The 144,179-nt window shown below is 40.3% G+C and overlaps 2 protein-coding genes and 1 pseudogene across 2 annotated transcripts; 1 reads left to right on the top strand and 2 right to left on the bottom strand.

Annotated features, from left to right (window-relative positions):
* Positions 1-13,164: 13,164 nt before the first annotated feature.
* On the bottom strand, positions 13,165-21,549 carry GCM2 (glial cells missing transcription factor 2). The gene is made up of 5 exons (XM_058732595.1): positions 21,460-21,549; positions 17,129-17,381; positions 16,903-17,015; positions 16,101-16,226; positions 13,165-14,432 (listed from the first exon to the last, which is right to left on the bottom strand). The coding sequence occupies exons 1-5, from the start codon at positions 21,547-21,549 to the stop codon at positions 13,497-13,499; spliced, it is 1,518 nt and encodes a 505-aa protein (XP_058588578.1). The 3' UTR covers positions 13,165-13,496.
* Positions 21,550-24,780: 3,231 nt separating this feature from the next.
* On the top strand, positions 24,781-139,191 carry SYCP2L (synaptonemal complex protein 2 like). Its single transcript, XM_058736128.1, has 32 exons — positions 24,781-24,805; positions 25,499-25,872; positions 27,987-28,076; positions 29,908-30,045; positions 30,426-30,545; positions 33,486-33,590; positions 34,641-34,665; positions 47,006-47,091; positions 47,205-47,293; positions 49,440-49,474; positions 50,324-50,466; positions 52,253-52,305; positions 52,917-52,962; positions 54,606-54,698; positions 54,796-54,856; positions 70,691-70,836; positions 72,986-73,079; positions 73,588-73,688; positions 74,429-74,486; positions 74,584-74,662; positions 101,603-101,651; positions 103,106-103,253; positions 103,869-103,918; positions 105,812-105,941; positions 106,971-107,044; positions 107,203-107,272; positions 120,721-120,822; positions 121,943-122,049; positions 122,964-123,055; positions 125,074-125,173; positions 132,621-132,683; positions 138,643-139,191. The coding sequence occupies exons 1-32, from the start codon at positions 24,781-24,783 to the stop codon at positions 138,778-138,780; spliced, it is 3,084 nt and encodes a 1,027-aa protein (XP_058592111.1). The 3' UTR covers positions 138,781-139,191.
* On the bottom strand, positions 58,488-66,166 carry LOC131514779 (tetratricopeptide repeat protein 19, mitochondrial-like; annotated as a pseudogene).
* Positions 139,192-144,179: the final 4,988 nt, after the last annotated feature.

Raw genomic sequence — 144,179 nt, 5'->3', positions numbered from 1 at the left:
CTCTGTGCTGACAGCTCAGAGCCTAGAGCCTGCTTTGGATTCTCTCTTTCTGCCCACCTCTGCTTGAGCTCCATCTCTCTCTCCCTCTCTCTCTCTGATGAATAAATGTTTAAAAAAAAATCTCATTTTGGGGCACCTGGGTGGCTCAGTTGGTTGAGGGTCCGACTTCAGCTCAGGTCACGATCTCCTGGTTCATGAGTTCGAGCTCCACATCGGGCTCTGTGCTGACAGCTCAGAACCTGGAGTCTGCTTCCGATTCTGTGTCTCCCTCTCTCTCTGCCCCTCCCCTACTCATGCTCTGTCTCTTTCTCTCAAAAATAAATCAACGTAAACAAATTTTTTAAAAAAGAAACAGTAAGAAAAAACAAAGGACTCCACAAAGAAAAGAAAACAGGGCATGGTGATAGAAAGAAGGGAGGTGGGAAGGGATCCAGGCAAGAAGAGATGGGGTGGTCATGGAAACCCCTGTGAAGATGACATTTGAGATGAGACTGAAATGAACAGAAGAGCCAGCCATGTAAGTATCTCAGGGAAGGGCATTCCATGCCGTCATACAAGCATGGACGTTGGAAGGCCCACAGCCAATGACCCTGTGACGGTTCAGACGTGTGTGTCCACTGGGTTAGGCTCTGGTGCCCAGCTGTTTAGCCAAACACTAACCTGGATATGCCATGAAGGTAGTTTGTAGATGTTACTAACGTTTCCAATCAGTTAGCTTTTGAAGGAGATTATTCTCCAAGATGTGGGTGAGTCCCAACTAATCAGCTGAAGGCTTTAAGAGCAAAAGCAGGTTTCTCTGGGAAGAAGGAATTCTACCTCAAGACCACAGCATCGAATCCTACTGAGTTTCCAGCCTCTCAGCTGTCAGCCCACTCTACAGATTTCAGACTTGCCAGTGCTCACCATGACTCAAGGCAATTCCTTAAAATAAATGTGTGTGTGTGTGTGTGTGTGTGTGTGTGTGTACAGTATATATATACACACACGCACATACATATAGATGTATATCCCATTGGTTCTGTGTCTCTGGAAAACTCTGACTTATATAGACCCCTTCCTGGGAGCTTCTGTATTTCCTGGCATGAAGGGTCTGTGATTCCATAGCTGATTGTGTGGGAGTGGGGAGTAGACTCTAACAGGTTATGATACCAGAATTGTTTAGGGACCAAAAAAAGTATGAATGTAACTCGTAGAAAGCATTTCTACTTCACAAATATCCCTGTTGTCTGTTGAATCCTACAGAGTAGGAGGGTAGGCTGCCATTACAAATGTCCGATAAAACATGGACATTTCATTCCTTACCCTACTGCTACATTTTAGAATTGATTCCTTACTTTAGAATTTCCCTTGAAGCACAATTTAAAGAAGGGGTAATTAGGGGAGCCCAAATGAGATCTTTCCATTCTTTGCTGGATTATTTAAAGTAGACGTATTTATGTGTTTTGGGCTATCTCTACAGCCCAAAGACTAATCAAGAAATTCAAGGTGAAGCGCATGATCTTCTCAGCCAGCAGCCATTTTTGATGTCTAATCTCTTACAAATACCTGAGAAATCACCTTGAAATTATTTTCCTGGCATTTGCACAACTGATACAGGTCACTGATAGCATTTGTTATTCTGTCACCACCTGCTACTCCCTTCAAGCTCAGCAAATGCCTCATCAAACATTTCACAGACTCAAGACAACTTTCTCACCAGAGAACCAAACCTCCAGGGTCTCTTGGCCATCGCTGACAGGTGAACCTCCAGTATTTTCCACCAGCGGTGCACAGTGTAGAAGAATGTCATTAATTCCCAGATAGCTACTGGCAGAGTGAGAATTACAGATTACCATGGTAAACGCACCATTTTGATGAGTAGACAAGGCCTTTATTATTAACTTTGAGTAGTATCAGTCCTCTTTTCTTCTCCATATAAAATGTGTTTTAGTTTTTTTAAATGCCTAATCGTATATAATCTTAAAATATGCTAATTAAATTTTGTCAACATAAATCCAAACTTCAGAGTGTGAGGAATCTAAGCTGTGTTTTATGGGTAGGCAGTTTGTAAGTTTGAACGAAATTTTTGTCCCGAATGAGTCATGAAGGAATGCAAAACAGGGGATGTGGGATGGAAATTGATATTTGGAACGTTGGAGTCTCCCCTCGTATCTTCCTTCTAAGGATGTGCTGAGTCCCGTATTCACAGGGTTTAGCTTGATTCATGGATTCCAAGGCCCATGGAAAAGGCTCTATGATAACAAAATGCTCTGCTTAATCTGATGCGTTTTTCTCCACTCTTTTCTTCTTTACCTTCGATGGGTTGCTTCTGCGGAAACTTCTAGATGCATCCTGTTTTCTGTCCCACCATCACTATTTCAGATTATAGAATACATATTTCGTATGTTCCCATACATGTCTTCCAAGTAACTTAGGACATTTGTCCACAAGCATGGAGGAGAGATTCCAGGTACCCCCGAGGGGAGGGAGCTGTCGTCCTCAAGTCGTTCTACAAAAGGAACTGCCTACTCCATCTTCGCAGTGTACAGAAGTGCTGGGTCCAAACTCCAGCCCCTAAACAGCTGTGTGAGCACTGGCAGCATCCTTTCTTATGCTCATTCTTTGCAGTGTTGTCTGAAGATCATGCCCCCAAACTTCACATACTTAATCCCATCTCTGCGTGAGTTTATGTCTAAGTATCTCTAGACTTTACTATGTCCCGTCTGAGTCTTTTCTTCTAGCTAAATATTCTTGGTCCCTTGAAACTAAGTGTCCCTTTATCAAGTGTGATGATTAATTTTATGAGGTAACTTGGCTGGGCTGCGGTCCCCCGTGGTCCACCATTATTCTAGATGTTTCTGTGAAGATATCTATAGATGCGGTTAACATTAAATCAGTGGACTTTGAGTAAAGCACATTACCCTCTGTCAGGTGGATGGGCCTCATCCAGTCAGAAGAAGGACTTAAGAGAAAAGAGGAAGGTTGCCTGGAGGTGCAAGTTGGCCTCAAGACTGCAACGTAGAAACCCTGCCTGAGCTTCTAGCCTGTTGCCCTGTGGAATTTGGGCTTAAGACAACCGCAACATCAGCTCTTGCCAGAATTTCAAACCTGTGGGCCCATTTGACAGATTTATGACTTGCCAGTCCCCACAATCATGTCTGCCAATTTCCTAAAAGCTCTCTCTCTCTCTCCCTCCCTCTCTCTCTCTCTCTCTCTCCTTCTCTTTCTCTCTCAATCTCCCTCTCATATATATCTAGAAATGTATCTATTGGTTCTGTTTCTCTGAAGAACCCTGACTAATACACTGAACGACAAACTATTTTCATTTTTCTCATCCTCCTCATTATTTTCTGAATATGCTCCAGGTTACTAACACCTTCCCTAATATACACGAGGCATGATGAGAACAAGGTAGAGCAGAATTATTTCCACTGTATCCTAGCTCCAGTATCAGTCCGTGCACACCTCAGTAGTCCCTAAGAATAGAGCCTTGGCAATAGAGAGAGCTGGATTTAACTTAACAATTTTATGACTTAAGTTACTTAACTTCTTTCAGGCTCAGTTTCTTAAATCTCTGGATGACGATAGTAACTACCTCATGGTATCTTGTGGTGGGAGAATAAAAAGATAGTCTACTTTAAGGAAAGAAACAGTTGTTCTTTGGCTTCAGAAACAGGTAATCACCAGAACCAGGTTTAAACCCATCGTAATTGATCAATGACAACTTGCTACAGTAACAGAAAGCCAACCGGTGACAGAGCAACGCTTCTTAAAAACAGCCAATTAGCAACAGCCTCCCAGCAATGACCATACTTCTGAAGGTCAGCCAACCAACAACCGTCTTATTTGAATAACTCCATTTCCAGGCCCAAATACCAACTCATCCCTAAGGCCCCTGCTTCCGCACACGCATGATCCCTGAACTTGACGTTTGCTCAAACCCCGTACAAGTGCAGCTGTCTGCTTTGCTCAGAGACACTGCATTTTATAAGTACAGCGCTCCCCTGTTCAGCAATAATTTCAACATTTTGTTTCAGGCATTGAATGGTGGTCACATCTTTTGACAGAGGATAAAGTTGGAGCATACGTGGAGTATAGTGCCTGGCATAGAATAATCATTTGATGAATGTTAGCTGTATTCTTAAGTGTGTAATCTGTTGATGTCCTCTAACGTTGCTCTGGCTTTTTTGATAGCAAATGCTGCCAGCCCGGGAATGATATTTTGATTGTTTGGCATGCCTGCACACAAAATGGGCATGTCTGGGGCATGAAATCAATCCATCCACCTAGGTCTGTGACAACGAACATCCTGCCCTAACAGCAGGATGATCAGGACAATAGTGGCTCGTTGGAAATATCCGTGACCATGGCTACACCTTGTCCAGCCATACTCCCGTCTGCTTCACAAGCTGCTGTCTGAGCCTTGCTGCATTACAGTGTAGACTCACAGTGTCCACTAAACTCCAGACTTCTCTCCACAGGGGCTGCTGATGACCCATCAATTCCCAGCTGCATGTGTTTGGTTTTTTTAAGACCCCATAAGAGCAGGGTAAGACCTTTATCACATTCAATTTCATCTTGCTAAATTTAGTCCAGTGCACCAGTCTGATCAAAATCCTAGATGGGAAAATGCCTTCGAATATACATCGAAGTGGGAAACACTAAGGTTCTAGACACATAGAAGGATATTTTTGCCTTCCTAGTGAAAGGCTCTGCTCTGTCATCCCTTTGTGCATGAGATTCTGCTGTTAAAGATGGGATCCAGGAAGGAGGAATGTTTATTTTTTACTTTATATGGGCATTATTTTTTTAGCGTCACAGAAAATTATTGAGAAACTAGTAAAGAGCAGTTTCCTCTATTATTAACATCTTACATTCATGTGGTATCTTTGTTATAATGATTGATACATTATTGTTAACTAAAGTCATACTTTATTCAGACTTCCTTAATTTCTACCTAGTGTCCCGTTCTCCTCCAGGATTTCATCCGGGATACCGTATTACCGTTAGTTGTCTTTTCTTTTTAGACTCTTCCAGATGGTGGACCTTTCAAACTTTCCTTGCTTTGATGACCTTGGCAGTTTTGAGGGTTGGTCAGGTATTTTGTGGAATGCCCCCCAAATCTGTGGTTTTTCTCATGATTACATTGGGATTCTGGTTTTGGAGGGGAGGAAATACCCAGAGGTGAAGGGCCATTTTCATCACATCACATCAAGGGCCCGTACTATCAACATGACTTATCGCTGTTGATGTTGGCCTTGATCACCTCACTGAGGGAAAGTTTGTCAGACTTTTCCCCTGTAAAGTCACTCTTTTCTCCCTTTCTCTATAGTATTCTTTGGGAGGAAATCACAATGCAGAGCCCACATTTAAAGATTGGGGAGTTATGGTCCATCTTCTTGAGGGAGGAGTGCCTAAATGAATTATTTGGAATTATTCCGTATGGGACACTTGTCTCTTCTCCCCTGTTTGTTAGTTTCTTTATTCCATCACGTATTTATATCAGGATGGCCTCATGGATTTTTAAAAACATTTTGAATTATAATTCAAAATAATAAAATTCAAAAAAATGTTTTTTTAAAATTGTGCCAGCTTTGACCATTGGGCCCTCTTCCAGTTGACTCTTGCACCCTTTTGACAGGATCCCATTGCTAGGGGATCTCATTTGTTGTTTGGGGTTTGTTTGCTTGTTCAAGCACTTATTCTCCAGCAGCACAAAATGCCCCAGGCACATCTTGTCCACCTGAGAGTAGGAGACCTGTCTTACTGAAGTTGTGTAAGACACTGGCAGGCAAGCCGTGGGCTGAGATCCCTTTCACCAAGTCTAACAGCGTGGTCTAGAGGCTCTCCTCCACTTCCAGACTGACCATGGTCAGACTTTGTGTTCTCCTGTCCTTTCTCTTCTTTTGCAAGACAAGGTCTCAAGTGTCTCAGGTTCAAATGGGGGGGGGGGGGGTGGTCCCCAGTGGATGTCCAGTGCAAGATGGTAGGATGGACAGGAGTGAATTCCCTCAGGAAGGACATTCGCTGAAAGCCAATTTCCCCAAAGGCCAGTTCTCTGCGTTTGTTTTGTTTTTTAAACAATGTATAAAGTTTACAACAATTACTATTGATTGGGATGTGTGTGTGTGTGTGTGTGTGTAAGTTTTGAAGATTTCTGCAAAATTTTGGTGGGCTTATTTCATTTTATGTTCATAATAGCATCTTCAGGAATATTCTGTTGAATATGTCACAATTTTTTCAATCACTTTTGCAGATATATTCTCTAAGATGAACTTGATTTTTTTTTTTAATCACAAAATCAAAACATAAGGTTGTACCTGTATTTTACAAGGCTCTCTTGGAGTCCCACGGTGATTGTGATATTCTTGCAATAAAGATAGTAACACCCCAAGCAGAAATGGATTGGTTCAGAAGCCCGCGAGGCCAGCAGTTGAGCCTGAAGTCAGAGACCTTGAGAGATGACTTCTATACATCCCTTTCTGGTGTCGCAGTTCTGGGTGCCCTTGAATTAAGGGGTTTTATTGCTACATCTTGACAATAGCCAGAAAAGATCTTTAAAAGCATAGTGCTTACAGTAGCTAAGAGAAGGAATTCAGATGGCTTATGGAAACCTGGATCAGTAATATAGTCTATTAAACAAGCCATCTGAAGGCAGAAGCCTTTTTCAAGTGGGGTTTTTAAAACCTCCCCCGTAAGAAGCATTAGAAAAGAGAATGTTTATTTTCCACATGCAGAGGCCTCCAAAAATGCCAGGCGGCATTTTTACTCAGTAGTGGCCTTTGGGCACATCAGTCAGAGAGTCACAGGTGGCTGAAGCCATGGAGGGGCTTCTTCAGCCTCTTCTCCCCACACCCACAGCCCCAGAATGCCTCATGTTTCAAAAGATTTATCAGACAAACCATAAAACACAAAGTTATATGGGTGGCTCAGCTGTCTGAGTGTGGATCAGAAGCTCTAATGGGCTGATTCATGGAAAATCCATTACCGATGTCAGATATGAAGAATTTTGTTGTTGTCGTTGTTGCTTTAACCAAGTGGCCTGGAAATATGAATCAATATGGTGACTGTCAGCTGAAGAAGTTAGTGGTAGGACCTCTGGTTGTAAATAGAAATGTTAAAGGGTGGTTTTTTGCTTTCGAAACATTTATTAAGTTTACCTATGATATTTATGCTTTAAAGGATTATAAAAATATATTCTCTCCCATTAAGTAGACTACTTCGTTAAAATAAATATTATGTCCCCATAGAAGTTCGGCAACCAAATCATTTTCTGTAAAGACATTTTGAATCCCCTAGTTCATCAAGTGTCATTTACCATATTTTGAACAACAGTGAAATTATAACACCCGAACCAAGTAGGAGTGCCAGATGAAGGATACCCAGTTAAACTTGAATTTTAGATAAACAGTGAATATTTCTCGTAGGTCCATGCAATGTTTGGGATATATTTTTACTCAAACTTTACTTACTTATTTCAAATTTAACAGGGAATCCTGTATATTATTTGCTAGCTCTAGCAACCCTCTCACCAAGGCAAATTTCCCTGGAAGAAATTTGAAGCTATCCACGTAGTTTTTAATCAAGCACATCGGCTTTTATTTACACTGTGATATCAACTTTACACAATCCATGGAGTAGACGTGTGTCCGACACCTTGCAACTCATTGGCTCTCGGCCCATTCCGATCCACCTCACAAAGCCCCATCACACCAGAGAAATGGCTTTTGTCATGGCCACCAATGATTTCCATGTTGCCAGATCCAACGGACACTTTTTCGTCCTCCACTTCTCAGCAGCTTCCAGTGATGTTGACCTCCCTCCAGCTTTTGAAAGAGCTTTGGCTTCTGTGACCCCCTTCTCTGTCTTGCTTTTCTACCTACCTGACCACTAATCCTCATGCCTCTGTCAGATCCTCTTATATTCTAACTACAAATGGGGAATTCCTGGGGAGCCTGGGTGGCTCAGTCGGTTGAGCGTCCGACTTTGGCTCATGTCATGATCTCATGGTTCGTGGGTTTGAGCCCCATGTCAGGCTCTGTGCTGACAGCACAGAGCCTGCAGCCTGCTTCGGATTCTGTGTCTCCCTCTCTCTCTCTGACCCTCCTCTGCTCATGCTCAGTCTCAAAAATAAATATAAACATTAAAAAAAATTTTTTTTTTAAATTGGAAATTCCTTAATGGCTCCATACCAGGTCCCCCTTTCTTCTCTTTCTATACCAACACCATCTGATAGAAATTTCTGTGAGGATGAAAATATTCTATATCACTTATCAATGCAGCAGCCACTACCTACACGTGGGTGGCTGAGGAAATGAGGCTAGTTATGACCGAGGAATTCAATCTTTATTTAAAAATGTTTTAATGTTTATTTATCTTTGATATAGAGACAGAGAGATAGTGTGCAAACAGGGGAGGGACAAAGAGAGATAGAGACAGAATCTGAAGCAGGCTCCAGGCTCTGAGCTGTCAGCACAGAGCCTCGCACGGGCTCAAACTCACCAGCCACGAGATCATGACCTGAGCCAAAGTTGGATGCTCAACCGACTGAGCCACCCAGTGCCCCTGAATTTTTTATTTCATTTAATTAATTTCTATCACGACATATAGCCAGCAGCTACCATATTGGATAGCACAACTCCAGGCTGTCTTACAAGGCTGAGCTATGATAAAGCAGCTTTAGACTTAGGATTTCCTGGGTTTTATCTGTAGCTCTGATCTCCCCACGGAGCTACAGTGTTATATTCATCTGATAACTCAGATGACTCACAAGCATGGACTGATCATAACTGGTTTTTTTCTCAGCTGCCACTATTCGGAGAATGGCACCACCAGCCATTCGGTTTGTTGAACCTGGAAAACGAGAGTTGTTCTTGATTTTTTTTTTTTCCTTTTCCTTACTATCTCACGTCCACACCATAAGTGACTTCCATTGATTCTACCTCCGACTTGCATTTTGCGTCTGTCCACTTCCTTTCATCTCCACCGCTACCTCTTAATTCGAGCCATCATTCTGTCATGCCTGAATAACTTGCAATAATCTCCTGGCCTCTTGAACCTCACTTCAGCCCCCTGTCTAAACACGATCGTCTCAAAACATGAGTTGAATCGTGTCGTTTTTCTGCTTGTAATTCATCCCCGGTTCGCCTCTGCTTTGGGAATAAAATGTCAATTCCTTGTTTTGGACTTCAAGAATCTGGACCCTGCTTTCCCTTCCAACCCATCTGATACTCTGTGTCCTCTTGTCCCTTTGACTAGGCCTTCTGAGACCACATACGCTCTGCTGCCTCAGAGCCTTTGCACTTGCTACTTCTCATCCGCAGCCTCTTCCCCAGCCATCGACCTGGACAGCCTTTTCTTACTTACCCTTTGGTTTTTTTTTTTTAATGTTTATTTATTTTTGAGACAGAGAGAGACAGAGCTTGAACAGGGGAGGGGCAGGGAGAGAGGGAGGCACAGAATCTGAAACAGGCTCCAGGCTCTGAGCTGTCAGTACAAAGCCCGACACGGGGCTCGAACTCACGGACCGTGAGATCATGACCTGAGCCGAAGTCAGACGCTCAACCGACCAAGCCACACAGTCGCCCCTTACCCTTTGGTTCTTGACTACATACTGCGGGGAGCTCTCCCCTCACCACTTACCCCAATGGGTTTCGCTTCCATTTTCTTATTCTCTGTGTCCGCATATGGACCGTTTTCTCCTTCACGGCCCTTCCCATCTGTAGGTACATTGTGTGCTTGCTTCCTGAATGTCTGTGTAGCCCACCAGCCCACATGCTCCAAGAGGGCAGAGGCTTCTATTTCACTCACTGAACATATGTAATACTTGCACTTCACTGATGCCTAGTGGAGTTCAATAAATATTTGTTGAATGTATGAATGAATGAATGAGCTCATGCTTTGACTTACAGGCAGGGTACTATATCTAATTTTGTCACTTTCAAAATCCAATTTTTAATTCGTATTTTACAGTGCAAATGACATGACTCCTGTCAACTTCTTCCCTTTTCCATTAAATGAACACAATAACGGCATCCGGGGAACAGTCATAGATGATAGAGATTAATTACACTGAGAATACTGTCTTCCTTTCAAGCCTCCATGAGACCATATTGTGTTGAACTTCCTGGAACGCCTACACTAAAGAGGTTTCCAGTACTATTCTGGCAAATTAGAGACCCTGGTTGCACTTTGAAATCATCTGAGAAGCTTTAACGTATCCTGGCTGGGTGTCAGCCCTGGAGATTCTGATTTAATTGGTCTGGGGTGCACCCTGCATACTAGAACCACTCAAGCTGCCCGGGAGATTCTAACATGTGGTCAGGGTTGCGTCTCCTAGAGGGAAGTTGTGGACCGAAGAAAGAGTTGACTAGGGAATCACAGGAGTGTACTCATCTTTATTTAATCTTGAGGTTAGTACTCCATGTATTTATTGGGGTGGTAAAATACATATATAACACTCAATAATTTAAATGGTATCTATCTGACGTACTGAGATTTAGTGATGCAAATTGAGTATTCTATGCAATGAAAATACTCCATTCTCAAAAAAAAAATGTAGGTACTTTGTATTAATTTGAAAACTGAATGATTTTAGTAAGTATTGGGAGCTATGCAAAAATGTGTGTGTGTGTGTGTGTATTCTGAATATTTTGAATTGGCTTTCTGTTATTAGCACAGCAAATAGTTCTTTCTAAAGTAAACTACTGGAATACATAGAAATAAATTTATCTGAGAAAGTGAAAGACCTGACCCGCACACTGAAAACCATAAGACATTAATGAAAGAAACTGAAGAAGACATAAATAAATAGATATCCCATGTTCATGGATTGGAAGAATTCATATTATCAAAACATTCATATTACTCAAGGCAATCTACAGATTCAATGCAAAAATTCCTATCAATATTCCAATGGTGTTTTCCACAGAAATAGAAAAAACAATTCTAAAATTTGTCTGGAACCACAAAAGATCCCCAAACAGCCAAGGCAATCTTGAGAAAAAAGAACAAAGCTGAAGGCATTCTGATCTCTGATTTCAAACTATATTTCGAAGCTGTGGTAAACAAACAATATGCTATTGGCATAAAAACAGACACATAAATCAATGAAATGAATAGAAAGCCCAGAAATAAATCCATATATAAAAGGTCAATTAATTTACAATGAAGGAGGCAAGAATACACAATGGGGAAAGAACAGTCTCTCCAACAAATGATGCTGGGAAAACTGGACAACCACATGCAAAAGAATGAAACTGGACCACTGTCTTATACCATACACAAAAATTAACTCAATTGAATTAAGAACTTGAGTATAAGACCTGAAACTGTAAAATTCCTAGAAGAAAACAACGGCAATAAACTCCCTGACATTGATTGATCTTGGTGATGATTTTTTGGATTTGACACCAAGAGCAAAGGCAACGAAAGCAAAAATAAGCAAGTGAAATGACATCAAACTGAAAGGCTTTTGCACAGCAAAGGAAATCATCAACATGAGGCAACTTACTGAATGGGAGAGAATATTTACAAATCATATCTCTAACAAGGGGTTAATACCTGAAATACATAAAAAGTTCATACAAGTCAATAGCAAAAGAAACAATCCAATTTAAAAATGGGCAGAGGATCTGAAGACACATTTTAAAGAAGACACACAGATGACCAACAGGTACATGAAAAGATGCTCAGCACCACTCATCATCAGGGAAATGCAAATCAAAACCACAATGAGATATCATTTCACATCTGTTAGAATGGCTATTATTAAGAAGACGAGAATAATAAGTGTAGACGAGGATGTAAAGAAAAGGGAACCCTTGTGCATTGGTGGGGATGTAAATTGGTGCAGCCACTGTGGGAAACAGTATGGAGGTTCCTCAAAAAATTAAAGATAGAACTACCATGTGATCCAGCAATTCCTCTGCTGGGTATCTATCCTAAGAAAAGACAAACACTAATTTGAAAAGCTATATGCACCCCCATGTTCATTGTAGCATCATTTATAATAGCCAAGACATGGAAACAATTGAAGTACTTGTCTTCCTATGGATGAATGGATAAAGAAAATGTGGTATATAGATATGATTGAATATCATTCAACCATAAAAAGGAACGAAGTCTTGCTATTTGTGACAACATAAATGAACCTTGAGGCATTATGCTAAGTGAAAGAAGTCAGGGAAAAGCAAATACCATATGATCTCACTTACATGCGAAATGTAAAAAATAAAAAACAGAGTTCATAGATATAGAGAACGTATTTTTGGTTGCCAACAGTGGGGGTGAGCAAAATGGGTGAAGGGAGACAAAGGTATAAAAAATAAAATGAAATAAACTATAAAACTGTCAGATAAAATGAATCTGGTTTTATATATTATAACAACTGTTTTCCAAGGTCATAATATGAACGACATTTTTTTTCCTATTTCTATTTCAAAATTGCACAAGCATCAGCTACATTACTTTAAAACTCCTTTATTACATTTAATTGAACATTATCAATGACATTTATGAGGAGTAACAAATGAACAGTAAATCTGTGTTTGAATAAAACATCTCAGTTCTAATTCTGAAAGCGAATCAGGAAAAAAAAACATATTTTAGCACAATAATAATCCATTAACTACACATCACCGTTAGGTTGCATCTGCAATGAAAACATTCATCAATGTCAAGAAAAGGTATTCCGATGATACTGCAAAAGAAGATTCTCTTAAAAACAATGGCATCTTATCACTGCAATACTGTAGATTTTTTTTTAAAGCAGTAGATATATACTTGGGATAAAATGATCAAATGTATTTCCTGAAGCTCTTTTTTTAAAAAATTTTTTTTTAATGTTTATTTATTTTTGAGACAGAGAGAGACAGAGCATGAATGGGGAAGGGTCAGAGAGAGGGAGACACAGAATCCGAAACAGGCTCCAGGCTCTGAGCTGTCAGCACAGAGCCCGACGCGGGGCTCGAACTCACGGACCGCGAGATCATGACCCGAGCCCAAGTCGGCCGCTTAACCAACTGAGCCACCCAGGCGCCCCTGAAGCTCTTTTAATAGATTATAAAATTTCTATTTAGCACTTACAAAGTGACTCAGGAGAGAAGATTGTAAATATTTCTTCCTGACGCTATTCTGACAACTTCTAAGGCCAGATAAGGATTTGTGAAACTCTCTATGGTCAACTGGGAAAGGCTTAGAAGGAGAACCAGGATTCTTGCCTTCTCCTCCAGTGAATTTAGCTCATTGATCATCATGGTATCCAGTTTTCTTGTAGGTTCATTTGGGAGAGTCACATTTCAGACTTAATTCTATGTCATGTGATAGGTTTTAAAATGCTGCGCAAAATTTCCCTATACTTTCTAAACACCCCCAACCCATAATTTTCTCAACTGATCAACATTTTTATTATTGTATGTGTCTCCTAGGTCAATCTCCCAGCTCAACAAGAGATAGTTCCTATTCCACGTTTCCTGCCTGCATGGACACCAATACTATGTCATGCCCAGGATTATGGTTCAAAAGTCCTCACTGCCATAGCTAAAGAATGGACTAACCCCATCCGAATAACTGATTGCCGACCCCAACCTAGATGAACACACGTCCCAAGTCTCTGCTCCGTCTGTCCCGGAGGGAGCCGACTCTTGAGGAAAAGCCAAAGTGGGTCTCATGGCTCTGCAATCACCTGGAATTTTCAAAGGCAGCGGCCCTACTGGAGAGGCCCTGGCCGCTGTGGTCGGCAAGTCCAAACCTTCCGGGTAGATGGACACGGGGATGTTTTCAGAAGCATAGTTACACCCCGAAAGGCTCTTGACTTCCTTTATGTTGTCACGGTATTTCAAAGCAGGGGGCTGGTAGGCCTGGTATGACACTTTGGTGGTGGTGGTGATCACAGTCTGTAGGGCTGGAGCACCTGCGGAGGGAGTCGTGAGGTACCGACAGGGAAGCTCTGTGTTACAATAAGGGTGAGTAGACACGGCCTGGAACTGTCCATGGTCCGTCCTCTCCCCAAGGCCAGGTTTTCCAAGAGCTGGTTTCCAGCCATGTTGTTTACTGGCGAAATCAAAGCTTCTCTCAAGGCTGCTGTATGAGTTGACATTATATTGCAGTGCATTTAGATGGACCCAGTCCGTGTCATTCGGGAGATTGCTGGAATTTTTACAAAGGGTGGGATGTGTGTTTGGATTTGTGTAACTAGGACCTGCCAATTCGTAGCTGCAAGGTGCCCTGGGCAAATAGATTCTTGGGTTTGGATATTTCTGAAAGGGTGGCATTATGTCCGCTTGAAAGGTGGCAAGGTCACAGGTAGCTCTGTAAGCATCCGAGCTCGGGAAGGAAAAGCAAGGCTGTGCTGGAATAGGGAAGCCGGTGTCAGTAATTATATCAAAGTCCTCTGAATCTTCCAAGGAAGATATGTTGTTGAAATGTCCACTGTTGTCTTGATTCTCCCCCACCTAAAAAAAAAAAATGATATAAATTTTTATTTGTAAATAAAAATGTAAATTACATGGGCAAGCTCATCTGTAAGAGTAGCCAACCACCGAATAAAAACAAATTCCAGGGGTGCCTGGGTGGCTCAGTCGGTTAAGCATCTGACTTCAGCTCAGGTCACGATCTCATGGTTTGTGAGTTTGAGCCCCATATCAGGCTCTCTGCTATCAGCACAAAGCCTGCTTCAGAACCTCTGTCCCCTTCTCTCTCTGCCCCTCCTCTGCTCTCTCTCTCTTTCTCTCTCTCAAAAATAAAAATAAAACCATTAAAAAAAAACACTTCCAATTAGTGGGTTCTGTGCCATGTTATAGCACTGCTCAGGTACGTGATTTGGGCACACGGTCCAAGGGCGGTAGAACTTAAGCTTGGCCGGGCATGAATAGCCTGCTGAATGAAGAGGGTTCACGGGTAGTTGGGAAGGGTGAGTCTGAGTGGTAGACGGTTCTGTGTTTCCTCATCCTATGTTTATAATCATAGAGACACAGACCTGGGTTCAAATCCTGCCTCTGTCCCTCATGAGTTGAACAAGTTACTTAACCTCTCTGAGCTTCAGATGCCTAATTAAAATTAAAAAAAAAAAAGAATTAAGACTATTGAAGAAGAAAAAATAAAGTTAGCACAGTTGATCTGGTGTCTTTGTGCATAAATAGAAACTTTTAGCCTCCCAGAGCCTCTTACCCCTACCTTGCAACTGCTGAGAATTGCAGGTAACTCTAATTGGACAAATAAAATTAAAAGTTAGTACAGGAAAGATAAGTTCTAACCAAACGTAGAATCGGCAAAACCGCAAAAAAACAAACGGGGCTCAAAAATAATAACCTTCTCTTTAGGCTTTTGTGACCATTTTGTTTGTGAAAGCTCTTAGACCCTGTGTGCCTGGCACATAGAAAGTACTCAAACATCACTCTCTCCTACCCCCAGACTAACATGTCTGCTTGGCATGCTTTGGTTGAAAAGCCAAACTGGATCACTTTGCCCCAAGAAATTTTATCTGTTCTATGTAAATAAGGCCAAGGACCCTACCCTCTCAAGGATGTACTGTTAACTCACTGTTGGTATGCACATGTTTCTCTTGTTATTAAAAATGGGTAACTGCCCTTGTATACGGATGTCTACACACATCCTCATTGTATCATTGACAGTAGAAATGTTTTTTTTTTTTTTTTTTTTTTAGAAGAAGAAATTAGAAACCCTGTCTGAAAAGGGGTGTCTGGGTGGCTCTGTTGGTTAAGCATCCAACTTCAGCTCTGGTCATGATCTCATGCTTTGTGAGTTCAAGCCCCGAATCGGGCTCTGCACGGACAGTGTGGAGCCTGCTTAGAATTTGGAATTCTCTCTCTCTCTCTCTCTCTCTCTCTCTCTCTCTCTCTCTCCCTCTCTCTCTCTCTCTCCTTTGCTCTCGGCCCCTCCCTCCCTCTCTCTCTCTCTCTCCCAAAGTAAATAATAAGTAAACTTAAAAAACAAAAGAAACCCTATCCAAAATGGTGACTCAATGACATTTTGTGGGAGATACAATTTTCACATAAAATCAAACCTTTCTAATTAATTTATGACATTCATATTTTACACAATCAGTGTATTTTGTGATGACAATGAACACAGACTACAGCGTAATGTCAGCTCCCCATTACCTCTGGTTCTCGAATTCTCTTTTTCTGGGGTTGGTAAAAAGAGGCCATTTGTCTCTTGATGGCACTTCTTCTAGCTTCCGTCTCTGATTTGCTCTCTGGTCTTGGGTGATCGTGGACACCCTTGGCCTGCATCAATAAGGAAACAAATCACACGTTTGTTCCTCGGAAGGAAGCTTGCCGTGTTTGTCAAAAATTGACTGCGCCTTTCCCAAGATCGCGAGTTGTTTTTTGTTTTCTCAAAACGACAGAGGAAAAAACTATTGAGCAGCGTCAGTAACAGAAATCTTAAAAGGTTACTTAGCAATCCTTTCACCGTATTAACTCAGCTATAACTACAATTTGGCTTAGAGCCCTTAAAGAGCACACGCAAGGTGAGCTCATTTCCCCAGCACCGACTTCTGGCCACGGCGCTGCATTTGGGTTAGTCCCGAGTTTCTTTTTTTTTTTTTTTTTTTTTTTTTATTTTATTTTTTTTTTTTTTTTAAATTTTTTTTTCAACATTTTTTATTTATTTTTGGGACAGAGAGAGACAGAGCATGAACGGGGGAGGGGCAGAGAGAGAGGGAGACACAGAATCAGAAACAGGCTCCAGGCTCCGAGCCATCAGCCCAGAGCCTGACGCGGGGCTCGAACTCACGGACCGCGAGATCGTGACCTGGCTGAAGTCGGACGCCTAACCGACTGCGCCACCCAGGCGCCCCTAGTCCCGAGTTTCTAAGGCACATGGCAGGTGGTCGGGTCCCTAAGCAGGATGAAAAAAATCCACCGCACATTGGAACAGCCCCCCCCTTCCCCCACCTACTTGAAAAAATATCGCGTTGCCATCAAGCCTCCAGAAGTTGGTTACAGGGTACCCGCTGTGCCCTCGACAGGGGATCAGCTCCAAAGCCGAGTGGCAGTTGGGGCACGCTTTCTCTGCAAAGCCAGAGGGAGTGAAAGATTAATAGCAACTCAGACTCGGGCCGCTTTGGAAGGAGGACGGGGCACAGGTGTCGGGAAAAGGGATCTCGCGGCCACAAGGCCCTCACTCTGTTGCTTAAGCCGCGCCTTGTCGCAGATGGCGGGCCGCAGCTGCAGGCGGGAGCCGTCGGGCAGGGCGCAGGCTCGAGCACACACTACCACACCCAGGCACGACTTCTTGAGGATGTGGCCGTTGTGGTTGTTGGTGTTGCGCATGGCCCAGCCGCTCAGGTGGCGCTGGGCCTTCTTCTCGTCGCTGCGGTAGATGAAGCGCACGTAGCCGTCGGGCCACTCGCAGAAGTGGTCGAAGTGGGCCAGCTCCTGGAAAGGGGAGGGAAGGGCCGTGGAGTTGGTCCAGGCCGCACCTGACACGCCACGCTTTGCATTTGTCCCGAGCACGGTAGCGTGAAGAAGGGCCCCTTTCCATTCCAGAGATGTCATGAACCACAGAAACTGTGCTATCACACAATGTCACCTGCCGTTCTGTCGACTGGCTGTTCATCGATTATCCTCTAAATGCTGTCCATGTACTAGTTCATCTGGCCTTTCAGAACCCACATGACAGCAGGTACTTTTATTGTCCCAATTTAAGCCAATAGTACACGGAGACCAGAGAGGTTATTTGCCGTGCCCCAGGTCACACAGCTAGTAAGACATGGCTCTAGGATTTTAGCCCTAACAGTTTGATTACAGAGCCTCTTTGCCTTACCATCGTGGTATACCACTTCCGGGTATCTTTAAATGCTAAATTAAAAATGAAGACATTTTGGGGTGCTTGGGTGGCTCGGTCAGGTAAGCATCAGACTTCGGCTCAGGTCATGATCTCACAGTTCATGAACTTGAGCCCTGCTTTGGGGTCTGTGCTGACAGCTCAGAGCCTGGAACCTGCTTCGGATTCTGTGACTCCCTCTCTCTCTGCCCCTCCCCCACTGTGTTCTGTCTCTCTCAAAAATAAATAAACATTAAAAAATTTTAAATAAATACTCAGCACTAAGCGAAATCGGTCAGAGAGAGATAAATACATGATTTCACTCATATGTGGAATTTAAGAAACAAAACAGATGAACAGAGGGGAAGGGAAGGAAAACTAAGATAAAAACAGAGGGGGAGGCAAACCATAAGAGACTCTTAAATACAGAAAGCAAACTGAGGGTTGCTGGAAGGGTGGGGGGTAGGGGGTGAGCTAAATGTGTGATGGGCATTAAGGGGGGCACTTATTGGGATGAGCGCTGGGTGTTATACGTAAGTGACGAATTGTTAAATTCTACTCCTGAAACCATAAAACAATAAAAAAATAAAATACTGAGCACTGCTTCGATATTCGTGGTTGGTGGTCTTTGCCCATGATACGTGGTATGGATACTGTAATGTCTTTCTTGCACAGAAATTGAATATAAGATTGCCCTTTACCAAGCACTTAGTATTTACCAGGTCCCGTCTGGGGCAGGGGTCGGCACACTTGGAGCCCTTGGCCAAATCCAGCCTGTCACTTATTTTGGTACACAACTCACAAGCTAAGAAGGATTTTTATATTTTTTTAATGGTTGGGGGGAAATCCAAAGAATTATATTTTGTGACACATGAAAACTATAGAAAACTCAGGGGTGCTTGGGTGGCTCAGTGGGTTAAGTGTCAGACTCTTGATTTTGGCTCTGGTCATGATCTCACATGGAGCCCTGTCCAGCTCTGTGCTGGGCATGGAGTCTGCCTGAGATTCTTTCTCTCCCCATCCCCCTCTGCCCTCCCTGGCTTGCTCCAACTCTTCCTCTCTCTCTCTCTTCTTCCTTCCCCTCCCAAAAAAGAAAATTATATAAAATTCAAATATCAAGATCCATAAAGAGAGTTGTATTGGGACATGGCCACGCACATATGTCTACGTATTGTCTAGGGCTATTTTTTGCATATGTCAGAATTGGGTATTTGGCACAGAGACAGTATGGCCCACAAAGCCACGTTACGAAGTTATCGATGATCCTTACAACAACCTTCCATGATGGGCATCCATACTCATATTTTGTAGACAAGGAAGCCAAAGTTAGAGAGATAACCTTCTACAGTGGCATTACTCGTATTTAAACAGATCTGTGGCAGCCGGACCCGACTGGCTTCACCCACAGGGTAGAGGCCGGAAGAGTATTATCATAGTAATAAGCCATTTGCACCTTCTGTCTCTCCCACCACCCCCAAGTAACGAGATCTAACATTTGCAGAGCAAAAACTATTCTCGGTCCGACAATTCTGACTTGGCTACAACGTTAGTATTATAACATTTCAACAGTAATAGGTAAATGGGAAGTTTTGGGTTCCAGTGGGTTCTAAAACCACAGGGATATTGTCGAAATCATCGTTATTACAAATAGGCATCATTTATCTTTTCTCAGAAATATTGCAATTGACATAAATTAATACGCTGACTTAAGGTAAGTCACAAATGGAATATATAATGCTGTACTAACAACTCTAATATCTAAATGCTAATATCTTTGTTTTTAAAGCGAACACTTCAGTCTAAGGATGTTAGTAAAATAGACAATTTTCCAGAAGAGAGGATTCCATTAGCGTCCCCCCGTAGGGATAGAGAATCATGCCCCCCCCCCGTCTCATGCCAGCTACCAAAGTGGTGACACTGAAGATGAAGCTGCAGAGACCATGTTTTAAAATCACAGCCAGAACAGAGGACTCCAGGATTGAGCTGCATTTGTTCAAATGTGTCAGCACATGTGCACACGCAGTTGAGCATGCCCACACTGAACTTGACAGGAAATCTGGATGACAGTTTAAGATGGTTATCTAGTTCCACCACCTGATGACAGATCATCTTAGCCTGAAACTCAGGCAAATTCAGGAACTATCTCAAGGTCATGCAGCCAATGTCACTCTTGCCCCTCCTGTTAGCCAGAGCAGGGCCAGGATCCTGTCTCTCCACTTCTACTTCCCAGTGCACCTGCCCTTTTAAGAGGCTACTTGCATGCCCTGCTTAAGAACCGGTCTCCCAAAGGAAAAATAATTCGCATTTACATCGGGAGTCTAGAAAACGCTTGAAAGAGGAGCCATCTTCCCATTATTTGGAAGTGGCTCTTTTCTGAAATGGAAGATCCTGTTTGTTTTTTTTTTTTTTTTCCTATGAAGATTTCTGGATGGAAGTCAGTGAGAATGAGGTGTCTTTGCCATGCTGTGGTCCACTTTCACACAAATGGTCCCAGTTGACTGTAAGGTAGCAGGCTTTAAAACGAGTTACTACAGGGGCGCCTGGGTGGCTCAGTCAGTTAAGCATCTGACTTTGGCTCAGGTCATGATCTCATAGTTCATGAATTCGAGCCCATGCATTGGGCTCTGGGCTGACAGCTGGGAGCCTGGAGCCTGCTTTGGATTCTGTGTCTCCCTCTCTCTCTCTCTGTCCTCCCCCACTTGCTCTCTCTTTCTCTCTCTCAAAAATAAACATTAAAAAAAACCCTGAATTACTATACATATATACATCCAAAAAAGTGCTGATCTCATATATACATCCAAAAAAGTAGTCAAGAGGCTACTTGACTTTGCTAATGAATTGCTATCCATCTGAATATCAATATGGCAGATCATAGATGTTGAATAAACACCATGTCTCTTACCCCTATGCCACAACATTGCTAGAAGTCCACCTTTGCAAATACTTGGGAAGCTACTCCCCTTTCCTTCTACCTAAACCCAAGACTTCAAAGGCATTTCCTCAGCTTTTGCCCCAAGCCAGTAACTGCCCAGCTCGTTCCCTGGACTTGACCCTAAACTACTTTGTTCCATTAAAACAAAACAAACAAAACAAATTCACCCTAACAGAAGGTGATTTCCTTGTCATTAGAAAAGTAAGCTCAGAAGTTATGTCCAAAATCTGGATTCCAGAGTCTCTCTCTGCACCTATGGTCTGGTTAGCATGACCATGCAGGCAGCCACGGCGTCTGAATAAATCACCCAAGTCATGCTATTTGTTTAAGATTCGAGCCACCCCGATTTATAGTCGCATCTTACAGTTTTGCTGCGTGAGAAGCAATGGAATCCACATTTGTTGAGACTCTCTGCTACCCTTCTCATGAATTTCAAAGAACGGATCAGGAAAGAATCACCTGATTTCTATCTGGGATGAAGGAAAGTGAGAGGCATCCTGCTGTCGTCAGATGACTGGGAACCCAGGGCCTGACAGTCTCAGGGCTATGGGTGTGTTTCAAATAAGCGCAAGGAAAGAGCTGGGAGAAGGCAGATCACTAAAGCCAGCTCTGCCCTTTGTGGGGTCCCTCTAACCATTGAGGACTCTCGGGAGATGTGGGGAGGGGGGTCTCTCCTCGGTCCCTACAAGAACTTGAACGCCACCAGCCCTTTTGTGGATGGCCAGAGCCACATGCGCGCCCACACCGGCTTCTCGCACCTGAGGCATCTGCGGATCGTTGATATCCCAACTGAGCTTCATTCCGTAGGAGCACACGGCGTCCTCCTTCTGCCCTGCCTCCGCCAGCATCTGCCCCACCTCGCCTGCGCTCTCCACCAACGATCCTGAAAAACAGAAGAAAAATCTAGAGATGTGCAAGGTGATGTTTTCCTCTTAAAAAATGAATTGGATAGAGACAGAGAGAGACAGAGAGAAATTTATTGAGAAATCCGGAAGTGGTGACCGCGGGGTAAGAGCCCTGTTCTCAGCCGCGGTGCTGAAAAGTCTCCATTCGGACCGCTGCGTGCGCGCCTGACCGCTGCCCGCGCATTTATAAAGACACACCTCCCCCTGCTCCGCCTTTCCCAGCTCCCTGTCAGCTCCCACGCTCCCGGCACCTGCAAGGCGGGTCACCGCCTCCCGGACAGAACTAGGAACGGAGGGGCAGGTGGACCCGAGCCCTCGGGAAAGGGAAGCCAAGATGTCAAGGGGCGAGGGTGCAGGTGGGAAGTTGGAATGTCTCTTTTAAGTTGAAATCTCCCCCCCCCCCCCCCACCTCGCCTCGCCTCTGCGGTTTCGGATTGGGTTTAGATGGAAGGTTTTGAGACAGACGCTTTCCAGACAAGTCCTCTGAGAACCGATACTCAATTCCCGGGCACCTTATTTAAGACCTTTGCTGTCTGGGTAACTGCGCCCACGCCAGCTAGCCTTTGGCTCGCGCGCTCCAGGTCTTGGGCTTTGTCGTAGCTGTTGTGAGCGTCCGGGAGTCTGTGCTCGTTTTTAGGGAGTAGTGGTGTGGCGTCCAAAGGAATGCCGAAGGTCCCCGTGAGCTCGCGGGCCTAAGGTGTCCTTATGCTTCGGAGGGACTGCGCAGGGACGTGGCCTTGTGGGACAAGAGTCCCGGAAAGTGAGCCCGGAGAACCTTAGGGAAAGACGGGCTGAAGGTAGCTGGACGGGGAGGGGGATGTGGTCTCTGCGCTCCCCCGGGAGCTTAAGCTCCTGAAGGACACTTAGCTCGCTCTGGCGCTCTCTCGGGCGCGCGCTCTCGCCCTCTGTCTCTCTCTCTCCTTCTCTCGTCTAGGCTCTCTCTGAGCGTCAGTTTCCTTATCTGCTTAAACAGGGGATGGGGACTCTCAGTTCTTAGTCGCCATCCACCGGAAAACAACATTTTAAAGACCGTCTTTATTGGTATTGTAGAACTACCGCCATTCCATCTGGGGACGTTTTCTGGAGAATGCTGAAGCCCGGTGACGGGCCCAGGACGCTGTGGATTCCCCAGGACCGAGACACGTCGTCTTCATCTGTTCTTCCGCCTCCGTAGGGTGATTCCGGTACCTGGAGGCGCCCAACAAAAGAAATCCATTGAAATGACTTACTTCGCTCTTTGGCCACGCTGGGCGGCGAGAGAAGACGGTTTCCGGAATTTACTCTCGGAGCCTTTTTCTGCAGGCGGCACACTTCGGTTCCCAGCCCTATCCAGAGAAGAGCCGCCCCCGAAGGCCAATCACTGTTAGAGGGGGATTCTCCGACCTATATCCGTCGGAACCCCGAGGCCCGAGCGCCCTAGACCCGGGCATCGCCCTGCGCGCTCAGGGCGCGCTCACTGATGCTGCGTGGGACGCGCCGGGAGCGCGCAGGCCACCACCTCTTGCCGGACCAGTGTCTTCCTCTGGCCAAAGACAGAACAAAGCCGATGAGCGCTAAGCTCACAACGTGCGCCAGATAACTGTGCACGCTCGCGGTCTTCTTACCTCCCGGTCAAGAGCACAGTCAGGTTTGTTTGGAAAGTCAATTCTGTGGTGAGATGCTTTTCGGGGCCACCAGCCCCTGACCGCGGACAACGCCCGTGACTGAAAATGCCAGCTTTGGGCAGTTTCACGAACTTTCTTCTTTCTCTAGTTCCAAGCTGGCTTCTCTCCCACAAGCAGAGGCAAGAGTCCACGCAGAAGAAAGTGACTCACTTGTCCATTCCCCCGGTCTCTCCCCGCCTCTCAAGTTCTCTTTCAGATTAATATCACTCTCAGGTAGTCGCCACGAGGATCGGGGAGGAAACCAAGAGGGTGTCCACTCTCCCCCCAGGGATTTTGTCCGCAGGTTTTCATCATATTAACCTACTGCCAAAAGTCTGACCACTCTTGGCCTTCAGTTGCGTTTTATGTCGTTTGTCTTCCAAACGTTAAGGTTATTCATACTTTTCTTTTACAAATAGTCCGTTAATTGTGATAGGTTAAGATATGTATACTTTAAAATATTTAAACATAGCTTCAAGACTAACTTAGGGGCTCCTGGGTGGCTCAGAGGGTTAAGCGTCTGACTTCGGCTCAGGTCATGATCTCACAGCTCGTGGTTTCGAGCCCCGCGTGGGGCTCTGTGCTGATGGGTCAGAGCCTGGAGCCTGCTTCGGATTCTGTGTCCCCCCTCTCTCTCTGCCCTTCCCCAGCTCACGCTCTGTCTCTCTCTCAAAAATAAATAAACCTTAAAAAAAAAAAAACTAATTTAAAATCACCTCTGAGACTACATAGAAGTTAATTCCAGGTCTTACTGTAAACATTTTTTAGAATTGTTCTTGTCTCTCTAATCTTAGAATGTTCCTGGAGAGTCTTTACCCTTCAAAAATACAAACAAATATGATTTTTAACGTTAAAGCCAAATCAACAAATCACATGCTTTTTTTTCTAAATGGATTCTGGTGTGCAAAGAAATGTCATAGAGTCTCCATCATAGTTTGAGAAAAAGTAAAGTGTATATTTCAAGCTGCTCTAAAATTATGTCTCTGTAAATAAAATAGGTTAGCAAAAGAAGTTAGTCAAAGTGAAAATATAAAAATAGATAAGTAGTGGTGTTGTCTATCGTATTGTGTCACATTTCTCCTGAAAATTCCACAACAACCATGTAGTTTGGAAGGATGAATATTCCCCCCCTCAAATTCTGTAAATGATTGATTATAAATATTTTGCCTAATGTTAAGAAAACTAATTTTATTATGTTGTTTATCATATTCTTATTTTATTCTCTAAAATAAAATGCACTTAAACTGTATTTTGGTTATTGTTTGTTACCATCCTTGAATTTCTTTTTTTTTTTTTTTTTTACTGCATTCGTATTTTTATTGGTTCAGAACACTTTATTGTCACAGCTGGCTCTTCCTTGATTACAATTTTGGTAGAGTAAAAGCCCACTAATTCAAAAGCAAAGGAAGAAGGCTTTGCATTTGCTAGGCTTAGATTAAAATCGGTAAATTAGTGTAAATATATTTACATCCTGTTTGTCAGGGAACAGCTATCAAGATCTCTGAAATAAGTATCACTTTGAACGCACCGCATGGACAGACCGGGCTTTGACACAGGTTCGGGTTCTATCAGGTCTTGCTTGGATGCAAAAAAGTATCTTCTGTAAATGTCGTGGCACGAAATATTCATAGCTTGTAATTAAAACACAAATAGATTTTTACACGAGGAACGTTTGGATCTGAGGGGTCGTTTGTTTGTTCGTTTTGTTTTGTTTTGTTTTGTTTTTTTAAGAAAACGCCAGTCCAACTTCCTTTTGCCAGGGTGTTCGCGCAAACGGCCTAGGCTACCTAGGGGCTGAAACCTGGCCGTTGGTATACACTTTTGTCTCCTTAAAGCAAGTAGATAGAAAACAAGCAGACTGGATGAAAACATTTGTTTGCCTTTTTTGGTTTTGTTTCGTTTTGTTTTTGACCGACTACACCGTCGTGTTCAAAAAGGCATAACACCTTTTGTGATATCAGGAAAATTGTCACCATTGCAGGCGCAAATCAGCTTCCAGTGGGGAAAGGCCACCTTTAGTCCGTATCAGTATCAATGGACCAAAGACAGCCCAACCAGCCGCTGAAGGTGGAGAGGAAACCCTTTCCGCAAAGGGGAAATCCAGCAGTTTAGAATTTCGCCAATAAAGAATGCGTACAGGACGTTGTTCACATCGTCTGAACAAACGCTTTAAGGTGTGCGTGCGCGCGCGCAGGTGGCCTGACGACGATTGCTAGTTACTCGCAAGTAACGATGTTGGTGAATTTCAGCTGCGGGTTCTTTCATTAGCGTTCCCGGCGAGGATTGGAATCCAAACGCGGCGGGGCTGCGCGGGTCCTCACAGCAGCGCTGCCCAGCCCGCCCAGGCTTCGGGTTGAAGAACCGCAGGAGGAGGCTGAAGGCGGCGCAGCTGCGAGGCGCGCCACGGGCCGGGAGCCTCGGGATGCTGGCGGTGAGTGAACGTGGGCGGGCCCGGGCCCCCTGTGGTCCCCGCGCCCTCTCCGCGGTTCCAGGCGGGCGCAAGGGCGCACGCTCGGTCGGGCTGGGGTTGCAGAGGCTGGCGTGGTCGCCCAGAGACGCGGCACCGGCTAACACCCCGGACGCCGCCGGGAAACGAGCTGGACGCCGGGGAGATAGCCTGGGGGTGCGGGCTGGCTTGAGCGTTTCAACCTCCTTAGGTTTGTTTGGCAGTTTATTGGGAGCTTTCAGTGAGGCGGCCGGGCAGGATAGAAACCTCTGGTCCCTTGCCCAGTGAAGGGGAGACTAGAGGATTAATGTTTGGAAGGCAATGAGATGGCTCTTCTCAATTTGCCCTGGATGTTTTCCCAGCCCATTTCCCCTCTTGCTGCGTAGGCCATGCAGTGACCTTCACCCATGTGGGCCCCTATGGTCCCAAGCGCTGGGACTTCAGGCTACCTGAACTGTAGATAAAGGTCCCTAAGACGCCCGCGGCCCCGGACTTGGGGGTGGATTGGTCCCTCCAGCGTTCCTACCTCTCAACGTTCGTTTCACCGAATACACTGCTGGTGAAAAAAATAAACAAGTCTGGATTTGGGACTTTGAATTTACCCAGTTTTTCATATCTATAAATAATGACGATAATATTGCAAAGTATGCTGACCTTCAAGGAGTTTGGTCAAGTCCATACAGAAGTAGGACTGCGCGCCCAAGCTATACTTTAAAAAAAAACAAAAAACAAAACCTCTTTAAGGGCGCCTGGGGCTCAGTCCGTTAAGCGTTGGACTTCTGCTCAGATCATAATCTCTCTCACAGTTCCTGAGTTCGAGCCCCAGGTCGGGCTCTGTGCTGACAGCTCAGAGCCTGGAGCCTGCTTCGGATTCTGTCTCTGTCTGTCTGTCTGTCTGTCTCTCTCTCTCTCTCTCTCTCTGCCCCTCCCCTCCTCACGCTCTGTCTCTCAAAAGAAAACATTAAAAAATTTAAAATAATTAAACCTCTTTAGAAGACATTAAAGGATGTTTTTTTGTGTGTGTGTATTGTACTTTTAATTGTTGGGATGCGGTGAGCAGAGGAGATGCTGTTATGTAACGTAGCACAACGTGCAGTGAAAACCAAGGTGGTAGACCGGGATTGCCCTTGAAGAGAAGTGTAACAATCCTCTATGTTTGGTGAATTCTCTTGCGGTGGTGGTTGATATTTGATCCTTGGAGTTGCGGTAAAAGTCCTAGAGGAAGACTTAAAATTCGTGCAAGTCAGAAACCTAAAGCTTAAACTCCTGATTGGGCTTGAAACCCACTTTCCAAACCTTTATTTACGAACTCTCATTCGACAAATAGTTCATTAATCCGAAGCCTTCTGTTTCATCGTTGTCACTCTAATTTGCTTATTTTGTGTGACTGCTTATTCCAACGATGTTTGTTTTGTTTCTTGTGATTGTATGTGTCATAGATGGTACTAAGGAAGGTTGGAGAGATTATTTTTAAGTAGTAATTTACTTTAGACCCATCATCAATGGCATGGGGAACAAAGTTTTTGTTCAGGATGACAACATGAAGCTTCGTTTCTTTTATTTTTTTATTTTATTTTTTAATTTTTTTTTCAACGTTTTTTATTTATTTTTGGGACAGAGAAAGACAGAGCATGAACGGGGGAGGGGCAGAGAGAGAGGGAGACACAGAATCGGAAACAGGCTCCAGGCTCCGAGCCATCAGCCCAGAGCCCGACGCGGGGCTCGAACTCACGGACCGCGAGATCGTGACCTGGCTGAAGTCGGACGCTTAACCGACTGCGCCACCCAGGCGCCCCTCTTTTATTTTTTAAAGTCCTTTAAATTAAAGTTAACATACAATGTAGTGTTGGTTTCAGGAGTAGAACCCAGTGATTCATCACTTACATACAATGCCCAGTGCTTCTCACAAGTGCCCTCCTTAATGCCTATCACCCATTTTCCCCATTCCCCCACTCCCCTCCCACAACCCTCTATTCTCAGTATTTAAGAGCCTCTTATAGGGGGGGTGTGGGTGGGTGACTCAGTTAAGCTGCCAGCAGGGGACTTTGGCTCAGGTCATTATCTTCCAGTTCAGAAGTTCAAGCCCCCTGGGTCAGGTTCTGTGCTGACAGCTTGGAGCCTGCTTCAGATTCTGTGTCTCCCTCTCCCTCTTCCCCACTTACGTTCTGTCTCTCCCGTCCCCCTCTCCCCCCAAGAAATAAAAACATTTAAAAATAAAAGTATTTTATGGAAACTTGAAAATGCATTTCTTTGAAACATTTTTTTTTAAACAATATTTTTATTGCACACAGGAAGAGGACGATCCTTTGCAGTCCCTTCAGGAAGAAGATGGGAGCAGAATTGCCCCGGATGCTTTCTACGTAAAGATCAAGCTTCTTTCCGTGGGTGGGGGAGGGTGTGCAGGCGTGCTCTTTCTAGTTCGGTGTTTGCCAGGCTGTCCGCTCAATCGGTTTCTCCAGTTGCTCAAGCCAAGCTCAAGCTCAAGAGGCAGAGAAACCTTGCTCCTTCTCCTTCCCTCATCTTCCACATTCAGTTTATCACCAAGCTTTCCACTGTCCTACCAATATCTTAGTCTAACCTATCTTGGGCCAGGTACTAGTCTAGGTAGACGGTATTGAACAAAACAAACAATTCCTGTCCGCAGGGAGCTTACAGCCTGGCAGAAAGCCAAAGAAACAGGTTACCAACCAAAGGGAAGGAGTAGGAAGAAAAGGAAGAGAGTATCATCATGGAGAATTGAGAGTGGAGAGAGACACTTGCCTTACTTGAGATAAAGTCCCGAAAGATAGGACTAAAAAAGGTGATCTGGAAAGATGAGATTAGAGGATAAGGAGCCAGCCAGGTAGAAAGTGGTGGGGGGAGCGGTCCAGGCTTCTTGTGCAAAGGCCCTGAGGCAAGGCACAATTTTATTTTTTAGGACTTCTTAATAGGGAAGTCAGGCAGAAGTTGACAGATTAAAAAAAGAGAAAAGTCGACCTACCAAATCATGCAGAGCCCTAGAGACCAAGGCAAAGGGTTTGGATTTATACTGAGCACAGAGAAGCCAGGTGGAGTTTTAAGCAGGCAGAAGTCTAAGTTTCTGAGTCCGAGAATCTGACTGTAAATCTCAGCTGAGTGATCTCGTGCAAGTTCTTAAACTCTCCCAGCCTTGCTGCTACCCCCAGATCAGGAATCTGTTCTCTCCGGGTGGTGGTAAGGATTAAATGGGAACATCTGCAGAACACTCAACACAGCTGGCACAAAAAGGTTCACTTGTAAATGTGCTGTTGGCACGTTTAATTTCAAATGCTAGCTTTCCATTTGTCAGTAGTGAGAATAAGTGGAATTTGGGGCCGTATGCACTAAACTGCTTCCTTATTAAAATAATATTGTAGGGGCACCTGGGTGGCTCAGTCGGTTAAGCGTCTGGCTTTGGCTCAGGTCACGATCTCACAGTTTGTGGGTTCGAGCCCCGCGTTGGGCTCTGTGCTGATGGCTCAGAGCCTGGAGCCTGCTTCAGATTCTGTGTCTCCCTCTCTCTCTCTGCTCCTCCCCTGCTTACACTGTCTCTCTCTCAAAAATAAGTAAACATTTAAAAAAATTAAAATGATCCTGTATATTGGTAATTTAGCATGTAGGATTGCACTGAACTGAATGAAAAAATCATATCTTTATAGTACAGACATTTAAGGAAGTGTCTCTTCAAATATATGTATTTAGAAGTATATCTACCTAATGTTCAGGCAGAAGAAGAATTGCATTCATTATGACAATTTGCATCCTTAGTCGACTTCCATCTGTAATTGTTGAGTTCATTTTCTTGTATTCTGATCATTTATGTTGCTTTTAATAGGTTTGAATTTTTAAGTGTTTTAGAATTTCTAACATGACTGAGGATAAAGTCTCTTCTGCAGATACCTGTACTTAAGTATAATTCTCTTTAAGTCAGTGGCTCTCAGAGTTAGCATGCATGAAGGCTTCTTCCCTAGAGTTTCTGATTGCTAGTAAGTCCCCAGGTGAAGCCCATGCTGCTGGTGGTCCGGGAACCAGATTTTGCAAACTGCTATCTTAAACCGGCAAACTCAACCATTGGCTCAATGATTTACTGTTCAAGAAATAACGGTCTATATTTGCCCTCTAATTTTCACACTGAATTACTATTGATAATGCTAGAAATGTTGCTATGAAATGTTCTTGGGGGAGGAAATAATTTGCAAACTATCAACTTTCCAGCTTCAATCGCTTATTATTGATGCCTTCCATGATAAAGGATTTCAGAAAATAAAAGACTATTTTCAAGAGAGAGCAAGCCACAGTCCTCAAAAATATAATCATCTTGTATTCTACCATCTTCATAGGTCAATAACTAAGGCAAGTAAGTTGTTTTGTGGGTGGAACAACAATGTGTAGTTAGTTGTAAGTCTTCCCCCCCCTCCCCCCGCATTGAGCTATAATTGACGCACATTATGTAAGTCTAAGCTGTATGGTACAATGACTGGGCTTGCTGTGGTAATCATTTTATAATGCATGTAACATCCGTCATCTCCTGTAGATACAAAATAGATAAAATTTCCTTGTGATGAGGGCCACCTGGCTGGCTCAGTCAGAAAAGGGGTTGTGAGTTCTAGCCCCACGTTGGGTGGCGAGATAACTTAAGTAAAATTTAAAAATCTCCTTGTGATGAGAACACTTAGGATCTGTTCCCTTAACTTGCATTGTAAGGCTTTGTCTTTTTGTGGTCTAATACCCAGGAACTGGATAAAAATGAATTTCAGTATGTTTCGCTGTTGCTGAAATGTATTCAGCGATTCTGCATTGATGGTGTCAAAGAAGATGAGCCTTTGCTAATTCAGCAGGGACTGATCCCAAAGATAAGTGTCCTGTTTTGATCTTGTGTGGCTTTGGGTAATTTAAATTGGTGTGAAATCCGTTATCTAGTTTGGTGTTTTCTGTTCCTTTGAAATCAAATTTGAGCCGAAATTAATAATGATGTGCGTACTGCCTGTATCCATCAAAAAGTCTGCATAGGTTTCCTGATGTATGTGCTGGGCAGGGCACTTGGGGAGTGTACAGGAATGAGTCGGTCGTACTCTCTACTCCCCTTGACAAGCCAGTTGCTGTAATAACATGTTTAAATTGGTGAACTGAACTTGGAAATACAGGATGAGCAGGGACTAAGCTATTCTCCATTCCCCCCAACCCCCTACCAAAGGCTCTATAACTATTTTAATAGAATTAGTGGCCACATTGGACCCGGATAAAGGATCAAATACTTCCCCTCACCATAGCCCACTTTTCCAACTTCAGAGATCTCAGTTGAGTCTGAAAACACAAAGAGCAAACACATTTTTTTGTTCGTTCTAAGTCCTGAAGTTGTGAAATTTTATCCTGGTTCTTAGGGGTTAACCAGCGGGTACTATTATGAGTGCCTTTATATTATTATGTTGCTGGAAGCAACACAGACTAGGAAATCTCTTGGTGCCTCTCCCTTGTTTTATGAGATGAGATTCTGCAGCTGTTAGATGTTTGATTTGTTGGTGAGGAGGTAAGGGAAGGTAGAGGGGCAAGAGGGTGATCTGGCTGGCTCTAAAATCTTTGATTTTTTTTTTTTTTCCTCCTACCCCCTGGACTCTAGTACCTGAAGTTTATTAAAGCCAGATTGGCTCAGGGGGATTGCTCTGTTTTTTGTTTTTTGTTTTTTTTTCTTTACGGTAAATTCTCTCTGTGGGAGGGAATAAAGATCTCTTGGTGGAGACCAAGTAAAGACCAGGCTTTCCTTAACTCCTCTCAGGGACTTTAAAAGCCCTTGAGGGGGGGGGGTTAGATCTAAGGATTATGCTTAGGTAAATTGTATATATTTCATTTTGCATGTAGTGCTACCTAATTCCCTCCTACACTTACCAGTGCAGATAACAGGAAATGGGGAAAAGGAGGTAAAACTTGAAAGGAAATGGAGCAGGATGTCCCACGGGTAACTTGGAACCACGGGCCGATGGGTTTTTTTTTTGGGGGGGGGCGGGGGAGCGGAGGCAGGGGGATGAGTTAAGATCTACCCCAACCTGAATTTCCTACTTAGATTTTAAAATACCCTTCCAAGATTTAAAGAGTCCAATCAAGTAAGTCTCCACTGGAGTTTTTGAAATCTGAATTCCAGTGGAATATGGAAATTTCTAATTGGTGATGGAAATTTCTGAACCGTAACTTAGACACATTCTAAAGCATGTTTTGTTTCATGTAGGTGTTGGTCAAGGAAAATGCATTGGTATTATCAAAGGGGCTGGGATACTAGATTCTGTACTTCTAAATCCAATTATGTTTGCAGGTCAGCACAAAATATACCGGGAAGTTATTTCTCTAGAATAAGAATTTCCCATGGAAAGGAACATGTTTAGTCCTGTACCCTAGGATCCAGGAGGATTAAGCAACTTGTTCTATACCGTGTGCATAATGAATACTAGCTATTACCTCTGTAAATAACCATTTTTGTCTCGTGTTTCTGGCAACTGGTGAATCTGTTAGACCATGTATGATCATGGCACACAATGGGTCCAGAGAGTGACTTCTGGTAGCAAGTCTCAATCAAATACTGTGGCGTTTCCTTCACATCTCTTTACCTATACTCAATGTATTTTGTGGGCTTGGGAGGGGGATACAATTTGGGTTGGTAAGTGAAGTGGTGACAAAAAGGTACTTAAAAGCATAAAATTCTGCCTATGAATATAGAAAGGGGGAAATGTGGCATTAGCGGTGAATTTCATTGTATAGAGGGACATTTTTCAGGCTATCAGAGAAAAGTTTGCCCCAGCAGGTGGATGATTCAGTTTAATGCAAATCTTTGCTTGATGTGAGATAAAAGGAGCATCGCTGGGAGCACAGCAGTGGCCCTCCAACCTGGCTGTACGTTAGAATCACCTGGAAAGCTTTAACGAGCACTGTCTGTGTCCCACCACCAGCAATTCTGATTTCCGGGGTCTGTGAGGGGTCCCAGGCATCAGGGCGTTTCAAAGCCTCCCAGGTTTTCCTAATGTGCGGTCAAGGTTGGGATCTGATTGCTATGTCCATGGTCCCCAGCTGGGGGTGCTTTGGGTTCTTGGCTGCCAAGTGGACGAAGTTTCCAAGGCCTCCCTCCTGTAAGCGTTTTTGATCACAAACTCCTCCTACTCCACGTTCAGTTGAGGATTTCAAACTATGCCCACAGGATTTTGTTGTTGTTGTTCTTTTTTCTAAGCAAAAAAAAAAAAAAAAAAAAGTGGTCCAAAGATGGCCTTCACTTTTTTGAATCAATGTAGGAGTTTATCTTAAATCCTACCAATCCTAGCAGCTTAATATGAACTTGCATATACGTTCCTGTAGAAAAACAAATCTCCAATTGGCTGGATGCTTTTGGCAAAAGAAAGGCTTGAGGCATAGTTACTGTATGAATGTACTTCTCTAGCACGTTCCAAATTCTGCACCTCCTTTGATAGTATGTTTTCTACAGTTTTCAAGACAAGAATTGCTCCTGTGTGGGGAGGCTCATTTATCTCTTAATCTTTAATCACTAGCCCCCGTATATGACTTCCTGGCATCCCTCTTGGCCAAATCTCCAACTCTGGCTGGTATCTGAGAGCTTCTTAGCGCAACACTGTAACAATAGGTCTTCATTCTGGAGAGTTCTAGACCGAGGTCTTAGAGCCAGGTCGAATCAAAATGTCCTAGAAAAGTCTTAAACTATTTTGCTCTAGTTTTTACTGGAATTATGAGATGGTATTGAATAAGGCATAGAAGTTTGAGTCTTAGAAGGTTGAAACTGTGTTTCTTCTCTTGTGTACATGGTTTCCTGGTTTGAAAGAACAATAGAATTTCTGACCATGGCAGATCCAGTGTCTGACCCATCCCTGATTAATGTGATAGAAGACTTCTTTGACACAGCCTTGGTAAGGATGGGGGTGGATTCATCACTGAACAGATACCATTGGTAATTTGCAGGAATCTTCAAGTTATTTATAAAACTTGTGTTTTCTTAGATGTGGGTTTTACCAAGACTCCTATTTAGTATTTAGAATATTATATGAAATTGGGGCACCTGGGTGGCTCAGTTGGTGAAGCATCCGACTTCAGCTCAGGTCACAATCTCACACTCCATGAGTTTGAGCCCCGCGTCGGGCTCTGTGCTAACAGCTCAGAGCCTGGAGCCTGCTTCCGACTCTGTGTCTCCCGTCTCTGACCCTCCCCACTTCATGCTCTGTCTTTCTCTGTCTCAAAAATAAATAAACATTAAAAAAATAAAATATTATATGAAATAGAAACTAACCAATGCTATGGAAGAAAAATGATTTATTTTCATATATACATTATTCACCTGTTTAAGGATGATATGCTGATTTTAATAGTGCCTGAAGGTCAAATAGGATTTCTCTAAACTTTAAAAAAAATTTTTTAATGTTTTATTCATTTCCTGAGAGAGAGAGAGAGAGAGAGAGAGAGAGAGAGAACAGGGGAGGAGAGGGGCAGAGAGAGAGAGAGAGAATCCGAAGCAGGCTCCACGGCCCAAAGCCTGATGTGGGGCTCAAACTCGGTAACCATGAGATCATGACCTGAGCTATAGTCAGACATTTAACTGACTCCGCCACCCAGGGGCCCCGGATTTCTCTAAACTTTTAAGTTTATTTATTTTGAGAGAGTGCGAGCACACAGGTGGGGGAGGGGCAGAGGGAGAGGGAGGTGACAGACGATCGGAAGCAGGCTCCGCACTGACAGCGGAGACCCTGATGCAGGGCTTGGGCTCATGAACCGTGAGATCATAATCTGAGCCGAAATCAAGAGTCGGACACTTAACCGACTGAGCCATCCAGGCGCCCCTAAACTTTTTTCTACTGTATTTAAAGTCAAGTCCTGCCTGTTAGAGAAATATCGGCATTAATGGATTAAAGTTATAGTTGATAATGCTTCTGAAACATAATATAAGCCTTTTCTTTTTTTACTAGGTTATTTCCAGAAGTAGCAGTAAAGGTAAGTATATTATTTGCCACTGATTGACTATCTTTCATTAGTAAAATATTCTGGCATACAGTAAGTAAATATTTGCCTAAATGACATATAAAAGTACAATAGGTTTAAGTACACGGATGTATTGACCATCTAATGGTAGCCATATTGCAATGCAGAGATTTTGTTGTAAAGTATGACTCTGTATTTTATTTAGTTTTAAATATTTTAAATACCTACTTTTAATAGAAATACAGCTGACATAATTTCAGGTGTACAACATAGTGATTTGACAGTCACGTACCTTATTTGATGCTCTCTGTGATGAGTATAGTCTCTCTGGCGTCCTACACCATTATTGTAATATTATTGAGGATCTCCTCCAGACCGAGAAGGTACTCTAAGACCAAAAAACAAAGCAAACCACTCCATCCTGTTTACATAGTTTTATTCAGAGTAACTTACCAGGGGGGACTGGGCGGACAAACGATCGCTGAGCTATGTGGCTATTATCCGCCAAGGCCGGACCTTAATCCCCAGCTTCTATAGGGTGAGGGGCATGGTGGTGTGGTCACAGGGTGGTTATCTGAAGTGGGGTCTTCTGTGCGCCACTTCAGGGAAGGTCAGAGAAAGACTTCCTGTGTTCTGGTCACGGGGCACATTAATCTCCTCAGGGCATGCAACACGTAGCCTTGAGCGAGGTCATGGTGTAGATGTGGACAAGATGGAGGCCAGAGATGGAATTAGTGTTGTCAGCACTTTTACAAAGCTGTGCTTGTGACACTCTGTCACTTGTAACTGGGAGTTTGTAACTCTCAATCCCCTTTATTTTGTCTGCCTCCCCACTTCACCTTCCCAACTCCCCTCCCTTCTGGCGACCACCCGTTTATTCTTTGTACTTGAGTCTTTTTGCTTGTTTGTTTCTTCATTTGTTGTTTGTTTTTTAGATTCCACATAGAAGTGAAATCCTACGGTACTTGTCTTTCTCTGACTTATTTCACTTAGCATAATATGCTCTAGATCCATCCATGTTGTTGTAAATGGCAAGATCTCCTTTTTAGATGAGTAATATTCCATAGTGTGTATCATACCCTTTTTATCCATTCATCTACTGTTGGACACTTGAGTTGCTTCCTGATCTTGGCTCTTATAAATTATCCTGCTATAAACATAGAGGTGCGTGTATCTTTTCAAATTAGTGTTCTAATTTTTTTTTTTTTTTTTTTTTTTTTTTGAGTAAAGACCTAGTAGTGAAGTTACTGGACCATACGGTATTCCTATTTTTAGGTTTTTTTTTTTTTTTTTTTTTTTTTTTTTTTTGAGGAATCTTCATACTGTTTTCCACAGTGGTTTCACCAATTTACATTTTCACCAATCGTACGCAAGGGTTCCCTTCTCTCCACATCCCCAGGAACATCCACATTGGATATTCTTGCCTCCTTGGGTGTAGATTAACTAGATAAGCATGGGTTTATCCTGCGTTTTCTGTTCCATTGCTCTATGTATCTATTTCTTGTGCTTGTACCACACAGCTTTGATTACTGTAGCTTTGTGATATAGTTTGAAACCTGGAAGCATGATGCCTCCATCTTTGTTTTTCTTTCTCAAGATTGCTTTGGCTGTTTGGGGTCTTTCTTTGGTCCCATACAAATTTTAAGACTATTTTTTTTTAGTTCTGTGAAAAATACCACTGGTATTTTGATAGGAATTGCATTGAAGTTTTAGATCACTTTGCATAGTATGAACATTTTAACAATATTTTTTCAATTATATCTTTCTACTTATTTGTGTCTTCAGTTTTTTTCATTTATGTCTTAGTTTTCAGAGTACAGGTCTATCGCCTTAGTTAAATTAATTCCTAGGTATTTAAAAAATGGAAATTATAAATAGGATTGTTTTCTCAATTTGTGTTTTCTTCTAGTTCATTATTAGTGTATAGGAACAATTTTCTATATATTGATTTTTTTTTTTTAGCCTGAAAATTTACAAATTCATTTTTTCTAATATGTTTTCTGATTTCCAGTTTCTTTCTGCCGTTTATTAAAAAAGTAATTCCAGGGGCGCCTGGGTGGCTCAGTCGGTTGAGCATCCAACTTTGGCTCAGGTCATGATCTCGCGGCTCGTGAGTTGGAGCCCCACGTCGGGCTCTGTGCTGACAGCTCAGAGCCTGGAGCCTGCTTCGGATTCTGTGTCTCCCTCTCCCTCTGCCCCTCCCCTGCTCATGCTCTGACTCTGTCTTTCAATAATAAATAAATGCTAAAAAATTTTTTTTAAAAAAGTAATTCCAGTATAGTTAACGTATTAGTTTCAACAGATTAGTACAATATAGTGATTCAACAATTTTATACGTGACTTAATGTTCATCATGATAAGTGTGCCCCTACTCCACTTATTTCACCCATTCCCCCACCCACCTCCTCTCTGGTATCCATCTGCTTGTTCTTACAGTTACCAGTTCATTATCTGGGTTTGTCTTTTCCTCCCTTGTTTGTTTCTTAAATTCCACATATGAGTGAGGTCATCTGGTATTTGTCTGTCTTTCTCTGACTTATTTTGCTTAGCATTATGCTCTGTAGATCCATCCATGTTGTTGCAAATGGTAAGACTTCTTTCTTATGGCTGAGTAATATTCCACTGTATATATGCCATGTCTTTATCCATTTATCTATTGATGGACACTTGGGCTATTTCTATTAAGTGGTTATTGTAAATAATGCTACTGTAAACATAGGGGTGTATATATCCTTTCAAATTAGTGGGTTTTTTGGATTCTTTGGGTAAATACCTAGGTAGTGTGATTACTGGATCATAGGGTAGTTCTATTTTTAATTTTTTGAGGAATCTCCATACTGTGTTCCACAGTGGCTATACCAGTCCATATTCACCAATAGGGCAAGAGAGTTCCTTTTTCTCCACATCCTTACCAACACTTGTTTTGTGTTAAGTTTAGCCATTCTGACGGGTGTGAGGTGATAGTGTATTATGGTGCTGATTTGCATTTCCCTGATGAGTGATGTTGAGCGTCTTTTCATGTGTCGGTTGTCCATCTGTATGTTGTCTTAGGAGAAATGTCTGTTCATGTCTTCCTACTTTTTTAATTGAATTATTTCTTTGGTGTTCAAATTCTCCATATATTTTAGACACTAACCTTGTTGGGGATAGGTCATTTACAAGTGTCTTCTCCCATTCAGTAGGTTGTCTTATAGTTTCATTGGTTGTTTCCTTCACTGTGCAGAACATTTTTATTCTGATGGAAGTCCCAGCAGTTTATTTTTGCTTTTATTTTCCTTGCCTCAGAAGATCTGTTTAGAAAAACGTTATGGCTGACATCAGAGACCTTACCATCTGTGCTCTCTTCTAGGGTTTTAATGGTTTCAGGTCTCACATTTAGGTCTTGAAGCCATTGAGTTTATTTTTGTATATGGTGAAAGTGGTCTAGTTTCATTCTTTTGCATATGGCTGTCCAGTTTCCCCGATACCATTTGTTACTAGACTGTCTTTTTCCCATTGCATATTCTTATCTCCTTCGTCAAAGATTAAATAACTTTATAATCATGGATTTGTTTCTATGTTTTTATTCTGTTGATCTATAGGTCTATTTTTGTGCCAGTACCACTACTGATTTGTTTACTACAGCTTTGTAGTATAACTTGAAAACTGGGATTGTGATACATCCAGCTTTTCCTTTTTCAAGATTGCTTTAGCTATTTGGGGTCTTCTGTCGTTACCTACACATTTTAGGATTGTTCTAGTTCTGTGAGAAATGCTGTAGATATTTTGATAGGGATTGCATTAAATGTTTAGATAGTTTTGGATACTATGGACATTTAAAACATGTTCTTCCAATCCATGAACATGGACTATCTTTTCATTTGTGTCATCTTCAATTTTTTTCGTTGGTGTTCAGAGTACAGGTCTTTTACCTCTTAGGAATAAACTTAACCAATTTTTTTTTTGGTACAATTGTCGACAGGATTGTTTTCTTCCTTTTTGTCACCTCATTATGAGTATATAGAAATGCAATGTATTTCTGTATGCTGACTTTTGTATCCTGTGACTTTACTGAATTCATTTATCCATTCTAGTTTTTTGGTGGCGTCTTCAGGGGGTTTTCCAATATATAGATAGCATCATGTTATCTGCAAATAGAGTTTTAGTTCTTCCTTACCAGTCTGGATGCCTTTTATTTCTTTATGCTGTCTGATTGCTGTGGCTAGGACTTCCAATACTATGTTGAATAAAAGTGGTGAGAGTGGACATCCTTGTCTTGTTTCTGACTTTTAGGGAAAAAGCTCTCAGTTTTCCCCATTGAGTGGGATCAGTGTATCCCAGGAATAAATCTTACTTGATCAGGGTGAATGATTTTTTTTTTTTTTAAGTATCCTTGGATTCTGTTTGCTAGTATTTTGAAGATTTTTGTGTCTGTGTTCATCAGTGCTACTGGCCTGTAGTTCACCTTTTTGTTTGTTTATCATTGTCTGGTTTTGGTGTCAGGGTAATGTTGACCTCTGGGGATGAATTTGGAAGTTTTCCTTCCTCTTCTAATTTTTGGAATAGTTTGAGAAGAATAGGTATTAACTATCCCTTAAATGCTTGGTAGATTCCCCTGTGAGGCCATCTGGGCCTGGAATTTTGTTTGTTGGGAATTGTTTGATCACTGATTCAATTTCCTTGCTGGTAATCTGTTAAGTTTTCTATTTCTTCCTGATTCAGTTTTGGAAAGTTATGTTTCTAGGAATCGATCCATTTCTTCCAGGTAGTTCAATTTGTTGGCATATTATTTTCCATAATTTCTTATAATAATTTGTATTTTTGTGGTATTCTTTCATTTGTGATTTTATTTAGGTCCTTTTCATTTATTTGGATGAGTCTAGCTAGAGATTTATCAATTTTGTTCTTTTCGAAGAACGAGATCCTGGTTTCAATCTATTCTATTGGTTTTTTTTTATTTGTTTGTTTTGGTTTGTTTCAGTTTGTTTTATTTCTGCTCTGATCTTTACTATTTCCTTCCTTCTACTGGTTCTTGGTGTTTTTATTTTCCCCTAGCTCTGTCATTTGTTTGAGACTCTTCTTGAGGTAGGCCTGTATTGCTAGAAACTTCCCTCTTAGAAGAGCTTTTGCTGCATCCCAAAGATTTTGGACCATTGTTTTCACTTTCCTTTGTCTTTTATTTCTTCTTTAATTTATTGACCCATTCATTGTTGAGTAGCACATTATTTAACTTCCATGTATTCTCTTTCCAGATTTTTTGGTGGCTGATTTCTAGTTTCATAGTGTTGTGTTCAGAAAAGATGCATGGTATGATTTCAGTCTCTTTTGTATTTGTTGTTTTGTGGCCTAATATGTGATCTATTCTGGAGTATGTTCCATGTGTACTTGAAAAGAATGTGTATTCCATTTTAGGACCGAATATTCTGAATATGTATATCCATTAAGTCCATCTAGTCCAGTGTGTCATTCAAAGCTACTCTTTCCTTGTTAATTTTCTGTTTTGGGGGCGCCTGGGTGGCGCAGTCGGTTAAGTGTCCGACTTCAGCCAGGTCACGATCTCGCGGTCCATGAGTTCGAGCCCCGCGTCAGGCTCTGGGCCGATGGCTCGGAGCCTGGAGCCTGTTTCCGATTCTGTGTCTCCCTCTCTCTCTGCCCCTCCCCCGTTCATGCTCTGTCTCTCTCTGTCCCAAAAATAAATAAAAAACGTTGAAAAGAAAATTAAAAAAAAAAAATTTTCTGTTTTGATGATCTGTCCATTGATGTAAGTGGGGCATTAAGTCCCCTATTATTGCACTACTATTGATTCTTTTATGTTTTCTATGGATTGCTTTATGTATTTGGGTGCTTCTATGTTGAATATATAAATATTTACAATTGTTATAAAGGAGACCATCCAACAAGGAGACAAGATTATAAGGTGTCCTTCTTTGTCTCTTGTTATAGTCTTTGTTTTAAAGTCTATCTTTTCCTATACAAGTATCGGCACCCTGGCTTTCTTTTCACATCCATTTGCATGATAAATGTTTCTCCATCCCCTCACTTTCAATCTGCAGGTGTCTTTAGGTCTGAAATGAGTCTCTTGTAGACTGCATACAGATGGGTCTTGTTTTTGTTTTTGTCTTTTTTCCATTCTATCACCCTGTGCCTTTTCATTGGAGTGTGTTGTCCATTTACATTCGAAGTAATTGATAGGTATGTATTTATTGCCATTTTGTTGCTTGCTTTATGGTGTTTTTTGTAGTTTTCCTGTGTTCCTTTCTTCTGTTCTCACAATTAGTTGGCTTTCTTTAGTGATACACTTAGGCCAAAATGAAGAGAAAGGAATCTATCTATTTCTAGCTTTTGACTTGTGGTTTCCATTAATTTTGTGTATAACATCTTCATCATATAGTGGTCTATTTTAAGTTGATGGCTGCTCAATTTTGAACCCATTCTTTATTCCTCTTCCTGCAACCCATGTTTTAGATATGAGTCCTACTTTACATCCTTTTATTTTGTAAGTCCCTTGACTGATTTTTACAGATACACTTATTTTTACTGTTTTTCTGTTTCCTCCTTTTATTACTCCTAGTCTTTGCTTTCTATTCAGAGTCCCCTTTATCATTTCTTGTAGGGAAGATTTAGTGGTCATTAACTCCTTAACTGTTGTTTGGGCAAACTCTTTATCTCTCATTCTATTCTGAATGCTAGCCTTGCTGGGTAGAGTATTGTTGGCTGCAAATTTTATCCTTCAGCACTTTGAATATATCCTACCACTCTTTTCTGGCCTGCAAAATTTCTGCTGAAAGATCAGCTTATAGCCTTATGGGTTTGTTTTGTTTTGTTTTGTTTTAATATGTAACTGTTTTCACTTGTTGCTTTTAAAATTCTCTTGATCATTACTTTTTTTTTTTTTTTTTTTTTTTGCCATTTTGATTATTGTAGGTCTTGGTATAAATCTCCTCGGGTTAATTTTCTTGGGAGCTCTCTGTGCCTCCTGGATCTGGATCTGTTTCCTGACCCAGATTGGGGAAATTTTCAGCTATTGTTTCTTCAAATAGGTTTTCTGCCCCCTTTCCTCTCTTCTCCTTCTGGGATTCCTGTAATATGAATGTTAACGTTTGATGGAGTTGCTGAGTTCCCTCAATCTGTCTATTCTCATTTTGCATAACTTTCTCACCTGCCCTGCTTGACTACTCTCCATTGCTCTGTCCTCCAGCTCACTAATTCACTCCCCTCCTTTCTCTAGCCTGCTGTTTATTCCATCTAGTGTATTTTCAATTTCATTTATTGTGTTCATCTCTGATTGGTTCTTTATCTCTTTGTTAAGGGCCTCCCTGATGTCCTCCATTCTTAAGTGCATGGAGTATCTTTATGATGGCGACTTTAAATTCTCTATCAGGCATATTATTTATATTCATTTTGCTTATGTCTCTTGCTGTGGTTTTTCCTGTTCTTTCATTTGGAACATTCCTTGGTCCCCTCACTTTGTCCAATTCTGTGTCTGTTTCTCTGTGTTAGGAAAGTCCGCTATGTCTTCTGATCTTGAAAGTAATGGCCTTGTGAAGAAAAGGTCCTGTATTGCCTTGCAGTGCAGTGTCCCCTGTTTACCAGAACCTGATGCTTCAGGGATTGTCACTGTATGTGTTGTGTGTGGCCTGCTGTTGTGTCCTGTCTACTTTTTCCTTCGGTACAGTTATCTGCAGAGTCTCTCTTTGTCTGTTGTGGGTGGTGTTTGGTACCCCGCCAGGATGGGTCCTGCAGTTTTAACCAGGTGTGTGCCAAATTATGAAATGAGACTAGCAGCTGCCGCTGGGACCTGGGTGGCCTGGACAGATCCATAAAGTGTGCAAAGTGGGCAGGGTGTGCAATTTTAACAAGGTGTGCCTCCAGCTTCTGCCGGGCTCCCCACCACCACCACCACCAGGACCAAGGCCCCACAAAACATTTAGGTTGGGAGTCATGGTGTTGGCAAGATTTGTGCCAATCTTTTGTGGGAGGGGACCTGCAATATTGGGACTGAGGCAAGCCTGGCAGGGGACAGGGTGTGGTGTAAACAAGTTAGGTAGTGAATGCTGGTGCTGTGCTGGTTCCTTCAGGTAGCTGTGTGTTTATTCTGGGGGTGGGGGTGGGAGTGGAGGAGGAAGATGGTGCCTTCCAGCTCCTTTATGCCTGGAGAGACCCTCATCAACCCCTGCCATTCCAGGACATGCTCCAAAATAAATAAACTACTCTTTCCCATATTTCTCAGTTTTTCAAACTGCTACTTCTATGCTATAACTCCATGGACTGTTTGTACTGTCTCCTTAAGGGTGGAGACTCAGCTTTCTAGGGCCTTCCAGGCTCTCTCAGAACAGAGTCCACTGGTTTTTATAACTCCAGGCTTTAAGTCCCACTGGTCATAAGGCTCACAAAATTTATCCCCTTTGCTCCCAAAGCCAGTTGTTATGGGGACTTGTCTTCCTGGTGTGGGATCCCTAGCGCAACAGTATGTTTCTCTCTCCTCTCTACTTCCGGCCCCCCGCCCCAATGTGGATGGCTGTGATCTGTTTTGTTTCCCACTGCCTCTTTGCCCTTCCCACCCTCTTCAGTAAGGCCTCTTCTATACCTTTTACTTATGGTGTTTGTTGTGCCAGTCTTTGGGTGGTTTTCTGGATTATCTATGCTGTTGAGTATGACCAAGTTGTACTGTGGGATGAGGTTGCCTTAGGGTTCTGTTACTCTGCCATCTTCTCCGTGATGGAAATAGTCCATTTACATTTAATGTAATTTGAGAGGGATGTGTTGGCATTTTGTTCGTTGTTTTCGGGTTGTTTTGGTAGCTCTGTTTCTTCTGGCTTCTTTCCTTGTGGTTTGAAGGCTTTCTCTAGAGTTACCCATACATAAAAAAGAGAAAGGAACCCAAGTGTATCTGTTAGAGGTTTTTGATTTCTGTTTACCATTAGGTTTATGTCATTTTGTGTGTATAGCAGTCTTTATTAAGTTGACAGTCACTTAAGTTTGAATGCATTCTAAAGCACTAAATTTTTACTCCCTCACCCCTGTTTTATGTGTATGATGTCATATTTTTGTCTTGCATATCCTTGACTGTTTTTTGAGATATGACAAACTTTATTACTTCTGTGTGTGAACTTCCATGCTGGCTTTATAAGTGATGAATATACTACCTTAATAAAAGGTCTGTTTTTACCTGTGACTTTTTTCCTGTTGTAATTTGCTTTTAGTTCTAGCCTTTCTTTTCCACTCAAATAATTCCCTGTAATTCTTGTAAGGCTGGTTTAGGGGTGATGAACACATTTAGCTTTTGTTGGTCTAGGAAACCCCTTTTCTATTCTGAATGATAACATTGCGAGGTAGAGTATTCTTGGTTATAATTTTTTTTTTCTATCATCACTTTGAATGTATCATCCCTTTCCCTGCTGGCCCACAAAGTTTCTGCTAAAAAAAAAAAAATAAATAAGCTGATAGCCTCATGAGGTTTCCCTTGTACGTAGTTGTTTTCCTTTACTGCTTTCCGAATTCTTATTTTTGCTATTTTTAGTTATTATGTGTCTTGGTGTAGACCTCCTTGAGTTCATCTTGTTAGGAGTTCCCTGTGCTTCCTGGATCTGGATGTCGGTTTTCTTCCCCAGTTTAGGGAACTTTCCATTTATTTCTTCAAATAAGTTTTCTGCCCCTTTCTTCTCTCCTCCTGGGATCCCAATAATGTGACTGCTACTACGCTTGATGAGTTCTCTTACCTATTTTCATTTTTTTTTTACTTTTTGCTGTTCAGCTTGGCTCTTTTCCATTACCTTGTTTTCCAGATCCATGAGCTGTTCTCTTGTCTCCTTTAATATGCTGCTGATTCCCTCGAGTGGTTTTTTTAAATCTTGTTTTGTTTTTCCAGTCACTGGATCCTTCATCTCTGACTGTTTTATGTTTTCTGTCTTTTGCTGACCTTTTCCCTGAGTTCATCCACTCTTCTCTCAAGTCCAGTGAGTATCTTTGTGACCACTGCTTAGACTTCTTTAGTGCTTATCTGTTTCTTCCAGCTCTTGTGTTGTGATTTTTGTCCTGTTCTTTCATTTGGAATACTGACTCATTTCATCTGTTTCTATGTGTTAGGGAAGACCGCTACATCTCCTCCTGATGAAAGTAGTTGCTTTGTGTAGAAGAGGTTCAGTGGTTCCCTGTAGGGCTGTGTCCCTCGGTCATCAGAACCAGACAATCCAGGGGTGTCTCCTAGACAACCCTATGAGTGATGGGCTGAGTTACTATTGTGTCTAGCTGTGTTTGCTTGTAGCCCGGCCAGTGGCAACGATCCATTTTGCCTACTGTGGGCACACTGGGCAGGGTTTGGTCCATGCCGTGATAAGGGGCCTGTGCAAGGCCGCTGGGCTCCTAGATCGGCAGGATCAGCAGTCAGGCTAGCTGTCGGCAATTAGCCTCTCTGTGTGGGTCTATCAGATGACTGGGCTTTCTCCCCATGTGGCTCACAGGGCTTTTATTGGTCGATGGGCTGACAGTCAGACTAGGTATCTGCAGTCGGCATCCTTGCTGTAGGCACACCTAATGGCAGGGCTTTCTTTCTGCGTGACCAGCTGAACAGTTTAGCTGCTGGAAACCGGGGTGAACTGGTGTGCAAGATTATCTCCTCTTCTCCCCAGGGCAGTACACACTTTGGAGTGGTGCTGGTCCCCACCGGGGCTGCCTGCCTGGTGTCGGGGCAGGACCCACTTTGTAGGGATGGCTGCTGAGGCAGGTGGGTTGGATGGAGCAGGTCTGTAAGGGAGCTTTGGGGGTGGGATATGGGGTGCTAGCAAGTTTGAGAGGATCGCTGCTGGCTCCCATACGTGTCCAGCTGTGTAAGCTGGGAGTGGGGAGAGAAATGGTGCCCGCCGGCATTTTTATTCTTGGAGAAGTTTCCTAAAGATACCTGCCCCTCTACCACACATTCTGAGATTAGTAAGTAAGTCTCTTCAACATATAGTCCCCTCCCCCCGGGTGCTTTTCACACTGTTGTGTCTCAGGCCAGGTTATTTATTATGCTGGCTCTTTGAGGGTGGGGCCTCTCTTTCCTGCGCTTTGAGGTTTTTTGTGACAAGATGCTTCCTAAATTTTTGTTTGCTGAAGTAAGCACTTTTTTGAAAGTCCCTCTTCTGCTACCTGATGGCAGTGCCCCCTCCTTCCTTTTTTGTAGTGCTGCATTTGTCAGTTTCTCTTTACTATTTAAAGGAAAGGATTGACATCTGGTATTTGTTAATTAACCTGGTACATAAAGGTCTTTAGGATCCCTGCTGTCCATCTGAAATCTCAAGTCTTAAGCTGGCAGGCAAGTTGTTGGCTCAGCCATTAGCGAAATTTCTGGTTCCCAAAGATCATCTAGCAGTATCCATCTGGCTTTTTTTTTTTTTTTAATTTTTGAGAGAGAGAGCACGCGCGAGAGCGGGCAAGTGCATGAGCGAGCTGGGGAAGGGCAGAGAGAGACAGACAGAATCTATGACAGTTTCAGGTTCTCAGCTGTCAGCATAGAGCCTGACGCGGAGCTCGAACCCACAAACTGTGAGATCACCACCTGAGCCGAGCCAAAGTCAGACGCTCAACTGCTCAACCAACTGAGCCACCCAGACGCCCCTGGTTTTTGTTTTTGTTTGTTTTTTGTTTTTTTGGGTTTTGTTTTTGTTTTTTTGGTTTTTTTTTTTTGATGAAAGAGGAATCTCTATTTTCCGGTTTGGGTTCCTATAGTTTCATGAATTATATGGGGGTTGAGTATATTACCTATGATAATACATACATCAAAATTGCATGTTCGAACCTATCAAAGTAATGCTATCACCTTACCATAAATTTTTGCACTTATCAGAAGCTTGTAAACTACCACCATCATTTTATATCTTAATGTGCATAAATGAAATCGCAAATCTAGTTTAATAAGCATGAAGGATAACCACATACTCATTTTACTATGCACTGACATAAATAGCTGTTGAAATTTCTATGATTATGCTATTTCACAGAGGCCAACATTTTATTAAAAACCTTCTGTTTGAATAAGACATTACAAATATCTATTTTTTAAAAATGCACAAACGTAAGCAACAACAGAAAACTGTTGTTTTCTGTACAAGGAGCTTCCCCTTGTATATTTGTCCCTCAGTCTGGACCAAAAAAAATAGCTTTGCTTGAGATAGGGTAATCCCACACAGTCACACTTCGTGGATGCTCCTGTTTTGCTGAATGAGAGTCTATGCAATGCCGGTGCATTTTGTCCAGGTTTTATTGCCCAGGCTGTTTTAATTCCTAACATGTTTACTGCCCTCACGGCTTTTCCAGTCTTTACCTCTTCCTGTCGTGTGGGAGTCTCCTTATTTGTCTTAGCGTCAGTTTGATTCTTTTAAAATTGTGATTTCAGGAAAAATTCAGATGCTGAGTTCCTTCATATTTACCTTAGGATTTCTGGTAACAGAAAAGACTGTAAGTCATTTGATTCAACAGGAGGTGAGTTGCGAGTAACAAATCAGTTAACCGTTGCTCTAGAGACCTTAGAGAAGGTTGTGCCCAGCTCTCCATGTTTGTGTCTTCCCGTGAATACTTTCTCCAACTCCAAACAGGCTCTGAAGACTTTGAACTCCATTTTGCATGCTGTGCCTCGGGAAGAGAGAAAACAACTCCCCTTGTTGGAAGGCCCATGTCGTCTTATGTAAGTGAGGTTGTACTTGATGATGGAATGACGGAAGGGCAAAACCTCTCTGGATTGTACTACCTCAACCTTTGTTCTCCTTAGACTTGACGACTTTATTGCTTCTTTTCAGTAAATGCTTTGTGCACCTACCCTATATCAGGCACTACGCTAAGTAGTGAAGGAGGACTGGACTTTGCTAGGCTTTTCTTTTTTAGTAATATGTTTATCAGGTTTGTGAGCTAAAGTGCTTTCTTGGGGTATAGACCATTTTTTCCCCACTGTGAATGTGAATTAGTGACTCACGTGTTCAGGGTACAGACTCTGGAGCCAGACTGTGGGGCTTCAAATCCTGGTTTTGCCCCCTTTGTTTGCTCACCTGCAAAGTGGAGCCTTGACTGACTGTTTTTATACAGGTCGAATCAGGCAATCCATTGGAAGTGATGAGCCTATTATCTGGTAAAGAGCAAATGCTCAAAGGCTACCAACTTTGAGCTACACCAGTAAAGCATGGGATTTGTATTGTTTTTCAACAATGAAAAAAATCAATGGATTCTTAATTTTTTTTGACTCTGTTACAATTCTGTAGTTCTTGGGACATTGACATTTGGGGGTAAGGTTGTACTGTGTGGCTGTGGAAAGGGCAAAACCAGTACCCTATTCGAAAATGTGAACCTGTATCCGTGACCGTGCTAACCACTACTGACCAGCATTGCTGACCTCGTGCGGCACACACTCATTCCTGTGATGTGCAGCCATGACTGGTGAGATGAAGGGCAACGAAGTTTGCCATATTCTAGGCCCAAATGAGGTTATCGGTGACCATGAGCCCACCTCTATCAAGTTTGTCCGTTAACTAGTGCATGCAGGTTGCAGGGTATCTACTATTTCCTAAAAAAAAAAAAAAAAACATTCAACTACATTCGTTTAATCACTATTCTCAGCAATATATTTAGATTTGGAGAACAGCTGACCTGATCCTTTTCTCCTAAGTTTTCAAACTAATCCTATGGTCCCGCCGTATTGTTTGTGCGTGCTAGAGAGTCTGGAATGCTCTGGACTTCAGGTCAAATATAAAGGCTGCAAGCACAAAGCAGTGGTCCTATCTTAAAGCCTCTTTTTAATTTTCTTTTTAATCGATCTGTTTATGAGAAACTGAGCTAAAAGATTTCTTGGCCAGTCTATTTAAAACGGGTGTAATTTCAGATAAGAAAGATCCACATCATATTTGTTGATATTTAATTACCTGAAATTGTTAAAGGAAGATATGATATGGAGGTCTATTATAATTCAACCAGTTAACCCTATTACATCTAATAAAGGGGATACATTTGTCAGTTTTTTAATGCTTCTCTATTTTTGAGAGAGAGGAGAGAGAGGCAGGGAATCACAACCAAGCTTCAGGCTGTCAGCTCTGAGCCCGAGGTGGGGCTCAAACTCCCAAGCTGAGATTACCACCTGAGCTGAAATCAAGAGTCGGACACTTAACCGACTGAGCCACCCAGGTGCCCCTCTCCATTTGTCCGTTTTTAAAAGCTCATTAGATGGGGCACCTGGGTGGCTCAGTCGGTTGAGTGTCCGACTTCGGCTCAGGTCATGATCTTGCGGTTCGTGAGTTCAAGCCCCGCATCAGGCTCTGTGCTGATGGCTCAGAGCCTGGAGCCTGTTTCAGATTCTGTGTCTCCCTCTCTCTGACCCTCCCCCATTCATGCTCTGTCTCTCTCTGTCTCAAAAATAAATGTTTAAAAAAAAAACACATTAGAAAGATTTAGTACTTGCTGTACCATTTTTTCCAGGTGTCAACTATATTTTTTAAACAGATTATATAAGAAATATATCCTCACACGTTGATGAGGTGATTATAAAATTGCAGACTCTTAGCATTTGGTAAATCTTCAGACATCATCCAATTGAATTCATTTCATAGAAGGAGGAATAGAAGCTCAGAATCTATAACAACTCTAGCTTCTTTTAAAAAGTGCATTTAAGTCAATATATAAACTGTGTTTCCATAAAAATGTATTCTTGACATTTCAGAAATTTTGATGCTGAATTTGAAATAATTTCAAAAATCTACATCTTGATTTTAAATGTTAATGTCAAAATAGTAAAGTTTTATGTATGTTCATTCACTTCAGTAAAATGTTAATTTATTTAAATGTTTCAGGAAAGACCTTGCAAGGACAATCTTGACTGTGGGTGGTAAGAAGTGTTCAGAATTTTAAATGTTAGAGTGTTACATATTGGCCACTTGGGCTTTATGAGCATCTTGGAACTGTGGATAATAAATTTTGGTCAAGTTGAAAATAAGAATTAGCATTTTATTTGTAATTTATTGTGAAAGGTTTACCATGCTGAAATCCATAAAGAATAATTCACAAATACTCATTTATTCACCAACCAACCAATATAAGTCAGATTTTCATTTTGCTACATTTACTTAGTCTTTTTTATGTAGAATCAGAGTTCCATGTAAAGCCCCCTGTGTACCTGTCCCTGATCCCATTCTCTCCATTGGTAGAGATAATCCTTGACTTAGATTTGGTTTTCATTCAAAAGTAGGTTCTTATACCTTTATTTTATGGATTCATAAGCAACATATATTATTTTACAAATTTTAAAAGCATTCTGTAAATGTCTTCGTGTTGTGTATATCCAGCTGCGATGTGACTTTTAAAATTATTCGAAATTGAAACATATATATTTTTATCAGTTGTGAAATACCACAATTTATCTTGGGCTTTTATTTTGGTAGTAATATTTTTTAAGGCTGTTTGAGGAGCTGCTTCTTAATATTTTAATACTTCTAAAATGTAAAATGCAAAGATTTTTTTGTTATATGGTAGCTTATTTAGATTTCCTCCTGATGTTTCTTAAATATTGAATTTAAATAATGATCCAGGTTACATTATAAGGCTTATAGCATACAATGTTAGTCTTCCAGGATGGAATTTCTTACAACAGTGCTCATTTGGAGAACCTTTTTTTGTTTTTTCTTTTGCTTTGTGCCCATCCGGAATGATCTAGGTCTATCATGCTTTTAATCTCTAGATTATGACCAGCAGGTTGCTCTTTGCGAAGCATTGTGTAGACTGACCTTGAAAAAATCCAGGGGGGACCTTGTCCATCAGTGGTTTGAAGATGACATCATTGCTGAAGCTTTCAAAGAAATTAAGGATCGAGAATTTGAGACGGTGCGATTCTTGGTCATCAGAATTCCATTTAATCAATGCATCCTCACACTGTTTTCCTGAGCATTGGGCTCAGGGGAGGAGTTTTTCTTCAAATGTGATTAAATTGTCATTCTGAAGCTTCCTGTTTTCCATCTCTGTGAAATGATTTGAGGACCACGTGAACACCAGATTTGTGGGCCAAATCTGTACATACAGATAAGGCTGCTTTATAGGTAACTTATACTGGACACAGAACAATGCGAATAGGATAGATACAGTTAGAGAAAACATGGAGTAGGGAGCCATTTTAGCGACCCTCAGATGGTGGTCAGAGCTGTAGAAGAAAGAAATGTGCATTTCAGTCTTGCATGGAGCAGCTGGGAAGATGAGGGAAGGCTGAAATTGGCATGGGGTGCTCTACAGTTTCGAGGAATAATAATATTCAGTGCTTTCCACGCAGTCTGGCTCACCGTGGTTATATCCTTGAGTAGCACAAAAATAGCTCATAGCTTGGCTGCATATTCACCCACATCTTAAAATAGCTAAAATATTTTCCCTTTTCTTTCAAAACACTCTTAAAATGAGGGGTAGGCCCTTGGGAAAAAGTAAAATTCTTAATAACCATGAAAGCGTTGAACCAAGCCTTTCTAGTCAACACTGCTATGTAATTAGAATTTTATTAAATCTGAACTCTTAAATATATTATTGAAAATACATTGAGCCTGTTGCCAGATACACAGTAGTTGTCTAGCCAGTTTTCCATTTGACCTAGATGGAAAGCCCATACATAAGCCTCGGGTTCGAGTACTACCTCCCTGGCTTACAAAAATGCATACATCATGTAAGGTAGTTGACTTATGAAGGCTTAGGGTTGTTATCTGTGAAATGGGAATAAAAGTCACCTTAAAATTGTGAGCGCTGAATGAGAGAAACCAAAAGTGCCGGGGATGTGGTGGGCATTCAGATGCTAGTTTCCTTTTTCCTCTGTGTCGTTCTTTCCTCTGCAGGGAATTTTCATGAAAATCGGTCAAAGGTAGTGTTTCGCAAAACCTCTTCCCCACAGAGCCATGCACTTCTTAATTGAGCTACTTTGAGGTCCAGACTTACATTACTGCTGTCTACTTAGTGCTGAATAAATGTATAAAGTGTGAGGATGTACTACAACAGCCAGTCCTTGCTAAGAAAAGGGACAAAAGCCTGGGTCAGTGTCTGTTCAGCTTTAGTATTTTGGAGGCAACAAATTTACCTTTCTACTAGCTTCGGGTCGGGAGAACTTTAAAAAATAATCCTTATTCTCTGAACTTGTATCAGGAAAGAGAAACTAGGAAGGAATAGGCTAGAGAACTCCTTATAAGGAAAAATGGCAGCGGGTAACACACCCAGATAAACTCCAAGTTGACAAGTTTATGGATTTGTGGTTGGCTTGAGCTGGGCAGATGTTAGCAAGATGGATGCCCGGTGCGTTAGCGAAACGAATCTAGGTCACTAGTTAAACGTATTTCTCTTTTTCTTAACCCAATGAAATGTAACTGTGCCTATAACTTTTGGAGACTTAAAGCATTCCTCTGCTGAAAATCTGCTGGCTGGGGGTTCCTTCCAGAATTTGGGTCTGAAGCTGCCTCTTTATAACACAAAGTATTGTTTTAATTAACCTGTAATAATGAATCTTGGTGAAACCTTGAGATGTTACTGGGTCCTGGGAGTTTCAAAGCAAACACTAGCTTCTTCATGCTGGCAAAAATAGTATTTAAATAAGACCTCTGTTGTTTTTTTTTTTTAATTAAAGTTTGCATTATTTCCTTTGAAGGATGGTAGACGATTTCTCAATCACCTAAACGACAGACTTGGTGATGAAAGAAGGTAAGATATTTCTCTGGGTGTTATTTTATTGACTAGTTGTTTTCTGAAAATGTCTAATACTAAAGAAAAATCTAGGATCTGTTTTATTTCAGGAGAGAATATAGGATACATAACTTATTGATCACTAATGGATTATGCATTGAATAGAAACATCAGAAGATTAGATCCCTTCTCCCTAGTGATTCATTTGTATGTGTTTATCTCTATCAGTATTTGAGCACATTTACTTATAACTTGGAACATTTTTTAACATGTCCAGAAGATTTTATGAAAAGTGACTTCCTGAAGGTTTGAGGCACTGGAGATAAATTTATTTCACAGACAAAGTCCTTGATGAGAATTTTCTGAATTCACTCCTACCATTGGGAATCTTGCCACACAACTGGGCTGAGATCTAGTACCGATAAACCTGACTTACAGACTGCCAGATGGAGATTGGAAACCTACTCATAGTAGTATCCATTTGCAGGCTTGAGACCCTTGTCCATACTTTGTGCTAAGCGACTTAATTGCCCACCCTAGTTACAAATTCTTGTTATAGAACATCTGTAGGTTGTATTGGGGCTCCAGCCACATTTTATTTTGCATTTTAATTGTGAAGTGTTTTGCAGGGTCTATTCCTTCCCGTGTATTGCTGCTTTTGCTGATGGGCATGAGGTAAGTTTATCTCTGGGGGCCCTGGGAGTGGTATATAATGTAACCCATAGTTAGGCCAAACTGCTCTCCCCACACAGAAGGGCTTTTTAAAGAAGGAAGTTTACTTCTAGAGGCCGCAACTCTGAAGTCTTCTTTCTCCTGTATCCTATCCTACCATAACTGGGATGCGTTACTAATACGTTTAAGGACCCTACTGTTACCACTAGATGCAGGAATTTTAGGGTTGCTGCTGTGTTCATGAAGTCAATCAGAGGAATCTGGCCTTATTTTACCCTGTTAGTGAGTACCATTGTTCATGCCTAGATTGTAGGGAAAAGGGCAATTCCCTTTTTTTCCATCCAATTGATATTCCCCACTTTGTCCACAGAAATTGGGAGCACTCTGTTTTTTCTAGATCATTCTATCTTGTACTTTATAGTCTAAGGGTAAGGTCTCTTTTCACCACCTTCTTTGCTTCCTAAAGGAACAATATCCACCTATAGCACCTCCATTGGGGATAAAATCTTCAAAGATCTCTGAACCTTGACTCTGTTGATGTTTCCTAGATCTCGTCTTCAAAATATCCTAATTAGCCATTTCTTTGTTTTGGGTTCAGAGCCCCTCTCTTGGCCTCTGGGAGCTAAGCCTTTAATGCATGACCATATCACAAGTTTCTCCTCCCTAGGATCTCTCTTCCTGATTTTAGTAGCTTCTTTGATTCCTTTATCTCCATTCTTTTTCTTCCTGGTTATCTGAAGTTTCCAACATCTGCTTGGTGGTTCTTCTATTTTTTTTTTTTTTTTTTTTTTACTTCTAAATTTTCATCAGTTTCAATCAGGGCCCTAAACTGGCTTCCAGTAACATACATCATAGGTTAAAACTTTCATTCAACTCTATAGGTGTTAAAAAGTAAGCACCTATGATGGAAAGATGTCTAAGAAATGCCATTTTTGGAAAAGCAAGTGGTAGAGTAATAAGTCTAGTGTTTTTTCCATTGTTAAGGAATAAAAACTCTTTATATATTTCCTGATAGGTCTAGAAAACAGCTGAGAGGAAATAAAGGCATTGGTAACGTGCCTTCAGAAAGGTACCTATGTGGAAACTGAAAGCCAGAGAAGGACACATACACTGTTTCTCTAAAGGTCATACTGTTTGAAGCTTTTTAAAAAAAAATGTTCTTGTAGTAATCAGTTAAAATGAAGGTAATTTGAACTTGAGTCTTAGCTCTACTTTAATGGATATATTAAGTTGGATAGCAAATAATCACTTATATTTGATCATAATGCCTCCTTCTCTAGAAGTTTCCGTACATCTACAGTATGGATTGTTACTGCTCCAACATATGACTATTTTCTCATGATTCCCACCAGTGGGGGGGGGGGGAGACTTGTGTGGATAGAGTCCTCCAGACACATTTAAACATCTTTTAAATGTTAAGCTAAGGATAGTGGTTGTGTCCCCCGCCCCCTGAAGAAATAGCTTAGTTGTATAAAGTTGAGACCTACCTCTCATTTTGCAGAAAAGAGTAAGACCATCAAGACATACTATAATATTAGGGTAGTGTTTTTTTCTATGAAGAGCAGAAGTTGTTTTTAGTGGAATAATTTTCATCTGACCCTTTAACATGGTATCTATACAATTTATGCCTTAATTATATATTATAGATGAGAAAACCAAATGATGAAAAACTAGAGAAATTTTGGATTGATTTCAACCTCGGAAGTCAGAGTGTAACTTTTTATATAGACAATACTAAGGTAACTGCATTTGAATCCTATTTAAACCTAAGTGCTTAGAAATTGTTCATATGCAGGTATATTATGTGCTCATGAATTTACCTTGTTTTTTTCCAAGAGTGCTCTGTGGGACTCAGTAAGAATTTTGAAGGAAGCAGTGATTAATTTCAGCATAATAGGTAAGATAATGAATTCTACCCCACATTTAGTTCTGATTCTAGAGCAGACTTTATTCTTTGAGGTGGAAGGGAAATGGTATAGCGTGGTGGAAGAAACACTATGTTCAGGGCCAGGATGCAGAGGTATGGGGTTGGTGACTCTTTCACTCTGTGATTTTAGGATTCGGTTACGTGTCTGGTTTTCTCATTGTAAAAAAATAGTTACAGTTTTTCAAAACCTTAAAAATAGAATCACCGTATGAGCCAGCAATTTCACTTCTAGGTACATATCCAGAAGAAATGAAAGCAGGACTTGAGATATTTGCATACCGGTGTTCATTGCAGCATTATTCACAATAGCCAAGAGGTGGAAGCGACCAAAATGTCCATCTACAGATGAATAAAGAAAAGTGTGTGTGTATGTATATATATGATGGAGTACTATTCAGCTTTTAGAAGAAGTCTGACACATGCCACAACATGGATGAACCTTCAGGACAGTATGCTAAATGAATAGGCCAGTCACTAAAAGACAAATATTGTATGATTCCACTTTATAGGGTATCTAGAAAAATGAAATTGATAGAGACAGGAAGTAGAATGGTGGTTTTCAGGTGCTGTGGGAAGGAGGAAGTTCTGGAAATCTATTGTATGACAATGTGAATAAATTTAATGCATGAACTAGCATACTAGTGCTATGAACTAGCAATGGTTAACATGGTAAATGTTTTATACCACAATTAAAAAAAAAAAAGTGGTAGTACCTGCTGTCCTTCCCCCAAAGATTTATAGTAATTATTGATGAGTTCATGTAGGCATATCCACTTATATTTTCTTTCTTCTAGGTTGGTAAGTAATGTTGAGGGGCATGAAATCAGGAGTTACCCTTTTTTGAGTGGGCCCATATCATCTCTTCATGTGTCCATGGACATTTGGGCTACTTCAATAATTTGGCTATTGTAAATAATGCTGCAACAAACCTAAGGTGCATATATCTTTTTGAATTAATGTTTTTGTATTCTTTGGGTAAACACACAGTAGAATTACTAGATGGTATGATAATCCAATTTTTAACTTTTTGAGGAACCTCCATACTGTTTTCCATACTGGCTGCACCACTTTGCATTCCCACCAACAGTGCAAGAGAATTCCTCTTTCTCCACATCCTTGCCAATACTTGTTTCTTGTGTTGATTTTAGCCATGTTGACAGGTGTGAGGTGATACGTCATTGTGCTTTTGATTTGCATTTCCCTGGTGAGTGATGTTGACCATCTTTTCATGTGTCTATTGGCCATCTGTAGGTCTTCTTTGGAGAAATGTCTGTTCACATCCTCTGCCCAGTTATTAATTGCATTATTTGTTTTTTGGGTGCCGAGCTGTATCAGTTCTTTATATATTTTGGATACTAACCCTTGATCAGATAGGTCATTTGCAAATATCTTCTCCCATTCCATAGGTTGCCTTTTAATTTTGTTGATTGTTTTCTTCTCTGTGCAAAAGTTTTGTTTTGTTGTTTCCCTTGCATCAGAAGACCTAAAAAAAATGTTGGGATGGCTGATGTCAGAGATCTTACTGCCTGGGCTCTTTTCTAGCATTATTATGGTTTCAGGTTTCACATTAGGCCTTGAATTCATTTTGAAAGCAGTCCAGTTTCCCCAATACCAATTGTTGAAGAGTGTCTTTTTCCCATTGGATATTTCCTGCTTTGTTGAAGATTAATTAACCATTCAATTAATATAATCAATTGATCATGTAATTGACCATATAATTAACATAATTGACCATGTTGTGGGCTCATTTCTGAGTTTTCTGTTTCATTGATCTATGTGTCTTTTTTTGTGCTGGTACCATATTGTTTTGATCACTACAGCTTTGTAACACAACTTGAAGTCTGGAATTGTGATGCCTCTGGCTTTGCTTTTCTTTTTCAAGGCTGCTTTGACTGTTTGGGGTCTTCTGTGGTTCCATATAAATCTTAGCATTGTTTGTTCTAGCTCTGTGAAAAATGCTGTTGGTATTTTGATAGGGATTGTGTTAACTTTGTAGTTTGCTTTACATAGTATGGATATTTTAACAGTATTTGTTCTTCCAATCCATGAGTATAGAAGGTCTTCCCATTTCTTTGTCATCTTCAATTTTTTTTTCAATTTCTTTAATCAGTGATTTTTTTTTTTTTTTTGAGAGCGTCGTGAAAAGATTCTTGCAGTATGTACACAGGAAACAAAAATATCTGTTTATCATTCCCATTCACATCCTTACCCCCAAAAGCTTATCAGCAATAACAGTGTTCCTTTATGGTACTTATAAAATTGCCATTCCGCTAGGCAAAGAGCTCTTTTCCAGACTGCTAAGGTAAAGACCTCCATCTGCCTATCTTGTATGTATATACTTTTGAAGCAGTGTGATAAAGATCTTTCAACACAGTAGTCTATTCACTTAAGGTCAGATGATTAAATATGTTCTCCCATGGCTACCGTCTCCATCCCTACTTTACAGATGAGGATATTGAGACCCAAACTCAAAAGGCCAGGACTGGGATCCAGATTGGTACTAGCAGGACATATCAGAATTACTGCGGATATTTTGCATGTTAAATTTGTAAGGCCCTACCCTGAGACAGAAGGTTTGGGGGTCCAGCCTAGGCATGTGTGTCTTTTTTTTTTTTTTTTAATTTTTTTTCAACGTTTTTTATTTATTTTTGGGACAGAGAGAGACAGAGCATGAACGGGGGAGGGGCAGAGAGAGAGGGAGGCACAGAAGCGGAAACAGGCTCCAGGCTCTGAGCCATCAGCCCAGAGCCTGACGCGGGGCTCGAACTCACGGACCGCGAGATCGTGACCTGGCTGAAGTCGGACGCTTAACCGACTGCGCCACCCAGGCGCCCCCTAGGCATGTGTGTCTTTAAGAGCTCCTCAGATGAGTCTGTTCAGGGACCTAGGTTGCAGAGGAAATGGAGTGCTCAGATAGCATTGACAGGAGTTTGTAGCATTCCTTTCCCCCCTTTTTCATAGTTGTATAGAACCGGATATAAAAACAGATAGTCCCTTTCATTTATAATGAAATGGCCATATTTTCAAGGTCCTAATTCCTACTTTGAAACTTCATGCTGGACACTGGTGTAAACCAAGATAACACTTTGGGTCCATTATGCATTAGATCCCACACTGGGCTTCGTGAAATAAGAAAACTCACCATTTCTTATTTTTCAAATAAGAAAACTCCCCATGATCCCCCTTTACCATGAGACATAGCTGTGATCAGCCAGATATTGATAAAATAAATGGGGGCAAATCAACAGACCAAAGTGTTAGGATAAAGATGCTTGGGAGGGGGTATCACCACACACCCATCCCAAGGGAAAACTGGCCCATCTCCACCTATAGTTAGACCAGCACAGCTAGCACCTAACCATAGGTTACAACTGAAAGCATCACTTATCTGTCCTTAGAAGTCAAAATCAGCCAGGGCTAAAAGTTGTTCCTTTTTAAAAAAACAAAAGAGGTAGTGTCTACAATTAGTCCTTCACCATAGGTAAGTTGACAACACTTGAATATCAAGGAAAAAAGATTTAAGTCAGTGGTTTGGGTGCCACTGAGACTGACATAATAGCTGTTGCTGAAAATTCCCTACAACAGAAAGGGAGTTAGTGCTTCATAAAATTAAGTTAAAAGGTCTACTTTTTCTTGACAGCTCAGCCAACTCTTCCCTGAGGTGCTGTATGGAAACCTCCTCTCTTTTCAGCTCTGCTTGCTTTAGTGTTTCCTGGAAGATCTCTTTTGCTTATGCGTATCCTTCTCTGTGCATCAGAATTGCAGCTAGATTCCTGAGCAGTATGGATTCCTGAGCAGCTCAGGATGTTCTGTCTCACCAGATCTGATGCCCGTTGCACATAAACACAGGCCTATCGAAGTGGCCCTGTGCATCCAGGGTGGTAGCCACGGCACTCATCAGCATGACGGTCTATGGGTGTCTTCCTCCTAGTATTACTTCAGAAATCTGCAAAGCTTTTTCTTTTTTAAAATTTTTTTTCAATGTTTTTTATTTATTTTTGGGACAGAGAGAGACAGAGCATGAACGGGGGAGGGGCAGAGAGAGAGAGGGAGACACAGAATCGGAAACAGGCTCCAGGCTCTGAGCCATCAGCCCAGAGCCTGACGCGGGGCTCGAACCCACGGACCGCGAGATCGTGACCTGGCTGAAGTCGGATGCTTAACCGACTGCGCCACCCAGGCGCCCCTGCAAAGCTTTTTCAAACCTGTTCTATTTCATACATCTTCTGTTCTCTGCTTGGAGAATAGAAGGTAGCAAGTATAGGTGTCTAAACACATGCCAAGGAGGGAGGTGGGTGTTGGCTTTCTCTTTTGCCAACAAAATGTCTTCTGCTAATTCCTTTCCTCTTTCAGTTTTCCCTCTAGAGTTGACACGTAGAATTCATAGATGGGAATTTGCTCCTGCCGGCTATCTTGAGCAGCATAGATACTGGTCAGCTTTAGAGAGAGTTGAATTATTGCATTGTTTTCCTATTGTATGTCCCTTCCAAGCAGGTAACTCATTATTGCTTTAAAAAGCTTTTCAGCATTTTCAAGCTGACCCCATATAAATGCTAAGTTGGCCATCAAATCGAAAGTGGAAGTGATGGCCTTTCTATTGTTGGTCTGTTAGGCAAGATGAATCATGTTAAATTAGCTCAGCCCTTTCTGGCTCATCTTTGGTGATGCTCAACTTGGCTGTGTTCAGGAGCTGGATGACCTCAGCCTCCTCCACTATGCCCTGGGAGGCAGCGCTGCCTGCTCCCTGTCTCCTTTCTCTCTGTTGCAGTAGGCCTCGAGAACTAGGTGAGCACTGCCAGAAGCCACAGCAGGCCTGGGCCAGTGGTGCAGCATGCCTCAGGATGAGGGCACCCCCACTTAAGACGCCCGGTCTCTTGCTGCCCCAGGAGCAGGGATGTGAAACAGGCCCTGTACCACCATCTCCCAGCCCACAGGAGGTCTTGATCCAGGCACAGGAGCTGGTATATGCTTACATAGGGGGCTCAGTGTCTCATCAGGGTTTCAGAGTTTATAGGTCTTTCACCCCTTTGGTTAGGTTTATTTATAGGTGATGAAGTTTTGGGGTGATGGTAGGGTTCGGAGCTGATGGCCAAGAAAGAATTCTTGAAAACCTGTTTGGTGCAAGAAGGTGATTTTGTTGAAGCACAAGGACAGGACCCGTATGCAGAAAGAGCAGCACTGGGGTTGCAAAGAGTGACTAGTTACATATTAAGGTGTTGGGGGAGATAAAGTCAGGAGGAAGTTTCTTAAAGGGATTTTCATATCCTAAAGACTCCCAGATTGCTGAAGGTCTAGCTGTTGTCAAACTAAGGTTGTTTTCCCTCTAGTAAAGCATTAGGACAGTAGGGAGTGCCTGGATTTTAGGCCATTGATAAGATTGACCTTTTTTTGGTAATTGTACTAAGATATTTGTGAATTGATGGAGACTCTTAACAGTTTAACTGTTTTCTGTCCTTTCCTTTGTTCTTGGGTACCAGGAGCTCCTAAAATATTATACATATCCTACCTTGGGTAGGGGGAGGGTGTGTGCTAGCTTGTGCTTGGCCCTCAGCTTGCCTTATGGTCCCTCATCATAAGTATCTTATTGTTTTTGGTGCAATTATAAATGAAATTGATTTCCTAATTTCTCCTTCTGCTGTTTTATTATTGGCGTATGGAAATGCAATATATTTCTGAAGGTTGTTTTTGTATCATGCAACTTTACTGAATTTGTATCAGTTCTAGCAGTTTTGGGTGGTCTTTTGGATTTTCTATATAGAGTATCCCGTCACTGGTGAATAGTAAGTTTGACTTTCTTGCTAATTTGGATGCCTTTTATTTCTTTTTGTTGTCTGATTGCTGAGGCTAGGACTTCTAGAACTATGTTAAATAACAGTGGTGAGAGTGGACATCTGTGTTTTTCCCAACCATAGTGGAAAAGCTGTTTTTCCCCATTGAGTAGGATGTTGTTAGCTGTGGAGTTTTCATATATGGCCTTACTGACATTGAGGTATATTCCCCCTAAACCTACTCTGCTGAGGGTTTTTATCATTAATGTGATGTGTGCTGTTCTTTTTCAAATGATTCTTCATCTATTGAAATAATCATATGGTTCTTATACTTTCTTTTATTGATGTGATGTATCACGTTGTTTTGTCAATATTGAACCACGCTTGCAGCCCAGGAATAAACCCCACTTGATTATGGGAATGATTTGGGATATTGGCCTGTAGTTCTTTTTTTAATGGGATCTTTATCTGGTTTTGGTATCAGGTAATGCTGACTTCACAGAATGAATCCAGAAGTTTTTGTCCTATTTTTTGGAATAGTTTGAGAAGAATAGGGTTTAAATCTTCTTTCAATGATATAATTCATCTATAAAGCCATCAGTCTCTGGACTTTTGTTGGGAGTTTTGATTACTGATTCAATTTCTTTGCTAGTTATCAATCTGTTCAAGTTTTCTATTTCTTCCTGTTTCAGTTCTGGTAGCTTGTTTCTTGGAATTTATCCATTTCTTCCAGGTTGTCCAATTTATTGGTGTATGGTTTTTTATAATATTATAATTAGTTTTTCTGTGGTGTTGTTATTACTCTTCTATCATCTGATTTTATTTATTTGGGTCCTTTCTCTTGTCTTTTTGATAGAAGTCTCAATAAGGGGTTATCCCTTTTGTTAAGTTTTTCAGAGAAGCAGCTCCTGGTTTCATTGATCGGTTCTAGTGCTTTTTTAGTTTATATATCACTTATTTCTGCTCTAATCTTTATTATTTCCTTCCTTCTCCTAGCTTCAGGTTTTGTTATTCTTTCTCTAGCTCCTTTAGGTTTAAACTTAGGTTGTTTGAGCTTTTTCTTGAGGTACCCCTGTACTGCTATAAACTTCCCTCTTAATACCACTTTTGCTGTATCCCAAAGTTTTGGGACCATTGTGTTTTCATCTTCATTTGTTTCCATGCATTTTCTTATTTCTTTGTTGATTTCCTGGTTGACTGACTAATTACTTAGTAGGATGTTCTTTAACCTCCGTGCATTTTTGGTCTTTCCAAATTTCTTGTGGTTGACTTCAAGTTTCATAATGTTGTGATCAGAAAAGGTACATGGTATGATTACAGTCCTTTTATACTTGTTGAGGCCTGATTTGTGTCCTAATGTGATCTATTCTGGAGAATGTTCCATGTGCACTTGAAAAGAATGTGTATTCTGCTTTAGGATGGAATGTTCTGAATATGTGTTAAGTCTGACCCAGTGTGTCATTCAAAGCCATTGTTTCCTTATTGATTTTCTGCTTAGATGATCTGTCCTTTGCTGTAAGTGGGTGTTAAAGTCCCCTACTGCTATTGTATTGATTCTTTTATGTTTGTTATTAACAGGTTTCTGTATTTGGGTGCTTTCATGTTTGGTACATAAGTATTTACAATTGTTATATCTTTTTGGGTTGCTCCCCATTATGATTATATAGTGTCTTTTTTTATCTCTTGTCATAGTCTTTATTTTTATTTTATTGTTTTTTATTTAAAAAATTTTTTTTTAAATTTACATCCAAATTAGTATATAGTGCAACAATGATTTCAGGAGTAGATTCCCTATTGCCCCCTACCCATTTAGCCCATCCCCCCTCCCACAATCCCTCTAGTAGCCCTCTGTTCTCCATATTTAAGAGTCTCTTATGTTTTGTCCCCCTCCCTGTTTTTATATTATTTTTGCTTCCCTTCCCTTATGTTCATCTGCTCTGTGTCTTAAAGCCCTTATATGAGTGAAGCCATATGATATTTGTCTTTCTCTGACTAATTTTGCTTAGCATAATACCCTCTAGTTCCATCCACGTTGTTGCAAATGGCAAGATTTCATTCTTTTTGATTGCCAAGTAATACTCCATTGTATATATGTATCACATCTTCTCTATTCATTCATCCATCGATGGACATTTGGGCTCCTTCCGTACTTTGGCTATTATTGATAGTGCTGCTATAAACATTGGGGTACATGTTCCCCTTCGAAACAGCATACCTGTATCCCTTGGATAAATATCTAGTAGTGCAATTGCTGGGTCGCGGGGTAGTTCTATTTTTAATTTTTTGGGGAACCTCCATACTGTTTTCCAGAGTGGCTGCACCAACTTGCATTCCCACCAACAGTGCAATAGAGATCCTCTTTCTCTGTATCCTCGCCAACATCTGTTGTTGCCTGAGTTGTTAATGTTAGCCATTGCGACAGGTGTGAGGTGGTATCTCACTGTGGTTTTGATTTGTATTTCCTGATTATGAGTGACGTTGAGCATTTTTTCATGTGTCAGTTGGCTATCTGGTTGTCTTCCTTGGAGAAATGTCTATTCATGTCTTTTGCCCATTTCTTCACTGGATTATTTGTTTTTTGGATGTTGAGTTTGATAAGTTCTTTATAGATTTTTGATACTAACCCTTTATCTGATATGGTGTTTGCAAATATCTTCTCCCATTCTGTTGGTTACCTTTTAGTTTTGCTGATTGTTTTCTTTGCTGTGCAGAGCTTTTTATTTTGATGAGGTCCCAATAGTTTATTTTTGCTTTTGTTTCCCTGATCTCTGGAGACGTGTTCAGTAAGAAGTTGCTGTGGCCAAGATCAAAGAGGTTTTTTGCCTGCTTTCTCCTCGAGGATTTTGATGGCTTCCTGTCTTACATTTAGGTCTTTCATCCATTTTGAGTTTATTTTTGTGTATGGTGTAAGAAAGTGGTCCAGATTCATTCTTCTGCATGTTGCTGTCCAGTTTTCCTAGCACCACTTGCTGAAGAGACTCTTTATTCTACTGGGGTGTTCTTTCCTGCTTTGTCAAAGAGTAGTTGGCCATACGTTTGTGGGTCCATTTCTGGGTTCTCTATTCTGTTCCATTGATCTGAGTGTCTGTTTTTGTGCCATGATAGCCTTTATTTTTGTCTTGCTACTCCAATATAAGCCTTGCTACTCTGGCTTTCTTTTAACATTCATTTGTGTATCAGTGTTTCTTCACTCCCTCATTTTCAATCTGCAGGTGTCTTTAGGTCTAAAATGAGACTCATATAGGTAGCATATAGATGGGTCTTGTTTTTAATCCATTTTGACACCCTGTATCTTCTGGTTGGAGGCTTGATCCATTTACATTCAAAGTAATTATTGATATGTATTTATTGCCATTTTATTGCTTGTTTTGTCAATGTTTCTGGAGATTGTCCCTGATCCTTTGTCACTTTTGGTCTCTCCTTTGCACTCATGAGTCCCCTGTAATATTTCCAGCAGTGCTGGTTTAGTGATCATGAACTCCTTTTAGTTTTTGTTTGGGAAACTTTATCTCTCCTTCTATTCTGAATGATAGCCTTGCTGGACAGAGTATTCTTGGCTGCAGATTTTTCCCAATTAACACATCGAATGTATCATGCCACTCCCTTCTGGCTTGTCAAGTTTCTGTTGAGAAGTCTCCAGCTAGCCTTATGGGTCTTCCCTTGTAAGTTAAGGACTTCTTTTGTCTTGCTGCTTTTAAGACTTTTTATCACTATAATTTGCAAATTTATTTATAATATATCTTAGTGTTAGCCTGCTTTTGTTGATTTTGATGGAAGTTCTCTGTGCCTCCTGAGTCTGGATGTCTGTTTCCTTCCTGAGATTAGGGAAGTTTTCTTCCATTATTTCCTCCAATAAATTTTCTGCCCCCTTTTTTTCTCTTCTGTGACTCTAATAATATGAATGTTATTATGGTTGATGAAGCCATTGAATTCCCTAAGTCTATTCTTGTGATCTATTCTTTTTGTCTTTTGTTTAGCTTCATTACTTTCCATTATTTTGTCTTCTAGGTCACTAATTCATTCCTCAGCTTCTTCCAGCCTGCTGTTAATTGCATCAAGCCTGTTTAAATCTCATTTATTGCACTCTTCATCTCTAATTGATTCTTTAACTCTTTTATCTTTGTGGTAAGGGTCTCTCTGACGTATTTTCTCCAACCCAGTGAGTATTCTTGTAATTGTTGCTTTAAATTCTCCAACAGGCATGTTACTTATGTGTTTTACTTAGATCTCTGGCCGTGGACTTATCTTGTTCTTTCATTGGGGATAAATTTCTGTCTTTGCATTTTGTCTAAGTCTCTGCCTTCTTCTTTGTGTTAGAAAAGCCAGTAATGTGTCCTCCTGAAAGTAATGGCTTTATTAGGAAGAGGTCATATAGTGCCCAGGGCCTGGTGCTTCAGAGAGTGTCTCTGGTGCATGCTTTGTGCACTATGCTGTTGTGTTTTGGCTGTTCTATCCTTCAGGCCAGTCATCTGCAGAGGCTCTCCTTGTCTGCTGTGGGCAGTTGTTGTAGATTAAGTCTAAAGTTCTCTCTTGTTTAGCAAAAGAGTGCGACACAGGATTGAAAGCAAGAGATGGTAATGTCCAGGAAAAGACAAGAGCCCTGAATAAGGGTCCTTGCCCTGTTTTTATTAGGATCAGAAGGCTTACAAACATGGCGATGGACATGCACAAAGGGACAATGAATCTGTGAATGTTAACTTGTGGATGTGAGGGAAAGGGGATCTTGAGGATATTTGTGGTTAGGGGTTTGGGTTAATACAAAACAAAATCCGGGCACTGGGCAGTCGGGAGGAGGGTTGTTTACAGCGGACGTGAGGCAGCACTTCTGTTTACCTTAGCTAGCCTAGGGGATGAGACGGGGGGAATAACCTCAGGGTTGACAAGGCACCTTTTCTGCTTTGTTAACCATTTCTTCTCTGGGCTGCTTTGCCTGCAGCACAGCAGTCCATAGTCCAATTCACCAATTTACCTAACCTGGCCCTATCCTCCTGTGAAAGCAGCTTTTCTGCTATAGTACTAAATTGGGAGTGCTTCCACCCTGAACATCTAATCTTATTTATTTCATATACCTATGTATTGGGCACTTTTGCACTGTTTCTGTTTCAGGCCTTTGCCTCTCCCTCTCTGTTTTGGGGGCTCTGCACCCCCTCTTTATTTTGGGGTGCCTTTGCACCTCCCTATTCCTGGCACCTTTGTGCTCCCCTATTCTTGGGGTGTCTTTGCACCCCCCTAATCTTGGAGTGCCAATCTGTTTTACCCAAACTCAGGTGTGAGCATTTTATGACTTTGTATTTCTTTATGCCTTGTCAACCCATTGGTGTAAGCCTGGGGGGTTCCTAAGCTTATCCCCCACAGGCAGTGTTTGATCCCTGACCTGAATGTGGTGACTTTTAACCAGGTGTACTCTGATCTACCTGTGAAATGATACTTGATACTGCTTACACAAAAACTGAGACCCTGCAAAACTCTGATCAGAGACGTGGTTTGGGCAGGGGTTTGTGCGGCCTGCCATGTTGTCACTGAGGCAGGCTTGACTGAGAAGGGTAGTGCCACCAGAGCACAGGAGGTGTAAGCAAGGTAGGAAGCCAGTGTGGGCACCATGCTGCTTCCTGCAGGTGTCTCTGTGTTTATGCTGAGAGGCAGGGGAGGGAAATGGCACTGGCCGGCTCCTCTGTCCCTGGAGAAACATCTCCATGAACGCTACCTCTCAAGGAAGTGCTCCTAGAATAGTGAATAATCACCTTCTGTGTGTCCTAGGTGTTTTTCAGATTGCTGTTTCCAAACTGCCCCTAAGTTGTTTACCTGCCTTCTTTCCAGGAGCAGTCAGTGCCCTCCACACTCTATTCAAGCCAAGCCCATTGACTTTTAAAACTCCATGTCTTAAGCCCTGCTGATTTCAAGAACTCTCAAAATTCAACCCCTTTCATTTTCCAAGTCAATGGCATTAGGGAAACATTCTCCCTGTGTGTTCCCCTGTGTGCTCCTCCTTTTCCTGCCCTTGTTTATGGCCCCCTCCCTTCTGTGGCTCCTGAGATCCATTTCTCCCCCACATCAAGGCTCCGCACTTTCTACCTTTCTCTATATGGCCTCTTTTCTCCCTTTATTTGTGGAGTTTGATCTGTCCATGTTCAGGTCAATTTCTTGGGTATTTAGGATGATTTGGTATTTACCTAGTTGTGTCTGTGGGACAAGATGAGCCTCGGGCCCTCCTACTCTGCCACCATCTTTTCCCCCCACTGAGCATTCATAGCATCATTTATCAGATCCTGGAGAAAGTACCCAGTATACCCCAAGGGCCACATGGAAAGGTCAAGGCAGAATGCAGGCAGAGCCAGTCTTTCATGTCTTTTTTTTCCAATAGAAGTATTGTTACCCCAGCTTTCTTTTCACATCCTTTTACGTGATAAATGCTTTTCCATCCCTTCACCTTTAATCTCCACGCATCTTTAGGTCTGAAATGAATCTCTTATAGGCAACATATAGATAAGTCTTGCTTTTTATCTATTCTGTTACTGTCTGTCTTTTGTTTAGTCCATTTACATTCAAGGTAATTATTTATAGGTATGTACTTATTGCCATTTTATTATTTGTTTTATGGTTGTTTTTATAGTTCTTCTCTATTCCTTTATTCTCATGCTCTTTTCTTTCAGTTTCTGGCTTTCTTTAGTCAGATGCTTGGATTCCTTTCTCCATTATTTTTACAGATCTGTTACTGATTTTTGATTTCTGATTACCATTAGGTTTGTATATAACATTTTTAAATTTTTCTTTTTAACGTTTATTTATTTTTGAGACAGAGAGAGACAGAGCATGAATGGGGGAGGGTCAGAGAGAGGGAGACACAGAATCTGAAACAGGCTCCGGGCTCTGAGCTGTCAGCACAGGGGCCCGATGCGGGGCTCGAACTCACAGACAGCGAGATCGTGACCTGAGCCGAAGTCGGCACTCACCGACTGAGCCACCCAGGCGCCCCAACATTTTTTGAATATAGTAGTGTATGTTAAGTTGATGGCTGCTTAAGTTTGAATCCATTCTTTACTCTTCTCCCCACCATGTTTTAGGTATATGGTGTCATACTTAACATCCTTTTATCATATGAATCCCTTGACTGATTTTTATAGATATGCTTCATTTTACTGTTTTGTGTTTACAACTTTTCTTACTCTTAAGGTCTTTCCTTTCCACTCAGAGAGTCCCCTTTAACGTTTCTTATAGGGTTGCTTTAGTAGTCATGGATTCCTTTAACTTTTGTTTGGAAACTCTTCATCTTTTCTTCTATTCTACATGATAGCCTTGATGGACGGAGTGTGCTTGGTCGTAGGTTTTTTTCTTTCAGCACTTTGAATATAGCATGCCACTCCCTTTTGGACTGAAAAGTTTTTTTGCTGAAAAATCAGTCGATGGCCTTATGGGGTTTCCCTTGTATATAACTGTTTTCTCTTGCTGCTTTTAAAATTCTTTATCACTACTTTTTGCTATTTTAATTACAGTGTGTCTTGGCCTGGACTATTTGGGTTAATTTTGTTGGGGACTCTCTCTGCCTCCTGGATCTGTAGTTGTTTCCTTTCCCCAATTTGGGAAGTTTTCAGCTATTATTTCTCAAATAGATTTTCTACACCCTTTTTTCTCTCTTCTCCTTCTGAGATCCCTATAATGCGAATGTTGTTACACTTGGTGGTGTCGCTGAGTTCCCTTAGTCTATTTTCATTTTTTATTTTCTCTCTCCTCTTTAGCTTGGCTGCTTTCCATTACCCTGTCCTCCAGGTCACTAATCTGTCCTTCTGCTTCCTCTAGTCTACTACTTATTCCATCTGGTATATTTTTAATTTTGGTTATTGAGCTCTTCATCTCTGATTGGTTCTTTAGGTTTCCTGTGTCTTTGTTGAGGGTCTTCCTGAGATCTTCCACCCTTTTCTCCTGTCCAGGGAGTATCTTTATGACTATTACTTTAAATTCTCTATCAGGCATATTACTTAGCTCCGTTTTTATTTAGCTTTCTTGCTGTAATCTTATTTTGTTCTTTCATATGGGGCATATTCCTCTGTGTACTCATTTTGTCTGTTTTTATGTGTTGGGAAAATCAGCTATGTCTTCAGTTCTTGAAAGTAGTGGCCTTATGAAGAAGAGGTCCTGGAGTGCCCTGAAGGGCAGTGTCCCCTGTTCACCAGAATCTGGTACTTCGTGGGTGGCTGCTTTATGTATTGCATGCACCCTACTGTTGTGGGTAACCACATTTTTGCCTTCAGTACAGTTGTCTGCATTGGCTCTCTTTGCCTGTTGGAGGCAGGGATTTTAGTTCTTGTGTTGTTAGTGGGCCAGTCTGGGGCCACATTCGCCTGAGTTGAGTCAGACCAGGGGTTTGCAAAATGCCAAAGCACCAAAAATGCAGGGCACTTTTCCTGTGTTGTACCCTGGGAAGCTTTCATTGGTGAATGGGGCCTGCATTCACACTGTATGTCTCTTCCCCTGTCCCTGCCCATGGTTGGGGCCTGCAGTGGGTCTGATATATGTGGTTATCTTTCCCACCCCCACTCCCCAGAGCAGGAGTCACTTTGGAGGGGTCATGGCTCCTATTGGGCCTGCTTGTGTACTTCCAGTCTTGTGGCACCTCTTTGGATGGACTCCAGCCAAGGGCATATTGGAGGGGGGTGGGGGGGGGCGAGGGCAGCTGGGGGGGCGAGGGCAGCTGGAGGGGTGGTGCCATCAAAGGAGCCACATATTTAAAAGTCTTACAGTAGTCCATTAAAAAAGGTAAAAAGCAAATTTTAACATATTTTACCCAATATATTCCAAATATTACTATTTTAATAGGTAATTACTATAAAAAATGAGAGATTCTACCTTTTTGTGTGTGAAGTCTTCACAAACTGATGTGTATGTTATGCTTCTAGGACATGCCAGTTTGTACTAGCCATGTTTCAGGGGTTCAGTGATCACAGATTCAGGTCCCTGTGTGTCTCACTCTTCTCTCCATTCTCCTTAATCTGTGACCCTTAGTTTTGTCTGCTCTTTCAGGGACTTTCTTGCCTGGTGCCTCTGACTCAGTTTATAGTTATTGTGGTTTACTCTTGAACTCTCCATGAATTTTGTTCTATCTTGTCTTCTGAAACCAGTTGTTATTCATCAGTAAAGAGCTGATGTCCTGGTAGGAGGCCCTCAAGGTGACTGTTGTCTGAGACACAGGTGCCTCTAGGATGTTTTAATTTCCCTTTCTTACATGGAGTCTATTGAAATAAGATTATTTCATTTTTGCATATGGGGGACAATGAATTTTATTTTGAATTTTAGAAGTGAGATCTGAGATTAAGAAGGAGAATGAGTGTTGTGGTTTATACATTGGGTGGTAAAATACTTACTGCAGGTAAAACTTTGTATTCACAAAATGATCTTTAAAAATCAGATTGAAGGGACACCTGGCTGACTCAGTTGGTAGAACACACAACTCTTGATCTTGAGGTTGTAAGTTTGAGCCCCACGTTGGGTGTAGAGATCACTTAAAAAAAAAATCAGATTTTGGCTCCTGGATGGCTCAGTTGGTTCAGCTTCCGACTTTGGCTCATGTCATGATCTCACAGTTTGTAAGTTCAAGCCCTGCATCAGGCTTGCTTCTGTCAGTGTAGAGCCCACTTCGGATCTTGTGTCTGCCACCACCACAACCCCCCCCCCTCCCATCCCACCACCCTTTCCTGCTTGTGCTCTGTCTCAAAAATAAATAAATCTTAAAAATTAAAAAAATCAGATCAAATTTTAGAAGCCAAAACCATCTCCATTGCTTGGCTGCTAAGACAAGTAACTTCCTGTCTTTGCAGGATTAACTACATAATCATACTGTGTGTATTTGTATGTGTAAACACACAAATGTGCTTCTAATAAAAATGAGTTCAAAGTAACTTTATCTAACACAATTTCTTTTCAACTTCTTATTGCAGACAAATCTGAGCAGTTGACAAATATCCAAGTGTGGTTGTTTACAATTCTAAAATCTTAAAACCTTTCAGCGTGTTGATAAGCATTTGTATACTTTGTTTTTTGTTAGAAACTGGAAATGTGAAGATGCTTATCATTTACCTGAAGAAGCCTTTTAATATCAGCAACAAAGAAGTGATGAAAATAGAAATCCATTTTGATTTGCAATTCAACATCTCACAAGCTTCTATCAAAGCTTTAGGAGAAGACAAACAGGTGGCAAACTTAATTCTTTTGGATCGTTTGGAAATGTTTTAGCGTGTTTTTTTTTTATTTTTTTAATGTTTTTATTTTATTTTGAGAGAGAGAGACAGAGTGTGAGTGGGGAAGGGGAAGAGAGAGAGGGAGACACAGAATCGGAAGCAGGCTCCAGGCTCTGAGCTGTCAGCACAGAGCCCAACGCGGGGCTTGAACTCACAAACTGTGAAACCATGACCTGAGCCGAAGTCGGTTGCTCAACCAACTGACCCACACAGGCGCCCCTGTTTTAGCATGTTTTTATGTCTTTAACTTTCTTGTTGGGTTTTGATGTGAACATCTTCTCAAGCAGATAGCTTGATCTTTGGAATATTTTGTAACAAGCACACATAGGACACAAAACCCCTTTGTGCCTCAAAATGTTTTTACTCCACTTATTGTGAACAGTTAAAAATCTTCTAGGATAACATTACCACCTCGCCACATTCTTCCTGAAGTTCTGAGGATACTTGCTGTGGGCTTCTTAGTATTTCCTTCTCTCTCCCCTCCTTGAGGACCAAGGGGAATCGCTAGAAATCGTGTCTCTTAGGGAGTTCTGAAATTTTATCTCCTGGTCTTATGCCGAAATGGTTTATACCTCTTCTAGACTGATACAGCCTCCAGATCATTGACTGTGATGTTTCCTGTTGACACACAGCAAAGATCACAAAGATTTTCTCTATCGCAGATGATAGGCAGAGCAAAGAAATTAGTGACGAGGCCTACGATATTATGATAATGGCCGATAGGAGGTTGAATTAAGAAGTCGGGGGGAAGCCTTGGGCCCATTTGCTTTTGGCATTGAGTTGCATATGAAGACCTCTCATATCCTGTAAAGTGCTCTGTGGTAGTGTTCCCAAAGACTCACCCTATGAAAAGACCATTTCATGGGTGAGGACGAGAGAAAAAGAATCATTTACTGAAAAATTACTTCCTATAACATATTACATATGAATTGGCCTAACACTGAGGCTACATAGGCTAAGGCCCCCACAGAGAGGGTGTATAGACCCTCACCAAGAGGGTTCTTGGCTTTATGGGAGAAAGAATTCAAGAGAAAACCATTTACAGAAAGAGACAAAGATTTGTTAAACCTAGAAATAAGAAAAGAGCTACTTCACGGACAAAGTAGTGGCCCCTCCTCCAAGATGAGGAAAAGGGACCCCGCTTTGCCTCTGGAAAAGGGTTTTATGTTTTTAAAATTACCTAACTTTATAGGGAGGGGCTGTGAAGCTTTGGGTTTATCATTTACACTGGGAAGTATGTTTTTTCCATTTTCCTAGGGTCGCGAGATTACCTATAGGGACCAATTTTAACAATGGCCTCCGCCTTTTACTGCTGGTTGGAGTGGAGTCTTACAGTCTTCTGTGAGTCCGATCTTATGACTCTTCTTACGACCTGCTGACAGGTTAAGGGTCAGTCGGAAACCAAAATGACTTTGCTTTGGTGAATTAGTCTTCTGAGCCTCCCTTCCTTTCTGCCTCAACATTAGAGGTTTGCCTTTATTCGGTGAAAAACCTCAGGGGGCTCCTGGGTGGCTCAGTCCGTTAAGCATCTGACTCTTGATTTCAGCTCAGGTCATGCTGTCCCCAGTTTGTGGGTTCAAGCCCCACATCGGGCTCCGTGCTGACAGTGTGGAGCCTGCTTGGGATTCTCTCTCTCCCTTTCTCTCTGCCCCTCTCCCATTCATTTTCTCTCTCTCTTAAAATAAACAAACATTAAAAAAAAACAAAACTTCAGAATTGTATGTATTTCCATGTCTCCCAAAGTGAAGAAAATGTTTCGGGGTAGAACTAAGGTTTTCCTGTGATTAAGCTGCAGTTCCTAGACCGTGAGGCCCTTGTGAGGAAGGAGTGGGGATTGGAGAAATCCCACAGTTGGGAACTCACTGCAGGCTGTGAAGACACGAGGATGGAGTGAGTGAAAGAAGGGAAGTGGTCAGCCAGAGCTAGTCCTGGAGGGAAGGGGGTCAGAGAGGTGGAAACAGTAACATTATCCTTCAAAAGAGGACAAACCAAAGACTAACTTTGAATTTATCATTTTGCTGTGTTCTGAGCCTTAGCTTTTCCTTAAATTTGTAAGAGTTTAGTCCTTTTAAAGGTCATGTGGATTTTGGCTTGATTTTCAGATGTTGCCTGACCAGAAAAGAAGCTCCTCTGAACTTTCTGGTAAATTTGAGAAAGCAGACACTGACATTCCTAGCAGTCATGAAAGAGAGACAGGTATACTGGGAAATAAAATTTCTTACTCTGAATTCCCTGTAAAGACAATAATAAAACCTTACTTGGAAGAGGTCACTGAAAGCCTGTGGTCATGTAAGAGTAATAAATGTTCCATTGTACCTACGGAGAAAGAAAAGTTGCTAACATCTTGTATTATTTTCCCAGTCTGATACATTCTCTTGTGGGTCAACGGAAATGGAAAAAGGAGAAAATATGATAGGGGTGGCTGGAGGCAGAATATGGAGGCACGGAAAGGCCCGGCCACCCCCAAAGCTGACCCTGCATAGATCCTGTATCTGTTAGGAGTCCCATCCCAAAGCTGTTTCTTTCTCAAAGTGCAGGTAGATTTCGGACTTGAGATTTAAGACAGGATGTGATTACCAGCTCTTACCAATAGATGGCGATGTACTGTCAGCATGGGGTCCCATGAAGAACGATGGGAGAATGTGGTCACCGTGGCATATGGTTATTGTTTCCACTTTTAATGCTCTTTTCTCTATGTGTATAGACCAGACAGAAGAATCCACTAAGCTGGCAGAGTTAATGAGTGCTGGAGATGACCACTGCCCAACAGCTCTCCCTGTAAATGATCAGTCTAATGAGCCTGTCGTGAGTATGGGATGCTGGGCACAAAGTTTTGAACTGTGTCCACCAGGATGCTGACAGGTGGAAGGCATCTCTCCTGGTTTGTAGTCCATTTTTTTTCCCTGACCAATGGATCTCCCCCTTTTGGGGGGGGGCACTCCTCTCCTTTAGATTATTTTTGTTTGCCATGTTCATGGGTTCTCTGCTTCCATGCAACTTGGCTCTCCAGAGGAACGTGTGACTTGGCTGCCTCTGCCTCGTTTTCTCACGGAGACTGAGATTGTAGGGAAAAGATTATAGGGAAAAGAGTCTAATGTTTGGAGTCAGACCTGGTTTTCCCTGACTAGATACAGGAACTTGGGGAAATTAACATCACTGAGTCTGAGGCTTCTCAGCTATAAAATGGGGGTAATAGCTGGTTCATACTATAGCCCTCCTGGATGCTAGGCATACATTTTATTTTCATCCTAACACACCTCTTGGCATGTACAGGTATTCAGTCCGGTCCCCATTTTGTTTATATTTGATTACGTGGAGATTATATAGAAGCGTAATGATCGTGTTTTTGCGAGTGGCAAATCTTTGCCTAAGAGTGAATATCAATTTTTTGGAGCAGTCAGCAGTCATTAGGAGCAAAGTCTAGCGAATGAAAAGCCTGGTATCTCATTATTTAGTGGAAATGCTTTTCTGTGGATGTGTAAAGTGGCTCCAAGAGCATTTCAAAAGAGGGACTTCAAAGGCACCGTAACTATTTTTTTGTACAGCAAACAAATACAGGAGATAGTTCACCTGAAAAATTGAAACCGGATGATGTGCAACAAGGTCAGATTTTTTAAATGTATCCTAAGGCTTTTGAGTATTATTCTTAAGTGTTTACTTGAAAAGCTTAATTTTTGTTTTTAATTTTCATGATTGGAAGTTACTTCAAAATACGAATCTTCAGATTTACAAGAACCATCAGTAAAAATTCAGGATCCTAAATTAAATGACAAATCTAGGTATGTGACTTTTTTTTTAATGTTTGTTTATTTTTGAGAGAGCATGTGCACAAATGGGAGGGGCAGGGAGAGAGAGGGAGGCACAGAATCGGAAGCAGGCTCCAGGCTCTGAGCTGTCAGCACAGAGCCCGACGCGGGGCTCGAACTCACGGACCGTGAGATCATGACCTGAGCCGAAGTCGGCCGCTTAACCGACTGAGCCACCCAGGCGCCCCTCCCCCTCCTAATTTTTTAATGTTTATTTATTTTTGAGAGAGAGAGCAGAGAGAGAGGGAGACATAGAATCTGAAGCAAGCTCCAGGCTCTGAGCTGTCAGTACAGAGCCCGACGCGGGGCTCGAACCCACGAAACATGAGATCATGACCTGAGCCGAAGTCGGACATTTAACGGACTGAGTCCCCCAGGTGCCCCGCGATTTTCAAAATTAATAAACCATGTTGATTGCTATTAGGGTGACTAGTTAATATATATGTCAATGGCCTGGGCCCTCCGTCTTTTCTGCATCTGACCACACCCCACGCAAGGAGAGAGTATTGTGTGCAGTTTTCCACATAATGATTTGAGCAGTGCTGGATTGTTCTCCTGACCTATAGATCTCTACCATTATACCCCCAGTGATATGCTTGGTGATGTCTTTTTCTGCAGCAAAACACTGAATATTCCCAGCCCAGGAAACGTGTATCCATCTGGCCATTAATTTGTCACTTTTCCATATAGGCCTATGAAAAATGGGTCATTGGACAAGTACTTTTTATAGCTTTATTGAGATCATTGGAATTAAATAAATTGTACGTATTTAAAGTGTGGAATTTGACTTTTGACATATGTCTACACTGGGACCATCACTGCAATCAAGATAATGAACAGAGCCATCATCTCCAAGATACTCTTGCCCCTTTGAAATCCTTCTTCCCTTTCCATCCCCCTCACCTGCCCCTTGCAATCACTGATCTGCTTTTTGCCAGGATAGAAGAGATTGCGTTTTAAAAAATCTATCAATGGAATCAAAGAATAGGCACTCTTGGGTGCCTGGTGGCTCAGTGGTTGAGTGTCTGACTTTGTTTGGTTCAGGTCATGATCTCATGGTTTGTGAGTTCGTGCCCCACATTGGGCTCTCTGCTGTCAGCACTGAGCCTGCTTTGGATCCTCTGTCCCCTTCTCTCTGTGCCTCCCCCGGTGACGTTTGCTCTCTCTCAAAAATAAATATTTTAAAAAGTACGCACTCTTCTCCCAGCTTCTCTCATTCAGCATAATTATTTTGAGATTTATCCACATTGTGTGTATCAATAGTTCGCTTTCATGTTGCCAAGTCCTAGTTCCTTCACGGATATACCACAATGCGTTCATCCAGTCGCCTGTTGATGGCCATTTGAGTTTCCAGTTTTGTGTTATAAGTAAAGCACTTGGGATCATAGATAAGTCTTTGTATGGATATATATTTTCTCTGGAGTAAATACATAGGAATGGAATGACTAGATCATGGTTGGTGTACATTTAACTTTTAAAAAGCTGCCAAAACAGGTTTTCTAATGTGGTTAAACTATTGAACACTCCCAAAGGTTTTGAGAGTTCTAATTGCTCACGTTCTTGTAGTACTTGGTCATGTTAGTCTTTTTTTTTTTTTTTTTTTTTTAGTTATATATTCTGAGAGCACATGTGTAAGTGGGGGAGGGACAGAGAGAAAGGGAGAGAGAGAATCCCAAGCTGACAGCGTGGAGCCCAATGCAGGGCTTGAACCCATGAACTGTGAGATCATGACTTGACCCGAAATCAAGAGTCACATGCTTAACCTTGAGCCATCCAGGTGTCCCAGTAATGTTAATCTTTTTAATCTTAGCCATTCCAGTGGAAGTGTAATAGTATTTCATTGTGGTTCTGATTTGCATTTCTGTAATGACTAATGGTGTCGAACATCCGTTCATGGGTTTATTATCCATCTTTCTGTATCTTCTTGGGTAATAAATCTTTAAATCCTATACTATTAAAAATGGGTTATTTGCTTTCTTGACTGGAAAGTTTTCTTTATAGGGGTGCCTGGGTGGCTCAGTCATTTCAAGTGTTGGACTCAACTTTGGCTTAGGTCATGATCTCATGGTTTGTAGGTTGGAGCTCCAGTTTGTGGCTCCAAGCCCCATGTTGAGCTCTGTATTGACAGTGCGGAGCCTGCTTGGGATTCTCTCTCCCCTTCTCTGCACCCCTTCCCTGCTCACTCTCTCACTTGCGTTCTCTCTCTCTCTCTCTCTCTCTCTCTCTCTCTCTCTCTCTCTCTCTCTCTCAGAATGAGTAAACTTAAAAAAATTTTAAGTGTTCTTTGTATATTCTACATACGAGTCATAAGTCCTTGATCAACTATGTTTTGTGTTTAATGTCTTGAATGTTAATGTTTTGAAATTTCCATGCATATTTATTTCAAGCCTGCTGGTACATAGCTAATACAGCTTAGATTTTAGACTAAATGCTAAATGCATTTACTAAAGGCATTCACTTCCATAGGTTAGTCTTCACCCTAAGGAATATCCCTAAAGGAATGTATTATTTTTACCTCCATTTGCTAAAGGAGGACAGGAGGACACCAGAACGACTCAAGGGCGTATCCCTAGAAAGTTTTGGCTTAAATAGAACAGTGTCTTTAAAGAGAAAAAGTTCTTTTAATTTTTTTAATGTTTATTTATTTTTGAGACAGAGAGCATGAATGGGGGAAGGGCAGAGAGAGAGGGAGACACAGAATCAGAAGCAGGCTCCAGGCTCTGAGCTGTCAGCACAGAGCCCAACGCGGGGCTCGAACTCATGGACCGTGAGATCATGACCTGAGCTGAAGCTGGACGCTTAACCGATGGAGCCACCCAGGTGCCCCAAGAGAAAAAGTTCTTAATTTTTATTAAGCCCAATTGATTTTTTTTCTTTTATACTTCGTGCTATTTTTGTGACCTGCTTAAACAATCGTAGGCAAATCATGCTCAGTCATATGTTTCCCTACGTTTTCTTCTAGGAGTTTTACAGTTTTAGATCTTATTTCAGTTATGAACCATTTTCTGTTAATTTTTATATATTGTGTGAAGTAAGGGTTGAAATTTCTTTCTCCTTTTCCCTCCCTGCCTTCTCCTTTCTTTCATACGGCTGTCCAGTTATTCCAGATCATTTATTGAAACAATTACTACTTCTGTTGAATTTTCCTGGAAACTTTGAAGGAATAAAAAAAACCATATATGTGTAGCTCTTGCTAGACTGTGCACCAGCACGCGTGTTGCACGTTCAGTTCCAGATCGCCACAATAAAGTGAATGTTGCAATAAAGCAAGTCAAATGAATTTTTGGTTTCCTGATGTATACGGAGGTTATGATTACACTAAACTATAAAGCATGCAATAGCATCATGTCTGGACAAACACTGTATATATCTTAATTTACAACGTTATTCCTAAAAAAAAAATGCTCTCTGAGCTTTCAGGGAGTTATTTTGCTGGGAAAGGCTCTTGCCTCCATGTTGGTGGCTGCTGAAAGGGGGGTGGCTGTGGCAGTGTCTTCAAATAAGGCAACGGTGACGTTTCCCACGTTAATTGATACTTCGTTTTGTGAGCAATTTCTCTGTAGTAGAAGATGCTCTTTCATAGCATTTTACCCACAGTGAACTTCCCTCCAAATTGGAGCCCATCTTCTCCAACCCTGCCGCTGCTTTATCAACTAAGTATATGAAATGTTCTAAATCTTTTGCTGCCACCATAACCGTCGTCACAACCTCTTCACCATGAATAGATTCCATCCCAAGAAACCACTTTCTTTCCTCATCCACAAAGATCAACACCTTGTCTGTCCAAGTTTGATCATGAGGTTGCAGCAATTCAGTACATCTTGAGGCTCCACTTGTAGTTCTCTTGCTGTTTCCACCCCACCTGCAGTTACTTCTCCACTGGAATCTTGACCCCCTTCAAAGTCATCTGTGAGGGTTGGAATCAACTTCTCCCCAAATCCTGTTCATGTTGATATTTTAACCTCTTCCTATGAATCATGAATATTCTTACTGGCATCTAGAATGGTGAATCCTTTCTAGAAGGTTTTCAGCTGGCTTCCGAGATCCATCAGAGAAATCCCTGTCCGTGGCAGCAATAACCTTATGAAATACATTCATTCATTCATTCATTCATTCATTCATTCATTCATGAGAGAGAGAGAGACAACATGTGAGCAGGGAAGGAGCAGAGAGAGACACAGAATGCAAAGCAGGCTCCAGGCTCCTAGCTGTCAGCACAGAGCCCGATGCGGGGCTCGAACCCACGAACTGTGAGATCATGACCTGAGCCGAAGTGGGACGCTCAACCCACTGAGCCACCCAGGCTCCCCATATATTCTTAAATAAGGCTTGAAACTTGAATGACTACTTGATCCATGGGCTGCAGGATAGATGTCGTTAACAGGCATGAAATAACATACATCTTGTATATGTCCACCAGAGCTCTTGGGTGACCAAGTACATTGCCAGTGAGTATTAAATCTTTTGAAAGGAATCTTTTCTTCTGAGTAGCAGTTCTCAGTGGTGAGCTTAAAATTTTCAGTGAGCCATGTTGTGAACAGATGTGCTCTCATCCAGGCTTTGTTGTTCCATTTATAGAGCACATACAGAGTAGATCTAGCACAATTCTTAAGGGCTTTGGGATTTGGGAATGGTAAATGGGCATTGCCTTTAAGTTAAAGTCAGCAGCTACATTACTCCCTAACCAGAGACCCAACCTGTCCTTTGAATCCAGGCACTGACTTCTCTAGCTATGAAAGTCCTAGATGGCATCTTCTTCCAATTGAAGTCTGTTTTGTCTGCCCTGAAAATCTGTTTAGTGTAGCCACCTTCAGTAATTACCTTAGCTAGATCTTCTGGATCTTGCTGCAGCCTCTGTATCAGCACTTGCTGCCTAACCTTACACTTTTATGTTAGGGAGATGGTTTCTTTCCTTAAACCTCATGAACCAACTTCTGATAGATTCCAGCTTTTCTCCTGCAGCTTCCTCACCTCTTAGCCTTCAGGGAAGGCTGAAGGGAAGGTTCTGGCTGGCTTGATCTTCTATCCAGACCACTAAAACTTTCTCTAGATAAGTAATTAGGTTGTTTTGCTTTATTATTTTTTTTATTTTTATCTTTTTAAATCACTGATCACCGGAATAGCACTTCTAATTTACGACTTTTCCTTTGCCTTCACAATTTGGCTGACTGCTGCAAGAGGCCTAGCGCTTTCAACATGGCTTCCTGAGAAAGTTCAATCATTTCTAGCTTTTTAAAGCTTTGAGAGAGAGAAAGCGTGCCTCTGCATATCAGTGGGAGAGGAGCCGAGAGAGAGAGAGGGGGAGAGAGAATCCCAAGCACCCTCTGCACTGTCAGTGCAGAGTCCCATGAGGGACTCAATCTCACAAACCATGAGATCATGACCTGAGCCTAAATCAAGATTTGGACATGTAACTGACTGAGCCACCCAGGAACCCCTAATCATTTATAGCTTTTGATTTAAAGTGGAAGACATACAACTCTTTCTTTTACTTGAACACTTAGAAGCCATTGTAGGGTTATTAGTTGGCCTAATTTCAATATTGTTGTGTCTCAGGGTGGCCTGAAGAGAGATGTGGAAGCGGATGGTTGTGGCACAGGTTGTGGTGCCCGAAAACAATCATGATAGTAACCTCAAAGCTCACAGATCACCAGTAACAAATACAATGAAAAAGTTAGAGATATTGCAAGAATTACCAAAATGTTACACAAAGACCTAAAAGAGCAAATACCATTGGAAGAATGGTGCTGAGAGACTTGCTTGATTACAGGGTTGCCCCAAACTTTAAATTTGTAAAAACAACAAAAGTCCAGAGTATCTGTGAAGGGGAGTAAATCCAAGTGCAATGAAGCAAGTGATGCCTATATTCTGTAACATTGATCTATTGGTCAGACTTTACATATCATCCGAATTACTGTAGCTTTACTATCTTAACTATATCTCATTTTGAAATGAGGTAGTGTTAGTCTTCCAACTTTTTTAAGTTGTTTTGACTATACTTAGTCCCTTTCATTTCCATATAAATTTTATCAGTTTTACAAAAACAGTCTTATAGATTTTGACTGGGATTGTATTAAATTTGTAGACCAGTTTGGGGAGAATTGACATTGTAAGACTGTTTTCATGTTCTCAAACCTGGTGTATGTCTTCATTGACGTAGGACTTTACATTTAAAAAAAAAATTTTCACATTTACTCAATTTTGAGAGTGAGAGAGACAGAGCATGAGAGAGGCAGAGAGAGGGAGACACAGAATCCAAAGCAGACTCCAGGCTCTGAGCTGTCAGCACAGGGCCCAACGCGGGGCTCGAACTCAGGCTGCGAGATCGTGACCTGAGCTGAAGTCGGACGCTTACCCGACTGAGCCACCCAGGCGCCCCTATGTAGGACTTTTTAAATTTTGCTCAGTAATGTTTTATAGTCTTAAACCTATAAAGCAGGGGTAAATTTAGAAAAATATATAAGTTTTCCATACTCTTTTATGTTCTTTTAAAATTTCAATTTCCGGTTGCCTAGCCTATAGAAACACAGTTGATTTGTATATATCGATCTTAGATCCTGCAACCTTACTAAACCAACTTAATATTTTTCATAATCCACCTGATAGAATTTTATTTAACATCCAGCTCCTCGTAAAATTATAACTGCCTTTTCCTTGTGATGAGAACTTCTATGGTCTACCCTTAGCAACTTTCAAACATGCCATGCAGCAGCATTAACCATAGCCATCATGTACATTACAACCCCGGTATTTATCTTCTAACTGGAAGTTGATAACTTTGGACCACTTTCCTCCACTTTTGCCCACGCCCACCCTCCCAACTTCCACCTCTGGTGACCACAAAACTGGTCTTTGTTTTCTCTGGGTTTGAGTGCGTTTTTATTTACTTTTGTTTTCATTCAAGTATAATTAATACACAGGGTTAGGGTAGGTTCGGGAGTACTGTATAATGATTCAACAATTCTGTACATTTCTTAGTGCTCATCAAGATAACCATACTCTGAACCCCCTTTATCTTTTTCACTTCTCCTCCTCCCCACCTCCTCCCCACCTCCCCTCAGGCAACAACCAGCTCTTTATATTTAAGAGTCTGTTTTTTTGTTTCCTTTATTAGATTCAACCTACGAGTTGCAATCATACAGTATTTGTCTTTCTCTGGCTTCCTTCACTTAGCCGTATACCCTCTAGGTTCATCCATGATGTTGTAAATGACAAGATTTTATTTTTTTATGGTTGATTGATACTCCAGTGTATATTTACACCACATTTTTCCTCATCTATAAATGGGCATTAGTGTTGCAATTTTAAGTTGATTTTTTTTAATTCTATATATAAATAACATACTATAGTATTTGTCTTTCTTTGACTTATTTCACTTAGCATGTCTTCAAGGTCTGTCTGTGTCATTGCAAATAGCAGGATTTACATTTTTATGGCTGACTAGTGTCCCACATCTTCTTTATCTGTTCATCTGTCAAAAGGCAGGTTGTTTCCATATCTTAGTTATTGTCAATAACACTATAATGCACACGAGGATGCAGATATCCCTTCCGCAGTGATTTTATTTCCTTTGGATATAGATCCAGAAGTGGAATTGTTGGATCGTATGGTAGTTCTATTTTTAATTTTTTGGGAAACCTCCATACTAGCTGTTCAGTCTTCCATAGTGGCTGTATCAGTTTACATTTCCACTAATAGGGCACCAGGGTTTTCTTTCTTCCGCATCCTCACCAACACTTGTACTCTCTTGTCTTTTTGATAGGAGTTCTAACAGGTGCGAGGTAATACCTCATTGTGGTTTTGATTTTTCTTTCCCTGAGTAGTGGCGTTGAGCACCTTTGCATATACATATTCACCACTTGAATATCTTCTCTGGAAAAATTTCTCCTCAAATCCCCTGCCTTATTTTTAAATGAGGTTGCTTGTTTTTTTCTGTTATTGAGTTGTAGGAGTTCTTCATATATTTTGGATATCAGCTCCTCACCAGAACAGGATTTGCAAATACTTCCTTCCTTTCTGTAAACCGCATTTTTTATTTTGTGTTTCTTTTGCAGTGCAGAAGCCTTTTAGTTTGATGTAGTCCCAGTTTTTAAATATTTGCTTTTGTTGCTTTTGGTGTTCCATACAAAAAATTGTTGCAAAGACCAATGTCAAGAAGCTTTCTTCCTGTGTGTTTTGTTTTTTTTTCCCTAGGAGACATGTGGTCTCAAGTCTTACATTTAAGTCTTTAATCCATTTGAATTAATATTTGAGTATTGGAAGAAAGGGGTCCAATTTAATTCTTTTGCATGTGGTTATCCAGTTTCCCTGCATCACTTATTGAAGAGACTGTTTCCTCATTGAGTGTTCTCGGCCCCCATTTCAAATATTAGTTGGCCAAATATGTCAGAATTACCTCTGGCAATATTCTTTGTTCTGAAAACTATTTAGTATGATGTTAGTATGCTTTCTTTTTATTAGTGTAAGTATGGCAAATCTTTTCCTATCATTGGGCTTTAAACCTCTTTGGGTCTGTATATTTAAGGCGGGTTTATTATAGGCAGGATTTGGTTGTGCTTTGCTATTTATCTCAGTATGACAGTCTGTTCTTTAATTGGGATAAACCATTTACATTTCATATGATTATATGGTTGTATTTGTATTCTATTACCTTGCTATTTGTTTTCTATTTGTCATGTCTGTTTTTTGTTCCACTTTTCCTGATGTGTTTTAGATAAATGGAGTATGTTCAATGACTCCATTTTATCTCCTTTGTCAGTTTATTTGGTATAACTTTGGTGGTTTTTAATAGTTTATGATCTATATACACATTTAACTTACCATCCTCAATCTTCAGGGATTCTTATATTGCTTTACACATCAGTCCTTAAACATGACTTGAGTTTTTGCTACTTATATCATGCAATTTACTTCTACATAGGCTATAAACTTCTAATTTTATTATTATTTCTAATTGTTATAATTTGTAAAAACTTTAAAAGAATTTATGTTTTGCCACATACTAACTAGTTCTGCTCTTCATTCCTTTGTACAAGTAGAAATTTTGATCTGTTATTATTTCCCTTTAAAGATTTTCAATTTTTTTGTGCAGGTCTGTTGATGATGAATTCTTACAATTTTTACATGTTTGAGAAAGTCTGCTTCAACTTTGTTTTTGAAAGATATTTTCGCTGGATATAGAATTCTAGGCTGAGTTTTTTATTCCAATAATTTAAAGATGCTGCTGCATTGTTTTCTCACTTGATTGTTTCTGATGAGAAGTCCGTTATAATTCTTATTTATTCCCTTATGTGTAAGGTGATGTTTTTCCCTGATAGTGCTTTTCAGATTTTCTCCTTATTAATAATTTTAAACAATTTCATTGTGACGTGACTTGGTGTAGTTTTTGGTTTTTGTTTTCATGTTTCTTGAGCTTAGGGGTTGTTGAGCTTCTTGGATATGTTGTCTTATAGGTTTTTTTTTTTTTTTATTAAATGTAGGAAATTTTAGCCATTACTTCTTGAAAGATTTAGTCTTATTCGCTTTTTCCTGTCCTTCAAGGTCTCCAATTCTACATGTTAGCCTATATCGTACAGCTTACATGTGAATTTTTAATTTATTGTGATTTTTTTTTTACTGTTTGTTTTTTAAATTTAATTTCAAGCTAGTTAACATACAGTGTAGTCTTGGCTTCAGGAATAGAATCCAGTGATTCATCTCTTACATATGACACATAAGAGATGGTTTGCCTCTTAAGGTTTGCCTCCCTCTGTTTTTTCCTTTTCCTGTTTTTTTTTTCCTTTATCTTATTTTTTCCCCTTCCTCTGTGTTCATCTGTTGAGTTTCTCAAATTCCACATATGAGTGAAATCATATGACATCTCTTTCTTTGACTGGCTTATTTCACTTAGCATAATACCTTCTAGTTCCATCCATATTGTTGCAAATGGCAAGATTTCATTCTTTTTCATCACCAAGTAGTATTCCTGTGTGTGTGTGTGTGTGTGTGTGTGTACACATACATACATACATACATACATACCACATCTTCTTTGTCCATTCATCAGTTGGTGGACATTTGGGCTCTTTCAATAATTTGGCTATTGCTGATAGTGTTGCTATAAACACTGGGGTGCATGTACCCTTTCAAATCAGCATTTTTGTATCCTTTGGATAAATACCTAGTAGCGCAGTTCCTGGGTCATAGGGTAGTTCTATTTTTAATTTTTTGAGGAACCTCCACACTGTTTTCCAGAGTAGCTACACCAGTTTGCAGTCCCACCAACAGAGCAAAAGTGTTCCCCCCTCTCCACATCCTTGCCAACATCTGTTGTTTCCTGAGTTATTAATTTTAGCCTTTCTGACAGGTGTGAGGTGGTATTTCATTGTGATTTTGATTTGTATTTCCCTGATGAAGAGTGATGTTGAACATCTTTTCGTGTGTCTGTTAGCCATCTGGAGGTCTTCTTTGGAAAAGCAGCCTTTGATGTCTTCTGCCCATTTCTTCACTGGATTATTTGTTTTTTCGGTGTTGAGTTTGGTAAGTTGTTTATAGATTCTTGGATACTAACCCTTTATCTGATATGTCATTTGCAAATATTCTTCTCCCATTCCATCAGTTGCCTTTTAGTTTTGTTGATTGTTTCCTTTGCTGTGCAGAGCTTTTTATCTTGAGGTCCCCATAGTTCATTTTGCTTTTATTTTCCTTGCCTCCAGAGACCTGTCAAGTAAGAAGTTGCTGTGGCTGAGGTCAAAGATGTTGTTGACTGTTTTTTCCTGTAGGATTTTGATGGTTTCCTGTCTCACATCCATTTTGAATTTGTTGTTATGTATGGAATAAGAAAGTGGGTCAGTTTCATTCTTCATGTCGTTGTCCAGTTCTCCCAGAACCATTGTTAAAGGAACTGTCATCTTCTACATTAGATACTCATTCCTGCTTTGTCAAAGATTAGTTGGCCATATATTTGTGGGTCCATTTCTGGGTTCTCTATTTCATTGATCTATGTGTCTGTTTCAATGTCAATACCATACTATCTTGATAACGATAGCTTTGCAATACAGCTTAAAGTCTGGAATTGTGATGCCTCCAGGTTTTGGTCTTCTTTTCCAACATTACTTTGGCTATTCAGGTCTTTCCCTGAATACATTTTTGGATTGTTTGTTCTAGCTCTGTGGAGAATGCTGGTGTTACTTCAACAGGGATTGCACTGAATGTGTAGATTGCTTTGGGAAGTATTGACATTTTAACAATATTCTTTCAATCCATGAGCACAGAATATTTTTCCATTTCTTTGTATCTTCTTCAGTTTCTTTCATAAGCTTTCTATAGTTCTGAGCACAAAGGTCTTTTACCTCTTTGGTTAGGTTTATTCCTAGGTATCTTATGTTTTTGGTGCAATTGTAAATGGGATTGACTCCTTGATATGTCTTTCTGTTGCTTTGTTATTGGTGTATAGAGATCAACCAGTTTCTATACAGTGATTTTATATCCTGTGACTGTGGAATTCATGTGTCAGCTCTAGCAGTTTTTGGGTGGAGTCTTTTAGGTTTTCCATGTAGAGTATCGTCTCATTTGCAAAGAGTGAAAGTTTGATTTCTTTCTTGCCAGTGTGGATACCTTTTATTTCTTTTTGTTGTCTGATTGCTGAGGCTAGGACTTGCAATCCTATATTGAACAACAGTGGTGAGAGTAGACCTCCCTGTCATGTTCCTGATCTTGAGGGGAAAGCTCTCAGTTTTTCTCCATTGAGGAGGATGTTAACTGTTTTCATATTGGTTTTTATGATGTTAAGTTATATTACTTCTATCCCTACTTTCTTGAGGGTTTTTCTCAAGAAAGGATGCTGCATTTTGTCAAGTGCTTTCTCTGCATCGACAGGATCCTATGGTTCTTATCCTTTCTTCTATTAATATGGTGTATCATGTTGATTGACTTGCAAACACTGAACCAGCCCTGAAGACCAAGAATGAATCCCACTTGATTATGGTGAGTAATTCTTTTAATGTACTGTTGAATTCGATTTGCTACTATCTTGTTGGGAATTTTTGCATCCAGGTTCATCAGGGATATTGGCCTGTAATTCTTTCTAGTGAGGTCTTTTTCTGATTTTTGGAATCAAGGTAATGCTGGCTTCATAGAATGAGTTTGGAAACTATCCTTCTATTTGTATTTTTTGTAGCAATTTGAGAAGAATAGGTCTCTTCTTTAAATGTCTGGTAGAATTCCCTTGGGAAGCCATCTGGCCCAGGACTCTTAATTGTTGGGGGAGACTTTTGATAACCGATTCAATTTCTTTGCTGGTTATGGGCCTGTTCAAATTTTCTAGTTCTTCCTGGTTGAGTTCTGGTAGTATGTGAGTGTCTAGGAATTCGTCCATTCCAGGTTGTCCAGTTTATTGGCATATAATTTTTCATAGTATTGTCTTATAATTGTTGGCATTTCTGTGGTTTTGGTTGTGATCTCTCTGCTTTCGTTTGTGATTTTATCTATTTAGGTCCTGTCTCTTTTTGAGAAGTCTAGCCTAGGGGGTTATCAATTTTGTTTACTCTCTCAAAGAATCTGCTCTTAGTCCATCTGTTCCACTGACCTTTTTTTTTTTTTTTATTCTGTATCATTTATTTCTACTCTAATCTTTATTTCCTTTATTCTGCTGGCTTTGGACTTTATTTGCTGCCCTTTTAGATATAAGGTTAGGTTGTATAGTTTGGGACCTTTTTGCTTCTTGAGATAGGCCTGAATTGCCATGTATTTTCCTCTTAGGACTGCCTTTGCTGCATCCTAAAGGTTTTGGACTGTCATGTTTTCATTTTCATTTGCTTCCATGTATTTTTTAATTTCTTTAAATTCCTGGTTAACCCACTCATTCTTTAGTAGGATGTTCTTTAACCTCCATATCTTTGAGGGCTTTCCAAATTTTTTTCTTGTGGCTGATTTCAAGTTTCATAGCATTGTGGTCTGAAAACCTGCATGGTATGATCTCAGTCTTCTTGTACCTGTTGAGGGATGATTTGTGACCCAATATGTGATGTATTCTGGAGAATTTTCTCAGTGCACATGAGAAAAATATGTATTCTTGCTGCTTTGAGATGAAATGTTCTGAATATTTCAGTCAAGTCTATCTGGTTCAATGTGTCATCAGAGCCATTGTTTCCTTATTAATTTCTGCTAAGATGATCTGTCCATTGTTGTAAGTACAGTATTAAAGTCTCCTACAATTATGGTATCTTTATCAATCAGTTTGTTTGTGATTAATTGGAAGCACCCAAATATATAAACCAAGTTGGGAGTACTATTTACAATTGTTAGCTCTGCTTGATGAATAGACTTCTTAATTATGATATGATGCCCTTCTTTATCTCTTGTTACAATCTTCGTTTTAAAATCTAGTTTGTCTGATGTAAGTATGGCTACTCCAGCTTTCTTTTGACATCGATTAACATGATACATGGTTCTCCATCCCCTCACTTTCAATCTGCAGGTGTCCTCAGGTCTAAAATAGTCTCTTGTAGGCAGCATGTAGATGGATCTTGTTTTTTTAATCCATTCTGCTACCCTATGTCTTTTGACTGGGGCATTTAGTTCATTTAGAAGATATGAATTTAGTGTCATTGTGTTGTCTGTAGATCTCATGTTTGTGGTGATGTTTTCTGGTCCTTTGTAGTCTTTTCTGCTTTCCACTCAGAGTCCCCCTTAGGATCTTGCAGGGCTGGTTTAGTGTTTACAAACTCCTTTAGGTTTTGTCTCTCTGGGAAAGGCTTTATTATTCTGAATGACAGTCTTGCTGGGTAAGGATTCTTGGCTGCACATTTTTCCTGTTCACACTGAATATTTCCTGCCACTCCCTTCTGACCTGTCAAGTTTCAGTGTACAGGTCTGCTACTACCCTTGTGTGTCTACCCTTGTAGGTTAAGGACCTTTTGTCCTTAGCTGCTTTCAGAATTCTCTATCCTTAGATTTTGCAAGTTTCACTATGCCATGTTGTGGTGTTGACCTGGTCCGTTGATTTGAAGGCTGTTCTCTGTGCCTCTTGGACTTGAATGCCTGCTTCCTTCCCCAGATTAGGGAAGTTCTCAGCTATAATTTGTTCAAATAAAACTTCTACCCCTCTTTCTGGCTCTTCTTCTGGGACTCTTATGATACAGATACTGTTTCATTTCGTGGAATCCCTTGGTTCTGTAAGTCTCCCCTCATGATCTAGTAACTTCCTTTCCCTCTTTTTTTTTCCAGCTTTATTATTTTCCATAGTTTTATCTTCTATTTCAACTATTCTCTCTTCTGCTTCTTCCATCCTCGCTGTCACTGTATCTAGTTTGTTTTACATCTCAGCCACAGCTTTTTTTTTTTTTAATTCATCCTAACTAGTCCTTACATCTTTGATCTCTGCAGAAGGGGTTTCTCTGGTGGCTTCTATGCTCTATTCAAGCCCAGTTATTAGTCTTATGACTGTTGTTCTAACTTCTAACAGTAAGTCCCTGGCTATGATTTCTTGACCTTTCTTTGGGGGAGAATTCTTCTATCTTGTCACTTTGACTCAGCTTATGTCTTTTGTGTTTTAAAAGCTTGTTATGTGTCCTGCACCTGAGAGTACTACTATATTAGAAAGGGGTTATACGCTGTTCAGGGCCTAGCACTCCAGGAAGTGTTTCTGGTGTATGTTGCGTGCACTCTGCTGTTGGGTTTTGGCTGCTCTATCCCACTGGTCAGTCCTCTGAAGAGTTTCTCCTTGTTTGCACTGGTAGGGTGTTTGGACTTTCAATTAAGTGTACTTTTATTTATTGAAATAACCCTGGGGAAAAAATGGCGGTGAGATGGGGAGACCTAATCCCATAAAAGGAGAGAAGGAAAGGGAACAACAACAAAAAGGGAATCAAAAAACTTTAAGGCTGATTTCAAGGAAAAGAAAGGGAAAAAAGAGATAAGAAGGAAAAAGAAAAGAATAAAAAAGCCCGGTCCAAGAAAAAAAAAAAAAAAAGATGACAAAAAACAAATCAAACTATGAGCCTGATTGCAAAAGAAAAAAATGAGGAAAAAAGAAACAGCTGTCTGTTGGTGCCTAGGGATGCTCACTGTGCTAGTCTGAAGAGGAGGCTGGCTCTGTTGGCTCAGTGTCCATCTCGCCCCCGTAAATAAGCAGTTGCCAGAGATGGAGGGGCAGGGTTTGATGTAAGTGGATCCTGCCTCCGCTGGGGTCCACTGTGCTCCTCCTTGAAGTACCACCTTTTTGGTTTTGAGAAGGAAAATGGTGCCACCCCACTCTCTCATCCCTAGACCAGGGCTCTCAACCCCCACTGTTCTGGTAGCCCTCCCAGAATAGCAAGGGCAGTCAGCTTGCCCTGCATCACAACGATCCTGTACTTCCTCTTTGGCACACATCGGGGATTCAAAACCCAAAGTTTTAAAGGACGTGGCATGGATCCATTCCTCTCCTGAGTGGAGCCTCTCCACGCTGCTGATGAAAGGCCTTTGGCTGACACCTGCAGGGTCTTCTGTCTTTGGGGAGGCAATAAACAGTCTCCCAAAGGTACTCCAGGAAGGGGACTGTTCTCTCCCAGTGTGCCCCAGAGTTCTCTATACCACGCTATGCACTCCATGGCCAGCTCCCTCCTTACAAACACGCACCATGGCGCCACTCTGGAGAGTTACGCACTTCTGAAACCTCAGAGTTTGATCTCCAAAAGATGTTGGCAAAAATGAACTAGGACATTAGCACTTCTTGTTCCCCAGTCCATGGTCCAGAGAGGTTTTCCTCCTGTGGTAACCATATACCACACTTTCTCAATGCCTCCTTCACTTGCTCTCCCTTTTATCTCTCCATAGAAAGGATTCCCTCCCCTCCATGGCTGTGCCATTTTCTTTCACCCAATTCACATCACATACCTCACTCCTGCCAAGCTATCTCCCTTGAACTGTGGAGATCCTTCTGCCACTCCACAGATCTATTTCCTGGGTGTCCCAAGTAATCTGACCTCAATACAGCTGTGTTTGAGGGACAAGGATAGCCCAGGGTCCCCCTAATTCTCCACCATCTTAACTCCTCTTTGTCTCTACCCTGATTCTCTCTTGCTGCTTTAAGTTTTTTCTTTATAGCTACTTTTGGTCACTTTAATTAATATGCATCTTGTTGTGAATTTTAGGTGATTGAATTTTTGGGAGGGATCTTGGGTTGAACTTAGGATGGAATCTCTGTACCTCCTGGATCTGGATATCTGTTTCCTTTCCTTGATTAGGGAAGTTTCCAGACATGATCTCTTCAAATTTCTGCCCCCTTTTCTCTCTTCTGGGATTGCTATAATATGAATGTTACTATGTTTGATGGAGTCAGAGTTCCCTAAGTCTATTCTCATTTTGCATAGTTGTTTTTCATTCAGCTTAGACTTTCTATTCTGTCTTTCAGGTCATTAATTCATTTTCTGCTGCATCTAGACTGTTATTTATTCCATCAAGTATATTTTTCAAATTTCATTTATTGAGTTGTTCATCTCTGGTTCTTTTTAGTCTCTGTGTTAAGGGTCTTACTAATGTTCTCCACTCTCAAGTCCTGTGAGTATCTTTATGATCATTACATTAAATTCTCTATCAGGCATATTACTTCTGTCTGTTTTGCTTTGGTCTCTTAGTTTTGGTCCTATTCTTTCACTTGGGAGATGTTTCTCTCATTTCGTCTGACTCTGTGTCTATTTCTATGTGTTAGAAAAGTCAGCTACTTCTCTTGTTCTTAGGAGGTTCTGTTCTGTAGTGCCCTGTATTACAGTGTCCCTTGTTCCCCAGGGACTGGGACTTCAGGGAGTGTCTCTTATTTGTTTTGCGTATGCTCTGCTATTGAATCTTGGCCTCTTTTACCTTCAGTCCAGATCTCTGCAGATCTCTGCTGCCCTAATGTGGGCCAGCAAGGTGTTTGGTGGTCTGCTTGCAAAATGAGACCCACCCATGCCGCTACTGGAACTGAATTCGCACAAAATGTGGGAGTCAGGAGATGTGGTATTGGCGGTGTTTGTGCTGGTCTTCTGAGGAAAGGGGTCTGTCGTGATGGGGCTGAGACCAGAGTGACTCGGAAGGGCTGATGCACTGAAGTATGTGGGGTTGGGGGTATGGGATATTGTGGTTTGGTGCAAGCAAGTTAAATAAGGAGTGCCAGGGCCACTTAGGTGACCATTGTTTATGCTGGGGCATGAGGGAGGGAAATAGCATCTGCCAGCTCCCTTGTTGTTGGAAGGGTACCCTCATGATCCCTCCAGGCTGCTCCCTGAAATAAGCAAATCACCCTCCCACCTGCCCCCAACATTATTCATATTCCTAGTTCTAGCTGTATATACACAGGCTTTTCCTCCTGTTGTCTCTTTAATGCTGTCTCTCTAATGTCATCTGGGCTCCCCCAGATCCAAGCTTGCCAATTTTTAAAATTCCAGGCTTTAAGTCTGGCTGATTTTACAAACTTATAAATTCAGCTTCTTACTTTCAAAGGCAAATGTTACAGAGATCTGTCCTCCCTATTTGTGGGATGCCCAGTGCCAAAGTCTGTTTTCTGCCCTTCTCTGCAACATTGGTCCTATTCCTGCTGCAGATGGCCACTGTCGATTTTACTCCCAGAACTTGTCTTTGCCTTTCCTACCTTTGATGTGGTCTCTTCCCTACCTTTAGTTGTGTAGTTTGTTCTGTCAGTCTTGGAGTTGTTTTGGGGGTTTATTCTGACATGGTTCTTGTCCCCTTGTATCCACGGGACAAGATGAACTTAAGGTCTTCCTACTCTACTATCTTCCTAGCCAACTCCCCAAACTGATGGTTACCAGAGAGGAGATGGGGGAAATAGGTGTACTCTTTAATCCCCATCCCCTATTGAAAAGTACGTTTATTCTATATGCTAACTAACTTGGATATAAATTTAAAAATAAATAAAACAAAAAATACATTTAAAATGATGAAAAAATAAATGATACTAGATATAGAAAACCCTGTAGTTTCCACCAAAAACTACTAGAGCTGATAAATGTAAAGTCAATATACAGAGATCTGTTGCATTCTTTTACAGTAATAATGAAGCAGGAGAAAGTGAAATTAAGAAAACAACCCCATTGACAACTACACCAAAAACACTAAAATAGGCAGGAATAAACTTAACCAAAGAGGTGAAAAACCTGTACTCTGAAAACTATAAAACACTTGTAAAAAATTTCAAGTTGATGCCAAGAAATGGAAAGACATTCCATGCACATGGGTTAGAAGGACAAATATTGTTAAAAACGTCTATACTACCCAAAGCAATCTATACACTTAATGCAATCCCAATTAAAATGCCCATGGCATTTTTAATGGAGCTAAAACAATTCTATAATTTGTATGAAACCATAAAAGATAGTGAATATCCAAAGCAATCTTAAAACATAACAAAACCGGAGGTATCACGATTTCAGACTTCAGGTTATATTACAAAACAGCAGTGATAAAAACAGTATGGTGCTGGCATAAAAATTGACTCAGATCAATGGAATAGAACAAAACCCAGAAATAAACCCACAATTATGTGGTCATTCAATCTTTGACAAAAGAGAAATGGATATACAGTGGGAAGAAGACAGTCTCTTCAACAAATAGTGTTGGGAAAACTGGACAGCCACTTGCATAAGCATGAAACTGGACCACTTTCTTTCACCATACACAAAAATAAGTTAAAAATAAATTCAAGACTTAAATGTGAGACCTGAAACCAAAAACATCTAGAAGAGAACACAGAGAGCAATATGATATTAGCCATAGGAAAATTTCTGTTTGTTGCCTCTAGAGGCAAGAGAACTATGGAGTAAAAATAAACCATTGGGACTACTGCAAGATAAAGTTAGTGTGTGGTGAAATGTTCAACGAAACCAAATGATAACCTACAGAATGGGAGAAGATATTTGCAAATAACGTATCCAATAAAGGGTTAGAATCCAAAATATATAAAGAACTGATAAACTTCAACACCCAAGAAACAATCCCATTTAAAAATGGGCAGGTGCCATGAACAGACATTCCTCCAAAGAAGACCTCTGGATGGCCAACAGACACATGAAAATATGCTCAACATCATTCATCAGAAAAATGCAAATCAAAACCAAATTGAGATATTACCTCATACCTGTCATAATGGCTGAAATCAAAAACACAAACAGCAGGTGGTGTTGAGGATGTGGAGAAAAAGGGAACCTCTTGCATTGTTGGTGGGAATGCTAATTGGTACAGCTGTTGTGGAAAACGGTATAAAGTTTCCTCAAAAAAATTGAAACTGAAATACTACATGGTCCAGTAATCCCATTACTGGTTATTTACCTGAAGAAAACAAACACACTAATTTGAAAAGATATATGCACCCGTATGATTATTGTACCACTATTTACAATAGCCAGGATATGGAAACCAAGTGTTCATCAACAGATGAATGGATGAATGTTACAAATAAAACTATCCTATGATCGAGAAATCACCCACCTGGTATTTTCCAAAAACACAAAAACACTAATTCAAAGTTATATATGCACCCGTATGTTTATGGAAGTTATTTACAATAGCCAAACGATGGAAGCAGTCCAGGTGTCCTCGTGTGAACTAATAAGTTTTAACATAAAATTAAAAAAATTTTCGAATATGCAGAAGAAATGGTTGAGATAATCTTTAGTGTATAGTTCAGTAGCATTAAGTACATGTACCTTGTACAACCATCCCCACTAGTCAATCCATCGAACTCTTTATCTTGCAAAAACAAACTCTTTACCCATTTTTTGTATAGTTGACATGCAGTATTAATTTCGGTTGTACATCCTAGTGATTCAACAATTATATGTTTATGTATAAATTGGATACGTTATATAAATCACATAGTATTTCTCTTTCTCTGACTTCTTTCACTTAGCAGAATACCCTCGAGTTCCATCCATCACAAATGGGAAGATGTAATCGTTTTATGGCTGAGTAATATTCCGTTGCATATTGTACCATATCTTCTTTATTTTTTTAATCTGTCAGCGGACACTAAGGTTGCTTCCATATCTTCGCTATTGAAAATAGTGCTGCAGTAAACACCAGGGCACATGTGTCTTTCAAATTATGTCTTTGTTTTATTCAGGTAAATACCTGGAAGTCGAATTGCTGGGTTGTACAGTATTTCTATTTTTAATTTTGAGGAAACGGCATACTGTTTTCCATAACGGCTGCACCAATTTACATTCCTACCTTTTCTCTACATCCTCACCAACACTTGTTATTTCTTGTTTGATACTAGCATTTCCAACAGGTGTGAGGTGACATCTCGCTGTGGTTTTGATTTGCATTTCCCTGATTAGTGGCATCTTTGCATGTGTCTGTTGGTCATCTTTATGTCATCTTTGGGAAGAGGTCTATTCAGGTCCTCCACGCATTTTAGAAGTACTTGTCTTTTTGGTGTTGACTTATATCAGTGCTTCATATATTTTGGTTATTAACTCCTTACCCGATAAGTCAGTTACTTATATCTTCTTTCATTAAGTAGGTTGTCTTTTCCTTTTGTCGATGGTTTCCCTTGCTGTGCAAAAGCTTTTTATTTTGGTGTAGTCCCAACGGTTTGTTTTTGGCTTTTGTCGCCCTTGCCTGAGAAGACAAGAAAAATATTGTTACAGCTGATGTCCGTGAGTTTACTGCCTATTTCCTTCTAGGAGTTTTATGGTTGCAGTTCTTCTGTTTAGGCCTTTGTTCCACTTGAGTTTATTTTTTTTGTATGGTGTAAGAAAGTGGTCCAGTTTCATTCTTTTGCATGTACCTGTCCGTTTTTCTCAACACCTCGTATTGAAGAGATTGTCTTTTCCCCATAGTATGCTCTTTACTCCTTTGCTGTAGATTACTTGACCATATAACTGTGGGTTTATTTCTGGACTGTCTGTTCTATTGATCTGTGTGTCTGTATCTGGGCCAGTACCATACTGTTTTGATTACTAAAGCTTTGTAATATAATTTGAAATTTGGGACTGGGATACTGCCATTTTCCTTCTTTTTGTCTCAAGGTTGCTTTGGATATTGGGGGTATTATTCCAGTTAAAAATACTCTGGTATTTTGATGGAGGTTGTATTGAATCTGTAGATTGCTTTGGATAGCATGGACATTTTAACAGTATTATTCCAATTCATGAGCACAGTATATCTTTCCATTTATTTATATCATTTTCATTAGCTTTCATTAACATTCTACAGTTCTCAGTATAGATAGGTCTTGCACTACTTTGGTTAAATTTATTTTTAAGGTGTTTTTTTTGGTGTAATTTTATATGGGTTGTTTTAACAACTTCCCTGGTAGTTCATTATTAGTGTGTAAGAATGCAACAGATTTCTGTACACTTTGTATCTGCAACTTTACTGAATTCATTTATTCTAATAGTTTTTTGGTGGAGTCTTTATGGTTTCTATACGCAGTATTATGCCATCTGCAAATAGTGACAGGTTTTTTTTTTTTTTAATGTTTTATTTATTTTTGAGAGAGACAGAGAATGTGAGTGGGTTGGGGCAGAGAGAGAGAGAGGGAGGCACAGATTCTTAAGCAGGTTTCAGGCTCCGAGCTGTCAGCACAGAGTCTGATACGGGGCTTGAACTCACGAGCTGTGAGATCATGACCTGAGCTGAAGTCGGATGCTCAACCAACTGAGCCACCCAGGTGCCCCAGATAGTGACAGTTTTCCTTCTTCCTCATGAATTTGTGTTTATTTCTTGTCTGCTGCAGCTAGGCCTTCCAGTACTATGTTGAGTCAAAGTGATGATAGTATGCATCCTTATTGTCGCTGATCTTAGAGTAAAAGCTTTCGGCCTTTCACCATGGAGTAGGATATTAGCTGTGGGTTTGTCATATGTGGTTTTATTACGTTGAGGTATGTTCTCTTTAAACTTACGTTGAGAGTTTTTATTACAAATGGATGTAGAATTTTGTCAAATTTTTTTTCTGCATCTTTTGAGATCATCATATTACTTTTATCCTTCATTTTGTTAATGTGTGTATCACGGTGATTGATTTGTGGCTATTGTACTATCCTTGCATCCCTGAAATAAATACCACTTGATTGTGGTGAACGATCCTTTTCCTGTGTTACTGAATTCAGTTTGCTGATATTTTTTTTGAGGATTTTTGAATCTATGTTCATCAGGAATATTGGTCTGTTTTTTTTTCTTTTTGTAATATAACTCTGTACCATTAAACTATAGCTCCCAATTTCCCCCTCCCCCATCCCCTAGTCTGAATTTGACTAGCATAGGTATACCATATAAATTTGTCCTTTTGTGTCTGGCTTATTTCACTTAGCATAATGTTTTCAAGATCCATTCATGTTGTAACTTTTGTTACAACAATTTCCTTTCTTTTGAAGATTGAATATACATACATACTACATTTTGCTTATCCATTTATCCTTCAGTGGACACTTGGGTGGCTTCCGCCTTTTAGCTATTGTGAATAATGCTGCTATGAACATGGGTGTTTGAATATCTGTTTGAATTCCTACCTTCAATTCTTTTGCATGTATCCAGAAGTGGAATTTATGTAAAAGAGTCTAGTTTTAATTTTTTGAGATTCTCTGGAACAACTGCATCATTTTATAGTCCTACTAACAGTGCACAAGGGTGTAAATTTCTCCACCTCCTTGTGAACACCGTTGTTTTTGATAATAGTCGTGCTAATGCACGTAAGACAGTATCTTTCTGGGGTTTGAATTGCTTTTATAATTACTGATGTTGAGACTCTTTTCATGTGCTTATTGGCCACTTGCATATGTTACTTGGAGAAATGGCTAAGTAATTAAATTTGCTTATTTATTGTTGAGTTGTAGGAGTTCTTTGCATATTTTAGATATTAACTGTATCAAATATGTGATCTGAAAATATTCCACTCTATGGGCTGTTTTTTCACTTTGTTGATTATATATCTTGGTGCACAGGAGTTTTTAATTTGATAAAGTCCAATGTATTTTTTTCTTTTGTTGGCTATGTTATTGGTGTCATACTTAAGAAATAGTTGCCGTCAAGGTCCAACGTCATTGAAGTTTTTCTCTGTTAGGAGGTTTATTGTTTCAATGATTATGTTTCAGTTTTGGATCTATTTTGAGTTTCTTTTTGTATTTGTAGAAGGCCCGGCTTCATTCTTTTGAATGTGAATTTCTAGGCTTCTCAACACCATTTGTTGAAGAAATTATTCTTTCCCCCGTTGAATAGTTTTGGTATCTTTGTCAAAAAATCATTCGGCCATATGTGAGAAAGTTTTCTGTGCACTCCCTTCTATTATTGGTCTGTATGTCTGTCTTCGTGGCAGCACTGCAGTGTTGTGACTGTCATTTTGTAGTAAGTTTTGAAATCAGGGAGTGTGACGTATTCAGTTTTGTTCTTGTTTTCCAAGACTTTTTTTTTTTTTTTTTTTTTTTGCATTTCTGAGTTCTTTGGGATATCATATGACAATTAGGATGGGTTCTCTTCTTTCTGAAAAAATTAGGATTTCTATAAGGATTGTATTGAATTTGTAGAATGCTTTGTGTAGTGTTGGCATCTTAATAATATTGTATTCTAATCCATGAACATGGGATATCTTTCCATTTTTCACCTCCTTGAGTCTATGCCTAAATAATTTGTTTTTGATGCTGTTGTAAATGGAATTATTTTCTTAATTTCCTTTGCAGATTGTTCTTTATTGGTGTATAGAAACACAACTGACGTCTCTGTGTTCATTTTGTATCCTGCAACTTTGTGGAAATTATTTTTTTTATGTTGATTATTATTTTTGAGAGAGACAGAGACAGACATAGCACAAGTGGGGGAGGGGCAAAGAGCGAGGGAGACACAGGATCTGAAGCAGGCTCCAGGCTCCAAGCTGTCAGCACAGAGCCAGACATGGCACTCAAACTCACAAATCATGAAATCCTGACCTGAGCCGAAGTTAGATGCTTAACCGACTGAGCCACCCAAGGAGCGAGCCCCGGTGGAAATTAATTATTAAAGGACTAATAAGTAAATGTAACAAAATTGAAGCATACAAGATTGATATACAAAATCAAGTTTCTTTCTGTATGCTAGCAACAATCAAATTTTTTAGCATCACCATTTACAATAGTATTAAAAATGACAGATAAGGATTAATTTGGCAAAAGATTTGCAAGACTTTTACACTGAAGAGTACAAGGTATTGCTAAGAGCTATTAAGGAAGATCTGAATAAATGGAGAGAGATAACTCTCTCTCCTCATGGGATGGCAGCCTGAATGTTGATAAGATGCCAATTTTTCTCAAATTGATCTCTAATAGGTTTCATACAAACCCAGTTCAAATCCCAGCAGAGATTCGTGTTTTTGGTTTTAGAAATTGGCAAGGTATTTTTAGATTTCAGATGGGAATTTAAAGAACCTGTAACTCCCAGAACAAATTTCAAAAAGAAATACAAAGTGACTAATATATTATGTATTTCAAGACTTTGTATAAAGCTAACAGTAATCAAGAGAGTATGTTGTTGCCATAAAGGTAGATAGATAAGTGGAACAGAGCGGGAAGTCTTCCTATGCCTATATGGACAACTGCCATGTGACAAAAATGCAAAGACAATTCAGTGGAGAAATCACTTTTTCCAACAAATGGTGCTAGAACCATTGACTCTCTGTATATGCAACAAGATCGATGTTATTTGGTCTTTACATTCCAACACACACACACACACACACACACACACACACACACACACACACACACAAATAACAAAATCACTCATAAATCCAAATGTAAAAACCTAACTGAAAGAAAGCATAAGAAAACATCTTTGTGACCTTCCATTAGGCAAAGATTTTTTAGATATAACACCAAAGTGTGGGCCATAAAAAAACAAATTGATAAATTAAACTTAATCAAAATTAGAACTTTCAAAAAAAAATTTAGGAGAATGAAGGGAGCGGATACACACTTGCAGAAAAAATTGGTAAAACCTGTACTTATTAAAGGACTTGTACCCAAAATATGTTAAGTACTCTCAAAATTCAATAACAAAACTACAACCCGGTAAAAATATAGGCAAAAGATTTGAACAGCCACTTCAGTAAGGAAGATCTACAGATGATAGGTAAGTACTTGTTCAATGTCATTAGCTATTAGGGAAATCTAGATGAAAATTATGAGATACTAGCACACATGTGGTACAGTGACTAAATGAGAAATACAGACTATACCAAGTGTTGGTGAGGGTGAAGAACAACTGGGACTTTATACACTGCTGGTAGTTTTTTAAAATGTTAAATATGTACGTGTCTCACAGTCTCGCTTCTCCACTCCTAGCCGTCTACCCAAGAGAAGGAACAGCATATGTCCACACAAATGAGTGTTTAGAGCAGCTTTATTTGTAATTATCCTGAACTGGAAACAACCCAAATGCCCATCAACAGATGAGTGCATAAACAGATTTTAGTATATCCATATGACAGACTACTACTCAGAAATAAAAAGAAATAAAAAGTTGATACACACAACTGAATAATCTCCAAATAATCATGCCAAATGAAAGAAGCCAGACAAAAAAGACTACACGTTGTATGATTCCATTCATATAAGATACTAGAAAATGCAAACTAATTTATAGAGGCAGAAAGTGGATCAATGGTTACCCAGAAATATGGTGCGTTAGCTTTTTCGTTTGTCTTTGATTTTGGTTTTCATTATGACAAAAACAGCGTGAGTTCTACCATCTTGACACATTTTTAAGTGCAGAGCACAGTATTGTTAACTGTAGGCACAGTGTGAAACAATGGATCTCTAAAACTTATCCTGCGTCTTACACAACGTTATACCTATTGAAAAATAACTCCATATTTCTCTCTCCAGCTCCTTTCAATAACCTCTCTATTGTTTCTATCGTTTGACTATTTTAGATATCGGATATCTAAAATATCAGATATGTAGATATCACTTTAGATATTCTAGAAGTAGAAGCATGCTCTATTTGTCCTTTTGCGGCTGGTTTGTTTTATCAAAATGCCTTCCAAGTTTATCCATGTTGAAAATTTCAGGATTTTCCTTTAATGCTGAATAGTATTCGTGTGTGTCTGTCTGTAAGTAACGTATATAACACCACATTTTATCCATATTGTCTCCATAACTTGACTATTGTAAGTAATACGTAAATGAATATTGGATTGCCAGTATCTCGTCAAGCTCTTGATTTTAATTCTTTTGGGTGTATACCCAGAAATACAATTGCTGGATTGTACGTTAGTTCTACTTTTAATTTTTTGAGGAATTTCTATATTGTTTTCCATGGTGGCTATACCATTTTACACTCCTACAAACAATTTGTGAGTGTTCCAATTTCTCCGCATTTTCACCAACACTTGTTATCTTTTGGGTGTGGTTGTTTTTTTTTAAATCATAGCATATATCCAATAAGGAGTTAATTACCAAAATACCTAAGGAACTCCTACAACTCAATAGCCATAAAATCAGCCCAATTTAAAAAGCGGGCAAAGGACTTGAATAGACACTTCTCCGAAGACCATAAATGGCCAGCAGGTATATGAGAAATTGCTCAGTATTCACTAATTATTGGGAAGAGCTTTCTTGTTAAGCTTCCTTGTTGATTCTAAGGAAGAGCCAGGCAGGAAATGCCATTCTGCAGCATTGCCACACCTCCCTGCTTCCCTGCTGGTTTTAACTTGGCCTTCCCAGTTCTCTGTATGCCCGGCAGAGAAGAGTCCAACAAAGATTCCTTTGCTTTAAAGAACCAGTTGTTGTCTGGTAGAGAATCTATAGAAATGGGTTATAAGATAAGAAGTCCGTCTGCAGGATTGGGGGTGGGGGGTACCTCCCACGCACTGGGCTCACAATCAGACAAAGGGCACAGAAAGGGGGGAAAAATGGCTGGGCTGGGCAGTGAAGGGAGGGAGAAGGCAGTGTTGATACAGTTCTGTTCATCTGACCTATTTTGTTTTAGGGCAGATTCTGCTTCCGACGGGGAGAGAAAGCCAGAAACAAGGATGTCGGTAATGGAGTAACTTTACTTGTCTTAAGGCAGTTACTTTCAAAATTTCAGTTATTTGCAAGTCTTCTTCAAAATGTGTCCCCGCCCTGGTCCTTTATTATCTCTCATTAAATTGATCTGAGACTTATTATAAAAAAATTATTTCACTTTTAAAACGAAAGTCCGTTCTTGCTTTGTTAAAAAAGATTAAGTAGAAGAAAAGTGTTAAGGACCCCCTAGCACCTGTGATTTATCGTGAATCGAATCAGAAGTGTTAATGAACTGAAAAGAAATTATTTACTGTGAGTCCATAACGTGGTTTTTTTTCATTCCTGTTTGCACCAACTTACACCCTTTCTGTGTGCCTCTCACTTCAGGAAGCACACTGCTCCAAGTCCATAGTCAGTGCATTTTAAAAACTCTATAATGAACATTAAATGAAATTTTTTTAATTGAGATCATGGGCTTTCATCAAGTTAAGTCTCCATCTGGCTTGCTTTTAGCAATGGTCCTCACTCTCTGCTGCTCAGTCTTTGAACTGGAAACACGCTAGGAAAGCTGATGAGACTATTGGAGCCTGGGTCCCTTCCCCCAAAGATTCTGACATAATTGATCTAGGGTGATGTTTAGGCCCTGGAAATTTTTAAAGCTCTCCCACCCCCACGATTGTAACATGCAGCCAAATTTAAGAGCTACTGCTCTAGATTTTTGTTTTGTGAATAACAATACCTTTTTACATAAACTAAAGAAACTGGCCAAGCCTTGCCGCATGGTTTTTTTTAATTCTGTGCATGAAATGAAGGAATGCTTGCTCTTGTTTTTTAAAAATTTTTTATTGTTTATTTATTTTTGAGACAGAGTATGAGCAGGGGAGGGGCGGAGAAGGAGACACAGAATCTGAAGCAGGCTCCAGGCTCTGAACTGTCAGCACAGAGCCTGGCCCCAGGGCTTGAACTCACGGACCATGAGATCATGACCTGAACTGGTTTGATGCTTAACCAACTGAGCCACCCAGGCGCCCCAGGCTAGTCTTACTTTCAAAAATACTTTCAGGTTTAAATAGAAATTACTCCCTTGTTTGACTTTAGTTACTCTAAATGACATGCTTGTCATTGCAAAAAGTATTTTTATAAATTCTTCTGTCACTTGCAATAATATTTTGAAGTTAAAAGTGTTGGGATGATATTCAGGTGTGTCAGCTTCTGAACAGTCACCTATGGTCTCTTCAGTTACAACTATTTTTGATGAGAGAGGACTCCCATCCCTCACAACAGCAGTTTGGTTGAGAACTGACTGATGAAACCTGTTCTTTTTCTCCCCTCTCCTTACTTCTCTGCCTTTATACTACAGGAGAGCGCAGTCTTCTAGAAGGAGTTACCGGTCTTTTGTCTGACCCTGTAGCGATACGTTTAATTGTACATAAAGGACACTAACACCCTGTGAATAGTGCTCATTTCTCATCTGTGCTTGTGAAAGTTTAATTACAGGAAACACCTCTTCTCAGAGAGTGATCAGGATTCAAGTACTGGGACCAGTGAAAGATCTTGGACCAGTAACCAAAAAAGGAAATCCCTAAGACCGTATTCCGGGAGGAAAAAGACGAGAATTAGAAGTAGCGTGAGAAGTGAGTTTGGTCCGTGTCTTCTTTCAAGTCGTTTTTCAAATAAATCAGGCATTTTTCAGTTATGTGACGGAAGAATGGAGGGTACCAAAGATAAACTGATTACGTGCCCTCCCTTCCCTGCTACGATTACGTTGGAAAGGCCAACACGTACGTCCACGAAACCATACGAGAGAATGTAGAATTGACCGATAATTAAATATGAGCTGCAGATAAATGGAGTAGGAGTTCAGATAAGGATCATCTAACATGAGCTAGAAGAAGGAGCTAGGAGAAGCTTCAAGGAAGAGGCAGGTGGGATTTGAGCTAATCCTTGGGAAAGACCAGCACTCAGGTGTGCAGAAGAGGAAATGTTTTAAATGAGGTAAAATTACGAGGACAAATTGACGTGAGGACAGCATCAGAGGTAGGGTCTGGAGCATAAAATTCATGTCGGGGGGTGAGGTCTCAGGAACAAGGTGGATATTAGAAAGGGATCTTAAGAGCTACACATGTGAGCGAGCTTCAGGATGTGGGAATCACTTCTAGTATGGGCATGTATAACTGGGAGAGAGGGAGAAACGAATTTTTGTGTGTCTCATAGGCAAACTTCCCCGTTGTACACTTCTTTTCTTTTAGTTTTGCCATTTTCCCCTCCCAGCAGCGGCAATGACCATGAGAAGGACGAAGTAAGTAAATTTGATCTGGGCTGTCATGTGCCCCTAGGGCATTAGCATGAAACAGTTCAATCTGTTTAGGGTTAAATGTCATTTATTTCTCAAAAAAAAAAAAAAAATCTTCTTTCAGGAATAGAATAACCAGTAGTTTGTTGGTACATAAATCGCTGTCAATAGAAATTGCAAGGTCTTATAAATGGTTATTTAGTGTGAATCTTGGGTAAACAGTTAAGGATCTTTCTTCATTGTTGCCAAATTTGTTGAAAGATGTTTATTACGAATGATGCTAAAATCTGGGCTATCCTGACTTCCTGTAAATATACGCTCTCTGAATTAACACTTTGAAATAAACTTCTTGGTTTAATTCTTCCCTTGGTTTTCAGTTGGCTGACCTGTTATTTCTAAAGCTTTTAATGACTTAAACATTTAAATCTTTGTAAGTGGTTGAAATGACTTCAGGCTTACATAAATATTGAATAAACCCTCAGAGTTTCTGAATTCACTTTGGTTATTCTTGTTTTAAAGTAACATAGTTAAGGGGGCACCGGGTGGCTCAGTCGGTTAAGCGTCTGACTTCGGCTCAGGTCATGATCTCACAGCTTGTGAGTTCCAGCCCCGTGTCGGGCTCTGTGCTGACAGCTTGGAGCCTGGAGCCTGCTTCTGATTCTGTGTCTCCCTCTCTCTGCTCCTCACCTCCCTGCCACCCCTCTCACACTCTGTCTCTCTTTCTTTCTGTCTCTCAAAAATAAACATTAAAAAAATAACAAAATAACATAGTTAAAAATATTGGACACTGGGGCATGTGGGTGGCTCAGTCAGTGAAGCATCTGGCTTCAGCTCAGGTCATGATCTCGCAGTTCGTGAGTTTGAGCCCTGCATTAGGTTCTGACCTAAATATTTGTTTGAATAGTTCAAACTAATAGGAGTTATCCGTTAGCAATAGGCCAAAAGAAAAATTTAAAGTACATACAGCTTTTGTTTGAAATAACCCCAAACATCAAAGCTTTGAGAATCCATACATTTAAGCTCTGCAACTGACAGGAAGTCTGTTTATTTTCCGGCAAGGGCATTACTGAGTTTGTACAAATATTAGCATCCAAAATTCATTTCTCTGTGTTGGGGTACAAGAGGATAATTTAGGGCAGAATCAGCAAACTTTTTCTGTGAAGGGTTAGATGTAAATATTGTTAACATTCTAGACACAGAAGATTGTAAATATTTTCTGTGGTGACTATACATCTCTTCCACTGTAGCGTGAAAGCAGCCATGGACAATACCTAAAGCAATGGGCATGTTGCGTTTCAATAAAACTTTATTTATAAGACGTGGTTCTCAAACTGCAGGGATCATCAGAATGACCAAGAAGGCTTGTTTAAATGCAGATTGCTAGGTTCCATCCCATTGTTGCTGACTGAGTAAATAATAGATGGGGCTCTGGAATTTGCATTTCTGTCAAGTTCTGGGGTGCTGCCGATGCTGTGTTCCCTACTTTGAGAACTTTGATTAGAGTTATCTTTGAGTTAGAATTATGAATTGATATATGACCATGTGCTTCCAATTCTAGGATCTTATGGTCTTAGTGTTTATTTTCAAATGGAGAAAATCCAATACTTAAAGCATTTAATTTTTTTTTTTTTATTTTTTAAGTTTGTTTATATATTTTGAGAGAGAGCGAGTGAGCAAGTGGGGAAACGGGTAAAGAGAGAAGGAGAGAGAGAGAATCCCAAGCAGGCTCCACACTGCCAGCACAGAGCCCAACATGGGGCTTGAACCCACAAACCATGAGATCATGACCCAGGTGCCCCCTAAATTATGTTAAAGGTTATTAGAAATGTATTGGAATTTCTAAAAACTATTTTGAGGGGTTATGAATGTTAACACTCTTAAAAAGGTACTATATTTTAGGCTAAACTTCTAATACCGCTATGGAAAGATACCTCCAAGCAAAATAATTCCATACCTCCAAAAATTTCTGGAGCAAAATTTCAGAGTAGTTCTGCCCTTTTAACTCCTGAAGATTCTGCCCAGAAAGCAGGTACCTGATTTTCTGTTGATTTGCATAGAAAAAAACTTATATTTTAGGAAAAATACTTAGAACTAAACAAAAAATTTTTTTGAATATCTGTTAAAAGTATGAATACTATCTTTTCTTTAATTTCCTCATTAGCAAAAAATAGAGGATATTTTAATTTTGCTTTAACATTTGAGATTAGCTTGTGTTCATCTTTAAAGAAGCACGAAAACTCAGGTGATGACTTATAATAGGGATTGGTAGACTTTTTCTGTAAAGAACCAGATAGTAATTTTTTTGTTGTTGTTGTTTTTTGTTTTGTTTTTTTTTTTTTTGCTTTTTGGCCCCTATAGTTTCTGTTGCAACTATTCAACTCGGCAGTTGTAGCCCCAGATGAACCACAGACAAGATGTAAACCAACGGGCATGGCTGTGTTTCCAATAAAACTTTATAAAACCAGGTGGTAGACTGGATTTGACCTGAGGGGCCAGAGTTTGCCAACCTTTGTTCCGCTAGGTGTATCTTAACCTCCGCTGTATTTTATGAAAAAGTATTCACATCTTTTGTAAGGCTAGGGATTTTGGTTTGTTCTGCTTGATCAATTCCGCAGCTTAGCACGTTGCCAAGCACATGATAGCGGTCCGTAAGGACGTGACTGACAACATCTTAGCTTGGCCGCCACCGGGAGGAAAGGAGTAAGGAGAAGAGAAAAAGAAAAATATACTGTTAGAGAGTAAGAGGAAAGAAGGAAGTGGAACTATGAGAGGAGGAAGAAAGGTCACAGACTTGAGGTAGTAGGAGCCTTGCCTGTATATTTGGGGCCAGGCGGTGGGCAGCTGTGAAAGGGGCTGATTTAGTTGAGGCCCTTGATTTTATCTACAGATCTACAAACCTGATAACCATACATGCCCTGAAAGGTGCAAGTTTTTTTTGTTTGTTTGTTTTCATTTAGTACCATTTTTTGGATGGTCATATTTAATATAGAGACTAAAGTTTATTACCTGACGTTGCTTCTAAGCTTGTTCATTCCCTTGAAACTATTCTAACACTCAGAACTTCAAAGTCCCCACCCACTGAGCGATGTGTCTTCCTTGGAGCACTCAGAAGTTGAAGAAAATGTATCTAAGGTACTATTTAATTGTTATTCAACTGGTTTTCCAGAACTAATATTATACCTGCATAAGGTACTTATTCCTTCTTAAGGGATGATGTAGCACCATTTGTTTCTTATTTTAATAGACATTTATGGCCTTTTCTTTTTTCTTTCTTTTTTCTTTTTTTTGAGATGGCGGACCAAGAATCGTTGACAAAAAGTACTGGGTTCAAACATAAGCTGCAAAACTTGGAAGACAGAGGTGAGAGAACACTAAAATCTTTGCAGAATAAAGCAAAATTAATTTGCTTTTGATAGGCTGCGTTGTTATTCTAATTGCAGCAAAGAAAAATCACTCTACAGAGTGTTGGAGAGAGCACTGTGATCTGCTTACCTGCTCAAAAAGTGCATGAAGGTCAAGGAGAGACCGGGGGCGGGGGGGTGGTTTGTTCAGGACCAAGAAGTTTCAAGAAGCATATAGCTTGGGGCCAGCTACTTCTTCTCCAGCCTCAAAGGAGGCCTCAGTGGGGGCACTTTGCCAAGGATCTGGTCCAGGGGTTCTTTCCACTCCCAAGTGAGTTGGTCACTTACAGTTTACGATAAGGTTTTCAGGCAGGTCTGTTCACAGTGCTGTGAATTAGGATAGCACCTAGCCACTCTTGATGATGTTCCTGAATAGTTTGTTTTCTCTTTACATTTTAAATGAGGTATCCAGAAGATTCAAATGGCTATATATTATATGTAGCATATATTATGTGCGGTATGTCAACACAACAAACATCTGTGAATCAACATCCGGGTTAAGAAAAAGAACATTACTGTCTCACAATCTTGCTAGGCGCCACCCCAAATCCATCCCTGCCCTTTCCCTCTTCATGGGAGCCCATTAACCTTAATTTTGTGTTGGATTCCAGTGCTTTTCTTTTTTTTTTTCATTTCTACATTGTGATAAATATCATACCTTCAGAAGAGAATGGAAAATACGTGCACAGTTTAAAGAATGGTTCTAAAGCGAACATGTGTGTAACCACAACCCAGAGCGAGAACTAGAATATTGTCGCTGACCTAGCATCCTTCCACACTGGATCATGTTCTGTTACTTCCCTCCATCCCTTGAAGAGATAATGACAGTCCTGACTTTCGTGAAAAGGTTTCTGTTGCTTTTCTTTATTATTCTTTCTTTGTATGCATCCCTAAATAATATGTAGTGTAGTTTTATCTCACGTAAAATACAAACAAATGGCGTCACACTGTGTAAATTTCATGTGGCCTGCTTCTGGTCAATATCATTTGTAAAATCTTTTCATGCTGATAGGTGTGGGTGAAAGCGTATTCATTTTAATCACAGCATAACATTCAGTTATATGAATAGAACATATTTTATCTGTCCTAGGGCGGTGGGACATTTGGATTGTTTGCAGTTTGGGTTGTTTATAAATAATGCCACCATGCAGAATTGCACACGTTTCTCCTGGTACCTATGTGTACAATGTTCTCTAGGTATATTTTTAGGAAAAGAATTGGTAGACCACAGAGTTTATATATCTTCAACTATTGAAGATGTGCCAAACCGGTTTTCCAAACTGGTTGTATCAATTTGCTTTCTCATCAGCTGTGTACGAGAGTTGTGTTGCTTCGTGTTACCCAACCCTTGGGATTTTAAAATTTCTGTGTGTGTGTTTATGTGTGTACACATGTTGAAGTTTTCATTTGAATATCCCCGAATAAGATTAAGCATCATCTTGTATGTTAGCCATTTGAATTTCCTCTTTTGTGTAGTGTCTAAAATGTCTTGCCCCCTTGTCTAAAGAATGGTCTTTTTAGATCTCTTCCTAGGAACTCTTCGTATGTTGAGGACTTGGTTCTAGGTCTTGTAAATGTCTTCTTCCACTATGTGGTTTGCACCTTCTCTTTTTGTGATGCTCTCACTGTAGGTTTTTATGGCTGGTTTTTCGGATAAAGTTTTTAATTTTGATGAATTCTAATTTATTAATCTTTTCTCTATGGTTAGCACTTTTTAGTCTTGAGAAATTCTTCCCTACCAAAAAGTCAAAGATAGTCTCATACATGATTTCCTACGTTCTATATTTTTAATGGTGTACATTTCTTATCATTATAGGTGAGTGCCACACATTGTAACATACATTATCACTTAGAAGTATTTTCTATTTTTAAATTTTTTTTCTTTGACCCAAAGATTACCTGGGAATGTATTTCTTTTCTTTTTTTTTTTTCTTTTTAAGTTTATTTATTTTGAGACAGAGAGAGAAAGAAAGTACGTGAGCAGGGGAGGGGCAAAGAGAGAGGGAGAGAGAAAATCCTAAGCAGTCTCCATGTTGTCAGTGCAGAGTCTGACTCAGGCTCTAATCACAAACTATGGGGTCATGACCTGAATTGAAATCAGGAGTCAGATGTTTTAACCGATTGAGCCACCCAGGTGCTCTGGATGTGTATTTCCTAATTCACAATGGCAGGGGATTTTCTTTTAGCTATGATTCTGTTACTCTTTTCTGGTTTGTTTGCATTGTGGCTAGAGGACACATTGTGGCTAGAGTCTGTATAACTTAATCCTTTGAAATTTTGAGATATACTTTCTGACACAGTATATGTCAACCTTTTTAAAAAGCTAACTTGTTAAGAGAGTATATTTCACAGTTACTGTAATATCTATACAAATGTATATCCATTAAGTCACTTTTCTTAACTATGTTCTTCAAATTTTATATTCTTACTAATTTTTTTCAGTCTAATTGTTCTATCAGTTGTTGAGAGTAGTACGTCAAAACCTCTCATTATGTTTGTGGACTCACCAATTTCTCTTTCTGGTTCTGTTCTATTTTGCTTTGTATAAAATATATTTAGGTTGTTATAAATATAAAATGGTGTATCCACATAATATACTGAAATTTTTATTATTACAAAGTGACTGCCTTTATCTTCAGTAATGTTTTTGTCTTGAAGTTTCTTTCTTTTGTTAAGCATTGGCATGGTATAAGTTTTTTATCCTTTTATGTTTAACATATATATCCTCATGTTACAGATATCATTTGTAAACAGCCTACAATTGGATTCCCCCTGCCCTCATATAATAGTAAGTCTTTTTACTGGAGTATTTAGTCCATTTACATTTAATGTAATACTCCTGTATTTGGGTTGTATCTACCAATTTATTTTATACTTTCTGTGTGACCCAAACATTTTGTTTTGTTTCTCATATTATTTTGCTTAAGTGTTTCTCATTTTGCTTAAGCATTTTATGTATTTTATTCTTAATTCTATTTCTCCTTCTAATCATTTATATACTCTATTTCTTTTCATTTACTGGTTAACTTAGAAATCATAACATACATAACTTTTTAAAGTCTAATCAACAACATTATTTTCCTCCTAGATTATGTATAGGAACTTAAGACTCTTGAATCCCATTAGCCTGTCCCAACCACAACATGTGGTAGTGTCCTTTATTTTAATTTTAAACCTTAAGATATTGTTTTATGTAGTAATGTCCATGTTTATACACCTATATATTTACCATTTTGCTTACATTTTTCCTGTGTCTTACACTTCCACATTTTTGGGGACCTCTTTCTGCCTAAAATACATCTTTTGTGAAGGTCTGCTTGTAGGAATGAATGTCTCAATTTTTGCTTGTATGAAAATGACTCTTGAATAAATTTTCACTGGGTAGAATACACATTGATTTGATACACTTATATATTGGAAAATGATTACCATCAGAGTGTTTACCATTTTCTTTTTTGTGGTGAGAACAATTAAGACCTACTCTCTTAGCAACTTTCAAGTATATAACACTAAAATCTGACCTGAGATCACCATGCTGTATATTGCTAACTAAAATCACTATGCTGTACATTAGATCCCCGGAATTTCTTAATCTTATCATTGGAAGTTTGTACCCTTTGACCAATATCTCCCCATTTCCCTCACCTTGTAAAATGTTTAATACTCAACTTTTGTTTATATGTGTTCTTATAAAATAGTAAAGTAAATGCATGTAATTTTATGTAAATAGTATTGTTATATCTCATTTCTTATTTTACTCAGCAGTTTTTAAGATCTATATTCATTGCTCTAGTACTCTTGTTATGTATCTACTACACTTTGCCTATCCTCTCTCAGTAATGGATACCAATGACTTTTAATTCCATGTCATCACCAAAAGTAATGGACACCATTATGTGTATCTTCTTATGCACCCTAATGAGATTAATTGCTCTCCTGAATGGTATGATTATAAATTCCCACAAGAAGTGCAAAGTGTTTCTAAATTTCTGTACCCCCACTAATAGTTGGCATTACACAGCTTTCCAAGTTTTGTCAGTCTACTAGGGAAACCTGATATTTCATTGTTTTACATTTCCATTTCTCTGATAACTAAGCTAGATATCTCTTTATATGCTTGTGTGTCTTTGGGGTTTCTTCTTCTGTAAATTCCTTTTGATATCTCTTGCACTCTTTTTCATTGAGGTTTCTGTCTTTTTTAAAGTAGCTGCTTGAATATTCTAGATGTCAATCTCTTTTTCTTTTCTTTTTATATCTGTTTGTAGTATTGCAAACATCTTCCAATCTATTGTCTGCCTACTAAAATTGTGTTAAGTTTCTCTACAGGGCAGGATTGCTCAACTTTAATGTAACCCAATTATTTGGGTTTGTTTGCTTTTTCCCCCCCCTTTGGTAATGCTTATCTGTTTCCCTAGATAACCAAGATACTCTTTTAATTTTCTTTTAATTTTAGGCTTCTGTCTTACACACTGAAATCTCTTATCCAGGTGGATTTCTTAGTTTCATATGGCTTTAGTAATGATCCAGATGTTAAAATCATTTAGTGATTTTAAGTCTTTTGTGTCACCTCTAAATAATTTTTATTGTTCCCCTGCTGTTAAAATGCTTTCTGTCAAATATTAAGTTCCCATATAAATGTAGGTCAATCTCTGGGAGCTCTTTAGCGTTTCATAGGTCTGTCTGGATTATCACACTAATACTATCTTTTTTTTATTACTCTAATTTCATAGCACATCTTGCTATCTAATAGGGAGAGTTGATCCTCTTGACTCTTCTTTAAGGTTGACATAGTTGTTCAAGGAACTTTTATGCTTCTATAAATTTTATTTTCCGGCTTTATTGAGATTTAATTGACAAATAATGAATAAGGTATACAATATGATATATGTATATGTTGCAAAAGGATTACCACAATAAGGTCAATACATAGGTTACTTCAAATAGTTTTTTTGTGTGTGAGAATTTTTTTACGATCTACTCTTTTAGCTACTTTCAAATATTCAATACAGTATTGCTAACTGTAGTCATCATGCTATACATTACATTCCCCAAACGTATTCATCTTATAACCTCATTTGACCAACTTCATCCATTTCCTCCCTACCCCCACTATTGGAAACCAACAATTCATCTTCTGAGGAGTTCGGTTTTTTAGATTATACATGTATCATCATATAGCGATAGAGATGATACAATACTTTCTCTATCTGGCTTACTTAGCATAGTGTCTTCAGGTCCAACCATATTGTCACAAATGCCAGGATTTCCATCTTTTAATCACTGAATGATATCCCATAGTGTATATATGCCACATATTCCTTGTCCATTCATCTGCTAATGGACACTTTCATTATTTCCATGTCTTGGCTATTGTTAATAATGCTGCAGTGAACATGAGAGTGAAAGTATCTCTTAAAGATAGTGATTTGTGCCTTGTTGTGATACCTCCAGTTTTGTTCTTCTTTCTCATGATTGCTTTGGCTTTGCAGTCTTGCGTGGTTCCATATCACCTTTAGGATTATTTGTTCTGAGATGTGTGAACAATGCTGTTGCCGTGTGGATAGGGATTACACTGAATCTATAGATTGCTTTGGGTAGTATGGACATTTTAACAAATATTAATTCTTCCAGTCCATGAACATGGCATATCTTGGCATTTATGTTGTCTTTAATTTCTTCCATCGATGTCTTACAGTTCTCAGTGTACAGGTCTTTCACCTCCTTGGTTACATTTGTTTTACTAGGTAAGTTCTTTGTGGTATAATTATAGATGGGATTGATTTATTAATTTCTCTTCTACTTTATGAGTGTATAATAAATGCAGAAGATTTGTATATATTCCATCTCTGGAAACTGTGCTAAATCTAGTCATTCTGAGCATATTTGGTAGAGGTTTTGTTGGGTTTTCTATATACCTAGTATCTTTGATGCCATCTGTGAGTAGAGTTTTATTCCTTACCAGTATGGAGGTTTTTATTTCTTTTCCTTGTCAGTCGCGACTGCTAGGGCTTCCAGTGCGGGGTTGAATGAAAGTGGTAGGAGTAGACTTCCATGTCTTATTCCTGATCTTAGAGAAAAAGTGTTCACTTTTCACCATTGAGTGTGATGTTAACAGTGGGTTTTTCATGACCGGCCTTTGTGATGTGAGGTATGTTCCTCCAAACTAACTTTGTTGAGACTTTTTAACATGAATGGATGTTGTACTTTGTCAGATGCTTTTTCTGCACCTGTTGAGATGACCATATGGTTTTGATCCTTCCTCTTGTGAATGTTACGTATCCTGTTGGTTTGCAGATATTGAACTGTTGCATCCCCGGAATAAATCGTGCTTGATCATGACGATCATTTTAATGAGTTGGTAAATGCAGTTTGGTAATATGATGTTAAGGAGTTTTGCATCTATGTTCATCAAGTACACTGGCCGATAATTTTCTTGTGGCCTCTTTTTCTGGTTTTGATATTATAATAGCACTGGCCTCATAAAATGAATTTGGAAGTGTGCTCTCCTGTTTTGGGGGAAGTGTTTGAGAGGAGGATTTATATTCTTTCCTTTTCCAAATGTTTGTTTATTTTGAGAGAGAGGGAGAGACCACAAGCAAGAGAGGAGCAGAGAGAGAGAGAGAGAGAGAGAGAGAGAGAGAATCCCAGGGAGGCTTCCTGCTCAGCTCGGAGTCCAATATGGAGCTCAGTCTCACAATAGTGAGATCATGACCTGAGCTGAAATCAAGAGTCCGGTGCTTAACCTACTGAGCCACCCAGGCACCTCAAAGATTAATATTCTTTGATAGAGTTTACCAGTAAAGTCATGTGGTCATAAAGTTTAGCTTGTTGGGAAGTTTTGGACTACTTATTTATCTCCTTACTTGTAATCAATCTCTTCAGATTTTCTCTCTTCCTTACTCAATTTTGCTCAATTTTATATTTCTGGGCATTACCCATCTCCTGGTTCGCCCAATTTGTTTTCATAGAACCTTTTATAGTATTCCTTTATAAGTTGTTTTAATCTCTGTGGTATCACTAGGGTTTTTTTTTTCATATTTTTCAAGTTTTTTGATGTGTCTTGCTCACAGTTTATCAATTTGTTTGTCTTTTCAAGGAACCAATTCTAGGTTTCAATGAGCTTTTAAATTTTGCTTGTACTTCATTTATATTTGCTTTAATCTTCCTTTTCTGTTTACTTTGGTCTTTATTTTTTCTAGTTTCTTTAGGTGTAATCTTTCACTCTTTATTTGAGATTTTTGTTTTTTTTTTAGGTAGATCTATGTCACTATAAACTTCCCCTTTAGAACTGCTTTTGCTGCAATGCAAAAATTTTAGATCCTTGTGTTTTCATTTTTATTTGTCGCCAAGCATTATTTGAATTTTTCTTTGATTTCTATATGGACCCATTGGTTGTTTAATAGCATGTTATTAGCTTCTATGTGTTTGTTTTTTCTATTTTTTCCTTATTTGATGTAATTGATTTCTAGTTTTATACCATTATAGTTGGAAATGACATTTGATATGATTTTCATTTTATTTTTAATCAAAAGTGTTTAATAGAACTTTTTTATTTTAAATTCCTGTATAGTTAACATACAGTGTTATGTTAGTTTCACATGTACAATATAGTGATTCAACACTTCCATACATTACCCAGTGCTCATCGTGACAAGTGCACGCTTTAATCACCATCACCCATTTCACGAATCCCCATACCCACCTCCCCTCTGGCCACCGTGTTTGTTCTCTATAGTTAAGAGTAGATTTCTTCATTTGGCCTTCTCTCTCTGTTTTTTTTTTTTTTTTTTTTTGTATCCCTTTTGAATTAGTGTTTCTGTATTTTTTCACAAATACCCAGTAGTGTGGTTACTGGATTGTAGGGTAGCTCTATTTTTAACTATTATTATTTTATTTTAGAGAGTGTATGCAATCAGGGGAGAGGGGCAGAAGGAAAGAGAGATAGAATCCCAAGCAGGTTTCATGCTCAGTGCAGAGCCTGATGTGGGGCTTGATCCCACGACTCTGGGAACATGACCTGAGCCAAAATCAAGAGTTGGGCACTCAACTGACTTAACCACCCAGGCCTCCCTTTTATTTATGTATATATGTATGTATGTTTGTATGTATGTATGTATGTATTTATAACTTTTGGGGGAACCACCATACTGTTTTCCATAGTGGCAGCACCAATTTGTGTTCCCACCAACAGTGCAAGAGGGTTCCTTTTTCTCCATATCTTCGCCAACACTTGTTTCTTGTGTTATTGATTTTAGCGATTCTGACAGGTGTTAGGTGATACCTCATTGTAGTTTCGATTTGCATTTCTCTGATGAGTAATGTTGGGAATCTCTCATGTGTTTGTTGGCCATCTGTATTTCTTCAGAGAAATATCTGTTCATTTCTTTGGCCTATTTAAAAATTTTTTTTTTTTAGTCTTCTACATATAAGGTTTTTATTGCTACCATAACAAGTTACCACAAACTTAAAACAACTCAGATCAAATACATGCTTGGAACCATACAGGTCTATTATCTTACAGTTCTGTAGATCAGGAGGGTGGGGGCTGCTTTGGGTTCTCTGCTCTGGGTTTCCCAAGGCCGAACAAGGTGCCAGAGGATGAGGTTCTGGAGGAAAATCCACTTGAAAGCTCATTCAGGTTGTTGGCTGAATTCAGTTCCACATAGCTGGAGGATTTGGTCTTCTATTTCCTTGCTGGCTGAGTGCCAGGAGTCCTTCTCAGCTCATTTCTTCTGCCCATTTTTAATTGGATTATTTGTTTGGGTGGGTGTTGAGTTTTATAACTTCTATATATATTTTATTTTTTATTTTTTAATTTAAATCCAAATTAGCTAACATATAGTGTAATAATGATTTCAGGAGTAGAATTTAGTGATTCATCACTTACATATAACACCCAGTGTTCATCCCCACCAAGTGCCCTCCTTAATGCCCATCACCCATTTAACCCATCCCCCGACCCCTCCAGGAACCCTCAGTTTGTTCTATTTAAGAGTCTCTTATGGTTTGTCTCCCTCTGTTTTTATCTTATCTTTGCTTCCCTTCCCCTATGTTCATCTGCTGTGTTTCTTAAATTCCACATATAATATACACACACCTCGCACCTTCCTTATCCATTTGTCTATTGATGGACACTTAGGTTGCTTTCATTTCTTGGCTGTTGTAAATAATGCTGCAATAAACATAGGGGTACATAGATCTCTTCCAGTTTATTTTCTTTGGGTAAATGTCCCTCAGTAATGGAATTATTGGATCATATGGTATTTCTGTTTTTAATGTTTTGAGGAACCTCCATACTGGTTCCACAGTGGCTGTACCAGTTTACATTCTCACCAACAGTGCATGAGGATTCCTTTTTGTCCATCTCCTCGTTGACACTCGTTTCTTGTTTCCCCGATTTTAGCCAATCTAACAGGTGTGGTGATAGTTCATTGTGGTTTTGATTTGCATTTCCCTGATGATGAGTGATGTTGAGCATCTTTTCATGTGTCTGTTGGCCATCTGGATGTCTTCTTTGGAAAAATGTGTATTCAGATCCTCTGCCCATTTTTTAAATCGGTCTATTTACATTTAGCCATTGATAGGTAAGGAATTCCTAATGTCATCTTATTGTTCTCTGGCTGCTTTGTAGTTCCTTTGTTAATCTCTTCCTCTCTTTTGTGAATTGGTGATACTTGTATATTCCCTTTTGTGTAGGTTTTGCTTTGTCATTACTATGAGGCTTACATATAAGGTCTTAGGTATCTAATAGTCTATTTCAAGCTGGTAACAACTTAAGTTTTATTCCATACAAATTCCCCCAAATTTTATGTTTTTGTCGTCACAATTTATCTCTGTTCCTATTGGGCACACATTACATTATGGGTATAGTTATTTCCTATATTTTCATTCTTTGTACTAGAGTTAAGTGATTAACATACCACCATATTACAATATTCTGATATTGACTATATACATACTTGAAAGTGTGACATATTTTCACATGTTCTCATGTTACTAATTAGTATCCTTTCATTTTTGTCTTGATGAACTACTTTCAGCATTTCTTGTAGGGCAGATCTTGTGGTGATAAGCTCCCTTAGCTTTTAATTGTCTGGGAGTGTCTTTATCTCTCTTTCCATTTTCTGAAGGACAACTTTTCTAGGTCAAGTATTCATGGTTGGCAGTTTTTTTCTTTCAGCACTTTATCATTTCATTTTTCTTGGCCTTCAAATTATCTGATGAGAAATCTGCTGATAGATAATATAAAATGATTATACCTGTAATACCCAAACTGCTCAATATAAACAGAGATAAACATTATGGATGTTCTCCTTTTTTTTAAGTTTATTTATTTTGAGAGAGAGTGCATGTGAGCAGGGGAGGGGCAGAGAGAGAGGGAGCGAGAGAATCCCAAGCAGGCTGTCTGTTGTGAGCACAAAGCCTCCTAATGGTGGGGCTCAATCCCATGACCCTGGGAGCATGGTCTGAGCTGAAATCAACAGCTGGATGCTTACCCAACTAAGCTACCCAGGTGCCCCAGTTTGTTCTCTATAGTTAGTCTGTTTCTTAGTTTGTCTCTCTTTCTTTTTTTTTTCTTTACTCCTTTGTTTCTTAAATTCCACATATGAGTGAAATCATATGAAATTTGTCTTTCTCTGCCTGATTTATTTTTCTTAGCATTGTATTCTCTAACTCCATCCATGTCATTGCAAAAGGTGAGATTTCATTCTTTTTTATGGCTGATCTTTTTTATGGCTAATATTCCATTGTGTGTGTGTGTGTGTGTGTGTGTGTGTGTGTGTGTATACACCATCTCTTCATTAGCCATTCATCAATTGATGGGTACTTGGGTTGATTCCATAATTTGGCTATAAACATAAGGGTGCATGTATCCCTTTGAATTAGTGTTTTTGTATTTTGGTGGTAAATACCCAATAGTGCTATTACAGGATCATCAGGTAGTTCTGTTTTTAACTTTTTGAAGAACTCCCATACTGTTGTCCACAGGGGCTGCACCAGTTTGCCTTCCCACCAACAGTGCAAGAGGGTTCCTTTTTCTCTACATCCTCAGGCGTTGTAAGTAGAGGGCCACCCCGGCAGGATAGTTGAAACCGAAGTGGGTGCAGACTGGGGTGTCCTGGCTGCCTCCACGCAGAAGGTACTCTGTTGGGGCAGCCGGAGCCGAAGCAGGCAAGGGCCCGGAGGTTTCAGGACTCTCCGTGAGGGGGAGAAGTTGAGGGAGGTGCCCTGGCAAGTTGTCTGGAGGTGAAGTGGTTCAGGCCTGGAGTGTTCCAGGACGTTTTGCGTCTTGGTGAGTCCGCCAGAGCTATAGTGACTGCTGATCAGGGGTGTCTGCTGTGTGCTCCACTGGCACCCCCTTGATGGGAGGGCTGGGGCTGCGGCTGGTGTGGAGGTAGGTCAGCTCTGGCAGCCCAACCCTGCTTCCATCTGTGCTATCAAGGTAGAAGGGGAACGTAAACCATGGCGCTCACCAGCCCCTCTGATCCAGAGTGAGTGGATCAGCCCCCCCGCGCCCCCTCTGTTTGGCAGGTTCCTAAGGCTAGATCTTTTATATTCTAGTTGCCCTTTTAAACCACAGCTTTTATTCTGTGCCCCGGAGCAGACAAATCTGTTCCCCCTCCCTTAGTATTTTCCCTCCCCACTGCAGAGGGGAGTCCCTTCATTACTGTGTCTCCCTCTCTCTTGCTGTGCAAAAGCTGTTTAGTCAGCCCACCATTCTTTAGAAGGAATTGCTCTGGAAATGTGTGTGTGTCTATGAAAGAGGGAGTTCCGGGTCTCCCTCTGTTGCCGTCTTAGGAACGCCTAAGGTATCTTACATCTTTTTTTTTTTTTCTTTTTTGTAGGAACTTAGATATTTTTGGCATTCGCTTATTTACGCATTCAATGAACATCTCCTGAGTGTCTACTACAGACCAGGCACTTTGCTAAGTGTTATTCTGATGGGGGGGAAAAAAAAAGACAACATGCCCGCTTTCAGTGGAGCTTACCTTCCAGTGTGTGTGTGTGTGTGTTGGGAGGAGGGGCGGGGAGGGCAGATAATATACAAGAAAAGTAAAACACGCACTGTATTATGTTGTGATAGAGGCTAGGAAAAACATGGAAAGAGATTTCAAAGCTGGGGGGTTGTACTGAAACTTTACGTCGGTCGCCCAGAGGAAAGCTCAGGGCAGATCCGTGAGGGAAAGGATTCAAGTCCGAGGAGCAGCAAGAACCAAAGACCTTGAGATGAGAACATGCATGGGGTGTCTGAGGCCCCCCCACCCAGGGAGACCATGTATATAAGCAGAGCACGGAAAGAGAAACTTGTGTCTTTGCTTCTCTCCGATAGCACCATATCGTACAGCTCATTACACACAGTATTTATTGAGTAATGAATTTGGATTTTTCCACTTCAGAGGGGAAAAACAGCAGTGAGGAGAAGGGGCAAAGCCACATGACTTCACAGCTAAGCGGGGCTAAGTGCACGGTGGGGAAGAAAGCGGTTGGGGTGGGAAGAATAGAATAGAGTGGGTTTTGAGATGGAGTGGTTGACCAAGCAGTTGGAAACACAAGTTTGCTGCTTCGTGGAGCTCAGGGAAAAGAGAGATTTGGGAGGCAATACCGTTGGAGGCATGAGACTGATGAGGTCCTCCGGGGAGGATGGCCTTGGACCAGGGTCATGGTGTGGGAATGTAGAAAGAGGGATGGATTCGTTCTGTATGCAGGACCTTGATGATGGAGGAGACGTGGATGGTAAGGAAACACAGGAGTTGAGCCTGATTCTAGGGTTCTGTTGACCGGGGTGGTGCCACTGATAAGACTGGGAGGGCTCAGATGGAGCAAGGTCATGTGTGGGATGAAAGCGGACATCAGATAGAAAATACTGAGTAATTGCCAAATTGAAAAGAGGATCCGTATTTACATCTCAGAAGCTGAAGGTCTCAGAGTCACGTCAGCTAGTGAGCAGCCAAGATGACCTCCTCTAGGAGGCGACACTCAGCGCAGCAGTAAAGCTCCAGCGTCGCCAGCAGGTGGCGCGCTCCGTGGGGCCATCTGATGAGCTTCTGAAGGCCGATCTGCTCAGATTACCTTGCTACCGCCCCGTTCAGCCTGAGCCCTGGCAGCGTTTTTGATGCTAACCACTGCTGCTTTTCATTTGGATCAGCCTGTCCCTTGCTAAGCAGGCCGTTCCTAAATGTTACAGGGCTCGTCGAAGGGGTGCCTGTTCCCATGTGTCCTCTTTCTGGCATCAGTGCGCGTCATGCTTTGATGCTGGTGCTGTCACCGGTAAGTAATGAGTCACAGGGAACAAGTGCCGCTGGCTGCTCACCAAGGTTGGGTATTAACTGGTAAGAAGAGGATGAGATAAAATTTGGGACAGAAGGAACGGGTGTGCCATCGTTAATGTGCTGTGCTTGCTTTTAGACCTATCAGGTGGCAGTTTCACTAAGTCCAAACAATCAAAACTGGAAGAAGGCAATGCTCGGGAATCCCCCTCCTCGGTGACGGAAGAAACGGGCTTAGCAGGTGACATTACGTGCCCGGCCAGCCATTCAAGCAAGAATGGGACAGATTTGTGAGCACTGAATGCTCCTGCACGCACTCCAAGGGGGTTACGGTTTGAAGATCACAGTGGCTTTTTGCCTTTCAAAGACAAGCGTTTTGTCCTTTCAAAGCATTTTGAAGCATTTTGTCCTTTCAAAGACAAGTAAATTGTTGCACAAATTAGAGATCAAAGCAAGTACTTCTAGCATGTTCTAGTCCTTCTAGCAGGTTGATGTCTGCCTCTTTACTCTTCTTGATGGCAATTTTCAGGGCCTAAAGCTCCTAAAATTATGGTCTCTGCTTTAGTTGGTAGCTATTAGCTCAGTTTTTGTGTTAGAGATATCCACTCTACCCCAGTGAAGGATGGCCTTCTGCGTAAGTGAGGCCACCATATTTCAAAACGAAAGGCTCCAAGAGAGCAAACTGGGAAGCTCAGAGATACTAGAGTTTGGTGGTTAAGTGCCTCTGGTCTTCCCAATTTGCTCTCTTGGAGCCTTTTGTTTTGGGTTCCAATCCTGGCACTGTTGGTGTGAGCTTGCACAAGTTACTGGATCAATATGGAGAACAAGCTTGCACAAGTTACTGGATCCCTCTGTTCAATATGGGGAACAACGGAGCCCATTTGACATGGCTTTTGTGAGGCTGAAATGAGCTACAACCTGCCAGTCCCTTAATAGTGCCAGAGCCCTTGCAAGCCCTCCTAAAACTTGGGGCGCCCAGAAGCCATCATGCCAGTGTTGCCCCCATAGAAATGTCCCACCCATCACATCCTCTTTAAAACCTCTTACAACACCTCTCTCTGCCTGCTGCTTAGGCAGAGTTGCTCTGATTTAAAATTCCGGGAGAGTTTGGAGGAGGTGAGCACTTGAGTGAGGTTCGGTGGGAAGCGGCATGAAGTGCTCACGACGAGGACTCTCGGATCAAGCTGGCTGAGTCGGCCAGAGTCGGCCAGGCTGCAGTCACAGCCAGGCCCCCATGGGACTTCAGTGGCTCGTATCTGTGCTTCTTAGCTGCCCGTCCACCTCTGAGCAGCTGATAGACTGAGCACATCTACCTCGAGCACTGTGTTCATTTTACCCGATGTTCTCTCTTTATTGTTCAGAAGGCATTTCCACTCCGTCCCCAGCAGTTGCGCCGGAGAACTCAGACGGTTCTGCTATTATCGCGACCCTCGAAACCTTCACTAGAGACCTGAGAAGAAAAACTGAGGTAATTTTCCACTAAAAATGAAAAGCTAGCTTGTTACGAGTTTAACAAGTTCCTATTATCCATCAGTGCTGTTGATCTCCTTGACGAGGATATCATGTGAACCCAGAGTGAGGGTTCTCCGCACTCTTTTGGGGAGGTACGTTTGCCTTAGCCATGGTCACTGATTTCAGTGCCTTTGTGAATTATGGCTTGTATTTATGAGACTGCTATTACCTGTGCATTTGCTACGGTGAGACCAGATGCACCTCTATGGAAATCAGACTCATGGTTTGGTTTCATTGGTAGTGTTCTCAGACAACTGAACTACCAGAAGCAATGATTCGGTCATAATGATAGACGGGAGGAGAGGGGAGCAGGGGACCATCTGGCTGCGAGAGGCGTCTGGGATAAGGGCGGAGGTGGGCTTTGGGTAGATGGTCAGCTGAGTGGTGGCGTATCTTTGAGCGATGCGCATGTAGGCCATCCCATAATCTTGTCTGCAGGATGAACTCTGGAAGAATTTCAGTTCCCTCCTTTGATGTCCTATTGTTCCTAAATCCCTAAAGAGTTATTTCTTTGCACATTTGGGACGAATCTCTTACCCTGACATACATTCATTTAACTAACATGGGAAGCCTCCACAGTCTTATATTTTCTTCGATACCAATGTAAGCTCACTTATAATGGCAATTTGTTCATAATATTCAATATACGTTGTGACAGGGAGACTGTAGGTTTTCCTATTTTAGCTTATTGTTCTTTATTGGCACTGAACCTGAGGTAATGCATAGACCACGTGTAGCACGGTGTCTCATCACAGTCGTTTAGCAGTAACGTTTGCTATGCAACGTCTTTTCCACACAACACCTGAACTGAATTTATGTAGTTATGGTTAACTCAAATGTGATCATTTTGCTGTTGTTGTTATGGTTTAGCTTAGGTACAAAGGGAGTCCGCTTGATTCAAAAAATGCAAAGCAAGCACCAGATTGCTTAATCCAACTTTTAAACCAGATACACCAATGCAGGTAAGTGTTGGGCTTCAGAACAAGTTTGTGAAAGTGGGATCGCTCACAAGCTTTTGTGTCATGACCACTGTGCTGGGGTCATGAGGAGCCGAAGCTTGAGTGGATGTGTGAGGTTTGCTCCCTCACCTAACCTTCCTAGGTTTCTCCTTCCTCCTTCATAACATGACAGGTTAAAGCCTTCTTGAAGCCTCTTCATGGTCTCCCATTGTATGATCCTAAAACACTCTTTTCAAAAAATTTATAATCCGGTTGTGAAGACAGAGCAAAAGCACGGACATCTATGTAAAAATGCTGGATAACTGCTATGTGTTAAATACACGCAGTGGAATATTATTCAGCCTTAAGGGATGAAATTCTGACATGCGCTACAATATGGATGAACCTCGAGGACATTATGCTCAGTGAAATAAGCCAGATCCAAAAGGACCAGTCTTGCACAATTTCACTTGTAGGAGGTACCTAAAAGAGGCAAATTCATAGAGAAGGAAAGCAGAGTAGAGATTACCAGAGGGTGAGGGAGTGGGGAACGAATTCTTGTTTAATCAGAACGGAGTTTCTGTTGGGATGAGGGAAAAGTTCTAGAGACGGATGGTGGTGACAGTTGCACAACGTTGTGAATGCACTTACTGCCACTGAATTAGAAATGGTTAAAAGGGTAAATTTTATGTTATATATATGGCCACAATAAAAAGTGCTGTGCACTCATGCATACACACACACACACACACACACACACACGCACACGTGTACAAACATATCTTGATGACCATGGAGCAAGAACAACAAAGGCATAAGATTTCAGAGAGATGTGAAGGTAAGGAAAGGTGAGTAGAGATGGGATTCTGTAGCGATTAGAGTTAATCCAGAGCCATTACAATGGAAGTGCTTCTGTAGTGAGGTTTTGGAAACAAAGGTTTGAATGGTATAAGGAAGCTATGTATAGAGATCGTTCCTTGTTGAAGAGAATGACCTGTGAATGAAGGAGAGGAAGAAAACAATGGTGGGTTGGTTTGCTTAACTGAAGGAGGATGTTTCTTAGGGCAGAAAATGTAATGTGAGTAGAAATTTATGATGTTTTTCAAACTTGCTTACATGCAATGTCATTTGGTTTTCAAGACGAGCCCATGAAGGACTTTGGACTTCTAGAACTCCCATTATCTTTTAGGGGTTATATATGCATGCATTTTTCATTCGGCAAATGCACGCTGAGTGGCACCAGGTGCCAGGTCCCGTGCTAAGTGCAGGAGAGCAGTGACGACAAGCTTTGGGAGCTTCTTGCCTTCATAGAACTTCCAGCCTAATGGAGAAGACAGACCATAAACAAGGGAAAAAAGCAGTTTTTGGGGTCGTTAGAAGAGCAACTGTTGGAAACTTTAGAACTAACATGTAGGGGAGAAATGAGTCTATTAGCCAATTTCAGCCTTCAGGACCAGTTTAAGGCAAGAGAAAGGGGAGAAAATGGAAGATAAGAAGCGATGGGGAGCCATGAGTGGTGGTCTAGTAGCTTCCAGGACAGCTCTGGCCTCCATGTCCTTTTCCCTGGAGTTATCTCTTCTTTGCTCTGTAATACTAGCTTTCTCCAGTCTTCTGTTGAAAGGCTAAATCAAAGTTTGCAGAACTAAGGGATGAAGACGGTCAGTGAGGGAAGAGGAGACGGGTGTTCTTTTTTTTTTTTTTTTAAAGTTTATTTATTTTCAGAGCAGGGGTGGGAGAGTGGGGTGGGGGGAGGGGACAGAGAGAGTGTGCACAAGTCGGGGAGAGACAGAGCATCCCAAGCAGCCTCCGCTCTGTCAGCCTGGAGCCTGACGTGGGGCTCGAACTCACAAATAGTGAGATCATGACCTGAGCCGAAATCGAGAGTTGGACGCTCAACCTACTGAGCCACCTGGGTGCCCTGAGTTTTGTGTCCTTAAAACAAACGTCTGGAGAAGAATAAGAAGTATCCTTGCAATAAGAGGATTGTCTTTTGTCCTATTCAAGCAGTCCCAATGAAATCTGGTGCTTTTTACTTTTATCAGACTGAATAAACTAGAGAAGTTTCACAGTTTTGTCCTTCAAGAGCTGAGCAATCTTGAGAAGGATATCCAGGCTCTGAAACACCTTGAGGAGGATGCCCTGGTAAGTCCTTTTCTTGAATATCCTCTGTGACTTACGAGGATCTGTTCCAGAGTAGAATAACTGCCAAATACTTAAAACTTTTGTTCAATTCTAGGAATTTTGGGGGAAACAGTCTGATGCCCTGAAATCATTCTGTGATCTGCAAGTGCTGAGGTATTTTTTTTCAAAGTATTCCTTCTAGAAGTATCTTAGTTGAAGAATGAGGGTAGTGAGCTGGCTGTAGGATGGGTGATCGACGTGGGTGAAACTGCACAGAAGCAGCTGTGTTCCTGCATCCTTTCAAACCAACTACTTTTGTGGCACTCGCTGAGCAGAGAGTGTGGCTTAGGGCATTCTAGAAATGTCAATTTTGAAAAGCATAAGCAGGATCATACAAATGTCAGTGTTTTTGATCCAGTTTGTTTTCTTTTAAGCAATAATTTTAAAAAATTGAGTCCATGCTGAGAAAAACACTTAGATATATAGTGAATTGTGGTATGGTATTATTCTCTCTATATTCTCTCTATATATATTCTTTGGGCAGTATGGAGATTTTATATGGTAATATATTCTCTCTATATATATTCTTTGGGCAGTATGGAGATTTTAACAGTATTTGTTCTTGGGGTCCCTGGGTGGCTTAGTCGGTTAAGCATTTGACTTCAGCTCAGGTCATGACCGCAGGGCTCATGAGTTCGAGCCCCACGTCGGGCTCTGTACTGACAGCTCAGAGCCCGGAGCCTGCTTCAGATTCTGTGTCTCCTTCTCTCTCTAGCCCCTCCCCCACTCACACTCTGTCTCTGCCTGCTCTCTCTCAAAAATAAACATCAAAAAAATTTTAAAAACCAGTATTTGTTCTTCCAATCCATGAACATCGAATATCTCTTTGTGTCTCTTCAATTTCTTTCATCAATATTTTCTAGTTTTCAGAGGACAGATCTGTCACCTCTTTGGTTAAGCTTATTCCTAGGTACTTTATTATTTTAGGTGCAATTGTAAATGAGATTATTTTCTTAACTTCTCTTTCTGCTGCTTCATTATTGGCGTATAGAAATGCAACAGGTTTCTGAACATTGATTTCGTATCCTGCAACTTTACTGAATACGTTTACCTAATAGTTTTTTGGTGGAGTCTTTAGGGTTTTCTGTATATAGTATCATGTCATCTGCAAACAGTAAGAGTTTAACTTCTTCTTTACCAATTTGGATGCCTTTTATTACTTTCTCTTGTCTGATTGCTGTGGCTAGGACATCCAGTACTATGTTAAATAACAGTGGTAAGAGTGGACATCCTTGTCTTGTTCCTGAGTTTTGTATAAACCTTGTTCCGAGGTTTTGTATAAACCTACTTTATTGAGGGGCTTTATCGTGAATGGATGTTGTACTTTGTCAAATGCTTTTTCTGCATCTATTGAATGATCATATGGTTCTTATCCTTTCTCTTATTGATGTGATGTATCACATTGACTGGTTTGCAAATATTGAACCATCTGTGTATCCCAGGAATAAATCTCATTCAGTCATGAGGAATGCTTTTTTTTTTTTAACGTATTGCTGGATTATGTTTGCTAATTTTGTTGAGGATTTTTGCATCTGTGCTCATCAGAGATATTAGCCTGTAGTTTTCATTTTTTTGTGGGTCTTTATCTGGTTTTGAACTGGGGGGATGCACAAGTATATGGTCAATTAATCTTTGACAAAGCAGGAAAGAATATACAAGGGGAAAAAGACATTCTATTCAACACTTACATGCAAAATAATGAAGCTGGACCATTTTCTTACACCATACACAAAAACAAACAGAAAATGGAGTAAGGACCTAAATATGAGATCTGAAACCATAAAAATCCTAAGAGAAAGCACAAGCAGTAATTTCTGACATTGCCCATAACAACATCTGTAGATATGTCTCCTGAAACAAGGGAAACAAAAGCAGAAATAAACTATTGGGACTACAGCAAAATTAAAAGCTTCTGCACAGTGAAGGTAACAGCCAATAAAACTAAAAGACAACCTACTGAATAGTGGAAGATATTTGAAAATGACATATCTGATAAAGGGTTAGTATACAAAAAATATAAAGAATGTATACAGCTCAACACCCCAAACCGAAGAATCCAGTTTAAAAATGTGCAGAAGACATGAACATTCTTCCAAAGAAAACATCCAGATGGCCAACAGACACACGAAAAGATGCTCAACATCACTCATCATGGCTGTGCAAATCAAAACTACAATGAGATATCACCTCATACCTGTCAGAATGACTAAAATAACACAACAAAAATTGATGAGACTGTGGAGAAATAAGAACCCTCGTGCACTTTTGGTGGGAATGCAAACTGGTGCAGCTACTGTGGAAGACAGTAAGAAGGTTTGTCCAAAAATTAAAAATAAAACTACCCCATGGTCCACTAGTTGGATTACTGGGTATTTACCCCAAAAATAAAAACACAAATTCAAAGGTATACACACACCCCTACGTGTATTGTGACATTATTTATAATAGCTACTTTATGGAAGCGACCTTAATAAAAAAAATGAAATCTTGCCATTTACAATAACATGGATAGATCTAGAGTATACTGCTAAGCAAAATATAAGGCAGAGAAAAACAAATACCATATGATTTCACTCATATGTGGGATTTGAGAAACAGAACAAACAAAGGGAAAAAATAAGAGACAAACCAAAAAACAAACATAGAACAAACAGATGGTTATGGGAGGGGGGCGTGGGTGGGGGGAATGGGCAGAATAGGTGAAGGGGATTAAGAACACACTTGATGAGTGCTGAGTAATATATGAAATTGTTGAATCACTACATTTTACACCTGAAATGAATATAGCACTGTGTGTGAAAAGAGCCCCAACAAACATAAGTCCAGGACCATATGGATTTACAGGTGAGTTCCAACAACATTAAAAAAAAAATTAATACCATTCTTAAATTATTCCAGAAAATAGAAGAGAAAGAAAAGCTTCCAAATACATTCTACAAGGCCAGCATTATAGTGATACCAAAATTAGGCAAAGATATTACAAAAACAAGAAAACTACAGGCCAATATTCCTGATCAACATAGATGCGAAAATCCTCAGGAAAATATTAGTTAACTGCATTCAACCATACATTAAAAGGATCATTCTCCAAGATCAAGTGGGATTTATTCTAGGGACTCAAGGATGATTCCATATCACAAATTAATCCACATGATACGCTGTATTAATAAAATGAAAGATAACAATCATATCATCTCAATAGATACAGTACAAGCATTTGACAAAGTTCTAATTCTGTTACTGATAAAAACTTCCAATGAGGTGGGTTTAGAGGAACCTACTTCAACGTAATAAAGGCCGTATATGTCAAACCCACATCTAACATCATGCTCAATGGTAAAAAATGGAAAACTTTTTCTCTAAGATCAGGAAAAAGATAAGGTTGTCCCCACTCACCACTTTTATTCAGCATAGTAATGAAAGTCTTACACAGCAATAGGAGAAGAAAAAGAAGTAAAAGTCACCACATTGGGGAGGAAAAAGTAGAACTGTCACTATTTGTAGATGACATGATACTATATCCAGAAAATCCTAAAGATCCCATCAAAAAACTATTAGAACCTATAAATACAATAAAGTCACAGAATATAAAATTCATATACAGAAATCTGTTACATATATTTACACTAATAATGAAGCAGCAGAAAGAGAAAGTAAGAAAACAATCTCATTTACAATTACATCACCAAGAATAAGATACCTAAGAATAAAAACCAAAGAAGTGGAAAAAAAGACCTGTACTCTGAAAACTATAAAATCTTGATGAAAAAAATTGAAGAGGACACAAATGGAACTATATACATACTTATGGACTGGAAGAATTAGCATTTGTAAAATGTCCATGCTACCCCAACCTACAGATTCAACATAATCCCTATCAAAATACAAACAGCATTTTTCACAGAACTAGAACAAATAATCCTAAAATATATCCAGAAGTACAAGAGACCCTGAAGAGTCAAAGCAATCTTAAGAAAGAAGAACAAAGGTGGAGGTGTCACAATCCTAGTGTCAAACTATATTACAAAGCTATGGTATTCAAAACAGTATGGTACTGGCACAAATATAGACCTATAGATCAATCCATGCTTATATGGTCAATTAATATATGACAAAAAAGACAAGAATATACACTAGGGAAAAGACCATCTTTTCAATAAGTGGTGCTGGAAAAACTGGACCACATTCTTTTTTTTTTTTTTAATATTTTGTTTTTAAGTAATCTATTTTTTTTTAACGTTTATTTATTTTTGAGACAGAGACAGAGCATGAACGGGGGAGGGTCACAGAGAGAAGGAGACACAGAATCTGAAACAGGCTCCAGGCTCTGAGCTGTCAGCACAGAGCCCGATGCGGGGCTCGAACCCAAGGACCGTGAGTTCATGACCTGAGCCGAAGTCGGACGCTTAACCGACTGAGCCACCCAGGCGCCCCTGGACCACATTCTTACACCATGCCTATGAATAAACCCAAAATGGATTAGAGACTTAATGCATTGTGAGACCTGAAACCATAGAACTCTTGAAAGAACACATAGGTGGTAATCTCTTTGACACAACCCTGTGTCTCCTCAGGTGAGGGAAACAAAAGCAAAAATAAACTATTGAGACTACATCAAAATAGAAAGGTTTTGCACAGCAAAAGAAACCATCAACATAATGTAAGGCAACCTACTGAATGGGAGAAGATATTTGCAAATGATATATCTGTTAAGGGGTTAATATCCAAAATATAATGAAGGGCATAGATAGCTCCATACCAAAAAGCCAAATGTTCCAATTAAAAGATAGGCAGAGGACCCGAATAGAAATTTCTTCTAAGAAGACGTACAGATGGCCAACAGACAGATAAAAAGATACTCAACATCACTAATCATTAGAGAAATGCAATTCTAAATCACCATGAGTTATCACCTTCTACCTGTCAAAATGGCTGGTATCAAAAAAGCAAGAAATGACAGATGTTGGTGAGGATGAGAAAAAAAGGAACCCTTGTTGGTAGGAATGTAAACTGATGCAGTCACTGTGGGAAACAGTTTGGAGCTTTCTCAACAAAATTTAAAATGGAAATATATGATCCAGAAATTCTGCGACGGGGTATTTAATGAAAACAAAACCCCAAGTTCAAAAGGATACATGCGCCCCTATTATTTACAGTAGCCAAGATCCGGAAGCAGCCTAGATGTCCATCAACAGACAGATGGGTAAAGATGTGGGGCGTATGTGTGTATATACATATACACATACAACAGATTGTTACTCGGCCATAAAGACAATGAAATCTCCCATGTATGAAAACACGGAGGGACCTAGGGGGTATTCTAAGTGAAATAAGCCAGACAGAGAAAGACAAATACCATATTTCACTTGTATGTGGAATCTAAAAAACAAATCAAAAACCTCCTAAGTCCAGAGAACAAGCTGGTGGCTGTCAGAGGTATGGGGGTAGGTAGGGGCACGGGGGAGCGGTCAAAATATGTGAAGGGGAGTGGGAGACACCTGCTTCCAGTTATGGAAGGAATAAGTCATGGGGATGAAAGGTACAACAGGAAATACAGTCCGTGGTATTTTAGAAGCATCGTATGGTGACAGATGGTAGCTGCACCATGGTGAGCATAGCATAACCTACAGCGTTGTTAAAGTCACTGTTGTCTACACCTGTAACTGATGTTACATCGTGTATCAATTATACCTTAAAAATGTGAAAGAAAAACATTTAAAAAATAGAATTTGACATAAATAACTCAGGATAATACATAGTTTCCAATATTTTTTATGTTAAATTAACATGTATGTATATTTATTATACATTATGTTCATGAGGGTTTGTTGTTGTTGTCGTTTTTTAGTGGTTTTTGTTTTACTGGTATGGGTTTATCCTGGGTTCACTCTCCAAAAGGCTTGTCATGATATATGTAGCTCACAATTCAAATGATAATGAATCTTTTCACTCATGGCTGAACGTATTCAAAAGACTGGTTTGTAAAAATACAATGACTGGGGCGCCTGGGTGGCTCAGTTGGTTGGGCGTCCGACTTCAGCTCAGGACATGATTTCACACTCTGTGGGTTCGAGCCCCGCGTCAGGCTCTGTGCTGACAGCTCAGAGCCTGGAGCCTGCTTGGGATTCTGTGTCTCCCTCTCTCTCTGACCCTCCCCCATTCATGCTCTGTCTCTCTCTCTCTCAAAACTAAATAAACATTAAAAAAAATTAAAAAAATACAATGACTGATGAAAAAAATAACAAACTTTACATATTGATATGAGTAATATATTTTTATGAAAAATAACCAGATTTTTCAAGACAAACGTGAGAAGAATAGCACTGGGTTGTGTTTGCAAATTTCTTTAATATCAGGCTCCACCGAAGATAGCTGTATTCTCGTATCTGCTTCTCAGTTCAGTCTGCTGTGATATCACATATCTTGTAGCCTCTGGAAGACACTGTATATTTGTGCAAGAAAGAATGAAAAAAAGCAAATGATGTCTTACTATTACTTACCATTATTACCAAAGTAGTTTTGGACTCAAGGAACCTTTGGAAGCTTAGGGGTCTCCAACTTAAGGGGTCCCTTAGCGGGTCCCAAAGGTTCACACTTTGAGAACTGCTGATATAAACCGACACTAGATTAAGAAGCAGAGAAGATTATACCTCCTAGATTTCTGAAACCTGGAGAATTCACTTATTTTGACTAAACCTCAGCTTTTAGACAGCTGTCTTTTCAGTTCATACAGATTACATTGTAGGAATAGTTACTATTTGCTTTCACCTCCCTTGACAATAGGCCCTTTGTATGACTTTAGAATACTCAAAAAAAAAAAAAATCCCTCCAAAATACACATCTCCCAGGGTTTTGCCTTTGCTCTCCACTCTTCCAGTCACCTAAGGAAACCACCCCGTGGCTTGTAGAGGAGAGATGATAATGATGCTCTTAGCTCATGCTGGGTGCTTACTGGGCACCAGGCTTGGACTTGGTCAAGATCCCGTATCTGGATCTGATTGGTACCCAGGGGCTGCCCTCTTGGCATGTTTGTGCATCAGTGATGGTTTTTACATATTTTGCTAGGGAAAGGAGACCGTTCCTTTCACTAGACTGGATTATTTCAGACTAGATTATTTCAGCCCCTAGCGCAGTGCTACAAGGAAGTAGGGATTAATACTTTGAATGGTTGTCATGAGATCCCTCCACCTATGTTTTGGGCTAGTGGTGTTGACAGATGCAGTGCATGAAATAAGATCAAGTGAAAATATCAATTACTTAGAATGGTATTCTGGATTGGCCATTGATTCTCCTCAGCTGACATCCAGGAATGTAACGATCTATGAAATAACCTTATGATGTATGTATGTACATTTGTGTATAGTCTTAAACTGGCTAAATATAATGAGATGGATCCGTTTTTTTCCAGGCTCAATCCAGATCAGTCTTCATGAGGAAAGCCAAAGTCCTGTGTGACGACTGCATTCCTGGGGTAGGTGCAAAGGATTGCTTCGATGGAATTGGAATGGGGGAAAGATGTTCTAACGCTCTGGGCTCCAAGAAGCTTTCTCCTCTTTCCTAATATTTTCCATGCTAGAAATGATCCTTGTGGATCTGGTCTTTCATTGAACAAATATTTATAATTGAGTGCTTGCTCTGCATCGGGCAACAGGCTAAACATGGAGCTACAATTGGTAACACACAGATATGTTCCTGCCCCCATTACAAATAAATTCCTTGAGGAAAGACAGAAAGAGACAAGTGAGCGAATAAACTAAGCACAAGTTTACAAAGTGCTTTTGAGGGATACAAGTGCTGTGGCCGAGAGCAAGGGTGTGCAGTTTCAGATAGGATGGTCATCAAAGGTCTCTGTGGGGAAGTGACGTTTAAGATAGGGTTTCAAGAATAGGAAGGAACCAGGGGAGCCTGGGTGGCTCAGTCGGTTAAGCATCCCACTTCAGCTCCGGTCATGTTCTCACGGTTTGTGGGTTCGAGCCTCGTGTCAGGCTCTGTGCTGACAGCTCAGAACCTGGAGCCTGCTTCAGATTTTGTGTCTCTCTCTCTCTCTCTCTGACCCTTCCCCATTCATGCTCTGTCTCTCCCTCAAAACTAACATTAAAAAAAAAAAAAAAAGAATAGGAAGGAACCAGACTTAGGAACAATTTAAGGCAACAGGATTGGGTAGGGGAGAACATGACATATTTGAAAAACTGAAAGTTCTTAGCTCAGAGTGGTGTTTGAGGGGACAGTTACTTGAAAGGAAGCTGGGAGCATGACTGAGTCTCATTGAGGTCAGGGTCTCACTGAACAGGCTGAGGAGCTTGAATTTCGTACTACAGGTGAAGGGAAATATGGGTGGGTTCGAGCAAAGGCATTGGGGGTGAGGGTACTGTGATCTGATTTACATTTTAAGAATCCCATCCTCGCTGCCTTGTTAAGAATTGACTGGGGAAGTGAGAATAGAGGAGAGGAGCTGAACTGGATGGAGGGGCTTTGGAGACGGTGAGCAATGGGGAGACACCAGGTACCTTTTGGGGCCACGGTTTATAAATCATTGATAGATGGAAGTGATGCATAAAGTAAGGATGACTCCTGGGATTCTGTTTTCTAGCAGTTGGATGGATGGCGTTGCCAGTTAGGGAGATGGGGAGACCTGGGGTGGAAGGAATGTGTGGGTCAAGCAGGAGCTAGAGTTTATTTGTTCATGTGTTAACTGGTTTTGATGAGGACTTGGAATCATGGGCAATTTTCCGGGAAACTACAATTTAACAAAATGGACTCCTGCAGGGATGGGAACTATTGATAGAAGAAGTGGAGAGTCAATGGTTCAGATTGTGCACGAAGTTCTTCTATCGGGAAAGGATAACTTCGGTGCTGTTGACTAAATGGTACTAAAGGGTAACGTTAGTACTGTTCCAGCACACAGAAGAATGAAAATTACCCAATTTTTAAATGGACCTTGTGTGACAGTGCTAAAATCCAACAAGAATTACACAGAGAACCATAGAACAAATCTCCCTCAAAATATTTAAGGCAAAATTCTAAGCAAAATATCGGCAAACACCATTTAGCACCTTATGAAAGGAATAATGTGTCATGATCAAGGGAGATTTATTCCAGCAATACAAAGATGGTGTGATATTAGGGAATCTGTCAATACATTGATTGCTGATAGATGTAGGGAGAAAAATCATTGTGATTCTCTTTCATAGATTTCAAAAGGTGTTTGAAAAAAGTCTACATCTGTGTCTGAATTTGTATAAGCCCACATAAAATAGTAGTAATGAGATACTCTGTAGTATGATAAATCAGTCCAGAAGCCAGTATCATGCTTAATGGAGAAACTCTAAATGCATTGTTACTAATTTCAGGACCAATAGATGGGGAGACTCGGTAACATAAAGATGTCCGTTCTCACAAGGTGGAGAGCAGAGAGTGCAAACTCTGTCCTGATTCTTCTAAGAGCACTAATCCACTTGTGAGGACTCATCTCCTGACCTCATTTCATCCTGATTACCTCCCCGAGGCTCTGCTTCCTAACATCATCACATGGCGGGGATGGGGGGAATTTCAGCAATTGAATGGAGTGGGGGTGATACAGACATTCCATCCATAAATCGTGTCAAGGGATTGACAGTTTCAGTGGGATCAAAAGTTAGGACAGTGAGGGAAGGAGAGCAGGTGGCTGGGAAAGGCCCGAAAAATGCAGTTAGAAAACAGAATGTTATGAATCAGGATTTCTGTGATGATAACATCCGAGAGAGTGTAGCTATGGTGAAATGGAAGAAAATCCTATACGAGGTGAGGAAGTGAAAGAACTGAGAAGCCAGAGAGTGAAGGTGGGTCCCTCATGACGGAGTTTCAGTAACTACTAAGGCTTGACAGGAAGCAGGGCCAAGTGAACAGAGGGGCCAAGATGATGGGTGATGGATGATAATTCAGATGGTTGGCATAAGCAGCAGAGAAGTGTCTGCAGGAGAACAATTCCTATATTTGGCATTTTGGAGCAAGGAGAATACCTGTTTCTCTGCCTGGCCAGGAAGTAATGGGATAACAGAGTTAAAAAGAACAACAGCAATGACAAAAACTTTTAATCGAGAGAGGGTGTTGGGGAAGGTGGCACCCTCAGAAGTCAACCACATTTTAGTGAGAAGGAGAAGGGAGGGAGACATTTTCTTTCAAGAAGAGGCCGAGGATATTGGGAAGGCCGAGGATTGGAGACAGGATGGGATGGACTTGGAGAGATTTTTCAAGGAAGAAGTTTATAGAAGTATTACTATGAGCCCTAATGCTTCTCTAGATGGCCCAGCAGCTCGTGGGGCTACCACCCTGTGAGCTTTCTGGAAGTATTGTGAGGCCCACGGAGTAAACAAATACGGAATGTGTTGAACAACTACGAACTGTCCTGTTCTTGGATGCAGTCGCTTTAAAGATAGCAACCCTCTCACCTGGTTGGGTTCTTTGAATACTGTTTGCTTCTTTCCCACAGCATTTAGTAATGGAGCTTTTTATACAGTTATCGACTTGAAAATTTCAATTTAGAGGTCTAAGGTAGATTCCCTAAGTAGACCATATAATGAAAATATATTCATTAAGAATGTAATTCCATATATCTTATAGTAGTTATCAAAAAAAAAAAAGTGGTTGATTTTTAAGAACTCCTTTGGGATCCAAAGTTGTGCTCTGTGATGTTTGACCTGGCAATCCCACTTCTAGAGAACTCTCTTAAAGATTAAATTGGACTGCACAAGGATATGTAGAGTAGTAGGTATAACAGTTCTGATAAGGAGCTGTTGGAAAGTGCCTGAATGCCTAGCTGGAGCTTGGTTAAATAGATCGATACACTTACAGGATATGTCGCGTTGCCATTGAAAAGAATTAGATTAGATTAATTGATTCGGGAAGACACTTGATCGTGAGTAAAAAGTTAAAAGCCTCTTGAAAAGCATTGCATATCACGTGATCCCATTTGGTTTTTTTAGTTTTATTTTTTTAAAGTTTATTTATTTATTTTGAAATAGAGAAAAAAAATCCCAAGCAGGCTCTGTGCTGTCAGCACAAAGCCCCATGTGGGGCTCCACCTCCTGAACTGTGAGATCATGACCTGAGCCAAAATCAAGAGTCGGATGCTCAACTGACTGAGCCACCCAGGCGCCCCAGATCCCACTTGTTTTAAATGTTCGGTGAGGGTGTATTATGTCCATTCACTCCACAAACTGCTGCATCTATTAGGTGCTAAGTATTGTCTTCAATGCTGGGGTTAGAATGATACCCAAGAGGTCCTTGACTGTCTAGAGGGTACATTTTAGTAGGATAGACAGAGAGTGGAGAGTAAATAGATAAAAATTCGTGACAGTGGTAAGAAGAAAAAAAGTGTGATGAAAGAGACTGATTCGGTGTGGAAAGAGAAAGCTGAGCATAAGACTGGCTGAATTGACTTAGGGACTGAGCATAGAGAGAAGGGCCAGCATAGAGAGAAGTTCTTGGGCTGCTCCAGGGAGATGAAGCGAGAAGAAGAGAAGAACCAGTTGACCAATGAGATAACAAGGAGGATGGTGTGACAAGAGAGTTTGCACAACGTACGTGCATGTAGACACAGTGAGAGGTCTAGATTCTAGAAGATATGCACCAAAACTGGGGTATTTCTGTGTAGTGACATTTTAGGTGAATCTTATGTTAGACTACTTCTGTATTTTTAGAATTTAGTCCCGGATACGAATTACTTTTGTGGAATAAACTCAGACAGCATAACATTTATAAAGAGTTATTTTTTCCCCCGTTCCTTAACCCTCCTTCTTACCTGTGATCTAGAAGTAACCACCTCTTTATAGTTTGGTATATGTTCTTTCAGACACTTTGTCAATACTTATAGAAGAATGTATACAAATGTCTTTATAAGTATACATGTGTATGTCTTTAAGTAACATAAATGTTATACTAAATATTATGTGTATTTTTGTTCTCTGAGCAATAAAAGGATCCTTTTCCAAGTCCAGAATTATTTTTTAATAACTATAAAATATTCTAGGTTGTGGACCTGCTACAACTTATACATTTGATTCCCTATTGATGCACATCCAGCTTATTTTAAATTATTATTACAAATAATTTTGTAGTGATCATCCTTTTACCTATATCTTGAATCACTTGACCTATATGTTGAATCACTTGAATTATCAGGAAAAAATTTGGGAAGGCCCCCCAAAATTTAGAGAAACAAAAATAAATCTTCACATCAAAATAGCACTAAAAGAGGATATAGGAAAAAGACAAATCTGGGCTAAGAATATTAGCCTAATTCCCAGCTCTACTGGAGAACTGGATCAAATGTGAATTAAATGTACATGTTACAGTTGGTCACATGTAACAGGAATCAGGCTGCAGCAGCTACACCAAACAGGGGTTTTGGCAGCCCAGAGGGAGGGAGGTTATCCAGGGCCGGTGATGCGGTAACAGTAAGCAGCCATCAGAGACCCAGGTCCCTTTAGTTTCCTGCTCAGCCATCCTTCATATGGCTTTGGACTCAATAGAGTGTCCACTCTACTTCTGGGTATCTCTTCTACACTACAGGTAGGAAGGACGAGAATAGGTGAAATGTGAAAGGTTAAAGACGTGTGCCAGGAAAATCTACCTTCCCCTTCCGTTTTTTTCTAAATTAAGAAAACTGTTTTCGTGGAAGCCCAAACCAACAGAAGTTTGTCTCCATCTTACTGACTGGGTCAGTAGCCCACCCTGGTTGAAAGGGAGTTGGGGGAGGATTTAACTGCTACTGTCTTCCTAACAAGTGGGGTTCTGTAAATAAGGAAGAAAGGGAGAACAGATGTTGGGTAGGTATCTAGTACTGTCTCTCATGCCCAAGTCAAATTACCCGAGCTGAACACAGAAAAAAGAGAAATAACTTAAATCACACAGGTGATTCTGTCTGCCATTCTTTGCAGATGAGCCTGCGCCTAGGACGCTTTAGGACGGGAAAATCAGTTCCCTCGTTGATATCAGCTCTTACCTACATCTTGTTTTATGAGCATCACGTTGGGCTCCGTCCCAATCCGTGTATTAACAAACATGCATTTTGCACACAGCATGGCCCTGAAAGCCAGCCCAGCCTTTGGTATTCCACCCAAGAAATACTGGTCTTTTCTTCAATATGGGAGGAAAAAAATAACCTGCTGTGCTGGACTGTTGAGAGATGGTGGGCACATCCTCGAAGCGTCACACGTTCGAGACATTTTTGCAGGGTGATTTTGACTCCGGCCAGTTCTCCTGCAATGAACTGACTTTAGCTTCCAGTGGCCGTGGAAGACAGAACTTCGCTGGATATCTGAGTTAGGGACGTAGCTGATAAAACAGAGTGACATTCATGTTGGCTCACCGAGTTCTGAGGGACCAAGAGCTGGGTAGTTCAGGCTCAACTAATTGCTGTTCTTTCTTTTTTTTTTTTTTTTTCCCACCAGTCTGAGCCACCTGAAGACGACAAAGCTGGCTTGGGTCACACAGCAGTGGCCCTGGCTTCTTCATTTTGCTCTGCTCCAAATGGCATCCCTGAGAACTGCAGAGTTGGAAATAGGACAGGATATGTTGGTAGTTTGTAGTTGTGTTATTGTCCAGTTGTCATAAATGTTAGCGTTCTGTATCAAAATTTGGTCAGAAAATAGGAAGCTCAGGATGTTTACTAACTTGGGGTGTTGCTTTTTTTTTTTTTTAATGATTTTAAAGTAAAATTAGTCTTTTATTTGAGGTGTCCTCGAGTTTTGTGGGGGAAAAATCTTAGCATCTGTATACCTGCTCTTTGGTCTGTCTCGTAGAGGGGAAATTTAATTTGTGATGCAAATAGCTCAGATGAAAACAGTGTTGTATTTTGAAATACTTATTATTTCATTGGATCTGCAAATATTCTATTTTCTTCAGCACTTAAACAAAACGGCTAGCTTTAGCAGAGGAGACATGCCTATGTGACAATTCCTAAGTGCTCTAATAAAGTCTGAATGCATGAAGTTTGCATGCACAGTTGAGTGAATTTATTTTGGAAAAATAAAACCTATGTAATTTGAGGCCATCTACAAACGAACTCTGTTCATAATTGGATGAGTGCAGTTAAAGACTACGGACTGAAAACAGTTAACTTATATAATCGTGACATAATATCTTCTGTGTTGTGTAAATTTAGTCTGCCAAAACAAATGTTTACAGCCTCAATTTAATGGTTGTCTTTTTTCTTTAGAATTTTTTAATGAGCTATGGTTTAGTATATTATAGTAAGCTTTATAAAAGAGTATAAGAACACTTTTTATTTAAGTCCATAGGATCTAATTCACTTCATCTCGTGTGGGTATATCCAGTTTAGGGCTTACAGTTCCTGGTGACCTGGAGTTTTGTGGATTTCAGTGCCATTACATTGACCATCTTCAGTGAACAACATCTAAAGAATGGATATGACTTCTGGTAACTGGTAAACATATATCTGAGAGCTGTTCCCTCCAAAGCCTTTGGTCAGCTCCCAGGGTAGGATGGGCAAGGCATGATCTTAGCTAGTAAGAAGTTAGTCTTAAGACACCAGGTAACTGAAAAATCTCAAGGTTGTGTGTGACAAGGGTCCTAAGTGAAGTGTAAACTGGGCACGAGCAGGGTTGTGAGGAGGGAGAGGTCATTTTTGTTGGGGTGATCAGGGACAGCTTTTCCTGGAGGAAAAGTGCCATTATGAGATCTTGAAGGATAGGGTGGGTTTCTCTAGGGTTAGCACAGAGGGACTAACGTGAATCCTGGAACAGAGGCAGAGAAATGAAGGAATGGTCCGAGGCTGTAATACTATGGAGTATTAGTGGAAATTAAGTTTGTCTAGGCCCAGGGGCACCTGGGTGGCTCAGTCGGCTGACAGTTCAACTTCAGCTCAGGTCACGATCTCCCGGTTCATGAGTTCGAGCCCCGTGTCGGGCTCTGTGCTGACAGCTGGGAGCCCGGAGCCTGCTTCGCATTCTGTGTCTCCTCTCTCTGCCCCTCCTCTGTTCATGCTCTGTCTCTCTCTGTCTCTCAATAATAAATAAACGTTAACAATTTTTGAAAAAAAGTTTATCCAGACCCAAATGGAAGCGCCTTTACTGGCTTGATTAGAAGGACTTTATGAGAATGACAAATGAACATAGCTAAGGAAGAGATTTTTTTTTTTTTAACGTTTATTTATTACAGAGAGATGGAGAGACACAGAGGGTGAGCAGGGGAGGGGCAGAGACAGGGGGAGACACGGAATCCGAAGCAGGCTCCAGGCTCCGAGCCGTCAGCACAGAGCCCGACGCAGGGCTCGAACTCCCGAACTGTGAGATCGTGACCTGAGCTGAGGTCAGTCCCCAGCCAACTGAGCCACCCAGGCGCCCCTGGTTCCATACAGATTTTAGTATTATTTGTGCTCGTTCTGTGAAAAATGCTGTGGTATTTTGATAAAGATTGCATTGAATCTGTAGATTGCTTTGGGTAATGTGGATATTTTGACAATATTAATTCTTCCAATCTATGAGTATGGAATATCTTTCTGTTTGTGTCATCTTCAATTTCTTTCATCAGTGTTTTATAGTTTTCAGAATATAGGTCTTTCACCTCTTTGGCTAAGTTTATTTCTGGGTGTTCTTTGTGGTCCAATTGTAAATGGTATTTAAAAGAATTTCAACTTTGTTGTTAATTTCTAGAAATGCTACAGATTTCTGGGTATAAATGTTGTATCCTACCATTTCACTGAATTCATTTCTACGTATGGTATCATGTCATCTGCAAATAGTTATAATTTAACTTCTTCTTTACCAATATGAATGCCTTTTATTTCTTTGTTTTGGCTGATCCTTTGGCTAGGACTTCCAGTATTATGTTAAATAAAAAGTGGGAGTGTACATCCTTGTTTTGCTCCTGACGCTAGAGGGAAAGCTCTCAATTTTTCACCATTGAAGATGATGTTAGCTGTGGGTTTGTCATTTATAGCCCTTATTATGTTGACGTATGTTCCCTCTAACCTCATTTTGTTGAGTTTTTATCATGAATGAATGTTAAATCTTGTCAAATGCTTTTCTGCATCTACTGAGAGGATTATAGGTTTTTTATTCTTTGCTTTGTTGATATGGTGTATGATGTTGACCAATTGGGGAATGTTGTGCCGTCCTTGCATCCCAGAACTAAATTCCACCTGATTGCGATGAATAATTTTTTTGTTGTATGTGGCTTGCTCATATTTTGTTGAGGATTTTTGCATCTGTGTTCATTAGAGATATTGGCTTGTAGTTTTCTTTTTTTGCGGTGTCTTTGGTTTTGGTATCACAGTAATACTGGTCTTACAGAATATATTTGGAAGTTTTCCTTCCTCTTCTATTTTTTGGAGTTGTTTGAGGCAAATAGGTATTAAATCTTTAAATATTTGATAGAATTCGATTTTGAATCCATCTGGTCCTGGACTTTTTTTTTTTTTTTTTTGGTAGTTTTTAAATAACTGATTTAATTTCATTACCTGTAGTCAGTCTATTCAGATTTTATATTTCTTCCTGGTTCAGTTTTGGAAGATTACATATTTCTAAGAATTTATCCATTTCTTTTAGGTTGTCCAGTTTGTTGGAATATATCTTATCACAGTAATCTCTTATAATTTTTTGTATTTATGTGATGTGAGTTGTTATTTCTCCACTTTCATTTCTGATTTTATTTGGGTCCTTTATCTTTTTTTTTCTTGATTTGTTTGACTAAGAATTTGTGAATTTTGTTTATCTTTTGAAAGGACCAGCTGTTTGTTTTACTGATTTTCTTTTTTAAGTGTCTATGTCATTTATTTCTGCTCTGATCTTTATTATTTCCTTTCTTCTGCTTACCCCAGATTTTGTTGTTCTTTTTCTAATTTCTTAGGCTTAAGGTCAGATTATTTGAAATTTTTCTTGTTTCTTGGGGTACGCCTGTACTGCCATATACTTTGCTCTTTGAACTGCTTTTGCTGTGCCCCAGAGATTTTGGACTATCATGTTTCCATTTTCATCTGTTTCCATGTTTTTTTTTTTAAATTTCTTCTTTGTTTCATTGGCTCATTGGTTGTTTAGTATCATGTTATTTCGTCTCCATGTGTTTGTGTTTTTTCCAGTTTTTTTTCTTGTGAATTATTACTAGATTCATACTGTGGTGGTCAGAAAAGATACATGGTTTGATTTAAGTCTTCTTAAATTTATTGAGGCTCGTTTTATGGCCTAACATGTGATCTGTTTTTCAGAATGTTTCATGTGCACATGAAAAGAATGTGGATTCTACTGATTTGGGGTTGAATGTTCTGTATATATCTGTTGTATCTATCTGGTCCAATGTGTCATTCAAAGACATTGTTTCTTCATTGATTTTCTGTCTAGATTATCTATCCATTGATGTGAACAGAGTATTAAAGTCCCCTACTTTTGTATTATCATCAATTTATCTCTTTATGTCCATTAATATTTGCTTCATGTATTTAGATGCTCCAGTGGTAGGTGCATAGATATTTACAGTTGTTATATTCTCCTGTTGGGCTGATCCCTTTATCATTGTGTAATGGCTTTCTTTGTCTCTTGTTAAAATCTTTGTTTTAAAGCCTATTTCGTCTAATATAAGTATTGCTACCCTGGCTCTTTGATCAGTTCCATTTGCATGTGGAATGTTTTTCCATCCCTTCACTTTCAGTTTGTGTCTTTACATCTGAGCTGAATCTCTTGTAGGCAGTGTATAGATGGGTCTTGTGTGTGTGTGTGTGTGTGTGTGTGTTTATTTCTATTCCACCACGCTGTCTTTTGATTGGAGCATTTAGGCCATTTACATTTAAAGTAATTATTGATAGGTATGTACCTACTGCCATTTAAAAATTTTGTTTTCTGGTTGTTTTTGTAGTTCTTTCTTCTCTTACTCTCTTTCTTTGTGATCGAGGAATATCTATAGTGTTTTATTTGGCTTTCTTTCTATTTTTTGTGTGTCTATCATAGGTTTTGGGTTTATGGTAACCATGAGGTTACCATTTACATCCTAACTAAATGGCATTCCATGTTAATTTGATGGTCATTTGAGTTCAAACACATTCTTAAAAACAAAAAGATTCCCCCTTCTCTTTTTACTCGCTTCTCCACATTTTAAGTATATGTTGTCATATTTTACATCTTTTTATTCCTCTTTTACTTATGTCTAATTATGGCCACTTCTTTTCCACTTAAAGAAGTCCTTTTAACATTTCTTGTAAAGCTGATTTAATGGTGAGAAACTACTTTATTTTTTGTTTGTCTGGGAAACTTTATCTCTCCTTCAAATCAGAATGATAACCTTGCTGGGTATTCTTAGTTGTAGGTTTTTTGCTTTCAGCACTTTGAATATACTATGCTACTCTCTTCTGGCTTGCACAGTTTCTGCTGAAAAATCAGCTGATAGTTTTATAAATTTTCCCTTGTAAGTAACTGTTTGTTTCTTGCTGCTTCTGAGATCCTCTCTTTATCTTTAACCTTTGACATTTTTATTATGTGCCTTGGTGTGGACCGCCTTGGGTTCATCTTCTTTGGAACTCTCTTTGCTTCTTGGACTTGGGATATCTATTTCCCTCAAGTTAGGGAAGTTTTCAGTTATTTCTCTTTTTAAAGTTTACTTATTTTTAATTAAAAAAAAAACATTTAGTTTTGCAAGACAGAGCATGAGCAGGAGAGGGGCAGAGACAGAAGGAGATACAGAATCTGAAGCAGGCTCCAAGCTGTCAGCACAGAGCCCCATGTTGGGCTCAAACACATGAACCGTTGAGATCATGACCTGAGCGAAGTTGGATGCTTAACCGACTGAACCACCCAGGTGCCCCAGTTTATTTATTTATTTTGAGAGAGTGGGGGAGAGAGACAGAATCCCAAGTAGGCTCCACGCTCCATGCTGAGCCTGATGCGAGGCACGATCCCACCACTGTGAAATCATGACCTGAACTGAAATCAAGAGTCAGACACTTAACCAACTGAGCCGCCCAGGTACTCCTGCAGTTTTT

This window comes from Neofelis nebulosa, chromosome 6 (assembly GCF_028018385.1).
Source record: "Neofelis nebulosa isolate mNeoNeb1 chromosome 6, mNeoNeb1.pri, whole genome shotgun sequence".
Classification (NCBI taxonomy): Eukaryota; Metazoa; Chordata; class Mammalia; order Carnivora; family Felidae; genus Neofelis; species Neofelis nebulosa.
The sequence above is the reverse complement of the archived record's forward strand: the minus strand, read 5'-3'. Positions and strand labels throughout refer to the sequence as shown.

What these genes read in the sequence shown, in the direction of transcription:
- GCM2 (XM_058732595.1), bottom strand. Translation starts at nt 21,549, where the DNA reads ATGCTGGCGGAGGCAGGGCAGAAGGAGGACGCCGTGTGCTCCTACGGA. An exon ending in ACGATCCGCAGATGCCTCAG is followed by an intron (nt 17,382 to 21,459) that starts GTGCGAGAAGCC and finishes TCCCCTTTCCAG; the next exon opens with GAGCTGGCCCACTTCGACCA. An exon ending in AGAGAATTCGAGAACCAGAG is followed by an intron (nt 14,433 to 16,100) that starts GTAATGGGGAGC and finishes TTTTTTTTTTAG; the next exon opens with GTGGGGGAGAATCAAGACAA.
- SYCP2L (XM_058736128.1), top strand. Translation starts at nt 24,781, where the DNA reads ATGGACAGACCGGGCTTTGACACAG. An exon ending in GACAATCTTGACTGTGGGTG is followed by an intron (nt 49,475 to 50,323) that starts GTAAGAAGTGTT and finishes TTTAATCTCTAG; the next exon opens with ATTATGACCAGCAGGTTGCT. An exon ending in GGAAGAAACGGGCTTAGCAG is followed by an intron (nt 120,823 to 121,942) that starts GTGACATTACGT and finishes TTTATTGTTCAG; the next exon opens with AAGGCATTTCCACTCCGTCC.